Source organism: Callionymus lyra, chromosome 9 (genome assembly GCF_982586985.1).
Source record: "Callionymus lyra chromosome 9, fCalLyr1.hap1.1, whole genome shotgun sequence".
Taxonomy (NCBI): Eukaryota; Metazoa; Chordata; class Actinopteri; order Syngnathiformes; family Callionymidae; genus Callionymus; species Callionymus lyra.
Window position 1 is genome coordinate 15,678,076 of NC_141826.1, and position 110,234 is coordinate 15,788,309.

The window sequence follows — 110,234 nt, forward strand, 5'->3', positions numbered from 1 at the left end:
CTTCAGAAAACAACATTTTCAACATTTATTTGCGTTCACATGATCCGCCTGATCTTAAACTATGATTTAAAGACATTATTGCCCGATTTCAGAGACGTTGACTTTTAGCACTTTTTTCAACCCCCGGGGTCAAGAAATGTCAAATTTTCAACTTTCTTTGAGGCTTCAGAAAACAACATTTTTAACATTTAGGCAACATTTATTTGCGTTCACATGATCCGCCTGATGATAAACTATGATTTAAAGACATTATTGCCCGATTTCAGAGACGTTGACTTTTAGCCCTTTTTTCAACCCCCGGGGTCAAGAAATGTCAAATTTTCAACTTTCTTTGAGGCTTCAGAAAACAACATTTTCAACATTTAGGCAACATTTATTTGCGTTCACATGATCCGCCTGATCTTAAACTATGATTTAAAGACATTATTGCCCGATTTCAGAGACGTTGACTTTTAGCCCTTTTTTTAACCCCCGGGGTCAAGAAATGTCATATTTTCAACTTTCTTTGAGGCTTCAGAAAACAACATTTTCAACATTTAGGCAACATTTATTTGCGTTCACATGATCCGCCTGATCTTAAACTATGATTTAAAGACATTATTGCCCGATTTCAGAAACGTTGACTTTCCAGCCTTTTTTCAACCCCCTGGGTCAAGAAATGTCAAATTTTCAACTTTCTTTGAGGCTTCAGAAAACAACATTTTCAACATTTAGGCAACATTTATTTGCGTTCACATGATCCGCCTGATGATAAACTATGGTTTAAAGACATTATTGCCCAATTTCAGAGACGTTGACTTTTAGCCCTTTTTTCAACCCCCGCGGTCAAGAAATGTCAAATTTTCAACTTTCTTTGAGGCTTCAGAAAACAACATTTTCAACATTTAGGCAACATTTATTTGCGTTCACATGATCCGCCTGATGATAAACTATGGTTTAAAGACATTATTGCCCGATTTCAGAGACGTTGACTTTTAGCCCTTTTTTCAACCCCCGGGGTCAAGAAATGTCAAATTTTCAACTTTCTTTGAGGCTTCAGAAAACAACATTTTTAACATTTAGGCAACATTTATTTGCGTTCACATGATCCGCCTGATGATAAACTATGATTTAAAGACATTATTGCCCGATTTCAGAGACGTTGACTTTTAGCCCTTTTTTCAACCCCCGGGGTCAAGAAATGTCAAATTTTCAACTTTCTTTGAGGCTTCAGAAAACAACATTTTCAACATTTAGGCAACATTTATTTGCGTTCACATGATCCGCCTGATCTTAAACTATGATTTAAAGACATTATTGCCCGATTTCAGAGACGTTGACTTTTAGCCCTTTTTTCAACCCCCGGGGTTAAGAAATGTCATATTTTCAACTTTCTTTGAGGCTTCAGAAAACAACATTTTCAACATTTAGGCAACATTTATTTGCGTTCACATGATCCGCCTGATCTTAAACTATGATTTAAAGACATTATTGCCCGATTTCAGAAACGTTGACTTTCCAGCCTTTTTTCAACCCCCTGGGTCAAGAAATGTCAAATTTTCAACTTTCTTTGAGGCTTCAGAAAACAACATTTTCAACATTTAGGCAACATTTATTTGCGTTCACATGATCCGCCTGATGATAAACTATGGTTTAAAGACATTATTGCCCAATTTCAGAGACGTTGACTTTTAGCCCTTTTTTCAACCCCCGCGGTCAAGAAATGTCAAATTTTCAACTTTCTTTGAGGCTTCAGAAAACAACATTTTCAACATTTAGGCAACATTTATTTGCGTTCACATGATCCGCCTGATCTTAAACTATGATTTAAAGACATTATTGCCCGATTTCAGAAACGTTGACTTTCCAGCCTTTTTTCAACCCCCTGGGTCAAGAAATGTCAAATTTTCAACTTTCTTTGAGGCTTCAGAAAACAACATTTTCAACATTTAGGCAACATTTATTTGCGTTCACATGATCCGCCTGATGATAAACTATGGTTTAAAGACATTATTGCCCGATTTCAGAGACGTTGACTTTTAGCCCTTTTTTCAACCCCCGGGGTCAAGAAATGTAAAATTTTCAACTTTTTTTGAGGCTTCAGAAAACAACATTTTCTACATTTAGGCAACATTTATCTGCGTTCACATGATCCGCCTGATGATAAACTATGGTTTAAAGACATTATTGCCCGATTTCAGAGACGTTGACTTTCCAGCCTTTTTTCAACCCCTGGGGTCAAGAAATGTTGAATTTTCAACTTTTTTTTGAGGCTTCAGAAAACAACATTTTCAACATTTAGGCAACATTTATTTGCGTTCACATGATCCGCCTGATGATAAACTATGGTTTAAAGACATTATTGCCCGATTTCAGAGACGTTGACTTTTAGCCCTTTTTTCAACCCCCGCGGTCAAGAAATGTCAAATTTTCAACTTTCTTTGAGGCTTCAGAAAACAACATTTTTAACATTTAGGCAACATTTATTTGCATTCACATGATCCGCCTGATGATAAACTAAGATTTAAAGACATTATTGCCTGATTTCAGTGACGTTGACTTTTAGCCCTTTTTTCAACCCCGGGGTCAAGAAATGTCAAATTTTCAACTTTCTTTGAGGCTTCAGAAAACAACATTTTCAACATTTAGGCAACATTTATTTGCGTTCACATGATCCGCCTGATGATAAACTATGATTTAAAGACATTATTTCCCAATTTCAGAGACGTTGACTTTCCAGCCTTTTTTCAACCCCCCGGGTCAAGAAATGTCAAATTTTCAACTTTTTTTTGAAGCTTCAGAAAACAACATTTTTAACATTTAGGCAACATTTATTTGCGTTCACATGATCCGCCTGATGATAAACTATGATTTAAAGACATTATTTCCCAATTTCAGAGACGTTGACTTTCCAGCCTTTTTTCAACCCCCCGGGTCAAGAAATGTCAAATTTTCAACTTTTTTTTGAAGCTTCAGAAAACAACATTTTTAACATTTAGGCAACATTTATTTGCGTTCACATGATCCGCCTGATGATAAACTATGGTTTAAAGACATTATTGCCCGATTTCAGAGACGTTGACTTTTAGCCCTTTTTTCAACCCCCGGGGTCAAGGGAAATGTTGAATTTTCAACTTTCTTTGAGGCTTCAGAAAACAACATTTTCAACATTTAGGCAACATTTATTTGCGTTCACATGATCCGCCTGATCATAAACTATGGTTTAAAGACATTATTGCCCGATTTCAGAGACGTTGACTTTTAGCCCTTTTTTCAACCCCCGGGGTCAAGTGAAGTGTTGAATTTTCAACTTTATTTGAAGCTTCAGAAAACAACATTTTTTACATTTAGGCAACATTTATTTGCGTTCACATGATCCGCCTGATGATAAACTAAGATTTAAAGACATTATTGCCTGATTTCAGAGACGTTGACTTTTAGCGCTTTTTTCAACCCCCGGTCAAGAAATGTCAAATTTTCAACTTTTTTTTGAGGCTTCAGCAAACAACATTTTCAACATTTAGGCAACATTTATTTGCGTTCAAATGATCCGCCTGATCATAAACTATGGTTTAAAGACATTATTGCCTGATTTCAGAGACGTTGACTTTTAGCCCTTTTTTCAACCCCCGGGGTCATGAAATGTCAAATTTTCAACTTTCTTTGAGGCTTCAGAAAACAACATTTTCAACATTTAGGCAACATTTATTTGCGTTCACATCATCTGCCTGATGATAAACTATGGTTTAAAGACATTATTGCCCGATTTCAGAGACGTTGACTTTTAGCCCTTTTTTCAACCCCCGGGGTCAAGTGAAGTGTTGAATTTTCAACTTTCTTTGAGGCTTCAGAAAACAACATTTTCAACATTTAGGCAACATTTATTTGCGTTCACATGATCCGCCTGATCATAAACTATGGTCTAAAGACAATATTGCCCGATTTCAGAGACGTTGACTTTTAGCCCTTTTTTCAACCCACGGGGTCAAGTGAAGTGTTGAATTTTCAACTTTCTTTGAGGCTTCAGAAAACAACATTTTTTACATTTAGGCAACATTTATTTGCGTTCACATGATCCGCCTGATGATAAACTAAGATTTAAAGACATTATTGCCTGATTTCAGAGACGTTGACTTTTAGCCCTTTTTTCAACCCCCGGTCAAGAAATGTCAAATTTTCAACTTTCTTTGAGGCTTCAGAAAACAACATTTTCAACATTTAGGCAACATTTATTTGCGTTCACATGATCCGCCTGATCTTAAACTATGATTTAAAGACATTATTGCCCGATTTCAGAGACGTTGACTTTTAGCCCTTTTTTCAACCCCAGGGTCAAGAAATTTCAAATTTTCAACTTTCTTTGAGGCTTCAGAAAACAACATTTTCAACATTTGGGCAACATTTATTTGCGTTCACATGATCCGCCTGATGATAAACTATAGTTTAAAGACATTATTGCCCGATTTCAGAGACGTTGACTTTTAGCCCTTTTTTCAACCCCCGGGGTCAAGATATGTCAAATTTTCAACTTTTTTTTGAGGCTTCAGAAAACAACATTTTCAACATTTAGGCAACATTTATTTGCGTTCACATGATCCGCCTGATCTTAAACTATGATTTAAAGACATTATTGCCCGATTTCAGAGACGTTGACTTTTAGCCCTTTTTTCAACCCCCGGGGTCAAGAAATGTCAAATTTTCAACTTTTTTTTGAGGCTTCAGAAAACAAAATTTTCTACATTTAGGCAACATTTATTTGCGTTCACATCATCTGCCTGATGATAAACTATGGTTTAAAGACATTATTGCCCGATTTCAGAGACGTTGACTTTTAGCACTTTTTTCAACCCCCGGGGTCAAGAGAAATGTCGAATTTTCAACTTTCTTTGAGGCTTCAGAAAACAACATTTTCAACATTTAGGCAACATTTATTTGCGTTCACATGATCCGCCTGATGATAAACTATGATTTAAAGACATTATTGCCCGATTATTAGCCCTTTTTTATTAGCCCTTTTTTCAACCCCCGGGGTCAAGAAATGTCAAATTTTCAACTTTTTTTTGAAGCTTCAGAAAACAACATTTTTAACATTTAGGCAACATTTATTTGCGTTCACATGATCCGCCTGATGATAAACTATGGTTTAAAGACATTATTGCCCGATTTCAGAGACGTTGACTTTCCAACCTTTTTTCAACCCCTGGGGTCAAGAAATGTTGAATTTTCAACTTTTTTTTTGAGGCTTCAGAAAACAACATTTTTAACATTTAGGCAACATTTATTTGCATTCACATGATCCGCCTGATGATAAACTAAGATTTAAAGACATTATTGCCTGATTTCAGTGACGTTGACTTTTAGCCCTTTTTTCAACCCCGGGGTCAAGAAATGTCAAATTTTCAACTTTCTTTGAGGCTTCAGAAAACAACATTTTCAACATTTAGGCAACATTTATTTGCGTTCACATGATCCGCCTGATGATAAACTATGATTTAAAGACATTATTTCCCAATTTCAGAGACGTTGACTTTCCAGCCTTTTTACAACCCCCCGGGTCAAGAAATGTCAAATTTTCAACTTTTTTTTGAGGCTTCAGAAAACAACATTTTCAACATTTAGGCAACATTTATTTGCGTTCACATGATCCGCCTGATGATAAACTATGGTTTAAAGACATTATTGCCCGATTTCAGAGACGTTGACTTTTAGCCCTTTTTTCAACCCCCGGGGTCAAGAGAAATGTCGAATTTTCAACTTTCTTTTAGGCTTCAGAAAACAACATTTTCAACATTTAGGCAACATTTATATGCGTTCACATGATCCGCCTGATGATAAACTATGGTTTAAAGACATTATTGCCCGATTCAGAGACGTTGACTTTTAGCCCTTTTTTCAACCCCCGGGGTCAAGAAATGTCAAATTTTCAACTTTTTTTTGAGGCTTCAGAAAACCACATTTTCAACCTTTAGGCAACATTTATTTGCGTTCACATCATCCGCCTGATGATAAACTATGGTTTAAAGACATTATTGCCCGAATTCAGAGACGTTGACTTTTAGCCCTTTTTTCAACCCCCGGGGTCAAGAAATGTCAAATTTTCAACTTTTTTTTGAGGCTTCAGAAAACAAAATTTTCTACATTTAGGCAACATTTATTTGCGTTCACATCATCTGCCTGATGATAAACTATGGTTTAAAGACATTATTGCCCGATTTCAGAGACGTTGACTTTTAGCCCTTTTTTCAACCCCCGGGGTCAAGTGAAGTGTTGAATTTTCAACTTTCTTTGAGGCTTCAGAAAACAACATTTTCAACATTTAGGCAACATTTATTTGCGTTCACATGATCCGCCTGATCATAAACTATGGTCTAAAGACAATATTGCCCGATTTCAGAGACGTTGACTTTTAGCCCTTTTTTCAACCCACGGGGTCAAGTGAAGTGTTGAATTTTCAACTTTCTTTGAGGCTTCAGAAAACAACATTTTTTACATTTAGGCAACATTTATTTGCGTTCACATGATCCGCCTGATGATAAACTAAGATTTAAAGACATTATTGCCTGATTTCAGAGACGTTGACTTTTAGCCCTTTTTTCAACCCCCGGTCAAGAAATGTCAAATTTTCAACTTTCTTTGAGGCTTCAGAAAACAACATTTTCAACATTTAGGCAACATTTATTTGCGTTCACATGATCCGCCTGATCTTAAACTATGATTTAAAGACATTATTGCCCGATTTCAGAGACGTTGACTTTTAGCCCTTTTTTCAACCCCAGGGTCAAGAAATTTCAAATTTTCAACTTTCTTTGAGGCTTCAGAAAACAACATTTTCAACATTTGGGCAACATTTATTTGCGTTCACATGATCCGCCTGATGATAAACTATAGTTTAAAGACATTATTGCCCGATTTCAGAGACGTTGACTTTTAGCCCTTTTTTCAACCCCCGGGGTCAAGATATGTCAAATTTTCAACTTTTTTTTGAGGCTTCAGAAAACAACATTTTCAACATTTAGGCAACATTTATTTGCGTTCACATGATCCGCCTGATCTTAAACTATGATTTAAAGACATTATTGCCCGATTTCAGAGACGTTGACTTTTAGCCCTTTTTTCAACCCCCGGGGTCAAGAAATGTCAAATTTTCAACTTTTTTTTGAGGCTTCAGAAAACAAAATTTTCTACATTTAGGCAACATTTATTTGCGTTCACATCATCTGCCTGATGATAAACTATGGTTTAAAGACATTATTGCCCGATTTCAGAGACGTTGACTTTTAGCACTTTTTTCAACCCCCGGGGTCAAGAGAAATGTCGAATTTTCAACTTTCTTTGAGGCTTCAGAAAACAACATTTTCAACATTTAGGCAACATTTATTTGCGTTCACATGATCCGCCTGATGATAAACTATGATTTAAAGACATTATTGCCCGATTATTAGCCCTTTTTTATTAGCCCTTTTTTCAACCCCCGGGGTCAAGAAATGTCAAATTTTCAACTTTTTTTTGAAGCTTCAGAAAACAACATTTTTAACATTTAGGCAACATTTATTTGCGTTCACATGATCCGCCTGATGATAAACTATGGTTTAAAGACATTATTGCCCGATTTCAGAGACGTTGACTTTCCAACCTTTTTTCAACCCCTGGGGTCAAGAAATGTTGAATTTTCAACTTTTTTTTTGAGGCTTCAGAAAACAACATTTTTAACATTTAGGCAACATTTATTTGCATTCACATGATCCGCCTGATGATAAACTAAGATTTAAAGACATTATTGCCTGATTTCAGTGACGTTGACTTTTAGCCCTTTTTTCAACCCCGGGGTCAAGAAATGTCAAATTTTCAACTTTCTTTGAGGCTTCAGAAAACAACATTTTCAACATTTAGGCAACATTTATTTGCGTTCACATGATCCGCCTGATGATAAACTATGATTTAAAGACATTATTTCCCAATTTCAGAGACGTTGACTTTCCAGCCTTTTTACAACCCCCCGGGTCAAGAAATGTCAAATTTTCAACTTTTTTTTGAGGCTTCAGAAAACAACATTTTCAACATTTAGGCAACATTTATTTGCGTTCACATGATCCGCCTGATGATAAACTATGGTTTAAAGACATTATTGCCCGATTTCAGAGACGTTGACTTTTAGCCCTTTTTTCAACCCCCGGGGTCAAGAGAAATGTCGAATTTTCAACTTTCTTTTAGGCTTCAGAAAACAACATTTTCAACATTTAGGCAACATTTATATGCGTTCACATGATCCGCCTGATGATAAACTATGGTTTAAAGACATTATTGCCCGATTCAGAGACGTTGACTTTTAGCCCTTTTTTCAACCCCCGGGGTCAAGAAATGTCAAATTTTCAACTTTTTTTTGAGGCTTCAGAAAACCACATTTTCAACCTTTAGGCAACATTTATTTGCGTTCACATCATCCGCCTGATGATAAACTATGGTTTAAAGACATTATTGCCCGATTTCAGAGACGTTGACTTTTAGCCCTTTTTTCAACCCCCGGGGTCAAGAAATGTCAAATTTTCAACTTTTTTTTGAGGCTTCAGAAAACAAAATTTTCTACATTTAGGCAACATTTATTTGCGTTCACATCATCTGCCTGATGATAAACTATGGTTTGAAGACATTATTGCCCGATTTCAGAGACGTTGACTTTTAGCACTTTTTTCAACCCCCGGGGTCAAGAGAAGTGTCGAATTTTCAACTTTCTTTGAGGCTTCAGAAAACAACATTTTCAACATTTAGGCAACATTTATTTGCGTTCACATGATCCGCCTGATGATAAACTATGATTTAAAGACATTATTGCCCGATTTCAGAGACGTTGACTTTTAGCCCTTTTTTCAACCCCCGGGGTCAAGAAATGTCATATTTTCAACTTTCTTTGAGGCTTCAGAAAACAACATTTTCAACATTTAGGCAACATTTATTTGCGTTCACATGATCCGCCTGATGATAAACTATGGTTTAAAGACATTATTGCCCGATTTCAGAGACGTTGAATTTTAGCCCTTTTTTCAACCCCCGGGGTCAAGAAATTTCAAATTTTCAACTTTTTTTGAGGCTTCAGAAAACAAAATTTTCTACATTTAGGCAACATTTATTTGCGTTCACATCATCTGCCTGATGATAAACTATGGTTTAAAGACATTATTGCCCGATTTCAGAGACGTTGACTTTTAGCACTTTTTTCAACCCCCGGGGTCAAGAGAAATGTCGAATTTTCAACTTTCTTCGAGGCTTCAGAAAACAACATTTTTAACATTTAGGCAACATTTATTTGCGTTCACATGATCCGCCTGATGATAAACTATGATTTAAAGACATTATTGTCCGATTTCAGAGACGTTGACTTTTAGCCATTTTTTCAACCCCCGGGGTCAAGAAATTTCAGATTTTAAACTTTTTTTGAGGCTTCAGAAAACAACAATTTTAACATTTAGGCAACATTTATTTGCGTTCACATCATCCGCCTGATCATAAACTATGGTTTGAAGACATTATTGCCCGATTTCAGAGACGTTGACTTTTAACCCTTTTTTCAACCCCCGGGGTCAAGAAATGTAAAATTTTCAACTTTTTTTGAGGCTTCAGAAAACAACATTTTCAACATTTAGGCAACATTTATTTGCATTCACATGATCCGCCTAAAGATAAACTATGGTTTAAAGACATTATTGCCCGATTTCAGAGACGTTGACTTTTAGCCCTTTTTTCAACCCCCAGGGTCAAGAAATGTCAAATTTTTAACTTTCTCTGAGGCTTCAGAAAACAACATTTTCAACATTTAGGCAACATTTATTTGCGTTCACATGATCCGCCTGATGATAAACTATGGTTTAAAGACATTATTGCCCGATTTCAGAGACGTTGACTTTTAGCACTTTTTTCAACCCCCGGGGTCAAGAGAAATGTCGAATTTTCAACTTTCTTTGAGGCTTCAGAAAACAACATTTTCAACATTTAGGCAACATTTATTTGCATTCACATGATCCGCCTAAAGATAAACTATGGTTTAAAGACATTATTGCCCGATTTCAGAGACGTTGACTTTTAGCCCTTTTTTCAACCCCCAGGGTCAAGAAATGTCAAATTTTCAACTTTCTCTGAGGCTTCAGAAAACAACATTTTCAACATTTAGGCAACATTTATTTGCGTTCACATGATCCGCCTGATGATAAACTATGATTTAAAGACATTATTGTCCGATTTCAGAGACGTTGACTTTTAGCCATTTTTTCAACCTCCGGGGTCAAGAAATGTCAAATTTTCAAATTTCTTTGAGGCTTCAGAAAACAACATTTTCAACATTTAGGCAACATGTATTTGCCTTCACATGATCCGCCTGATCTTAAACTATGATTTAAAGACATTATTGCCCGATTTCAGAGACGTTGACTTTTAGCCCTTTTTTCAACCCCCGGGGTCAAGAAATTTCAAATTTTCAACTTTTTTTGAGGCTTCAGAAAACAACATTTTTAACATTTAGGCAACATTTATTTGCGTTCACATCATCCGCCTGATGATAAACTATGATTTAAAGACATTATTGCCCGATTTCAGAGACGTTGACTTTTAGCCCTTTTTTCAACCCCCGGGGTCAAGAAATGTCATATTTTCAACTTTCTTTGAGGCTTCAGAAAACAACATTTTCAACATTTAGGCAACATTTATTTGCGTTCACATGATCCGCCTGATGATAAACTATGATTTAAAGACATTATTGCCCGATTTCAGAGACGTTGACTTTTAGCCCTTTTTTCAACCCCCGGGGTCAAGAAATGTCATATTTTCAACTTTCTTTGAGGCTTCAGAAAACAACATTTTCAACATTTAGGCAACATTTATTTGCGTTCACATGATCCGCCTGATGATAAACTATGGTTTAAAGACATTATTGCCCGATTTCAGAGACGTTGAATTTTAGCCCTTTTTTCAACCCCCGGGGTCAAGAAATTTCAAATTTTCAACTTTTTTTGAGGCTTCAGAAAACAACATTTTTAACATTTAGGCAACATTTATTTGCGTTCACATCATCCGCCTGATGATAAACTATGATTTAAAGACATTATTGCCCGATTTCAGAGACGTTGACTTTTAGCCCTTTTTTCAACCCCCGGGGTCAAGAAATGTCATATTTTCAACTTTCTTTGAGGCTTCAGAAAACAACATTTTCAACATTTAGGCAACATTTATTTGCGTTCACATGATCCGCCTGATGATAAACTATGATTTAAAGACATTATTGCCCGATTTCAGAGACGTTGACTTTTAGCCCTTTTTTCAACCCCCGGGGTCAAGAAATGTCATATTTTCAACTTTCTTTGAGGCTTCAGAAAACAACATTTTCAACATTTAGGCAACATTTATTTGCGTTCACATGATCCGCCTGATGATAAACTATGGTTTAAAGACATTATTGCCCGATTTCAGAGACGTTGAATTTTAGCCCTTTTTTCAACCCCCGGGGTCAAGAAATTTCAAATTTTCAACTTTTTTTGAGGCTTCAGAAAACAAAATTTTCTACATTTAGGCAACATTTATTTGCGTTCACATCATCTGCCTGATGATAAACTACGGTTTAAAGACATTATTGCCCGATTTCAGAGACGTTGACTTTTAGCACTTTTTTCAACCCCCGGGGTCAAGAGAAATGTCGAATTTTCAACTTTCTTCGAGGCTTCAGAAAACAACATTTTTAACATTTAGGCAACATTTATTTGCGTTCACATGATCCGCCTGATCTTAAACTATGATTTAAAGACATTATTGCCCAATTTCAGAGACGTTGACTTTTAGCCCTTATTTCAACCCCCGGGGTCAAGACATTTCAAATTTTCAACTTTCTTTGAGGCTTCAGAAAACAACATTTTCAAATTTAGGCAACATTTATTTGCGTTCATATGATCCGCCTGATCATAAACTATGATTTAAAGACATTATTGCCCGATTTCAGAGACGTTGACTTTTAGCACTTTTTTCAACCCCCGGGGTCAAGAAATGTCAAATTTTCAACTTTCTTTGAGGCTTCAGAAAACAACATTTTTTACATTTAGGCAACATTTATTTGCGTTCACATGTTCCGCCTGATCATAAACTATGATTTAAAGACATTATTGCCCGATTTCAGAGACGTTGACTTTTAGCCCTTTTTTCAACCCCGGGGTCAAGAAATTTCAAATTTTCAACTTTCTTTGAGGCTTCAGAAAACAACATTTTCAACATTTAGGCAACATTTATTTGCGTTCACATGATCCGCCTGATGATAAACTATGGTTTAAAGACATTATTGCCCGATTTCAGAGACGTTGAATTTTAGCCCTTTTTTCAACCCCCGGGGTCAAGAAATTTCAGATTTTCAACTTTTTTTGAGGCTTCAGAAAACAACAATTTTAACATTTAGGCAACATTTATTTGCGTTCACATCATCCGCCTGATCATAAACTATGGTTTGAAGACATTATTGCCCGATTTCAGAGACGTTGACTTTTAACCCTTTTTTCAACCCCCGGGGTCAAGAAATGTAAAATTTTCAACTTTTTTTGAGGCTTCAGAAAACAACATTTTCAACATTTAGGCAACATTTATTTGCATTCACATGATCCGCCTAAAGATAAACTATGGTTTAAAGACATTATTGCCCGATTTCAGAGACGTTGACTTTTAGCCCTTTTTTCAACCCCCAGGGTCAAGAAATGTCAAATTTTTAACTTTCTCTGAGGCTTCAGAAAACAACATTTTCAACATTTAGGCAACATTTATTTGCGTTCACATGATCCGCCTGATGATAAACTATGGTTTAAAGACATTATTGCCCGATTTCAGAGACGTTGACTTTTAGCACTTTTTTCAACCCCCGGGGTCAAGAGAAATGTCGAATTTTCAACTTTCTTTGAGGCTTCAGAAAACAACATTTTCAACATTTAGGCAACATTTATTTGCGTTCACATGATCCGCCTGATGATAAACTATGATTTAAAGACATTATTGCCCGATTTCAGAGACGTTGACTTTTAGCCCTTTTTTCAACCCCCGGGGTCAAGAAATGTCATATTTTCAACTTTCTTTGAGGCTTCAGAAAACAACATTTTCAACATTTAGGCAACATTTATTTGCGTTCACATGATCCGCCTGATGATAAACTATGGTTTAAAGACATTATTGCCCGATTTCAGAGACGTTGACTTTTAGCACTTTTTTCAACCCCCAGGGTCAAGAGAAATGTCGAATTTTCAACTTTCTTCGAGGCTTCAGAAAACAACATTTTTAACATTTAGGCAACATTTATTTGCGTTCACATGATCCGCCTGATCTTAAACTATGATTTAAAGACATTATTGCCCAATTTCAGAAACGTTGACTTTTAGCCCTTATTTCAACCCCCGGGGTCAAGACATTTCAAATTTTCAACTTTCTTTGAGGCTTCAGAAAACAACATTTTCAAATTTAGGCAACATTTATTTGCGTTCACATGATCCGCCTGATCTTAAACTATGATTTAAAGACATTATTGCCCGATTTCAGAGACGTTGACTTTCCAGCCTTTTCTCAACCCCCGGGGTCAAGAGAAATGTCGAATTTTCAACTTTCTTTGAGGCTTCAGAAAACAACATTTTCAACATTTAGGCAACATTTATTTGCGTTCACATGATCCGCCTGATCTTAAACTATGATTTAAAGACATTATTGCCCGATTTCAGAGACGTTGAATTTTAGCCCTTTTTTCAACCCCCGGGGTCAAGAAATTTCAGATTTTCAACTTTTTTTGAGGCTTCAGAAAACAACATTTTTAACATTTAGGCAACATTTATTTGCGTTCACATGATCCGCCTGATGATAAACTATGGTTTGAAGACATTATTGCCCGATTTCAGAGACGTTGACTTTTAACCCTTTTTTCAACCCCCGGGGTCAAGAAATGTCAAATTTTAAACTTTTTTTGAGGCTTCAGAAAACAACATTTTCTACATTTAGGCAACATTTATTTGCGTTCACATGATCCGCCTGATGATAAACTATGGTTTAAAGACATTATTGCCCGATTTCAGAGACGTTGACTTTCCAGCCTTTTTTCAACCCCTGGGGTCAAGAAATGTTGAATTTTCAACTTTTTTTTGAGGCTTCAGAAAACAACATTTTTAACATTTAGGCAACATTTATTTGCATTCACATGATCCGCCTGATCTTAAACTATGATTTGAAGACATTATTGCCCGATTTCAGAGACGTTGACTTTTAGCCCTTTTTTCAACCCCAGGGTCAAGAAATTTCAAATTTTCAACTTTCTTTGAGGCTTCAGAAAACAACATTTTCAACATTTGGGCAACATTTATTTGCGTTCACATGATCCGCCTGATGATAAACTATAGTTTAAAGACATTATTGCCCGATTTCAGAGACGTTGACTTTTAGCCCTTTTTTCAACCCCCGGGGTCAAGAAATGTCATATTTTCAACTTTCTTTGAGGCTTCAGAAAACAACATTTTCAACATTTAGGCAACATTTATTTGCGTTCACATGATCCGCCTGATCATAAACTATGATTTAAAGACATTATTGCCCAATTTCAGAAACGTTGACTTTCCAGCATTTTTTCACCCCCGGGGTCAAGAGAAATGTCGAATTTTCAACTTTCTTTGAGGCTTCAGAAAACAACATTTTCAACATTTATTTGCGTTCACATGATCCGCCTGATCTTAAACTATGATTTAAAGACATTATTGCCCGATTTCAGAGACGTTGAATTTTAGCCCTTTTTTCAACCCCCGGGGTCAAGAAATTTCAGATTTTCAACTTTTTTTGAGGCTTCAGAAAACAACATTTTTAACATTTAGGCAACATTTATTTGCGTTCACATCATCCGCCTGATCATAAACTATGGTTTGAAGACATTATTGCCCGATTTCAGAGACGTTGACTTTTAACCCTTTTTTCAACCCCCGGGGTCAAGAAATGTCAAATTTTAAACTTTTTTTGAGGCTTCAGAAAACAACATTTTCTACATTTAGGCAACATTTATTTGCGTTCACATGATCCGCCTGATGATAAACTATGGTTTAAAGACATTATTGCCCGATTTCAGAGACGTTGACTTTCCAGCCTTTTTTCAACCCCTGGGGTCAAGAAATGTTGAATTTTCAACTTTTTTTTGAGGCTTCAGAAAACAACATTTTTAACATTTAGGCAACATTTATTTGCATTCACATGATCCGCCTGATGATAAACTAAGATTTAAAGACATTATTGCCTGATTTCAGTGACGTTGACTTTTAGCCCTTTTTTCAACCCCGGGGTCAAGAAATGTCAAATTTTCAACTTTCTTTGAGGCTTCAGAAAACAACATTTTCAACATTTAGGCAACATTTATTTGCGTTCACATGATCCGCCTGATGATAAACTATGATTTAAAGACATTATTTCCCAATTTCAGAGACGTTGACTTTCCAGCCTTTTTTCAACCCCTGGGGTCAAGAAATGTCAAATTTTCAACTTTTTTTTGAAGCTTCAGAAAACAACATTTTTAACATTTAGGCAACATTTATTTGCGTTCACATGATCCGCCTGATGATAAACTACGGTTTAAAGACATTATTGCCCGATTTCAGAGACGTTGACTTTTAGCCCTTTTTTCAACCCCCGGGGTCAAGGGAAATGTTGAATTTTCAACTTTCTTTGAGGCTTCAGAAAACAACATTTTCAACATTTAGGCAACATTTATTTGCGTTCACATGATCCGCCTGATCATAAACTATGGTTTAAAGACATTATTGCCCGATTTCAGAGACGTTGACTTTTAGCCCTTTTTTCAACCCCCGGGGTCAAGTGAAGTGTTGAATTTTCAACTTTATTTGAGGCTTCAGAAAACAACATTTTTTACATTTAGGCAACATTTATTTGCGTTCACATGATCCGCCTGATGATAAACTAAGATTTAAAGACATTATTGCCTGATTTCAGAGACGTTGACTTTTAGCCCTTTTTTCAACCCCCGGTCAAGAAATGTCAAATTTTCAACTTTTTTTTGAGGCTTCAGCAAACAACATTTTCAACATTTAGGCAACATTTATTTGCGTTCACATGATCCGCCTGATGATAAACTATGGTTTAAAGACATTATTGCCCGATTTCAGAGACGTTGACTTTTAGCCCTTTTTTCAACCCCGGGGTTAAGAAATTTCAAATTTTCAACTTTTTTTGAGGCTTCCTAAAACAACATTTTCAACATTTAGGCAACATTTATTTGCGTTCACATGATCCGCCTGATGATAAACTATGATTTAAAGACATTATTGCCCGATTTCAGAGACGTTGACTTTCCAGCCTTTTTTCAACCCCTGGGGTCAAGAAATGTTGAATTTTCAACTTTTTTTTGAGGCTTCAGAAAACAACATTTTTAACATTTAGGCAACATTTATTTGCATTCACATGATCCGCCTGATGATAAACTAAGATTTAAAGACATTATTGCCTGATTTCAGAGACGTTGACTTTTAGCCCTTTTTTCAACCCCGGGGTCAAGAAATGTCAAATTTTCAACTTTCTTTGAGGCTTCAGAAAACAACATTTTCAACATTTAGGCAACATTTATTTGCGTTCACGTGATCCGCCTGATGATAAACTATGATTTAAAGACATTATTTCCCAATTTCAGAGACGTTGACTTTCCAGCCTTTTTTCAACCCCCCGGGTCAAGAAATGTCAAATTTTCAACTTTTTTTTGAAGCTTCAGAAAACAACATTTTTAACATTTAGGCAACATTTATTTGCGTTCACATGATCCGCCTGATGATAAACTAAGATTTAAAGACATTATTGCCTGATTTCAGAGACGTTGACTTTTAGCCCTTTTTTCAACCCCCGGGGTCAAGTGAAGTGTTGAATTTTCAACTTTCTTTGAGGCTTCAGAAAACAACATTTTTTACATTTAGGCAACATTTATTTGCGTTCACATGATCCGCCTGATGATAAACTAAGATTTAAAGACATTATTGCCTGATTTCAGAGACGTTGACTTTTAGCCCTTTTTTCAACCCCCGGGGTCAAGTGAAGTGTTGAATTTTCAACTTTCTTTGAGGCTTCAGAAAACAACATTTTTTACATTTAGGCAACATTTATTTGCGTTCACATGATCCGCCTGATGATAAACTAAGATTTAAAGACATTATTGCCTGATTTCAGAGACGTTGACTTTTAGCCCTTTTTTCAACCCCCGGTCAAGAAATGTCAAATTTTCAACTTTCTTTGAGGCTTCAGAAAACAACATTTTCAACATTTAGGCAACATTTATTTGCGTTCACATGATCCGCCTGATCTTAAACTATGATTTGAAGACATTATTGCCCGATTTCAGAGACGTTGACTTTTAGCCCTTTTTTCAACCCCAGGGTCAAGAAATTTCAAATTTTCAACTTTCTTTGAGGCTTCAGAAAACAACATTTTCAACATTTGGGCAACATTTATTTGCGTTCACATGATCCGCCTGATGATAAACTATAGTTTAAAGACATTATTGCCCGATTTCAGAGACGTTGAATTTTAGCCCTTTTTTCAACCCCCGGGGTCAAGAAATTTCAAATTTTCAACTTTTTTTGAGGCTTCAGAAAACAAAATTTTCTACATTTAGGCAACATTTATTTGCGTTCACATCATCTGCCTGATGATAAACTATGGTTTAAAGACATTATTGCCCGATTTCAGAGACGTTGACTTTTAGCACTTTTTTCAACCCCCGGGGTCAAGAGAAATGTCGAATTTTCAACTTTCTTCGAGGCTTCAGAAAACAACATTTTTAACATTTAGGCAACATTTATTTGCGTTCACATGATCCGCCTGATGATAAACTATGATTTAAAGACATTATTGTCCGATTTCAGAGACCTTGACTTTTAGCCATTTTTCAACCCCTGGGGTCAAGAAATGTTGAATATTCAACTTTTTTTTGAGGCTTCAGAAAACAAAATTTTCTACATTTAGACATTATTGCCCGATTATTAGCTCTTTTTTATTAGCCCTTTTTTCAACCCCCGGGGTCAAGAAATGTCAAATTTTCAACTTTTTTTTGAAGCTTCAGAAAACAACATTTTCAACATTTAGGCAACATTTATTTGCCTTCACATGATCCGCCTGATGATAAACTATGGTTTAAAGACATTATTGCCCGATTTCAGAGACGTTGACTTTCCAGCCTTTTTTCAACCCCTGGGGTCAAGAAATGTTGAATATTCAACTTTTTTTTGAGGCTTCAGAAAACAAAATTTTCTACATTTAGGCAACATTTATTTGCGTTCACATCATCTGCCTGATGATAAACTATGGTTTAAAGACATTATTGCCCGATATCAGAGACGTTGACTTTTAGCACTTTTTTCAACCCCCGGGGTCAAGAGAAATGTCGAATTTTCAACTTTCTTTGAGGCTTCAGAAAACAACATTTTCAACATTTAGGCAACATTTATTTGCGTTCACATGATCCGCCTGATGATAAACTATGATTTAAAGACATTATTGCCCGATTTCAGAGACGTTGACTTTTAGCCCTTTTTTCAACCCCCGGGGTCAAGAAATGTCATATTTTCAACTTTCTTTGAGGCTTCAGAAAACAACATTTTCAACATTTAGGCAACATTTATTTGCGTTCACATGATCCGCCTGATGATAAACTATGGTTTAAAGACATTATTGCCCGATTTCAGAGACGTTGAATTTTAGCCCTTTTTTCAACCCCCGGGGTCAAGAAATTTCAAATTTTCAACTTTTTTTGAGGCTTCAGAAAACAAAATTTTCTACATTTAGGCAACATTTATTTGCGTTCACATCATCTGCCTGATGATAAACTATGGTTTAAAGACATTATTGCCCGATTTCAGAGACGTTGACTTTTAGCACTTTTTTCAACCCCCGGGGTCAAGAGAAATGTCGAATTTTCAACTTTCTTCGAGGCTTCAGAAAACAACATTTTTAACATTTAGGCAACATTTATTTGCGTTCACATGATCCGCCTGATGATAAACTATGATTTAAAGACATTATTGTCCGATTTCAGAGACCTTGACTTTTAGCCATTTTTTCAACCTCCGGGGTCAAGAAATGTCAAATTTTCAAATTTCTTTGAGACTTCAGAAAACAACATTTTCAACATTTAGGCAACATGTATTTGCCTTCACATGATCCGCCTGATCTTAAACTATGATTTAAAGACATTATTGCCCGATTTCAGAGACGTTGACTTTCCAGCCTTTTTTCACCCCCGGGGTCAAGAAATGTCAAATTTTCAACTTTTTTTTGAGGCTTCAGAAAACCACATTTTCAACCTTTAGGCAACATTTATTTGCGTTCACATGATCCGCCTGATGATAAACTATGGTTTAAAGACATTATTGCCCGATTTCAGAGACGTTGACTTTTAGCCCTTTTTTCAACCCCCGGGGTCAAGAGAAATGTCGAATTTTCAACTTTCTTTGAGGCTTCAGAAAACAACATTTTCAACATTTAGGCAACATTTATATGCGTTCACATGATCCGCCTGATGATAAACTATGGTTTAAAGACATTATTGCCCGATTCAGAGACGTTGACTTTTAGCCCTTTTTTCAACCCCCGGGGTCAAGAAATGTAAAATTTTCAACTTTTTTTTGAGGCTTCAGAAAACAAAATTTTCTACATTTAGGCAACATTTATTTGCGTTCACATCATCTGCCTGATGATAAACTATGGTTTAAAGACATTATTGCCCGATTTCAGAGACGTTGACTTTTAGCACTTTTTTCAACCCCCGGGGTCAAGAGAAATGTCGAATTTTCAACTTTCTTTGAGGCTTCAGAAAACAACATTTTCAACATTTAGGCAACATTTATTTGCGTTCACATGATCCGCCTGATGATAAACTATGATTTAAAGACATTATTGCCCGATTTCAGAGACGTTGACTTTTAGCCCTTTTTTCAACCCCCGGGGTCAAGAAATGTCATATTTTCAACTTTCTTTGAGGCTTCAGAAAACAACATTTTCAACATTTAGGCAACATTTATTTGCGTTCACATGATCCGCCTGATGATAAACTATGGTTTAAAGACATTATTGCCCGATTTCAGAGACGTTGAATTTTAGCCCTTTTTTCAACCCCCGGGGTCAAGAAATTTCAAATTTTCAACTTTTTTTGAGGCTTCAGAAAACAAAATTTTCTACATTTAGGCAACATTTATTTGCGTTCACATCATCTGCCTGATGATAAACTATGGTTTAAAGACATTATTGCCCGATTTCAGAGACGTTGACTTTTAGCACTTTTTTCAACCCCCGGGGTCAAGAGAAATGTCGAATTTTCAACTTTCTTCGAGGCTTCAGAAAACAACATTTTTAACATTTAGGCAACATTTATTTGCGTTCACATGATCCGCCTGATCTTAAACTATGATTTAAAGACATTATTGCCCAATTTCAGAGACGTTGACTTTTAGCCCTTATTTCAACCCCCGGGGTCAAGACATTTCAAATTTTCAACTTTCTTTGAGGCTTCAGAAAACAACATTTTCAAATTTAGGCAACATTTATTTGCGTTCATATGATCCGCCTGATCATAAACTATGATTTAAAGACATTATTGCCCGATTTCAGAGACGTTGACTTTTAGCACTTTTTTCAACCCCCGGGGTCAAGAAATGTCAAATTTTCAACTTTCTTTGAGGCTTCAGAAAACAACATTTTTTACATTTAGGCAACATTTATTTGCGTTCACATGTTCCGCCTGATCATAAACTATGATTTAAAGACATTATTGCCCGATTTCAGAGACGTTGACTTTTAGCCCTTTTTTCAACCCCGGGGTCAAGAAATTTCAAATTTTCAACTTTCTTTGAGGCTTCAGAAAACAACATTTTCAACATTTAGGCAACATTTATTTGCGTTCACATGATCCGCCTGATGATAAACTATGGTTTAAAGACATTATTGCCCGATTTCAGAGACGTTGAATTTTAGCCCTTTTTTCAACCCCCGGGGTCAAGAAATTTCAGATTTTCAACTTTTTTTGAGGCTTCAGAAAACAACAATTTTAACATTTAGGCAACATTTATTTGCGTTCACATCATCCGCCTGATCATAAACTATGGTTTGAAGACATTATTGCCCGATTTCAGAGACGTTGACTTTTAACCCTTTTTTCAACCCCCGGGGTCAAGAAATGTAAAATTTTCAACTTTTTTTGAGGCTTCAGAAAACAACATTTTCAACATTTAGGCAACATTTATTTGCGTTCACATGATCCGCCTGATGATAAACTATGATTTAAAGACATTATTGCCCGATTTCAGAGACGTTGACTTTTAGCCCTTTTTTCAACCCCCGGGGTCAAGAAATGTCATATTTTCAACTTTCTTTGAGGCTTCAGAAAACAACATTTTCAACATTTAGGCAACATTTATTTGCGTTCACATGATCCGCCTGATGATAAACTATGGTTTAAAGACATTATTGCCCGATTTCAGAGACGTTGAATTTTAGCCCTTTTTTCAACCCCCGGGGTCAAGAAATTTCAAATTTTCAACTTTTTTTGAGGCTTCAGAAAACAACATTTTCAACATTTAGGCAACATTTATTTGCGTTCACATGATCCGCCTGATCTTAAACTATGATTTAAAGACATTATTGCCCGATTTCAGAGACGTTGACTTTTAGCCCTTTTTTCAACCCCCGGGGTCAAGAAATGTCAAATTTTCAACTTTTTTTTGAGGCTTCAGAAAACAAAATTTTCTACATTTAGGCAACATTTATTTGCGTTCACATCATCTGCCTGATGATAAACTATGGTTTAAAGACATTATTGCCCGATTTCAGAGACGTTGACTTTTAGCACTTTTTTCAACCCCCGGGGTCAAGAGAAATGTCGAATTTTCAACTTTCTTCGAGGCTTCAGAAAACAACATTTTTAACATTTAGGCAACATTTATTTGCGTTCACATGATCCGCCTGATCTTAAACTATGATTTAAAGACATTATTGCCCGATTTCAGAGACGTTGACTTTTAGCCCTTATTTCAACCCCCGGGGTCAAGACATTTCAAATTTTCAACTTTCTTTGAGGCTTCAGAAAACAACATTTTCAGATTTAGGCAACATTTATTTGCGTTCACATGATCCGCCTGATCTTAAACTATGATTTAAAGACATTATTGCCCGATTTCAGAGACGTTGACTTTCCAGCCTTTTCTCAACCCCCGGGGTCAAGAGAAATGTCGAATTTTCAACTTTCTTTGAGGCTTCAGAAAACAACATTTTCAACATTTAGGCAACATTTATTTGCGTTCACATGATCCGCCTGATGATAAACTAAGATTTAAAGACATTATTGCCCAATTTCAGAAACGTTGACTTTCCAGCATTTTTTCACCCCCGGGGTCAAGAGAAATGTCGAATTTTCAACTTTCTTTGAGGCTTCAGAAAACAACATTTTCAACATTTATTTGCGTTCACATGATCCGCCTGATCTTAAACTATGATTTAAAGACATTATTGCCCGATTTCAGAGACGTTGAATTTTAGCCCTTTTTTCAACCCCCGGGGTCAAGAAATTTCAGATTTTCAACTTTTTTTGAGGCTTCAGAAAACAACATTTTTAACATTTAGGCAACATTTATTTGCGTTCACATCATCCGCCTGATCATAAACTATGGTTTGAAGACATTATTGCCCGATTTCAGAGACGTTGACTTTTAACCCTTTTTTCAACCCCCGGGGTCAAGAAATGTAAAATTTTCAACTTTTTTTGAGGCTTCAGAAAACAACATTTTCAACATTTAGGCAACATTTATTTGCATTCACATGATCCGCCTAAAGATAAACTATGGTTTAAAGACATTATTGCCCGATTTCAGAGACGTTGACTTTTAGCCCTTTTTTCAACCCCCCGGGTCAAGAAATGTCAAATTTTTAACTTTCTCTGAGGCTTCAGAAAACAACATTTTCAACATTTAGGCAACATTTATTTGCGTTCACATGATCCGCCTGATGATAAACTATGATTTAAAGACATTATTGTCCGATTTCAGAGACGTTGACTTTTAGCCATTTTTTCAATCTCCGGGGTCAAGAAATGTCAAATTTTCAACTTTCTTTGAGGCTTCAGAAAACAACATTTTCAACATTTAGGCAACATTTATTTGCCTTCACATGATCCGCCTGATCTTAAACTATGATTTAAATACATTATTGCCAGATTTCAGAGACGTTGACTTTCCAGCCTTTTTTCACCCTCGGGGTCAAGAAATGTCAAATTTTCAACTTTTTTTTGAGGCTTCAGAAAACCACATTTTCAACCTTTAGGCAACATTTATTTGCGTTCACATCATCCGCCTGATGATAAACTATGGTTTAAAGACATTATTGCCCGATTTCAGAGACGTTGACTTTTAGCCCTTTTTTCAACCCCCGGGGTCAAGAGAAATGTCGAATTTTCAACTTTCTTTGAGGCTTCAGAAAACAACATTTTCAACATTTAGGCAACATTTATTTGCGTTCACATGATCCGCCTGATGATAAACTATGATTTAAAGACATTATTGCCCGATTTCAGAGACGTTGAGTTTTAGCCCTTTTTTCAACCCCCGGGGTCAAGAAATGTAAAATTTTCAACTTTTTTTGAGGCTTCAGAAAACAACATTTTCAACATTTAGGCAACATTTATTTGCGTTCAAATGATCCGCCTGATCATAAACTATGGTTTAAAGACATTATTGCCTGATTTCAGAGACGTTGACTTTTAGCCCTTTTTTCAACCCCCGGGGTCAAGAAATGTCAAATTTTCAACTTTCTTTGAGGCTTCAGAAAACAACATTTTCAACATTTAGGCAACATTTATTTGCCTTCACATGATCCGCCTGATCTTAAACTATGATTTAAATACATTATTGCCAGATTTCAGAGACGTTGACTTTCCAGCCTTTTTTCACCCCCGGGGTCAAGAAATGTCAAATTTTCAACTTTTTTTTGAGGCTTCAGAAAACCACATTTTCAACCTTTAGGCAACATTTATTTGCGTTCACATCATCTGCCTGATGATAAACTATGGTTTAAAGACATTATTGCCCGATTCAGAGACGTTGACTTTTAGCCCTTTTTTCAACCCCCGGGGTCAAGAAATGTAAAATTTTCAACTTTTTTTGAGGCTTCAGAAAACAACATTTTCTACATTTAGGCAACATTTATTTGCGTTCACATGATCCGCCTGATCATAAACTATGGTTTAAAGACATTATTGCCCGATTTCAGAGACGTTGAATTTTAGCCCTTTTTTCAACCCCTGGGGTCAAAAGAAATGTCAAATTTTCAACTTTCTTTGTGGCTTCAGAAAACAACATTTTCAACATTTAGGCAACATTTATTGAATATTAATTAAACACTAAAAAATCATCATTTAATCCGGTGATTATTTGAAACGTGTTTTAAAGTCTCGACCGTAAAGTTGTCATATCTTTCCAAAAAGAGATAAAGTTAAAAGCAAAAAAAATCATTTTTCTCCTAAATGATCAAATTATTTTTAAAGAAAAAAAATAGTAAAATATATCTTTTTTAAAAAGGCATAAATGAATGTAATATGTCTCAAAGTAAAACAAAGATTTAATTGTTTAAAAAAAGGTCAAATGTGTTTCTTAATTCAACATGATCTCGGAGTTTACATAAAAAAGTGAATAAATAAAGTAAAGATCACATGTTTATATAACAGTTACAACATCCTTCATTCACGGATCAACCTCCAGGGGTCTAGTGACGTCAATGCAGCCTCAGCAGGATCTAAAAATGAAGCCTAATGTAATAATAGGACACATACATAATCCTGTGTCGTCACGCGGGAGTGACGTCAGCGTCCCGGGTGACGTCGGCGCTTGGCGGGGAGCTCGTAGAAATTGTTGCCGTATACGGTGGTGTGAGGAGGAGGAGTGACGTAGAGCGTCAGGAGGAGGAGGAGGAGGAGCTGCAGGAGCTGCAGGAGCTCCGGTCCAGTCGTGACTGCGGAGCTGCAGCTGATGCAGGACTATTTATAGAGTCTGCGGCTCCGGTCAGCGCGCGCGTGTGTCCTCCAGCATGTTCACCGTCACGCTAGAGGCTACTTTTGAAAAAAAATGTGTGGACTCGAAGAACTGCGGCGATCACGTGACGTCATCTTTTCGTTTATTTTTATTTTGAAGTTCAATCGATCTCGACGGAAACCGAGATTTACCTGATTTCGTTCGATTACGAAAGACACAAATAATCAAAAAGTATCGTAAAAAACAATGATTTCTCTTCTGAAAAACAATTAAAAAGAGTCAAAGTCGAATTGAGAAAAAAAAATATGTATGAAGTCAAAAGTACGATATTGGAAAATAAATATAAATTAGAAAATGGTTACTTTATTCATTTGATATTGACTAAAATATTGCCAAATACATGGAAAAGTATATAAATGAATAAAAACAAGTTCAAACAAAAAGGAAAATGAAAAAAGATCAAACAGTCTAACAAAATCTTCAGTTTCAGCTAAATTGAATACGAAATTGAAGATAATTCATCTTTAAAATGAGAAACTATTTAAATCAATCAATTTAAAAAACAATACATAAAGTTCAAATTTAAAGGCAGAAATAAATCAAGTTTGTTAAAAGAAAAGTTAAATCTGGACTAGTTTGACTAGTTTGTGGAAGTAAAACTTGAACTTTTGCTCTAGAAGTTAAGTGACGGAGGAGTGAGTGAGCAGTGAGTGATGGAGGAGCGAGTGACGGAGGAGTGAGTGAGCAGTGAGTGATGGAGGAGCGAGTGACGGAGGAGTGAGTGACGGAGGAGCGAGTGAGCAGTGAGTGATGGAGGAGTGAGTGACGGAGAAGCGAGTGAGCAGTGAGTGATGGAGGAGTGAGTGACGAAGGAGTGAGTGACAGAGCAGTGAGTGATGGAGGAGTGAGTGACGGAGGAGCGAGTGAGCAGTGAGTGATGGAGGAGTGAGTGACGGAGGAGCGAGTGAGCAGTGAGTGATGGAGGAGTGAGTGACGAAGGAGTGAGTGACAGAGCAGTGAGTGATGGAGGAGTGAGTGACGGAGGAGCGAGAGAGCAGTGAGTGATGGAGGAGTGAGTGACGGAGGAGCGAGTGAGCAGTGAGTGACAAAGGAGTGAGTGACGGAAGAGTGAGTGAGCAGTGAGTGATGGAGGAGTGAGTGACGGAGGAGCGAGTGACGGAGGTGCGAGTTAGCAGTGAGTGATGGAGGAGTGAGTGACGGAGGAGTGAGTGACGGAGCAGTGAGTGATGGAGGAGTGAGTGACAGAGGAGCGAGTAGCGGAGGAGCGAGTGAGCAGTGAGTGATGGAGGAGTGAGTGACGGAGGAGTGAGTGACGGAGCAGTGAGTGATGGAGGAGTGAGTGACGGAGGAGCGAGTGACGGAGGAGCGAGTGACGGAGGTGCGAGTGAGCAGTGAGTGATGGAGGAGTGAGTGACGGAGGAGCGAGTGACGGAGGTGCGAGTGAGCAGTGAGTGATGGAGGAGTGAGTGACGGAGGAGCGAGTGACGGAGGTGCGAGTGAGCAGTGAGTGATGGAGGAGTGAGTGACGGAGGAGCGAGTGACGGAGGTGCGAGTGAGCAGTGAGTGATGGAGGAGTGAGTGACGGAGGAGCGAGTGACGGAGGTGCGAGTGAGCAGTGAGTGATGGAGGAGTGAGTGACGGAGGAGCGAGTGACGGAGGTGCGAGTGAGCAGTGAGTGATGGAGGAGTGAGTGACGGAGGAGCGAGTGACGGAGGTGCGAGTGAGCAGTGAGTGATGGAGGAGTGAGTGACGGAGGAGCGAGTGACGGAGGTGCGAGTGAGCAGTGAGTGATGGAGGAGTGAGTGACGGAGGAGCGAGTGAGCAGTGAGTGATGGAGGAGTGAGTGACGGAGGAGCGAGTGACAAAGGAGCGAGTGACGGAGGAGCGAGTGACGTAGGAGCCAGCGACGGAGGACTGAGTGATAGAGGAGTGATTGACGGCGGAGTGAGTGATAGAGGAGTGAGTGACAGAGGAGCCAGTGACAAAAGAGTGAGTGATGGAGTAGTCAGTGACGTACGAGCCAGTTATGGAGGAGTGAGTGACAGAGGAGTGAGTGATGGAGGAGCCACTGTCAGAGGAGTGAGTGACGTAGTAGCCGTAGACTGAGGAGTGAGTGATAGAGTGAGTGAGTGACAAAGGAGATATTGATGGAGGAGACAGTGAGTGACAGAGGAGTGAGTGACGTAGTAGCCAGTGACGGAGGAGTAATTGACGGAGGATTTAATTGACGTCGGATTGAGTGATCAAGGAGTGAGTGATGGAGGAGCGAGTGACGGAGGAGTAAAGTGACAAAGGAGTGAGTGACGGAGGAGTGAGTGACGTAGTAGCCAGTGATGGAGGAGTAATTGACGGAGGAGTAATTGACGGAGTAGTGAGTGATGGAGGAATAATTGACGCAGGAGTGCGTGACGGAGGAGTGAGTGACGTAGGAGCCAGTGATGGAGGAGTAATTGACGGAGGAGTGAGTGACGGAGGAGTAATTGACGGAGGAGTGAGTGACGGAGGAGTAATTGACGGAGGAGTGAGTGACGGAGGAGTAATTGACGGAGGAGTGAGTGACGGAGGAGTAATTGACGGAGGAGTGAGTGACGGAGGAGTGACGCTGCAGTGCAGTGCAATGTTTGCTGCAGTCACGACTGGCCTACAGGACAGAAGGACGCTCTGAGGACAGGATGATTTCCAGCGGTCACGCTCCTCCTGGGGCGTCGAGCTCCACCATCCATCTCTGGCTCCACATGAACACCTGCTCCTGCACATCTCAGCCTGAAGCCTCCAGTCCGGACCAACTTTCACCCACTTAAGGACTGGAGTGCGTCATGTGATCACAGTGTTTGTGTTTGTTGTTGTGTATGAATAAAAAAATGCATTAGAGATAGGTAACCACAGGCATTACGCATCGAGCCAAGAAATGATGATTCACGTTCTCCAAATAAAAGCAAATATGAGAAATAAATATTTAGTAAGTTGTTGAATCATCAACTCTGGGTTTGATGCGTAATGCCTGAGACCACATGGACATGTTGTTGGTCGATCTTCGCTGATAACATCTGAATCTAAACCCGTTTCCTCACCTTATACATGACGCCCCGTGAGTAAAACACCACAAACACTCTCGTCTCTGTTCATTAGGGTTTATTTTTTGGAGGCAAATCAATGAATATATGTTCTTTATACAGTATATGAGGAGCACATCTCTACAGTTTCATAATGTAAACAATCTCTGAAGAGAAAATGATTCAGTTTAAAAGGAAGCCGTCGTCTTCGGTTTTAAACTATTTACACCAATTAAAATATAATTTATAACATCAGACTTCTATGAAACTAGATTTGAACAATTCAAAAATACTGAAATGCCTTTTTTGTCTCCACATTCTCAAGACACATGAAAATCACACAAAAAAAAAAAAATGGAGAAGAAAACAAAACTAAGTGGCGCATAAATAAAAAAAAAAAGAGCAAACATATGTAAAAATAGAAAATCTCAACTAGCAGTATTTACCTACATAAAAAACAAATCATGTGAAGCTGATAGTCGTTAGAAGAAGAAAAACAATGTCTGCCCTTTTTTTTGTCCCGCAACAACGTCACTTCACGACCCGACGAGAGTTTGACATCGGTTCAGATTGAAATATCGGGGAGAGGGGTTTCGGCTGAAGGGGTACATTGTTTTCTGAACCAAAACAAAAACAAAACAAACAAACATGGTTTCTGTCGCGAGCCTTTTTGATTTGAACTTTTTTTTTTTTTTCTTTTTTCCCACTTTTTGGTCAACTTGTTTCACGGTTTTTCTTGCCCATTTCTCACAAATGAAGAGTGGAAAGAAAAAAGATATTGCATTCTAGTGAGGGGAGTTCCCTTTGGAAGTTTTTTTTTTTTCTTTTTTTCTTGGTTATTTGGATTCGCCGCCGCCCCCGGGCCGACCACCTAGACCGGGCGCACGACCAAAACGTGTTCTAAACACTGAGGAGAAATGGTCAACATCAAAGTTTTCTATAAGAAAGTATATAATTATCTAGATATCTACACAAACACACAAATATATAGTCATATATATGTATATAGCTTCTTTTATAGTATGGCTATTAAGAAAAAGTCTTTAATTACGTCAGTAATTAATCATAATAAACCATGTCGGATTGGAAAGGAGCAGAAACGGTAATAATTCTCTTTTTTTTCTGAAAGCTAGTGGTAGCTTGTCGTCCTCCTCCTCCCCCGTTTTTGATATTTAAGGCTTGCCATGATGACAAATGGGGTTGTTTTTTTTCCACGCCGGTCACCTCGAGATCGATCGGACGCTGAAGAGGTCGACCCAAGAAACCGTCCAGAGATGGGAGAGAGCCGGGCGAAGAAGAGAGTGCGGGCGGGGTGGCGACAGGGGTAGCAGCAATAGTGAGGGGTGAAGTTAATGAGGAGTTCGATGAGGAAAGAGTGATGTTGGCTGATGGATGGAAGATTTTTGGAAGTTTTTTTTCAGATAGAGCTGCTGGAAAAGCTGTTTGCAGTCGAGGTGACTCGGGATTTCCTGGACGCCTGACCGGGAGGAGACCCCGGGGCAGACCAAAGACAAAAAAAAAAATCGATTTTGTTAAATTTCAATAAGGTGGAGAGAACAAAATAGCTACTGTAGATCAATTTCATTAGATATAAAAACAAAAATAGGTATTTTTAGTTATAAAAAAATTTACGGACATTTTTCAACTGTGTCTTTTTTACGTTAAAGGAAGGGTAGGTAACCTTTTCCCCTAACTATGTAGCTTAAAATTCCCTTCACACCTCGGTTGATTATACATTTCTAACATAATAAATTCATTTTTCGTCACCCGTTGTTCGTTCAGTACTGTAAAAGAATCGAGGACGTAAGTCAACCGTTGGCCCCGCCCCCTTTGCGCGTCATTACAAAAGTTAGCGTCGATGCTACGATGCATCATTCGAAACAGTTTAGAGCTGAAATTGTAGGTTGTCACAATGTTTTGAGGCCTAATTTACGTCTTCAGATGATTCAAAAACACTTTCTTTTTTCCAGAGAAAGTTAAAAAAAATTCTGGGGTAAAATATATATTTAGTAATTTCTTTAAATTCAGTTTTAAGCTGCCTTTAATATCGTACAAGATTAATTTCAGGATGTATTCGCACCTCGAGCAACAGCGTGAACCAGCAACTCTACTGGAAGAAAAAAAAAATGGATCAAATTTCGATGGGAAAAAAGTCAATGAAACCGTTTCTTGGGGATTTTTCCACCTCTACAGCGTCGGCGTCCTCGCGACCAGCCGCCTCCACACATTCCGTGACCAGAGTTCCAACATGTGCACCAATAAAACGTGGCAATAACAGCTTTAGAGGATATTTGGGATGTTACTTGTGCAAGTAAATATTATTGAGTACACGTGTTGACCACATTCTTCCAGCCTCCGCGCGGCAGCTCCGTGAATTGCTTTGTGTCCTGGTTGTCGAAACAACCACTCGCCCCCCTTTTTCGCTGTACATTATTACCTCTTAAAAATAACATTTGTATATATATTGCATTTGAAATTGCTTCTTTATGACGTCAAAAAAAATAATCTCAAGGAAAAAAAAAAGAACCGGCGTCTAAAGGGATTTTCTTTTTAACAACAGTGTCGGACTTTGTGTAGTCGTTTCCCTTTCACGTCGAGACACGTGTGATTAGCAAAAACCACCACCTTTTCCCCAAAAATAAAAAAACACACACTACAATTTATGTTTACAACGAGGCATAGTGCTATGTACACATTATATATTCATATATTGTATTTTTCTTTTTTAATATGTAAACCAGCACATTCTCTCGCTTTTCTAGTCGCCCGACAAACTAAGCACACAAACACCCGAGTGACTTGCTCGACAATAAGGCGCATTTGTACTTAGTGTGCGTTCCCTCGGAAAAGTCGGAGGAGAATTCAGTGATGTAAACATTCAATTTTTTGTGTGTTACAGAGGAGTAGATAGATAAACTACGAGAGAGCGAGATTATCCGGTAAAGAAAGCCAGGTTTTTTTTTTTTCGGGCGGGACGTGTACCCACACACGGACAGGAAGCGATACAGTTTTTTTAAGATAAAGAGACAGGTTTTTGAAAAAAAAAAAAAAAGAAGAAAATTCCCCCAAAAAGGCCAGGAGAAGGCGAAGGCGAGCTAAACCTTCGCCGGCGCTCCTCGCCTCGACCCGCTAGCAGTGTCCGACTCACGCACGAGACAAAGACAAACAGTTACACAAGGACGCACACGGTCAAGACTCCAAGATACCGGACACATTCAAAGAAAACTTTTAGTGAGGCGAGCGATTACAGTGACGTCGTGGTGCCAGGAAAAAAAGATAAATAAAATAAAAATAAAAAAATGGCCATTATCGGGAAGAGCATCCTGTCGAGAGATGCGAGGTAGAGACGCTGATACAGAACCTCCGTCATCAGTTTTGACACCGAACATATGGATCTGGTTTTGATTAGGATGTGAGGGGTTTGGTGTCGCGCGAGGATGCTCTCCCTTTCAAAACCACTGATGCTACTGGCTTCAACCCTTTTTTTGAATGAACAAGCACCAAGAAAAGCGTCACAATCTTCGGGGCGAGCGGCGGTGGTGGTGGTGGGGGTCAGGGGTCAGGGGTCGGCGACACGGTTACATTCAAAACTCTACAAGTACATTCCGTTTTAACTGAACGCGTTAGCTAGCTGTCCCGCCAGGTGTGCGACGGGAAGCCGGATGATCACGATGGTTCCTCGGATTGAAGTTCAGTGAGAAATATGTGTCTCCCCCAAACCCCCCCCCTAATTTCGGCGCCGCTCGCTGCCGCCCAAGTGTAAACAATAACTGTTGCATTGGTGGTCACGTTTAAGGTGTGCGGGACCCGTTACCGGCACTACATGAAAGACCTTTAGCTTGACGCGGGAGATGAACATTTGGCAGTTTTTTTGTTCTTCGAAGGTGCGACGCAACATTAGCTCACAAACACTTGCACGACATATAGTATAACAACAAGCACGATATTTTAAACATATCGCAGTAGAGGTTATTTTTTTTTAACCGCTAACACTAGCGAGCTAATGGTTAGACATGACGCTACACATCGGTTAGCATAAGTCGTGATATAACGAACGGCGAAGGCTAACTTAGCCACAGTTGCTAATGCATATCTGCCGACTCGGCGGATCGCTACGACGATATCAAGGAGACGGTCGTAATGATATGGCTCAGTGGTGATTAAACTAACAGTGCCAAAGACCAGCTGAAATGGAATCGATCGCCAATTTTCCCGCTCAAATAATACCGTTGATATTAGCATGCTAGGTTGTGCTAACGAAATGTTTTTTTTTTTGTTCTGATGAGTTTAAATACATTTTGGCAGAATAAGAATAAATAATTGCTTTTTCATTGTCGAGGTCGTCCCTGATCGCACTAAAGGCCTTTGATGTAAAAACATGCCGCAACCAGTAGCATTAGCGGTATAAAAAAAATAAAAAACCAAGTGCCAGATTTTGAGTTTCCGAACAAAAAGGGAGGAGAGCGCGGAGGCGCCGACCTCCGAACAGTGCATAGATCAAATCAAGGAAGCACTACAATTACAAAAGAAACGTGATTTGTTTTCTTCTTCATGTCAGATTTGTAAACGTTTTGTCAGGTGATTACATCTTCTTATATCCCATAGTCCATTACACACACAATAGATTTGAACATCCAGAAGTTTTTTCGCAAAAAAAAAAAAAAAAAAAAAAGAGAACCAAAGCAGGGTTTGTTTTTTTTTTTTCGTCGTAACTCCGGTTCTAGGCCGCCAACACTACGGCGTCGCCCAATTTTTTTTCCCCACCCACCACGTTTTTCTTATAAAACAAATAGAACAAGAACACACACGCAGAGAAACACACCACGAGGACCAACGCGAACGCAAAGATAGCAACGGCTTTTTGCTACAGAGCTTCTTCCCCGCTCTCGTCTCCGGACGGGAAGAAGGCGAGCGAGACGACGTCACCGACACAGACGGGAAAGCAGCAGCTTTTTTTTTTTTGTCGTTATTGTTGATCAGCAGTATCACCATTTATCGTCTATCGTCGCCCGTTTTCAAGTCCTCGGTACCTCCTCCTCGACGGGGGACTCCCCGGGTCGGCGTCCCTTCTTGGTTTTTCTAACGCAGAATCCTCTCGGGTTGAGGAAGGAACAAAAACAAAACAAAACCAAAAAAAAAAAAAGGTCCTTATCGTTATTCCAATGGTAAAAATGTAAACATTTGTCGCCTTGCGTTGAGGGTTCCTGGAGGGTAAGGCTGGCCCAGTCAGCGGTGCAGCGACTTCTGGGCCTCCTTCAGCAGAGTGTCAAAGTCCAGCGCGTCGTACTTGCTCTTGACAGGACCTGGACCGGCTTCGTCTGCGACCCAAAGAGAGAGAATTTTCAGTGACCCAGCGTTTTCGGATTGGAAAACTTTTTAAATGTTTTTTTTCTTACCCAGGTCGATGTAGCGTTTCCTGGAGAGCCTCCGCTGGCCGCCCGGGATGATGTCGCGATCCCTCCAGTGTCGCTGAAGTCCCGACTGACGGATCTTGATCACGCCGCAGCGCTCCCTAGAGGCGGAGGACGGCGTTAGCGTGTTCACGGCAACGAAAACACGATCAGCCGGAGATGATCTTGAAATATATATTAGCCTCCACTAGATGGCGGTCTCTGCACTAATGTTCAAGTGATGAAACATCAAATCGTTTTTTTAAACTGTTGGCGCCACCTACTGACCTCTAAACAACATGACACTGTTTCATGAAGCTTCATCACTAACTAATAAATCATGTTTTATATAAAAAAGATGAAGGAATAAAGTAGGCTTAAAATTTCACGTTGGTTTTTGTCTGTTACAGTAAAATAACAAATTTAAAAAAAAAGTTTAACCACAGTAATAAATATTTTACTTTATAATTATGACCTAAAGAAAAATGTGAAGTGTAGTAAAATAAAGTGTGGTTCCTAAACAAAGTAATATGAATAAAAATGTCAATCAAATCTAAAAGGTGAAGAGAAGAAACAAGAACCACATTTACATTACATTACGTTACATTTAAAAAATGAAACAACAATTACTATCAAATAATCATAATTACGTCAATTTAATTGTTAGTTTGTAAAAAAATATATTGTCATAAATATGAAGAGAAATTAGAGAACAATTAAGTGAAGGAATTTTTTGTGTATTTAGTTTCACTTTAAGAGCAGATTTTGAAAAACAAGTTTATATTCAATTTACATTAAAACAATACAAATAAAAAAGAAGTTACAATTTAATGCAGTAAAACAAAAAATGTCATTAAAAATATACTAGAAAACATTCAGTAAAATATTGTAAAACAACCTGAAAATAAATATGAATCAACTTAGAAAAATATTTTGGTCATAAAAAAAGTGACAGTTTTAAAAGTCTACATTAAAAAAAGCGTAAAAAAGACAGTAAAAACAAGTTCACAAAACAGGAGACGGTGAAAAACACAAGTGTCTCAAACACTCACTCGTTGCAGATGATGACCTTGCAGTCCTCGGCTTTCCCGAAGACCTGGAAGCGTTTCTTGAGCTTGTTCTGGGTCATGCTGCTGGGCAGGTTGTGGATGTAGAACAACTGGCAGTCGTCCTGGCAACAGGGAAACCATGGCAACAGTGAGGACATTATGGGATGGACACAGGAAGTGAAGTGTGGAGCCGCAGCCAGAGACACCGTGTCCCTTTTGTCCCTTTCTGGGGTCTATTATTAGTATCTGCTGCAGAGTGTGTGTCAGTGTTAGAGTGTGTGTGTGTGTGTGTGTGTGTGTGTGTGTGAGTTTGTTCAAAGACAACTAAAGTTTGGGGCATCTTTACCTGGTCCGACATGTCTTTGTGACTCAGTTTGTCGTCAGAGAAGATCTCCGAGCGTTCGCTGAAAGAGAGGACGGGCGAGTGAGTCTAGGGCGAACAGCAGGGGGCGCTGCAGAGTCAGACCCGCAAGCGTCGGTCCAGCTCACTCACCTGCTATCCGTCTTGCTGGCGGGAAAGTCGGGACATATGTGGACCGGCGATGGCGAGCGCGACCCCGAGGATCTCTCGGCCTCTTCCTCCGAGGTGGGCGGCGTGGACGCCATCAGCTGACAGTCGGTCAACAGCTCGGCGATCACCGTCTGCTCCTCCTCCAGCTCCGCAATGCTGGACGCCACCAGAGCGTCCAGGTTCTCCTCGCAGGTCTCCGCCGCCGGGACCTGGTCGGCGAGCTTGGGCTCGGGCGTGCCGGGCCGCTCCCGTCCGCCGCCGCCGCCCTGCGCCTTCAAGATGGCGCCCAAGATGGCGGCGCTGCGCCTGCGGCTCTCGCTGAGGCTGAGGGCGCAGTAGTTGTGGTCGCCGAAGCTGCGGCACGCCTCGGCCTCGCCCGCCTGACCCATCCGTCGCAGCTGGGCGTAGAGCTCCGTCTGCTCCGGGAGCTTCCGCTGGTGCGACGCCCGGCTCAGCCAGCTCCGCGACGCGCTCACGTGGGAGGACGGCAGGACTGTCTCGCCGCCGCCGCCGCCGCCGTCCACGCCCGAAACGCCGCCGCTCTTGCCGCCCTCTGCTGGCTTGAAGAGTTCGTCCTCCACTGGCTTGTGAGGGGGTGTAGTGGGAGGAGTCAGACCTGGAGAGACACGACACAGGAACGATGAAGAGGTGATGAAGAAAGATTAAATACCAAAGAAATAGATCCAGCGATATTGAATATCGACAGGTTGTAGTGCATAATAAAATATAATAAAACAATATTTACGTGTATCAATGTATTTTTTTATAGCCACGAAATTTAAAGCAACTCATTTCAGAATCTTATACTATATCTTGGGAGTTTTATTGAATATTTATATTGATTTAATTATGCATTTTTATTTTTTAACTTGTAATTTGAATCATTTTCCAAATGGTATTTTTATATTTTTAATGTACTTTATTTCTCAAAAGTAGATGATTAAAAATGTTTTATAACATGTTTAGGGGGAAAACAAACGTTTATTAGCCGAGTAGTTTGAAGTGAAATGAAGCTTAAAAAAATTACATTATAATGCACACAAAAATATAATATAAAACATAATAATTACTCATTTTTTAACTTTTATTCTTTTGGCTCGAAAAACAAGCAACATTTATCCTTGTGTAAATTAATTACAAGCTACTAATGTTAGAGTTTCTCTTATTACATTTTTGGAATAAATCATCTTTATATTGATTTATTTGTATTTTTATTTATTTAACTAATCATTTTAATCGCCGTTTCCAAACTGCAATTTATTTTTTATGCTTTACTAATTAAAATTAGATGCTTAAAAAAAAAGATTTTTTTTTTGAAAGGAAAACAAAAATCTAAAAGAATGCATTTTAATTATTTAAAAAAATGATATACAATTTAATAATAAAGAGTAATCAAATATATTTCAAAAATAAATTAAACATGCCAAATATAATAATCAATAGTGTTTACTTTTATTTGGTAACAATTGTTTAAAATTGAGCAAATAATCCGGGAATTTCTCACATTTTATTTTGGAATTCTTTATTTTTTTTAAATATTAATATTGATTAAATGTAGTTTTTCTTCTATTCTTTACTACTTAAATTTTCTGATTTTTTTTACACGGAAAACAAATATTGCAGTTTGAAAATAAATCTCAATATTATTACATAAAGTAAAAAATGACTAATAAAATATAAAAATCTAAATTTAATATGGGAAACACAATAAGCACTAATTGTAACTTTTATTTCGATTTCATCTTCATATTTCATCTCATTATTATGGGATTTTCCACAGTCAGAGTCGAGGCGTTGTTACCTGCTGTGCCGCACAGATCCACTCCGAGTGTCTGCTCGAAGCTCTTGCTGCTGAACTGAGACTCTCTGTCGGGTCAGAAAAATAAAACACAGAGTCAGAGTCGATCCAATAAGAGTCGGTTCTGCTCTGAAGCGGCAGCAGTGAGTCTGCAGCTGCTTCTTATCGCAGCGTTCCATGTGCAGCTCCTGCTATTCTTCCGTCGCTCTTCTATTTCTGGCTCGCTTTTCTCTCGCCGCCGTGAAAAGAAAGACGCTCTGCAGAGTGGATTTGGCTCCGGGCGGAACATTCTACCTCCCCGTTCGAGGAAAAATGTGGGAATCAAATAAATATGAGAGCACTTAGAGTGACAGATTAGCGCGAGGACGGAGTTTGTTCACGAGCCGTCGCCGTGATTAGAGCCGGCTCTATTAATGAGCCACGACATGTGACTCGCTGTGATCAGGTGCGATGAAGAGGTGTCTTCCTTTCAATCAATCCTGGTTACCAAGGAAACGGGGTAACTGGGGTAAAAAAAGGATTCTTTTAAGTCAATTTAAGTCTTTCTCTTTCTATCGTCGTGCAAGTCCTGGGTCTGCCCCGGGGCCTCCTCTCCTGGCGGAACAACCGACTAGTAGCTGAGGTTCTACTCCGAGTCTCCCCGGGATGACTGAGCTTCTAACTCAACCACGAGAGAGTCGAGACGTCTGCAGAGAAAACAGTTTTCTTGTAGCCGTGACGACAGGAGATGAATCCAACTGTCACAAAATATATCTTTATAAAAACTGTATGAAATGATATTGAAAATGTATGAAAAAATTAAATATATTGTAAAATAAATCTTAAAAATATAATGTTTGAAATAAATAATAAATATATCATGAAATATATATTTAAACATAATTTAAAAAAAAAGAAACAAATCGTTTTAAACACCTGATCTCAATCTGAAAATCTCAATAGTGTATTCAATACTTTAAACACTATAAAAAGTTGAATAAATTGTCAAATAAATCTTTAAATTATTATGTTCAACTTGAAATAAACAAGACACATTTCAAAAAATAATTATTCACGATATAAGTTTTAAACAGTTTTAAAAACTATACTTAAAAAATGGTAAAAATCAAAACAATATTAAATGGCAAAATAAATCGGAATATTATAATGTTTAATTTAAAATAAATATAAGAAATAATCATCATAAAATTATTAATTAATAATAAGTAAATAAGTAATTATATTTTTTTAATCGTTAAAAAAACAACTTAACTTAAGAGAAAATTGTACTGTATATATGCAGTATAAAATAGTTAAATACATGGTAAAAATCAATCTTTAAATTACCACTAAATAATAGTATCATAAATAATTATAAAGATTATAAAATGATTAATCAAGTTACATTGGAAATAAACATATCAAAGGGAGTCGTTACACACTTTGTTTGTCGACAGTGTCTCAGAGTTTGACTGACACACACCTGGTCGTCATGTTGAGGCACATTTTTAAACATCCGGACATTCAAGTTGAGTCGGAGGAGACTTGCTCTCAGAACTGGGTCAGACCAGCCTCTGCACGCCGTGAGAAAGTGTCGGATTATAAACGGCAAATAGGATCAAAGCCATTAGTGTTGATTACGGAAGTGCTGATTAAGTTTTTAGTTGAACAGTCGCAGACGTTTGCTCCGATTTCCTCCCTCGAAACACACAGTTGATTTACGACTCGTGAGGGAGTGGATCGGGTGGTCTGTCCAGGGTGTCCCCACCTGTCACCCCAAGTGACTTGGACCGACGTGTCACATTACTCTAATATGGAAGCAGTTGAATTTAATCCTGATGTACTTGAACGCACCGTGAGACTCTCAAGATTCCTGTGTTTGATTTATGTGACAAGTACTTTTGGCTCGTTGCTCTTCTCTAAGTATTTTTGAAGAACATTTCACCACAAGGAATTAAAAGGCTGAGCCAAAAAAAACCTTGGAAAATGAATTTACAAAAAGTAGAAAATTTAATTTTTTACTGAAAGCAGTAAAAAATGTGGACCAGGGAACAGTCTAATTCCAGCGAAACTATTTATGAGAATATCATAGAAAAATGTGATCACTCCCAACACAAAAATTCGTAGAGAAAAAAAAAAGAAATTATGTTAGAAAATATGGCAAAATATGTAATAAATAAAACTTTTGCAAAAAAATGTAACTGAAAGAAAAAAAAAATGATGTGAACTAATAAATTAGACAATAACAGCTTAAAAAAATAAAATGAATGGAATAAATAAATATAAATATTTCTATTTCTCTTTCCATTTCAATATTTTCCCTTGTTTAAATAATCCTTTTTTCTTTCAGTTACATTTTTTGCAAAGGTTTTTGTCGTATCGTTTTATTTATTCCATTACATTTATTTTTCATCTTATTTTTTGTAATTCTATTCCAAATGTATCCATTTTTATTTGTATATAAAGTATATATTCTTTATTATATCTATTCTTCATTATTTTAAATAATGAATAAGCTTGACGACAGTCTACTAACTCATGTCTCACAGACTGAGGTCGTAGCTTCTTAGCTCAGCAGTGACAACCATGAACATCTCTGGACTCTAAAAGCACGTAAAAAACACTCACCCAGTGGTTTTGGGATTTAGCGGCAGACAGAGGCAGGATCGCTTCTCTGCAGGAAGAAGCAAACGGTCAGCTCAGCTCGGAATCACAAGACTGACGTTCAATAGTTACCGTTGTGGCCGCAGGACTTCTCGGCGCCGTCATCGGTCATCGCGAGCTTCTCCGCTAACGTCGTGGCCCCGTCAACGGCGTGGTTCGGTAACACCTGGACCCCCGCGTACGCCTCGTCGCCCTCCTCCTTCACCTCCCTCGGCCGCGAGGGTCGTAGTCTCTTGGCGAAGCGGCTCGGGAAGGTGGCCAGACGTCGTGAGCGCCGGACGGAGAAGGAGCCGAAGTCCTCGGGCGTGTCCAGAAACATCTCTGGAGAGTCGGCTCTTCTTTTCGGAGAGGGAGAGTCGTGCCGAAGCTCGGGTTTGGGTGAGGCGGAGGACGGGGTGTATTTAGTGGAGGAGGAAGTGGTGGGCGCGCTCAGTCTGCTGGGTCTGTGGGGCTGGACGTAGGGGGGACTGTGCAGCCTGTAGGGCTTGCTAACGTCGTAAGAGTTGCTCTGTTGCAGGAGTTCGCAGAGAAGCGAGTCGGCCTTCTGCTCCCGCCGCCGGGCGAAGGGAAGCCTCCGGGGGACGCTGCTAGTCGTCGCCCCTACGCACGGCCTGGGGTTTCCCACCAGGACCACTCGGGTGTTCGTGGAGGCGGGCCGGGAGGTCTCGGGTCGCGCCCGTTGCCGCTGCATTTCACGGTCCTTGCGCTCCCAGCCCTGCTGCTTGCGCACGGGCAGACAGTAGGTGTGCATGTAGGTGATCAGCTCCACCACCGAGCGCAGCTCCTTCTCCGAGCTGTACTGAGGTTTGAGGGGCTCCACCGGGGCTGTCGACGCCTCGACCTCACTGCTGGAAGACTCCTCCTCCTCCTCCTCTTCGTCATCGTCGTCGTCGTCCATCTCCGACTCGCTGTCCTCTTCATCCTCCTCTGTCTCGGCATTCCGTACGTCCGCAGAGTCCCGGCTGGTGGTGAGGTGGCGGTGCAGCTCCGTACAGAGGCGACCGGCTGGACGAACTGCCCGGGGCTTCCGCTCGAGGTCCGTCTGTGGACAACATGGACATTAGATCGAGAACGGAGTCGGTGAATCTTTGAATCCCCTTCCTTGAATCACTAAACCTCGTCACCCGTTTTATGACCCTCTTGAACTGTGTCATGAAACCTTGTCAACTGTGTCTTAATAGTCTTTAGCAGTTTCATGAAACCTTGTCAACTGTGTCATAATAGTCTTTAGCAGTTTCAAGAAACCTTGTCAACTGTGTCATAATAGTCTTTAGTGGTTTCATGAAACCTTGTCGACTGTGTCATAGTAGTCTTTAGCAGTTTCATGAAACTCTTTTCAACTGTGTCATAATACTCTTTAGCAGTTTCATGAAACCTTGTCAACTGTGTCATAATAATCTTTAGCAGTTTCATGAAACCTTGTCAACTGTGTCATAATAGTTTTTAGCAGTTTCATTAAAACTTGTCAACTGTGTCATAATAGTCTTTAGCAGTTTCATGAAACCTTGTCAACTGTGTCATAATAGTCTTTAGCAGTTTCATGAAACCTTGTCAACAGTGTCATAATAGTCTTTAGCAGTTTCATGAAACCTTGTCAACTGTCATAATAGTCTTAAGCAGTTTCATGAAACCTTGTCAACTGTCATAATAGTCTTTAGCAGTTTCATGAAACCTCTTAAACCGTTTTATTAAAGACCCATCTCTACTTTGACCCACACACTCTCGTAGCTCAAGGAACTGTGACATCAGCAGTAACACACACGTTTGTTTTTTTCCGCTGCAAACGCACATTCTCTGGAAGATGCTTTCACTTGCAGAATAAATCCTCCGACCTGCTTTTTTTTTTTCTACGTTACAAATGAGCGCGTGTTTACAACATGGGTGGAGAGGAACCCGAACACACTGGTGTGTCTTCAGCTTCCTGCCCTGGATACAAGGGAACAAGCGCCACTGCACTAAATCTTGCGACTCTGAGCGATGATTCAGAGTGCAGCTGCGCTGAAATGGCTGCTTCCATATTACTCATACGAGCGAGAGAAGAAGAGCGACGATGATTCACTGTTGCCCTCCTGCCCTGTCAGTCAATGCTCTCGCCATCTGCCACACCGAGGCCCCCGCCAGGGTGACGGATCCAGGCCCGGCTTATCCGCACACCGCTGTCTGCGGAGCAGCGCATCCTCTCTGGTTAAGCCGGAGCAAGAGGTGACGTAGAAGCTCTTAGTCAAGACAGACGAGCAGTCGTGGCCAACGCTGGATTAAAACTAATGAATCCCCGGAGACATGACATCGATCTTCTCATCGCCAATATTGCCTCGTTTTTTTAATTCCATTATTAATCTCTTTATAGGTCATTAGATGCTTTTTTTTTATAATATAAATTCATTTTAATTAGTGGATTTTCCAGTGAAACTAGTATTTTTTTCCTTCTTTTTTATTTAAATATTTCAGGGGTTTTGTTTTAATTGTTTGTATTTAAATAAAATATACATGGAAGATTACATTTTACTTTTATCTTATTCAATCATATATATTTGTTTTATATTATTATGATCCAATTAAAGTAGAAAAAAAAACATATTAAATTTTGCGTGTATAAATTAATATATATCTATTATTTAGTTAGAACTTCTAATGATTTAATATATTATAAATTTTAACATGAAATACATATTTACGTAAATATACATTTGTTTTAAAACATTTTTACATTTTAAATAATATTGAATATTCTTTTTAATTGACTTTGACCATTATCTATATCATTTTGATTACATTTAAACAAAAGTACACATTTAATTTTTTTTATTAACATAATAATTACAATATATTGCAGTGTAAAAAAAACACAATTTTTAATATTAAATAAGTTAAATGTATTTTATTAAAAAATAAATCTTATTTAATAATCTTTTTTTTATATATTAGGATCAAATTAAAGTACAAGAAAAGTAAGTAAATACTACATTTTATGTGTATTTAGATTATTTAATTAAATTCCATTTTTTATCTTACGTGAGTGAAAATATTTAAAAATTTGAATTTATTATCAGAAAATTGAAGAAGACGATGATGAGTCGTTGACCTCCGACCTTCCCACCCGATCCAGATTCACGCTCACCTTCACGAGTGGTCGGACCTGCCGTAGGTGGGAGCCTCTGTTGCTGTAGCGATGTGTCCGAACGCCATCTTTGTGGAGGTCGCTGCCCGTGGGCACATTGGGAGGGGTTTGTAGAAGTTGCTTCAGCTGGTGAGACAAATAAAAAATATATATATATTATTCATCAACACATATTTATCTACCAATTTTTAAGACTAACTTCAACCATTTCTTTTTGAGGAATCTTAAATAAAATTTTAATTGGAATATTTCGGCTGCTGGTCTCCTGCAAGAACTGGAGTGGAGTAGATTAGGACTTTCTGAGGATACATTAGACCTCATGGGATCCTTCCATGAAAGAAGAGAACTCATCATTTTTTTCTATAATCCCAGAATTCCTCTCCTCTCTCCTCCCGTCACCTCTCTATTCATTCCATGAACACAGCACAGGAATCTGAAACCAATGCAGGGGAATTACCCTTCAAACAGATATTAACAAAATCTGCATTATACCGTCGCTGCTTTCTCTTTCATCCATCTATTCATCCATTCATCGTGGCGCACCAGGCTTCATGACGGGGCCATCAGCTGATACAAATCAGCTTAGAGAGAAAATCCCCCCGCTAAGCCGCCCCAAGCTTCCGGTGAGGACGAGGTGGAAAATACAGATGTGTAGGGGAAAGAGAGAGGAGTCGGGAGCAGGGCGCCCCGAAATGATCGCGGTGAGGTCATTAAACTCAATTATGCTGAGTCGTCACTGATCGCTTCAATGATTGTGAGATTCCGGGTCTGCCCCGGGATTTCCTCCCAGAAGGAAAAAAAGATGCCCAACTGCAGTACTTAGAGTCTCTGCTGGTCTGTAGAGATTTTACGAATCTACTGGCCACTAGGGGTGAAAGAAAATATAGACACACTTTAATATTTATTTTAAAAAAATCACGATACTGTATTATTGTTATTATTTATTTTACATTAGGTCTTTAAAGATCATGTTTTATTTCATTATACTTATTGTGGGGGTTACATTTAAACTTGGTTAAATAAGTGTGTTAAATAAAAAAAAATACATTTACAATTTAATAAATAATGAAGTGTTTTTTTTGGTGTAATTAAACTTCTAGATAGTAGCAGTCCTCTGTAGCTAAATCCACAAGATTTCAGTGATGACTGAGGACGAGAGGATACAGTCGAGTCCAGAAGCTTTTAAAGCTTATGTTTGGACGAATTTTAGTTTCAAAACAAGTCAAGTAGTCTGAGAAATACTACAAATATATCCTTGTTCCAAAAGTACTGCACTTTATTGTATCGTTGCCCCTACTGGCCACAGCGAGGGTTCGAAACCCACCACCGAAGGTCGGACGTAGCCGGCGGCCCCCCAGACATAAAACACCTCCTCGCGTTCCCCTCACAAGCTTTAACTTATCTCATTTTAACGACGTACATTTACACCGACCGCCCTAATGAGAAAGGTATTATCGCCCCCGCGGAGTTTTGGCACCGACCCCGGGAACGCTATCTGGGTCAGATAACGGCTTCATTAACGGGGCCCCCTTTGTTGGGCGCCAGCTTGGCTCAAGGAGGACGGCACTCGTCGCTGAGGAGACTTGAGGTTCGAGTCTGTGGAGCATTGATAGACCCTCGAAGAGGGCTGGGGGGGGCAGAGGGGGTCCTCGAACCCTCCACTCTGGGCGACTTGCGGAGCTTCAATGGACGCCCTTGTTCTGTGGGAGAACCACCTGGAGCACGCTTGGACTTCAGGAGCGTGTCGGGATGAATACAAGTACCTTTTTGAAGAGAGACTTCTTCATGTTCACTTTTTTAAACTGCTGTAGATGTAGTTTCACTTGTCGCCAGTAGAGGGAACCAGCGCACACATGTCAACAGATGAGCGGTCATGTGACTGGAAGCACTCAGCTGATGGGAGTATAGATGAAATGTACACACACACACAAACTAAACAGCGTAATGTCATTACAGCAGCTTTTCCTGCGCGAGTGAATGTCAGCCGGCTATTTTCCGATCCTGCTAATGTAGACGATGAAAACAAGAAACCCTGCGGGATGATTCGAGCGTTTCTGTCCGGGGGTCGGTCCTTTGAGAGACCCCAGACCACCGGGGAAACTCTAAACACGGAATTTCAATCGAGTGAATCACCCCGGCCTGTTCCAGGGAAAAGAGTGAGCGCTCTTGGCAAGAGGGATAAAAAAAGAAAGAGCAACAAAGATCTTCTACGAGAGTGAATAGAGGATCTTTGATTCATCTCTTATTACGATGATTTTGGGCTTCCAAAATGAGATTACGGTAGCTAAAGTGGATTACGTTGGATCGCCTGTCTGCAGTCTAGTGGATACCTGACCATTTTTTTTAGAGCACACCGATCGGCCGTAACATTATGACCACCTGCCTAATACGTCTATGGCCCTCTTTTGTTTTTTTAAAACAATGTCATCATACAGTGACTCATTTTAACCAGATCAAGGACACACCAAGGAAAAAGATGAATCACATGTTTCACTGATGCTTCGGGGCTGCTGGTTCTATTCCTAGCATTTCAAAAATTTTAGACATTTTTGGGCCATTCTTCTGACTCAGCTCGTTTTTTTCCTTTTTAGTCTCGACTATTAAGTTTGAAGGCAAAACCTGCATGTTAACCAGAGTTAAAACCAGTGGCTCTGATCATTTATTAAGATTTTTAAGTAAAAAACAAGAGATTAAAACGACCGGACCATCAAGTTGTACGACCAGCGCCTGCTGACCTCACCGTGAATGGAAAAACTTATCCGGTCAAACTACTGCTGTTGACCTTGGTGAAGGTTCTGTTGACACCAAAAGAGTTTATCTCTCCGACGACTTCTCTGTTGAGATGTTAAACAAGCCGGAGCGTGACCTTTTAAAAGTTTGAGGTCAAGATAGCATGTTGGCTAAACTCACTCCACACTGATAGCGTTCGGGTTCACTAGAGGCCGATTTGATTTGTCGGGCTATAACGAAAAAAGTTAAAACTTTTTTGTTTGGATCGATCCAGCGATTACATCTCTTGCTTCTTTACGAGCCTAATCGGTGACGCGAACCCATGACATGCAACCTTTTGAGATTGCATTCATCGCCGCTGAATATTCACGCCGACCATCAATGATGGGATGATAACGAGAAAGAGGATGATGCAGGTTTTAGAGGAGATCAGGTGCAGAGGAAAAGAGAGACAAAGAGAGGGACAAAGTGAGAGACAAAAGAGAGAGGGAGGATGAACAGCAGGGGCCGAAAACAAGGTCAGTTCCTAGAAGTTTGATTCAGGGAACAGCAGAGAGGCACCAGGGAACAATCGTGTAAAGGGGGGCAGGGGGGAACTCTGCAGTGAACAAGCTAGCACATCCGCCACTGACTGAAAAAAAAAATCTGGATTTGTAACTGTCTCTTACTAGAGAGCTGTCTTCAGTGTGAGCGCCCATCAAGTGACTGAGGTCTTCGGGGCAGAGGGCGAGGCCGTCCTCCTTCTCGGCGTCCGCCTTGGGCTCCTCCTCCAGCGAGGGGAAGACCGAGAGGCCGCCCATCCCATCCAGACTGTCGGTGAGGGCGGCCAGCAGCGCCGCATGCTCCTCTTCTATCTGGAGAGCGAGAGAGTGATGAGAAACACCTTCATATCGCATGACTTTCATTTGACCTTTCTCATTAGATCAACTTCATTCTTCTGAATTTTTTTTTTATGATTCATTTTTTTAATGTTTTACACTATGATTTGTGTTTTTGCCTTTTGACAGTTTTATGACTGATACATTCTAGTGTTGAAAACATTTTCCTTTTTTTTAATGTATACCACAAACATTTTTATATTGTGTTTTGGTAAAAGTCTTTTGAAGGTTTCAGCTTCTTTTTTTAAGGTTTTGCTGTTTTAAATTTCTTCCCCCCCAAATGTATTTATTTATATTTTAACATATTTCATTGTTTCTTTTGTACAATCTAATATTAGATATATGCATATTTCTTAAACATGTTTTATATATAAAAAAAAAAAGTTTTATATGGTGTTTTGGTAAGTTAAAAGAAATATATATTTTGCTGTTTATTATTATTTTTTTTTTACAGGTATTCTTTTTCCAAATGCATTTATTTTTCTTTTTAATATATTTTTTTCATTTTAAAATTTTACATTTGTACCATTTTATGACTGCTACATTCTTATTTTGTAAACTAGTTTTACCCTTTTTTATTCATACAATGAACATTTAATATTATGTTTAAATGTCATCTTTTGAGTTGAAGAAGTTCATTTTATTTGATTTAAATGTATCTGCCCGGAATTCCGATAAATATGGAAAAAATACTTCTATTTTTCAACTTTCAAATATTTTGTGGTTGTTCTTTCAGAAATAACCATTTTGATTTAATACATCAACTGTCAACATTTTTTTCTATCTCTCTAAAAATATCTATTTTACACCCCAACAAATATATTTGTATTTATTTACATTATTTGTCTGTGGAGTCCGGAAGGTTTTACATCTCTATATACCCCATGAAGCTCGTGTTTGTCAACTAGTAATAGTAAGTGAGTATATAGACATAATCCTTGGCTAAAAAACTCTTATTTATCTTTGACAAAAATACATCAAATACAGAAAGAATCCGACAACTTCAAGTCCTGTAAGAAGTTGAACATGAGCTGCTGCTTTAATCCTCCTGACTTTAACACGTCATAAATCTCATTAACGCCACATTTATCTTAAGGATTTCTTCAGGAAATTTGACAACCGTCGTGCGCGTTTGTTTACTCCGTCATTTGCATGATCCGTCGCTTAAAAAAGTGGGAGTACAGATAAAACTGCAGTGGCTTAATTAAAATGTAGATTTCCGGGGCTCGCGGTGTCGCATCTGCATGGAATACGTAAGACCGGCTCAGCCTCCTCTCGTCTGCCGTTTCCTTCTCGTGTCATCTCATATTTTCCCCGATACGATATTGATCGGTCTGAAGCGGCAGACTGCCGGCGAACATGCTAATAAATAGAGTAATAAGCAGACTGAGGGGGGCCAATTGAGGAGGGCGAGGGGGTCCCGTCTCGTACCGTCCATCGATACGCCACTTATTCACTGCGACTTATCGACGTCGGCGTCGAGTCGCACGGGATTGATTGCACGGCGAGATTTACCTTGACGGGAAAACATGTAGCCGCGGTAGAGACGTGTCAACTTTAGATGGTGTTTGTTATCAAGTTTGGTACCATTTTTGTTTCATGACAATTTTTATTATCGAAATTCGAGTCGTTTTCTTTGCCTTTCAGTTTATTTCTTAAACTGTTTTATTACTTTTTTTTCTACAGACTTCATTAAGTAAGTTTATTTAAACAAGGAACCAGGTGGTGTTTTGGTCAGTGTTTTTAAAGCTTTTAAAGATGTTTTTTCTACATGCACTTCTGCATAGTTCAAGTATATTTTTCTGCTCCAGACTCTTTATGTTTTAATATCGCAAAAAACTTTTTTTCTATTTGTTCATTTCTAGTTGTACTTTCAGAAAACACGTCACTTTGTTTCCTTCGACAGACCATTATTTAGAAGTTTAAATATTCTTTTTCAATTTTTGGTTTTCATTTCTATTTTAAATGTATATAAAATATCTTGTTTTCTTTGACCCAAGTGCTTGTCAAAGAATTGTTGCCTCCTCAGCTTATGATCAAAATATCATATTAGTTGTTTGTGTATTTTTTCCCAAAGAGAAAAAAAAGGTTGATGGCCTTAAGTGGTCCTTTGCTAGGACAGAGCAGGAAAGAGGAAACTGGTATTCCTTATTCCCATGACGTGGTGGCCTCCGTTGGCGCTGTGGTCTTGCTCGGGTTGGATCCGAACATGATCTACAGCCTCTATCATCACGTTACACATCATCATCGGGGGGGGAATTACTTTCTTGGCAGATCAGACTCCAGCCCAGACTTGGACTCGGTGCCAGGAGCAAAAGCAAACACTGGCAGCTTCACAAACAAATGATTAAAGCTGCAGTTTTTTAACGCCTCGGAAACGAAACACGCCTCGGCCACTTTATCTTCAGACGCACCTTGACTTCCAGCAAAACTCTGGCGGGTGTGTAAAAAAAAAAATAGACCCTGAGCTCGGATGACACTTCGGACAGGTGTTTTTTTTCAGGGGTGCAGCCTGAAGAGTAATCAGATGTGTGAGGTTGTGATGAATTGATGGAGGAAGACGGGCCCGGAGGACTAAACTTAGTTGCGAGATTCCAGGAATGACTGATGGTATTATGGCTGGGATGGCGTCCTAAGAGGAAATGGTAGGCAGGAGAATGTTGGAGGTACAGGAAGAGTGGTCCCCAACTTTTTTTCAGCGCTTAACAAGACCTCTAAGACTGGTTGCTCAGCAAGAACCTCTGCTTTAACTTTTATCTGTGCATTTTTCTTTGTTTTTTTGTTTATATTCTGTTTATTTGTTGATTATTTAAGTTTGTCGATTATTTATTTCATTTTGTTGGTTATTTATTATTATTTGTTTTTTTGAATGTCTTAATTAATGTCTCTTTAAGTCTTTAACTGTTAAGTCTTTAATTAATTTAAGGGTTTAATGTCTTTAATGTTTTGCATCGTGGGTCAGCGAGGACCACAATTTCATTTATGCTGTATGTCTTAATACATGCATATTTGACAATAAAAGAACTTGACTTGACTTAAAGAAGAGGGTCCCATATAGAGTTTTCTCAGGGAACTGAACCCTGGACTGGGAGTTAGGGACCACTGCTCTAGAAGGTAGAGAAACCTTTCTCTATAAAGACTAGTTTCTTAGGAGTATCTTGAGGAATCGTTCGGCTTGTGAGTCACAGGAATCAATATGTGACCCACCGATCAACACGGACCACCAAACAGAATCTGGGACTAAAACGGTGTCTGGTGGGGGGTCAAAGAAGTAGAACTGTTCCTTTACCCAATTTGAAGGATGCCGTCGTCGATGATAAAGATACCGTTCAAAACATGCCCCATATTTTCTCGCAACAGTTACACATATTAGAACCTCTAGATACACTAAATCATGATTGCGCTTGGTGTGAAAGCACCTTAAAGAAGACCTACCGTCCACACCAGGGAGCCCGTTAAAAAGTTAAGGTGGGTTCCTACCTCGAAGAGCTCGTCTGTCGTACTGTAGTGGATGGAGGTCGGCGATGTGCCCGTCGTCTGGTCGTTGCACCACTGCAGTTCATTGAGGCAGTTGTCGCTGTCGAAGTCGCTGGTGTCCAGCTGGGAAAGGTCAATGTCCGGGAAGTCCAAGCGGTCCGAACACACCTCCTCCTCCCCATACTGCGAAAAAAAGAAGAAGAGATTGAGGGTTAGGAAGACATCGATACCGATTTGACGCCACTTTAAAAAACCTGTTCTAGACACAATTCACAGTAAAGGGTCTTTCGGTCATTCTGGGGGTTTACGGGCAGTTCTTCTGAAGCTACAGCCTGCATTATCTTCCTCACTTTTCGTGTTCTTCCTCAGTTCACCGTCAGAGTCCGGGTCTCTCTTGAGCGGCGCCGCCTTTCTCGACAGCTCCTCATTAAAGATAATGAGACTTTCAATGTTCCACGAGGCTCGACACCGAAAACCAGTCGAGACGTTTGCTTCAGCACAATTCGGGATTAGAAACAAACGTGTTCTGGTTGCGGTACTGTGTGTTTGTTTTTTGTTTTTTTCGATCCCCCTCGTCGCCCTCAACAAAAGAGTCTTCGTATAACTAGCTTCAGTTCTTTGGGTTTGTTGTTGCTAATCAGAGAAATCACCTGCTCGGCTATGTTTGTTTACAGTCCTGAACCTCTCGCCTGTTCAGCTTTCAAAGATATTTTTCTTCATCCGGTAGCTAACAACACTCCTCTTCTGACAAACTCAAACCTTTAAATGCTAGCACGCTAACAACAACGTCTCAACATCGTCCACAATACACTTCAATGGCCCTTAGAATTGGCCCTTGTGAGCACTGGATCAACTTAAAGGGGCTAGATAGATACAGAATGTTGTTATGAATTAAATAATACATTTTTAAAAATGGCAAAAGCTAATGCAAACATTGTGACACAAAACTAGTGGATATTTTTCAGTCAATTTGTCGTTTTTCGTGGCAACATTACATCGCTAAGAGGTGTTTCATTACCTAAACTGGAGCTCAAAGCTACAAAGAAAAGTTTTGCAGATTGGCCAAACTACAGTATTAACTAAGTGAGTAAGTAATTTGTGTTTATATGGCGCTTTTCCAAACCAGGGTCACAAAGAGCTTGAACAATCAAAAATAATTCTCAATAAAATATATACTTTAAAGGTCAAGATAACACAGAGACAAACACAGGAGTTCCAGAAAATCAAGGAAAAGCCTGAACAAATACAAATGTCTACCAGCTTTTTAATAAAAATGCAAGGGTGAATCGTCTGTTGGAAAGTATAAATTGCTTGAGAGGCCTTAAGTTGAATATACTGACATGATACCAGAATAAATCCCCCCAAAAAACTACTTTTAAACTGTGAAGTATCTCCATCCAACACCTTCAGGGACAAAACATTCATGATAAGAGCTCCACGGTCGACTTCCTGAACTACCGAAGTTTGTTTTTTTTCAAAAGTTTTACACTGATTAAAACCAGAGAGCATGTGGTCTGCAGTCTCACCACATGGCTGAGAGAGAGAGGAACAGGAAGTGTTGTCTACGTGACTGCGAGGACCGGGGGGGAGGCGAGGGTGAGGGTTGAGGGGGCGGGAGGAGAGGGGGCGGGACGAGGAAACAATTGGGAGAGTAAGACATCAAACTGAATTTAACAAGGATCCAGCGGTTGAAGGTTCGTAAGGAGGGTGTGAACTGACGCCGCTATTGTGCGAGGGATCAGGAAATGCAACCAGTTGAACAATCAGAAGTGTCTGTTCAGCAGACAGGGTCGACCAGTTTCACCAACTGTCATATTTTCTCACAGACAGTGAACTAAGCTTGATGGACTATATTTTGGGGAACTTGATAGAGGAACAGAGAGGGGGGGGGGCTGTGCGGTCAGTTTTTAGTCACATCCTTCTGAGGTAGAGAGTCTAGTAGTGAGGTGGAACGTTTGCGCCGCCGTTAGCTCGTTAGCTTAACGAACGCAGAGCGAAGCGGTTTGATTTACGACGTTCAACATCTGCAGGCGCAAACTGGCGTTTGTTTATTTGGGTCAAGAAAAGGGGTGTTACACACACCAATTTTCAAGACTTGGAATTACAGTGCTTCAAAGAAACGGCAGAAGATGGAGGGATGAGGAGGAGGAGGAGGAGGAGAGGAGGAGATCCCGGGATGGAGATGAAAGCGGAGAGAGATGGATGAGAGCATTAAGGAGGTGAAGAGAGTGAAGAGGTGTGAGATCCAGGAGAGAGGGAATTGAGAAAGATGGCAGCGATAAAGAAAAAAGGGTGGGGGGGGGGTGGTGGTAAAGAAGGGATGAGCAGGAGAAAAGAAGGAAGTGATGCCCTTTGCTGGAACCTCCCATCGCTTCATCAACCTGCAGCTGTGCAGGTGTGCGAGAGAGAGAGAGAGAGTAGTTAACATGCAGCTCGCATCCTCTCCTCACGTGCATCCTCCACACTTCCTTTCTCTCTCCTCTTCCCTTCATCCTCCTCCATGGTTTCTTTTCCTCCCCCCCTCCGTCTCTCCTCCTCTCCTTTCATCCTTCGTCGCGCCTCGTCATCTTTTCAGATGAGTCGGATTCAAAAGACGGAAACAAGCCGTCGTGCCAAAACAAACAAAATCTGCACGTTGACGACGTCGCTTGTCTCTACGGCGCCCTCCTGTGGAGGCCTGTGACAGGTTAATAGATCAGTAAATATGAACACCCGGTTATAATAATATGATGCTTTTGTGAGGTCTTTAATAACATCTTAAAGACTAATGATTTTGGCAACATTTCTGTTGGCGTAGCGTAGCTATGGTTTTTTTTAGCGCATCTTATTTGTTACAATATTTGTTTTAACTTTAAATCATAATATGTTACTTTTTACGCATCCATTGGCAACCAGCATATGAATTAGCGGCATATGAATGAACAGGAAGTGCCCTGGTACGGAACAGGAAGTGCCCATTGTAACTACGGAATATGCACGGAATATTCAACGATGGAGGGATCAGATGTGAAATAAATACTTGACCAAATGAGAGCCGGAAATGTTTTTAAGCAAACAGGAAGTATCTCAATATTAGTAATATAAGTAAATAAATCAGTATGTGCTTAGAGTACATCAGAATAAACTAAAATAAAAGATGCAAACAGCTAGCACAACGACCCTGATGAGGCTGCATTAGCATGTATGCTAACACATGCTAACAGGAAGTAGATAAATATTCAACCAGTATTGCTTGTGTGCGTCAGAATGAAAGAGCTTCGCCCATAGGCTGCACATACGCTAACACACGTGTTATTGTGCAGTGATTAAAGAAAACTGGACCTCATCACTTCCCCTCTTATCACACCTCTTCCATCCTCCCTCATCCCTTTCTTTCGCCTCCACTCCTATCCATCCTCTGTGCTCATAAAGTCAGGGCCTGATTGATTCCCGTGTCCACTCTCCTCCTTCATCCCTCGCTCACTTAGCATTCTCAACATGACCAACACGTCCCCCCTGAACACGCTGGTCACCGATGGGTCAGATTAGCACCGCCTGCTATCTCGACGCAGGAAGCGACGTGAGGCTGAGTCGCACACGTCCGAGCGCTTCTCGAACGGCGATAACGTCCGGCCGAAACGTGGCGAAAATGCACGGCACCGAAAACGGGCTGTGAAGGATGAAGGCGGCGCCGAGCGACGCGCCACGTGACTCGCTGAAGGGCTCGGTCTTGCGCAGCGCTGATTTCCTTCCCTTCCCAGCTTGAACTTAAGTATTCATCGGATGACAATGACCTTTGAGATGGTTTGTGACAGAATAATTGAGATTTTCCATCTTGCTTCAGGCGCCAGTTTTTGTACCAGCGTACACATTATCATTGACCCGAGAGTCTCAAATCAAATCCTATACCGACTCAAATCCCCTATAGATTTTGGTGGATTCATTTTTTTTTAATCAAGTTTCCAGTTGTTTTTTTTGTACTTTCTGGTGACATAAAAATCATTCTACTGTAAACTAGTCTCTTGTTATTATAATGAACATATTTTAACATTTTATCACAAAATAAATTGCATTTAAGGTGTTTTTTCTAGGGATGGATTGACGAGGCTTCACAAAAAAATCTGTATCATGATACAGCGTCTTCATTTTGAGAGGCCACTAGATGGCACTGTCTGCTTTATAATCGTGGCTCCAATCTACTAATTTAAAGAATTCAATTTCCAATTTAGAGTGCCATCTACTGGCCTTTGAAAGTGTTGACACTGTATCATGATACAGTACAAAAGACAGAGATCGCTAGGTTTGACTGTTTTTGTCTGATTTTTGAAAACTTATAAGTGATTTTTGTTGTGTTTTACACAGTAAATTCAACAACCTGTAAATAAATAAAAGATGAGGGACTTTAATAACGCTTTGTTTCGTCTTAACTACATGCTTGGATTTAAAGCCGGTGTTGAAACTGCTCCGGGGGAGAAGACAGAAGAAGAAAAACCTGCTAATCCATACTCCATTGTCTCTCCGCCATGCTTGCAGATAATGAGCAGCTTTGTTTGGCTGGCATACATACAGAGAGGTCGGAGGTCAGGGCTGAGTTTTTTGGATGCGCGTTTCACGGCTCCGACCCCAATTACATCCCAGTGCTCCCGCAACAATAAATTTCTGTTGATAAGCCTTTTAAACTCCCGGTGAACTGCGACGTTTTCCCTTGAGTGTCGGCGATTTCTCACACTTCAAAGAATGGCTACGTTTTATTCTTGGGGTTTTTCTACGTTCGCGAGTCGAGCGAACGTCAGACTTCGTCACCCGTCAGAAGTTTTCCTTCAGACCCTCACACCTTCCCGGACCGTGATCCGGTTCCAGAGAAAGCAGGGGAGTGAGCGCATCCGTCATTCTGATTCCACTGGCATCAACGCGCACGGAATAGTTGGAATCGTCTCCCGGAATTGATCCGAGGCCATTACACTCGACCCAAATGCAGGGGGGAAATGATTTATGACCCGCAGGTGGTCCAGATCTGGTGGCCGGACTCGTGCTCCCGGTGCGAGTGCCGGGCAAGGATTCACCTCAAGGGTGAGAGGGAGGTGCAACGTGTTAATGACTTCGGAAAACATGGCCTAAAGGTTGGTGACGAGGGGAGGTTTTGGGTTTGAACACCTATCGTAGGATGATTTCAATAGAAGGAGAAAAAAGATTCCAGCCCGAAAAAAAAGGAAAAAATATCTTCTTCAATGAATCATCGTCGTGGTCTTCGGAGACCGAGCGATTCCGTGCGACGCCGGAGGAGCAGATTCTCACGTTCCGCCGGATTCCTTCCCTGGTAACAGCAGCGAAGCCTCGCGGCCCGTTCAGAGGCTGCCGGGACGCTCGCACATTAAAGCCCGGCTATTAATAGCCGCGCTGCACGTGGGCGAGCTTTGGAAGGAAAAAGGCCTCGCTCTCTCCGTGCTGCAGCGTGCGACTTCCACTGGTCTGTTTCCATCAGCAGACGCACAAAAGCGTGTACACACACACACACGCACACACACACACACTCTAATAGTGTCGTATGATGACACAACGTCATATTACACAAGATGAAAGCTGGAATTCTGCAGCTGACTCACGAACCGGAGGAGATATAGGTCACGATATTCCACGATTAGAGCGGAAAGACTCGGCTCTACTCCGAGTCTCAGTCGACCCGGCTCGGACCCGACACTCTCACCTGGCTGCTATTACGATTCCGGATTCAGTCCCAACAAAAACAGAGTGTGATATTAGCAAGAATTTTTAGGATTATTGTGAGAAGCAATGAGTCAGTGTTTCAATATTTCCAAACACTTTTTTTTCTTTGTCTTTTGGCTCAGCTCTTTTAATCACTCATCATCGAGGAGAGACCCAAATAAGAACATTTCAGCTCATTCAAGACTTGGGTGACTCTTTTCAGTATTGATGTTCTGATGAAGCTTCATGAAGCAGTCTCATTCTTTTCAGAGTCCACTAGATGGCAGTCTCTGCACTATTTTCCTTTGCTTTGAACAACTGTTCTAGTGAAACATCAGGTCATTTTTAAACTGATGGCGCCACCTACTGACCTCTCAACAACATGACACTGCTTCATGAAGCTTCATCAGCAAGTCACTAGTTTTCAGCTTGTCTACTAGATGAGATCCTTAATGAGGAGTTCAACTGGGAGGAAGCCCCGGGGCAGACCTAAGTAACACTTGTTCTTGTTGATTTATTTTAAGAGACCGAAACTGACAAATATAATATAAAGGGACTTTTCTCTGAATAATTGCAGATGACATTTGTTTTAGACTAGAAACCAACACATACGAGTGCAGCCAGATGCCAAGCAGCTCATTTGCAGACCGCCCCCGAGCTTACTTATATTTAAAGCAAATATTGCCTGTAGAAATCTTAAGCAACAAGGAAAGAGCAACAACTATTTTTTGCACCAGTTAAGTGGAAGTATTTTTATTATTATTATTTTTAATACATTCTTTAAATCACCCCCCGGAACATCAGATTAAATAATCCTTTGAATTATGTTCATAACACTTTTATTTATTAAGTTTATCCTTAGATAACTGAATTAAAAAAAAAACTCCTTGATGGAGGTAATAAATTAATGAGGAATTGTGAGGAAGTGATAGCGCTGAGTGACTCTTGGACTCGGCTCGACTTTCCACCGACCACTTGTCCTCTTATGTAAATGACAAGTCACAAGCCCGTCATGTGACGGTGGGTCCTCGCCAGACTTCTGGACTTTCCAGACTTCCCTTCTCACACACACACACACACACACAGACACACACAGACGTGGCAGAAGCAGCACCATACAAGGTCTCACACACACACACACACACACACACACACACTGGGAGGGAAAGAATAGCGAGAATCAAACCTTCATCCATCTATGTCCATCTAACGGACTCAAAACCTGCATCTAAAACCTGATGTTTATGGACTTTTTTTTGTGGATTCCTCTGAGGGAACTTTTATCAGATGGTTTTCGACATGGATTTTGATGCAACATGTAGCTCAACATGGTTCCTGATACCTCGATTCAATGGTCAACAAATGGTTGATTCAGAATTCTGCTGCGAGAATTCTGACCCGCTCAAGTAGAAGAACTCACATTTCTCCGATCCTTAAAACTCTTCACTGGCTTCTAGTTTCTTTCAGTATCAACTTTAAAATTCTGGTTCTTACTTTCAGATCTATTCATGGTCAGGCTCCTCCTTACATCACTGATCTGATCCAGCCTTACACCCCAGCTCGGGTTCTGAGGTCTGTGGATCAGAATCTACTGATGGTTCCTCGCACACGGTTCAGGACCAGAGGAGAGAAATCCTTCCGGACTTTTGCTCCTAAGCTTTGGAACGATCTTCCTCTCTCTTTACGCTTGATGGATCTACTGACTCCTTCAAGAAACATCTTAAGACGTTTTTATTTGTTCAGGCTTTTCCTTGATTTTCTGGAACTCCTGTTGTGTTATCAGTGTTATCTTGACCTTTAAAGTATATAGTTTATTAAATATTGTTTTGATTGTTTAAGCGATTCGTGACCCTGGTCTAGAAAAGCGCTATGCAAATAAAAATGACTTACTTACTTACTTACAATGGCAGATGATGTGCATCAGTACAGAGCTTGTGTTGTGCTTTAGTTAAAATCCAAGGTAGTAAAATGCATATGTATCAGTTGATCAATTAAATGCGTTTATGACCAGGACTAGCAACATATCGATCCCCGTCGATCGGCGGGATTCATCCGGCCTTCTCCCCTCTCTCACCCCTGGCGCTAATGCGGACTCGGCACTTTTCCCTTCACATGACTTACTTTTCTGAACTTGGCTTGACCCGAACCGCCACTCAGAAAGAAAGGCGGGTAATCTAGGAAATGGGTCCAGGGGTGAACGTGTGAAGGTTAAGTGACGGAGCGTCGCGGTTGAGAGATGGTGATGAGCGGCGCCACATGAGGAGCCGTAATCACCCTTCATGTGACATGGAAGATATAAAAGGCGCGATGCCAGGACTCGGGACTTGGTGGGAAAAAAAGCCTCCCTTTAACACTCACTTTCTTGTAGGTCACTTTGACAGAAAGTGTTTTATAAATGGCACCTTTGGAAGATCCCGGCAGCGTCACTCGGCAGTTAAGTGAATCAAAAAACCTCCAGAGTCGTGTCAGAAGTATCGACTTGTGGCAGATTCATTTCCACTTTTAATGCGATTCACACTCTGTGCATCTCATTTCGTCATGGTAGCAACATGCTAACTCGCTAGCGGTAAAGTTCTATTTTCGTTCGTTCACTTCTGAATGGCTACTGACCAGGAAACTAGCCACAGAAGTTTTATAGTACAAAACAATCCTAAGAGACTTAAATTAATAATAGTAGTTTTGGATTGAGGTAAATATCGAATAGAGAGCCATGTATCAACAAAAATTATCGGGAAACTTATTATACTACAGAGAATAATAATAATAATAAATAATAATATAACATTGGGATTCGTGGAGTAATACCCCAGAGACTTGCCAAGTAATAAAACTGAGCAGCCTGGAGTTGCAATACGAAACCTTGCGAAGTAATACTACAGAGCCTCATATAGTAATACTACAGAGCCTTACAGAGTAATACCATGAAGACTGGCGGAGTTATACTACCAAAAACTCCAGCAGATACTGTATATATGGGAGCCTCCTGTAGTAATACCATGTAAACTCACAGAGTAATGCAATGGAGCCCTTTGGGGTAATACTACGAAGCCTTGCATAGTAATACCACAGAAACTTGCATAGTAACACTACGGCGTCTTGGAGGTAATAGGATGGAGACTTGCATAGTAATACTAATGAGCCTCGCAGAGTTATACAACGGAGCCTTGCAGAGTAATACTAGGAAGCCTCGCAGAGTAATACCACAGAAACTCGCATAGTAACACTACGAGTCTTGGAAGTAATGGCATGGAGACTTGCATAGTAATAATAATGAGCCTTGCAGAGTAATACTAGGAAGACTTGCGGAGTATTACTACCAAGCTTCAAGGAGATATACACCGGAGCCTCACGGAGTAATACCACAATGCCTTGCAGCGTAATACTATGGCATGGAGACCCGCAGAGTAATACTATGGAAACTCGCGTACTAATACTTCAGAGCCTTGTGGAGTAATACCATAGAGATTCGCCAAGTAAATTCTGTCGATTCTTGATAAAAACATAGTATTTTAAGTACACTTAAAATATGGTTTTCCTTCTACTTTCCCCAGAAACCTCTTCCAGGAATCCTCCTTGAAGGCTGGAGTACGTTGAGATAACGCAGATGTCTATCAAGCTACTTGGAGACTCCTTCGTTACTCGAAAATAATTAACCAAGAACGTATTGACGTCAACATGGACCCCTGACAGTTTTGATTTACGACATTGATCGTCCACCTTTGCTAGCTAGCGAGGATGATAGCGAGTCGCTCGTCCGTGCGTCGCAACAAATATACACGAGGTCTACCCGGCATTATCGCTCACGGCGAGATAAAAAACCGAAACAGAGGAAATTCGACGTGACGCACATTTGTATTCCTGTCGTTGAAGGCGGGGGAACCTGCTCCGCCATGTTTTGTTTTAATCTGTCCGCACATTATCTCTTTGGATGTAAAGCAGTTTGGTGCTGAAAAACCCAATAAATAAGATTAAACAGCGTGAGATAATGATTCCCATTGATCTGCATCCTAATTTAGCTTCCGCCCTGGACACTGGTGAAATTCCATTGTCAGACTGTGCGGCTCTCGAATCAAACGCCGCATAATTGGCTTTTTGTGGCCTTTTATTAAACACAGAGAGACGGAGGGGGGCGGACGAGCAGGGGGGATTCTTTTTTTTTTTGTTTGCCGTAATTACTCACATGACTGTGAAATGACTGTTGGGAAGTTTAAATGATTCCCGTCTCATTAACCTGACGACAAGTGACTCACTCGTGAGAGGATGTGATCATTCATAAAAAAATATGACAGTAACCATCAACGCAGAAGCTTCTTAGACAGACATTAGTTTGCGCTACTGGTTTTATTTAATGAAACTTAACAATTTGTCCTGCTTAAGTTGCCGGAGAGGACAGTCGACGGCAAGTTTTCTATCACGTGCTAACATCAAGCTAGTAAACTTTTGTCTACTTTTGTTATTTAACACAACTGAAGGAGAAGTTAACTTGTTTTTTCTTAACTTTATTTAAAACAAACTGCGTTGACAAGCATGAGTTAGCAGATAATGAGCCTAAATCTGGGATGTTGACGCTAAATATTTTGAGTAAATAAAATGAAATTATTATTTTCAACATTTGTCAAATTTCCAAATTGAAATTATACACAATTTTGAACCAATTAATATGTACCCATTTTTGATAAGATTATCCTTAATGGCTAATTAATTGAAGTGTATCAGTGTCACTAGAATATTGAATAGTTGAATTTATCAGTTCAAATGTACAAAACTTTTTAAAGCATTATTATTATTTTTGGAAAAAATTGAATTGAATAGTTTAAGGTAAAATTGTTATTATCAGATAATTTAATCTTAATAACTTGGATATTAAAAGCTTGTTTTTTTTAATATATATATTACTTTATATTTAATTTACTTTTCAGTTTTTTTATTCTTATTCCAATAATTCATTCCAAATACAATTTCCGAAATCAATATTTCTTAATAAGTAGCCTTTTAAATATATCATACAAATGTTAAATGTTTTTAAAAAAATTATACACACTTTAAAGCTGTAATAATCCAAATAATTGTATTGTTAATCTATTTTATGACTGAATTGAGTGAACATTAGTTTCCGAGCCGTAGAAAGTAACGAGTGCCCAAACCGACCATCTTTGATTTACATAGTTGGTGGTCATAATGTTATGGCTCATCAATATATGGATAGAGATATAGATTAAACCTAAATTAAGGCCATTATTTTGGCAACTGGACATAATCCAATAATAAAATTTCCCACAACAAATGAAGTACTTAAGATGCTAACAGAAGTAGCACATTAATGGAGTTTTCAATTGCAATTAGCATCAAGCTAATGAAAACTGGCAAAGGTCAGAAACAACGTGCACTGATCTTGATCTCAGGTAAAAGCAATAGTTTGTCGCTTCTCTCTGAGAATGAAAGATGAAAGGAGAGAAAATAATGCAAGTCTTTTTGACAAGTTTTCTGCCGCTTCATCCGGGGCTTCTATATTTAGCACGAGTCCCATGATCGGCGTGTCTACGAGCTGCCGGTGACTTGAGGAGTTTCTGCCAGACACAGATGACACCCCTGACCCTCCACCGCCCCCCAAACCCCACCCCAGCACTCGCTTGATTGATACCACCATCATCCTCATTCACTCAGGTTTTACAGCGTGCGTGTCCTTGACCCCCGGCCGGCGTCGTGAACGGGTGAATTGGCAGCGAGTGTTTCCCATTACATGCTCCAGTAGTGAGCGAGTGGACCTTTTCATTCCTGGACCGGAATTTTTATTTCATTTCCTTTTTGGTAAATGACGAGCGCGCGACCGTCCATCAGCCGTCACGAGGTCGACGTATGGACCTTTAATTTATGCTTCGGGCGTTGATGGCCATGATCCGACCCGGTAATGAGTCGCATCAGTTTCTCAATTGAAGAACATTTCGGGTTGAAGGAACTTTTAAGAGGTGACATTTAGACACGTGAAAATTGATTTAAACTTTTATTTTCCTCAAATATTTCTCTGTATTTATAAAAGTTTATTTAGATTCATTTATAACACATTTTTTTTAAACTGATTTTTGTTGATATTTTTTTCTTTTAAAACATTTTTTTGTGATTAATTTAATTAAAAATAGAAGCTTTAACCCTTTTCTAGTTTTATTTCCTTTGTTTTGTTTAATTTTTTCTTAAAACAATTATTTTTTTCTGATGCAGCACAACTTTTTGGCTTTTTTTTCGTTTTCATCCATGTATTTAAACAACTATATACATGTATTTAAAAAAAAAAAAAAATTCTGTGTTCTGGTTGATTCTGGTTTAGTTTTTAGTTTTTATTATTTGTTTGACCGAAAGTAGTAACAATTTTTCCTTAAAATGTATTTATAGCTTTTTTTCACAGCTTTTTTTTCGGCCCTTTTTTATTTAAAAACTGTTATTTTTCTGATTAATTAAATAAAATTGGCCGCATTAAACATTTTTGATGTGTTTCTTTCCTTTGTTTTGTATAATGGTCCTTTTTTTCTAAATCTGGTAATTATTTGTCAATTTTATGTTTTAATGAATTTATTTTCCGTTGATGTATTTTATTAAAATACTTTTAATCTGGTTTGGTTGAGTCTGGTTTACTTTTATCACGATACTGTTTTTTTTTTTTAATTCAAATTATTTTGCTTCCATTTTTGTTTTATTTTGCAGTTTTTATTTTACATTTATTCACATATTTACTTCCACAAAATTAAAATGTTTACATTAATTCCAGTTTTTATCTGGAATAATCAGCTCTAATCAATGATACAGAAAAAATTAAAAACAATTTTTTTTATTCCGCCCTCTAGAGGTCACCGTGTGACGCTGCACCACTTCAGCCTGCGAACGTAACGCTGTTATTTTTGTTTTCTCAGCTCCGCAGACAACAAAGTTGCTTCTGTGAGAATAATTGCATGAGAGAATGTTTTGGAAGTCTAAGTGATAAACATCAAAGTGAGCACTTTAAATCTCGCCGATATTGACTCGACGACAGAAACACAGTCGTATGTAATCTTTTGTCTGTTCTTGTCTTTTTATCCGGAACCCACTCATCAAAGAGGCTCTCAGTCTGCCAGCGCGCACACACCCCCCCCCCCCCCCCACACACACACACACAGACAGACACACACACACACACACACACACACACACACACACAAACAGTGATTTCTGGCCTTCCGTCAATAGAACAAGTGCTATTGAGTGCTGCCGTTGGTGCACAGACTCCCAAACACTCGGGGGTCAATCAAACAATCATTTGGTGTCTCGCGAGTCAGGGAGACAATCAGAAAATTCTCTGAAGGGACCGGAGCAAATGGGAAAGTTTTTATTTTTATTTTTTTGGGAGTTGCTCTCAGTTCACTTCCATTTGAAAGGTTTAATAAAACCATACGTCATTTTCAAGGTTTGGGGTTTTTCTCCGTCGAAAGTCGAGTAGACTCGAGATACTGTATAAATAAACGCACTTTATCAAAATGTTTGCATTTGTTTTTTACTAATTCAAATCTTTTTTTTTTGTTTGTTTGTTTATTGTTTAAATTTATATTATGAAATAAAATAACCTTTTGTTCAGCGTTTGTTCATTTATGTGCAGCGGTTAAACTTCCGGCCGCTAGATGGCAGCAGTCATGAAGTGCTAAAGGTACGTCGCGGGATTACATTTTAGCTTTAGCGATGACTGAGGACGAGAGGATACAGTGTACTCCAGCTGCTTTTAAACCTGAAGTTTGGACATAGTTTGATCTCAAAACAATTAAAAAACAGTTACGACTTCATCAAGAATCATGACGTCTAAAAAATAAGTAGTTGGAAAATTCTACTGAAAATTGTCATTCCTGCAGTATCGCAGAATTTCACCAGATTACTCACTTACAAATATCCAAATTAGACGGTCAGATGTCAGATTCAATCCAAGATATAGTATAAAACATAGAACCATCAGTTTGACCTACTTCCTGTTTGAATACGTTGAGTCACAAAAACTCGGAAAATTGGAAAGTCCAGTACAAGCTTCATTCCAGTTCAAGTACTCTTTGATCCCGACTCAACCCAAACCACAGTGATTCCCTCGAACCATCCCTCCCTCCGGTGAATAACACTTTAACACAGTGTCTCTCGTGCAAGTAGACGCCCTGGTGCAGTAGCAGCGGCGTCGTCTACAGTTCGGACTCAATTTGAGGTATTTTCAGGGTTATTGGCGACTTGAAACCGAGTCCAGAGTCCTTCCTTCCTGCAGGGAGATCCGTTACAACTGATCTCACCTCCAGCCAACCTCAGTCACTCTGCAACATAATCCGCCTCCTTCCAACCTTGCTTACGCGAGAGCAGAGCGGCTAAATCTGGCGCTGAACCCTCACCTAACAGGCTAACGTGGAAAATGCAACATGGAAAATGCACAAAATAAGATTTCTTTTAATTATTATTATTATGTGATAATAGAAAAAGTAGACGGTTAATCCGCCCGGAGGGACCGAAGAGTGTCATGTGACCGGGGATCACCACCTTACACCTGAGGTGCCTTGTTAAGCGCGGCGCTTAATTGTGGTCAGATTAGCCGTTAAAGTTAAATCTGACCGTTCCTTTTCCACTGCCCGGATTAAGATCGCACGTACTGTGGCGTAAAACAAGCCTTACGACAGGTAGTATGATCTGTTCTGAAATACATTTACTTTTGTTGACACACCCGTCATTTTACGGCCGTCTAAATAATAAAAAATATATATTAACAGCGTTTGTTAGCAACTAAAAAAGTGAGCCAATAACTGAGAGAAATGAAATTAAAGAGCGTTATAATACTTTTTTCAAAGCTAAAAGCTAACAAGAAGCAACATTGTTTCACGCCGTAGATAGCTAAACATGCTAACAATTAGCAGCCAGTTAGCTCGCAAGGTATTCATTCCAAATCGATCGGAAGAATCCACACGATGCAGGTTGAAGGCTTTTTTCTTTTTTTTTTCCTGTGACGTGATCACGCTTAGCTTGAGCTCGAGCTAAATTAGCTTCTGTAAGCTCCTCTGCGCCACCATCTCCGCTCAGCCAGGTGAGTGGCGCCCGAGAATATCAGGAGTGACAAAGTGGGCGAGAACCGCCCGAGCTAAAGTCTAAAGAAGAAGAAAAAAAACCCAGAGTAATGGGATCTGAGGGGGGAAAAGCCGATTCACGGCTCAGAAGAACGTGAAGCCGCGCCAGGGTAAAAACAGAGTCAAGAAAAGTTCGTAGTTGTCTGTCCTCGATTCTGTCTCAGAACCAGGACCAGGGTTTAGAGACAAGGACGACACGAAGGTCTCGTTTTCATGACCGTGAAACTGTCCCCGAAAAAAAGGTTGTCGGATCCATCAGATGTCGAACAGGAACGTTAATGTTTATTCAGATTCAAGTTCAAGCTTTAAATCATCATCAAAATAAATGGGAACGAAATAGCATTTATTTGATGCTTGAACTGGACAAGCCTGTATGGAGTAAATCAGTGCCACCAGAATATTCAACAATTCTTTTTAAGCATTACATTATTTTGGGATATAATTGAATAAATAATTTATACATTTGAAACGTTTACATTTGTTTCTAGCTAAATTGTTGAATTAAAAATGTTTTTTCAATAATTCAAAATTTAAAATTTTTGTTTCAGTACAAAACATTTTTTTTTTTTACACATTGAATCTGATGTTTTTATTCCAATTATTCAAAAAATATTTCCAAATTCAATATTTTCTTTACTTAGCCTTTTCATTTTAAATATAAAAATGTGTGTATAATACCACCATGATGTAAGAGCTTAGTTTGCTCCAGCAGTTTTTTTTAATTTTGTTTGAAGTAGTGTGTAGTTAGTACAAAGTGTGCAGTTGTGATGCATGTATTTCACACGTGATCTCTAGACCCGCATTAGAAATACACCAGTGTTTTAAATCAAAGAGTTCATGGATGTAAACAATAAAACAGAGATTAAAACTAAAGCAAAACTGATGTTTAAGGGAAGAAAACACGAATATATTCAAGATAAACCTGAGACTGAGAAGACGATGATATTACCAGACTCAGAGAGTTTAGTAAATACACATTTTGTTTGGTCCAAAACCTTGATTTTGGACTATTGCGTGCGTGAATGAACGCGAAACTAAGGCCTAGTGTGCGTGTCAACTTACCCTTGTGCGTCATGTTTGTAAGACGGTATTTTTGTTTAGTGTACTGTGTATGTTTATTTTGGTTAGGACTAGCTTAGAGTGATTAGTGTAAAGTGTGTATCTGTGGCTTTGGTTTAGGGGATCAGTGTGTGTGTGTGTATGTGTGTGAGAAAATAAGAATAAAACAATATTTTAAAAGAATGAAAACCTATTTCTAATGGAAATACATGTTTTTATAGCACCAGCAACCCAAAGCTACTCTTGGTCATTGACCAAAAAAGTGGAGCCTGTAATTGTCTGGCGATCCATACGTGTCAATCTTCCACGCCAACTCTGCCAGATTTATCTTTTCAGCTGCGACGCTCCTAAAGCTCTTAACAGGATTGCAGCCAATCATGACCCTGAGCCCGCGGTCGGGTCAGAGGTCAGCAGGCCACTTAATGACTGTACATATGTGCGCGGTTATGTTAGCGTGACAATGTCCTATGAACTCAAATATGATCTTAGCCAATCATTCCGCCTCGGTTCCCGACAGGGCTGGACCAATCGGATGACAGCTGGCGTGCGTGTTTGCCGTCGCTGATCTCCGAACAGTTGGTTTGTAATTAGGACTAGTCGACGTCACGCCGGCTCCTGATTGGCCGGTGTCCTGTCATGTGAACCAATCAAGGAAGATGGTGAAACTTAAATAAAGGTACATGTGTTTTTAACTCTGTAGAGTTGTTAATAGATGTGTGAGTTATCAATACACTGATATATCACAATATTTATAGTGTATAGATTTATTTAGTTTATTTCGATTTTTTTTGTATTTTTTTGTATTTATAAAATGTAATTTTTTTTCACTTTCGAATCTGATTTTATTTTTAATCATGGTTCTTTTATGGTTTGTATTTCAATGAAGTGTGTATAAAATTAAATAATTCGATTTTTATTTACAATTAACATTCATGAAGTTTGTTCATTTTTGTGTTGCAATTAAACTTCCCGGCCGATAGGTGGCAGCAGTCATGACATCCTCCGCAGCTAAAAGAAGACAACTAAGGACGAGAGGATACAGCTTTTAAAGCTCATGTTTAAATGTCAATAATGTGTGAGTAAAATAAAATAATTTGATTAGTATATCAACAATTACCATGCAAGTATGCACAGGATTTGTTTTAAGCGTTTGCAATCAAACTTTCGCCGCAGAACCCGACGGTGACTGAGGACGAGAGGATACAGTCGACTCCAGCAGCTTTTAAAAGCTGATGTTTGAACATATTTTGGTTTCAAAACAAATTAAAAACAGTTACGACTTAGTCAAGAGTCATGTGGTCTGTAAATTCTGCAACACCAGAGTCAAATACTTGACAATACTACAACTGTTACTCAATATATCGTATCATGATACGTATCGTATCGCCCAGATTCTTGCCACTACACACCGCTAGTTGTCAAGGATCTAAAAGAAAAAAAAAACCCTGGATTATTTCCATGTGTTTGAGCTCCACTACCAAGAAGGATGACGCTCAACAGTATTTCCAGCCTCCGGTACGAAGACGACTGAGTAACGAAGATGCCGACGGGCGGAGGGGAATCCAACCCGGGAGCCGCGAAACACAATAGCGCTGCCTCTCCGGCGGCTTTTAATCAATTATCAGGAGTCAAATTAGATCAGGTTACTGCGAGCAGGACACACACGAGTCTCTCAAGGGAACCGTAACTAAAGCTAATAAAGAGTCGGTTTGCTTTTATCAGATGATGTTTGCAGAAGCAGAAACTCACGTTCGTCTCTGGTTGATTCTTGACTTCTTGTATCCAGCGGGTAATCAATCCACCGATCGATAGCTGACACGGATCACCTTGGAAGGTTGCGAGTTCGAATCTTCCGATCGTGTGTAAAAATGCCTCGTGCAAACCCTTCGCGTTAATCATATCTGTAATCACTTCCTGTTTCAAAGCCAAAACAAACTTGTTGTTTGGAGTGTGTGTGTGTTTTGAGAAGATTGCCTACAGATGACAGAGTGAGCTGATCGGTCACTCGGATGAACAACTTCTCATTAATACGTGTGCACAGATTGTGGCGGTTTTGGTAGCGTTTCTCGCAACACGTCGTTTGGTTAAAAAATAATAATAACAACAAACAAGCAAGAGCTTATTTTCATCTCAGTACATATGTCCCAAAGCATTTTGGTTCTTAAAACAGGCATTTCGGTCCTTAGAACAAGCATTTTGGTTCTTAAAACAGGCATTTTGGTTCTTTATACAAGCATTTTGTTTCTTAAAACAAGCATTTTGGTTCTTAAAACAGGCATTTTTGTTCTTAAAACAAGTATTTTGGTTCTTAAAACAAGCATTTTGGTTCTTATAACAGGCATTTTGGTTCTTAAAACAAGCATTTTGGTCTTAAAACAAGCATTTTGGCTCTTAAAACAAGCATTTTGGTCTTAAAACAAGCATTTTGGCTCTTAAAACAAGCATTTTGGTCTCAAAACAGGCATTTTGGTTCTTAAAACAAGCATTTTGGTCTTAAAACAAGCATTTTGGTTCTTAAAACAAGCATTTTGGTCTTAAAACAAGCATTTTGGTCTTAAAACAAGCATTTTGGCTCTTAAAACAAGAATTTCTGTATTTAAAACAAGCATTTTGGTTCTTATAACAACATGAATATAGAAAACAATAAAATCTTTCAACAGTGACAGTCCACAATATTCAATATTTATGCATATCATTATTACATGTAGTGCTAAAATACTCCCTAAATCTAGAGGCTAAACCTTTGTTTTCAGTTTATACTCATAGATGGAGGTATGTGTGCGACCCTGGTTCAAATCCTGTCATGTTGCTGTAACTATTCTTCTACTTCTACAAGGAAGATGTGATTTGTGCAACACCAATGATGACAACAATATCAAGCTACCCTAGACAAGCTATGCTAGCTGGCGCCTGGTTATCGTCGTCTCTATCTCCCGTTACCGTGGCGACGGTCTGTCACACGACACTCTTTCTAGAGTGACCTACAACTTCCGAAACTCTGTGTAATTTGTAGACGGACTCAATGAACTGCAGATTGAACACACTCAGCTAAAGATGCACTAAAAATAGACCTATGATTGCCCTCAGGAGAATAATAGACAACAACACACAAACACACACACAGAAACACACACTTCTATTTGCTTGAGTAAATCCTGTTGTCTTGATTCAATTGCCGTTGACGAGGCTGGTCTGCAAGGTGGGCACGGCCCACGCTATCGCATACAAAATGCTTATCATACACATGTGCAAACACACACACACACACACACACGGGCGATTCTCAAGGTCGTGGTGAGATTTCTTGGAACTGTGCAGATAAGCAGAAACCGGCGTGCGGACTCTGGAGTCGGAGAAGCCCGGCAGAATCGTTGGTCGACTCGCACTAAACATCAACATCTGACGCCGGTCCTTCCGACACCTGTGACAGTGATTGACAGGCAGCTGTGCACCGGCACTCCTACACTTAACAAGTGGGATGTGGTTCCAGGAAGACCAACTGGTCCACATGAAGGACATATAGACGTTTTCGACGGCAACTACAGATGGTCCGTGGCGGGGTGGGGGGGGTCGACCTCTTCTGCATTTGAATAGTCAATGAGACTCTGTGGACATCAAAGGACCGTAGAAGACCTGAGACCTCAGAGCTTTAAAGTCCGGGTCTTTAGTGTGACCTGACTTTATTTGGTACGTTTACATTTATTTTTTATATACTGGTTTGCATGTTGTTTATGCCATTTCATTTTTTATTCATAATAATTTTCTTTAATTTTTTGGATTCATTTGTTCATTATTAATTACATCCCATGATTAATTTATTGAACTATATGTATTAATGCAATACTTGGAAAAAAAATGTATTTAATTTCCTTTAAAATATTGAATTAATTTAGTTTTAATTTTCTTTTGACACAATATCTTACTTTTACATGTTCATTATCCGTTATATTCAATCGGGATATATGTATGAAAAATGTTATTTTAAATAAAATGCATTAAATGCATTTATATTTAATTAATTTAGTTTTATAATTTTTTATTTTATTTTATTTTTTACATCTTTATTCTTTTAAAACGATTTTTTAACTTTCACTCGTTCATTATCCCTTACTCTTAATCCAGATATTTGATTTTTTTTTTTAATATAACATGAATATTTTCTTTTCTTTTTTTTTATGTATATTTATTTTTCTCAAGACAATCTTTTGCTTCAAATACATTATCGCTTATGTTCACATCCACATATTTGTTTGATCGATTTATTAATTTATGTTTATTCAGGCATTAATGTATATATATAAAAAAAATACATTTATACTTTCTTTAAAATATTTAATTTATTACATTTTTTTCTTCACTTGTATTTTTATATGTTTTTTTTAAATTATTAGTCTAAAAATATATACCATTTTACTTTCGTTCTCCAGCTAATTACATCCCATTTTCCCATCCGGGATGTCTGACATCATGTATTTATGACGGTATATTTATGTATGCGTTCACGTTTTATGTATTCATCTCATTCTTTATTTAGAAATCATTAAGCACGTCCTGTCGGTGACGTTGGAGACGATGATGGAATGAATCTATTAACATGCTAATGAGTTAATTTGACGATCAATAACAAGCTGACGATGATTTGAGGCTGTAATAACAACCGCGCTTTTAAAAAAAACAAAAAAAACCCGACAGTCGTCCGATGATTTAATGACTCGGATCTGTATTCAGAAGCGACTCTCGCTCACACACCTGCATCAGGACGAGTGTGAACGCTGCACTTTCCGAGGAACGAGGTCGACGTAACGTCCGTCAGCACTTCTTCGGTGTCCTTTACACCGAGACAATAGCAGGGGGAGGAGGTAACTTTACAGGAACAGCTGATCCAGAGACAGACGGACTCGTGTTTCCATCTCTTCCGAAAGGAGTTATGGTTTGTCGCAGACTGCAGACAAGACCAGAACCACGGTAATGAGTCCGGAGGCTCCGCCGAGCTCCTCGGTCTGATGGTATCGAGCGACTGGAAGTGGACGATTTTTGGTCTCGCTCGGACCATCTGAAGAACTTCCCGACAAGTCCTTCTCACCGGTTTGAGCTCGTGATAAACTACTCGTCCAAGAGAGTCCAACCGTCGTTCTTCCAGAAGTTGGAGGAAACGTCTCTTCGGGAAGTCGAATGGATGGCGACATAATATCCATCTTTTAAATCATATTTTATTAACGTTATTAACGTTTTTTAAGATTTAAATTTCAATAATGTGTGAGTAAAATAAAATAATTCTATAAGTATATCAAGAATTACCATGAAAGTATGCACAGGATTTGTTTTACGCGTTTGCGATCAAACTTTCGCCGCAGATCCCGACGATGACTGAGGACGAGAGGATACAGTCGACTACGGCAACTTTTTAAAGCTGATGTTTGGACATATTTTGGCTTCAAAACAAATGAAAACAGTTACGACTTTGTCAAGAGTCACGTGGTCTGTAAATCCTGCAACACCAGAGTCAAGTACTTGACAATACTACAACAGTTACTCAATATATCGTATCGTTTCCCCGTATCGCCAGATTCTTGCCAATACACATCGCTAGTAAATCAAGGATCTAAAACAAATCACTGGATTATTTCCATGTGTTTTAGCTCCAGTACCAAGAACACCAGAGTCAAGTACTCGGACAATACCACAAATATATATACTTGCTACTACAGTATCGCCATACATTGTATCGTAGCCCCTGTATCGTGATATCGTCGTCACATGACTCGATTCAGTTTCAACAACCTGCAATTTTTACGTTTGTTTCTAAACCACTTTGACTCCAAACCATACAGCAACATTTAGGTATGTAGCCATTAGCTAATGGCATCCGAAAGAGTCGACTCGTTAAACGTGCGCCGGACGAGCAGTCGCCGCTCGCATGTTCTGTCTCCGGGCAGACTGAGCTCCCGGAGGTGAGGCGCAGAGACACGCATGTGATCAACACACCAGGGTTTGATTTATCGTCTCCTCGACCGTTCGCCGCACCATCGGCTGCAGCGTCGCCGGAGTCGAAAGAGGAGGAGGACGGAGGAGACGCAGGTAAAGGGATCACCTGATCGACCCGCTCGACCGGCGCTCGTCCGACTCCGTGACTCTGCACTCTTTCTCCTTCACATCCTCCCCCCCACCCCTTCTTCTGTCCATCCGAGCAGAAGATCCTCCCGACGTCACCGCCTCCTGTTCATCCATCCATCGAGTCACGACACCATGATGGTGACGGAGTGGACGCCAGAAACGTGGTCACTTTATTCTAGGGGGTCTAGATCTTGGCTTTAAAAGAAGAGGACCCCCAAGTATCCCTTTATCTTTACTTATGGGTTTTTCTACCAATAAAATACATCATCTATTCAGGCTTCTAGGTCTTCCTTGGTTTTACTGGCATACATATTATTTTTTATATTACATTTTTTAACCATTTTTTTTACTATTAGACATTAATTTAAAAGAGCTTCAGTCCAATTATTTAGCACATAATTATAGTATTTTTTTTTTTAGATTGTGTATATATTTTGTTTTTTTTATAAGCAAGTTTTATCTCGTTTCTCTTATAATTGATTAATAATATGTACACATGAAGTTAAAAAAAAACATGTTTTAAACAACATATATAAATTGTTAACATTATATTTATTGTTTTCAACAATTTAATAACCAACACTAGCTCTAATCTGAATGAATGAAAAGTTGAGAATCAGATCACGACCTCAACTGGGCCTTAAGTTATATGGGTGCGTCACTAGATCGTGGGGCGACACTTGTCTCGGTCTGTGAAGGTGTTAACCCCTCCTCAACGAATGATCCCCAAGTCTTCACATGTGTAAATCTTACTTCCCCACACTTCACCCCCCGATTGCCAGCAGTCGTCTCACCTTCACTTGCCCGATTTAGGGGTGCTCAGAAGACCAGATCAAAGTGGGTCACGAGCCCTCACAACATTATCGCCACCTCAGCCAAACCCTCGAGGCCCGGTGTATCCAGTTATGGGGCTTCAGTGCCCCCGAAATATCCCGCCACCGTTCCGCCGTGAGAGGGAGGGGTTTGTTTTGATATTCAAGACCTGCTCGGGAGGGTGGAGCTGTGACCTTTATACAGGAATGTCAGGGTGAGGAGGTGAGAGGAACATCACAGCTGTCTGTCGGGTATAGGGGTGATAAACTCCCCCCTAGATTTTTATCTCAGAAGTGGTGCAACTAAATTTTGGGGTTCATCTTTGGTTGAGGTGGTTGAGGTGGAGTTAAACAAGCTACCAGTAGTTCCTGAAGTCAAATCCAGCAGCTCCTCCAAGTTCAATTGATTACACGATACAAAAAAAATAATAAATCCATACGTCAAGTACTCAAGGTCGATCTGGTCAAGGTCAATCACACCCCAGAGATTAAAAAAAGATAAAAAAGAAAAACGAGTTGGGTATCATATGCGTGTCTCAGGAATGGACATTCATTCCTGATTTAATAGAATAGAATAGAATAGAATAGAAAAGCTTTATTCATCCCCAGAGGGGAAACACACTTACGCTGACTCTACAGTAGGTGGCGACGTGTACACTCAACGTCTTGGTTGCAACCCACCGAGGGGAAGAGAAGAAGCCGACGTCCGTCACAATTACGACAGGAGTAATCAGGAGAACTTTAGCCGCGTAAAGTTTCACGTTTTTGACCTTTTGTTCTTAGTTTTCTTTTACTCTTGTCAAAACTTGACTTGTTAATGACCAGAGATCAACTTTATTTCAGTAGTGCAGTGCTATGTTTTTAAGGTTTTTATTTCATAGTTAAAAAGTTAAATAACTACATTTTATTCAAATGAATCATGTATCGATAAATCGATCTAATTTCTTCATAATACGCATCATCAAATAAAATAAAATATTGATATAATTATTATTAACCTACAGGGAAAAAGAAAAGACAGCAAATCGTTCAGCACTAGTCTCTGGTCTGTGATGTAAAAATAAAATGTGAAGCGCCTCGTAAACTATGAGACTTTCCAGCCTGTGAAATCCACACCTGAGCCTCAACCGTGAAGAAGCATCTCTCGTGACTCGTCACATATCTGGACTCAACAGCGCCCCTCAGGCGGCACGGTGAACTGCAGCCGCTTCGGGTAAACCGGAGGTCACGATCCTACCCCCCCGAAATAACATTTTAATGTCGTCACGTCTTCGCGGATGACGATGAGCCAGCTGTGACGCCGGCGTCCACGCAAACGCTTCCAAACACATGCTCGGCAAACAAACGCTTCCTGGGAAACGCGACGTGTCGGGGCGCAGGAGAGCGAGCGAGCGTGCGCAGCTGTCGCACACGCCGCTTTGACACGCTACGCCGGCCACAGCTGCGGCCATCTTTAAAAGGCATTACACGGCGGTCCTGGTTCCGACTTCTGTTCTGCTGCCGCCACGAACGCCTCCATTACAGTCCAACCTCCAGGAAAAACAGGAAATGGAATCCGGGCAAATCAATTATTTATCTCTGCAGCATTAAATATGGAGGGAAGGTGTCGAAAAAATGTGTGTGGCCAGGTTATCGTTGGCTACTTTTCGTGGTGTTTTTGGCAAGAAACCGGTGACACGATGTGTATCATGATACAGTGGCAACAAGTATCATGATACAAAAAAAAAGCAAAATTTAAATCCTGCGAGATCTTGGCGATAACTGAGGACAAGAGGATACAGTCGACTTAAACAGCTTTTAAAGCAGATGTTTGGACATATTTCGGTGAAATTAAAGCAGATACGACTTTGTCAAGAGTCATACGGTTCGTTGTTTCTGAAGTATAAGGTGTGTGATTCCAACCGGGGTCGGCGAGTTCAAGCTCTGATCTCGAGGTAGGGGGGCCTTGGTGAGGAAGTGATGGTGGTGAATTTGGAATCACACACTCCTTAAATGTACTTCAGAAACAACAAACCGTATGATTCTTGAAAAAGTTGTAACTACTTTAAGTTCACCAAATATGTCCAAACATCTGCTTTAAAAGCTGTTCAAATCGACTGTATCCTCTTGTCCTTAGTCATCACCAAGATTTGCAGGATTTCATTGTTGCTTTTGCTACCTAGGACTTGATAACTGCTGCCAACTAGTGGCCAGAAGTTTAATGTCAACACAGAAATGAAAAAAAAAATGTCCATGTTAATTGGAAATTTAAAATAAAAATGGTAATTATTATGAATGACTTGAAATGTAAACCACTTTTTTTGAAGAAGCTGTGCTTTGTACTTGTAATTTGGAAATATAAACCGTAAAAAGATTTGTAAAAAAAGTGATTTAAAAGTTTAAAAAATAATACATTAATGAATTAATTAAATAAATAAAGGTTTTTAATAGATACAGTGTTATTAAATATAGATAAAGTACTTGGTAAAAAACATTCAAGTGTATTTTATTTCACCTCTAGTAACAATAGGACTAAGTGTGATTTAGGGGGGGGTCACGGTTCTTCGTCACGGTTCTTCGTCACGGCAACACGATCAGACCAAAAAATCATTTATTTTTTTATTGCCGCCAAATGCCGCCGACAGCAGGTGACGTGAGAAGACAAACCTTCTTTGTTGTGGACCACCACCATCAACCTACACCCCACTTCCTACCCACCTCCCCCTACCTCCAGATCAGAGCTGGAACCCCGCCGACCCCAGGTTGGAATCACACACTCCCTGAAACCCTAACCTCCTGTTTTCGAGCTCCTTGCAGCAGACGTCGATTAAAAACAGCGGCTAAAAAAACCTAAGATGTTGAGGAAGTGTCAGAACAGAAGCTGCATCACAGCAGAGCGTCTTCACACTGCGGCGCCAAAAACACAAGAAAACGTTGGAGCCAGTTTCTCCGGCATTGATTTGTTTTGCTGCAATTAAAGTGGAACAAATTGGTCGGACGAGGACGATGATGAGTTTAAATTGCACATTTGTAACTGCAGACAGGAACTCCCGCTCCTGCTCAGTTTTTTTTTTTCTTCCCAAAGAACATCATATCTCAGCGCCGCCGTCTACCCGCTCAAGTTGGAATAAATAGGCAATAAAGGGTTTCTCGGGGCGGCCGCAGCGAAAACCTTCTTTTATAGATCTGTGTGATACTGCGAAAGTCTGACGGTCGTTTTCTCTCCCAAACAAACACAAATCATCTATTTCCCGGTGAACACAGCGGCTGGTATCTTTGCGCGTCAACACCAGCCACTGAAGCCTCCGATTATCCAAGTTAAACACTAGTTTGTTTCATGAAAAAAGGAAAAAAAAGTCATGATTTGACTTTAGAAGTTTGAAGAAGACGTGGCCAGAACATGGACGACCATGAAACGTGTCGATAAAGATCATTGAAAACTTAAGCAAAGACATTTTTTTAAGGTAATTGATGGACTGGAACTTAAGAGAAAAGGTAGAAATGGGATTATAAATTTAAAAAACAGCAGAATTAAAGCAACTTGAAAACAAAAAGTTGGCCAAAAAGTGGCGACGACACTTCAAGAAGACATTAACAATACATGGACGACCATGTAAACCGTTAGAATCCATTTGTTACAACAGTCTTAATTTGTCAATTAAACTATAGAGGAAAGTTGAGAGTGCTGCCCCCTAGTGTAAATTCAATAATACAAAATTACTGATTATAAATCAAAACAACAACTAAAGTTAAGGCAACCGAAGAACAGAAAGTCGTTCAAAAAGTCCCAACTTGACTCTGGAAATTTTCCAGAAGATACCCCCCCCCCCAAAAAAAAAACAGAATGAGTGACTAAGAATAAAAACTGAAGAACTTAAACTAGTAAGTAAGTAAGTAATTTTTATTTGTATAGCGCTTTTCTAGACCAGGGTCACAAAGCGCTTAAACGATCAAAACAATATTCAATAAAGTATATACTTTAAAGGTCAAGATAAAACTGATAACACAACAGGAGTTCCAGAAAATCAAGGAAAAGCCTGAACAAATAAAAACGTCTTAACTGGTGGTAAGAAAACACTTGTAAAAACAGCTGGTGAGGAACACCCTGTTGAAAAACAGGTGGCTGTAGTGCTACACAATAGAAGACAGAAAAAGATAAATGAATAAAAGGTTTCAACACCTATGAGAATAAAAGTTGCAGAAAGGGACATTTTTTCAAAGTCACCAGGAATTGAATAAATTAGCATCATTACTACAAATAAAACGATTCCGCACGTGTAACCGTGACCGCTCCGCAAAATCCACTCGAGGAAATTGTTTGGCTTTAATTCCGAGTCCCCCTAACAAAGTCCGATTATTCCGTCACACACAGAGCGCAAGATAGCGAACCAATCCCGGCGTATGAAAATTGGGAGCCGGAGATTGCGATAATGTCGCTGGGATATGCCAGAGACTCCTGAACTCCCGGCGTTTCCTCGGGGGCCTTATTGTTTTTGATGTGGCGCTCAATAAACAAAAACTTTCAAACGATTTCCTTTAAAGAGAAGAAGAGAAAAAAAACATGGGAGTGAAATGAAATTGCATCGCCTCAGATGTTGCTGTTATCACAGTGTGTGTGTGTGTGTGTGTGTCAGCGATGTTCCAGTCATCTCAGAGGAAGCAACACACACAAAATTCAGATGAAGTAAGGAGGGGCTTCATTTTAAACTCTGAGAGCAGAGAATCATCAGCCGTTTGTGTGTGTGTTTGAGTGTGTGTGTGTGTGTGTGTGTGTGTGTGTGTGTGTGTGTGTGTGTGTGTGTGTGTGTGTGTGTGTGTGTGTGTGTGTGTGTGTGTGTGTGTGTGTGTGTGTGTGTGTGTGTGTGTGTGTGTGTGTGTGTGTGTGTGTGTGACTCATCTCATCAGTATCTCACTAATGTGCAGGCAGTCACTCCAGCCATCTGCTCTCAAGACAACTACACACCAGCAACTTTAGCCAGCAACCAGCCCGAGGCAACACGGGCGAGAGAACACGCGTGTGCTCACGGCTAACGGTTTGCTACACGCATTTTTTTTTTTTTTACGCGTGGTGCGCTCGGCTAAATAGGAACACGATGTCCACCCGCCCGAATTTGACCAGACAGCGAGGCCGAAAACTGTTTTGTTTTGAAAAAAAGTTACGGGATTACTCCATCCTGAAGTCACCCGGGTTTCACTTCCAAGTTTCGGTCGCCACGGCAACAGCATCGTAGATGATAAACAACGACTGTCTGAAAAAAATACTATTGTATTGACCCCAAACATGTACTTTTGAAGCAATATTTTTATATTGCATATACATTTAGCTACAATATACTGCATAAATATATATTTATATGAATCCATTCACATTATCGTACCGGAATAAAAAAGAAAAACTAGATCAAATGGGGTCATGTGACCCGGCAGGTTGGATCAGACCTTGTTTGGGTGAGGCGGGGGATTTGCCGCTCTGCTGATGCACGGTTACGAGGGGGGGGGTGTGAGTGTGTCAGAGGGGAGAGAGGGTGATGGTGGTGGCGGTGGGTGGGGGGGGAGGATTTGGCTAGCTGGCACACTGAGGTCGATCAAGGGTCAGCGGGCGCATTAAGATGTTCGGCGCTAATAAGTTTGTGACGTGGATTAAGTCTGCTTTAATTTTATAATCGTGGTTACGGATGGATTTTTTTTTTTTTTTTTTACAAGGAAGGTCGAGTGTGCCTACGTTCATTTGTAACGCTGGGTAAAAATGTAAAACCCCTCACTTTAGGGACAGTCAATTTGCAATAGTGGCAAAAATCAGTCAAGCTTTATTAAGTTAATAAGCTTAGTGATAACTCGTAATAGCAAGCTAGCTACTAGGAAGTGCGATTCCAGTTACTCTCAACCAATCAGTGAGCTTCACTCTTTAATCATCCAAAGACCAATCAACACAAGTATTAGAAACTTCCTCATAGTCTTGAACCTGCTTGCTCCGAAATTGGCATTTACAGTGAAAGAAAAATGATCCTTTTTTTTTTATTTTAATTAAATCAGGTGCGTTTCTCCTCCCACTGCCCTCGTACCTTCGAGCAAACATCGTGTCAAAACTTAAATCCATCTCCACGATTCAATAACTTCCCACCGCTGCCATTTGGAGCCAAAACTGGTGATTAAACAAAAGAAGACGTTTCCACTCCAGCCGTCAGAGGCAGCTAATTGAAGAGTGTGTGAACCAGTAGTGTGTGTGTGCATGTGTATGTGTGTGTGTGTGTGTGTGTGTTTGTGTGTGTGTGCGCGCCAAAGAGCCGATTTGACTTGGCGGTCTTCCAACGGCGGGAATTACTGGTTATTTGTCAGAATAATGCTGTTAGTTGTGTGTCTGATTGTGTGTGAGTTGTATTTAGGGAGATTTGTTAATTCATGTGTGTGTTCAGCGTGTTGACAACAACGGTGGGATCCTGGCACTCGCAGGAATCCCTGATGGAATTGTCAGGAGGAAGTGAGCCTTGAAAGTAGAGGCCGGATTTACAAAAGTCTTTTCGTTTGAAGATTCTTTATTTTTGCGCAGAAAAATGATTACTTTCGATTTTTAGTTAATTATGTTATTTTTGTCCATGTTTTATTTGTTTTTATACAACACATATACATGTAAAAATGCAAAGAAAAAGCCACAAGTTTGCCGTAGAAATAAACAGTTCAAGACGATCAAATGATTAGCGCTAAGCTATTGTTAGCTGGCTAAGCTAACAACAGAAGTGCAGGAGATTAACATTTTCAAGTGATTATAAAAGAAAGATTTAACGTTTTGTAGTTTCAACATATAGCAAAAAATGAAAATAAATCAAATTAAAGTTAGTAAGTAAGTAATTATTATTTGTATATTAAAGGGTCTTTCAAGTGAAGTATGGAGATATGATGAAATAATAACGATATTTCATAGTGCTAACCGGCTAAGCTAATTATTACGTTTTCTCATTTCGCATGCTAACCAGTGCGGCGCTAACTAGCCGTTTTAAATGTGGACTTTTTGAAACAAAGGATGAAATCGTGTCCGTAGAAGCTAGTTAAACAAAAAGATCGCTAGAGAGCTAGAAGGCTAGTTAACGGGTTGCTAAGCGACGAGCTAACAGGTAGTAAGTTCCGTCTTTTTAGACACATTGTGAAACACGCTTCTATCACCATCCTGACTGCTTCTGTTGCCTCCTGAATCTCCGTGGAGATGGCCACCATTGGAGCGAGGGCCTCACACACACACACTCACAGACGCACAACACCACACACAGTAACACAAACTGTTAATTATCTCCTCTCTCATTCAGAGCCGTGAATCGTCTCCATCACGCCGGCCAACGTGGCAAAGAAGTTGAAGATGACAACAACACTCGGTCTTCAACTCACCCACACACACACACACACACACACACACACACACACACACAGACACACACAGACACACACCCCTGGGGCGCTCACAAGGGGTTGAAGCACAGACAGAAGCAGGTTGTTTGGGAGTCCAGCACAAACAGGAAGGGTTTGCATTCAGGAGCACTGAGGCGACTCTCCAGCAGTCACATGATGCATTAAACATCCACTTCCTCTTCACTCGAGTGAAGCCTTTCATTTTTAAAAACATCATCCGCCGTCCATCGTCGCAGCGGCTCCTTCCAAACATCCACTCCCGGACACGATGAAAACAAACCGAGGCGCGTCTTTAATATTTGATCGGCGGAGCCGAGTGAGATAAAAGTCGGCGGTGACGGTCGACTTCGCTCCGGCGCTTGTCTGACGGACGCCGGTGGATGAAGTCGATTCCGCGGAGAAGACGTGGCGTGGAGACAGAACGACTACAAATACAGATGGAGGCACCTGGATGGAGAGGAGGTTCACCAGGGGCAAGATTCAGGCGGAATACGTCACCAACATGGAACCACCGTGTGGGCTGGGAAAGAAACGACAGATGGGTCCGTCACGAGGACTTTGTGGTGAAGATAGAGCTGAGCCAAAAGACAAAGCTCTCAATTGACTTGGGGTAGGAAATCAACCCTTGTGTCATCTCCGGGTCAAGGCGACCCAATCCTCACTAGCTTTCGTTAACACATATGAAGAGGCAGAGCTTGTTCATCTTGACCAAAAATCAAAAACAAGGGATACCATAAACACATTTGTTTCACCTTGACCCTGAGAAAACACAATCTTTTCTTCTTACTCAAACGATTCATTAATTGACATTTAATTTATAAAAGTTTATTTTGTACTTGTACTTTCATTGGTATGTTCATGCAACACATTCGGTGGCTTCAACTCATCTCTCTAGCGCCATCTTGAGTATAAAACACACAGGAAGTCTTTAGCGACCACTTGTTTTGCGAGTGGCCAAGTCGCAAAATTGCGTTTGGTGGGAACGCATTCGATACGATATGCATCACAATGCAGAGGGAATAAAACGATATCCAGGATAAAACTGTCATCTAGTGGCTGAAAATGTAATTGCAACACAAAAATGAACAAACTGTGAATATTTGCACGTTAACTATAAATAAGAAAATGTTGTTATTTATTACCTAAAGCATAAAAAAAACATGATAAAAATATAATATGATTGGAAAGTCTAATAATCCTTGAATACAGTATTGTTTCGATACGGTATCGTGCAAAAGAAAAACTATATTTTAAGTCTATCGATATTTTTCTCCAGGATGCTCCAGAGGTGGATCCAGGACAGTGGAAAGTTGGGGTGATTACATCAGTGTAGCGTGAGAGTACGAACTCCTTGTACTTAAAGCGGAGAAGATGAAAGCTCCAGATTGATACAGTAAAAATGAATAAAAGATGCTCGAATGAAAAGTGCATCAGACGCCGACGATCCTTTGACCTCCGAAGTAGAAATTTTAATGAGAAAAAAAAAGAGCAAGCGGTTGATTTCCAAAATGCCAGGAGAGCTTCTGCTTCCCCCCCCGAAAAAAAAATAAACCAAATCCAGCGACTGTCAGAGAGATTGGTCTCGCTCACTTGAGAGCGATACTTTTGGGGTCAATTCAGATGGCGAGCGACGGACTTATCTGATATGAGTGAGATGGAGTGGGAGATGAGAGGAGAGTGATTTCAGACTCGTTCCCCGGTCGGTCCAGCAGTTACAGTGGTCGCTTCAGAGAAGTCTCTGCTCTCGAGGGGGCCGGTCAGGAAGTCTCAGCACACCTCGAGTGACCATGTCAAGGCTGGTGAGAAATGATGACTCGGGATCCTTCGGAGGGTTCGCGGGTGCAGGTCAAAGGTCGTGAACCGGAACGAAGGCACCTAACGGGGAGCTAATGATTCTGCAGCGTAACTAATGTTCAGACAGTCGTGACAAGTGTTGTTTTTTCTGGATAATCAATTACTTTTTCATGGGAACTTTTACTTTAGTTTCCTTTTTTTAACGGCTGAATAAGTTTTATTGTTTTTTTGCTATTACTATGTGTTAAATTAAATTAGGTTTATGTTTAAAACATCCATTTCAACCATTTATTATCTTTTGGTTAATTTTCCTATTTTTAAGCTGTGATTTTAAATGTATTCATTCGATTTTGAAGTGTTTTTATGATCCTGGTTTTATAGTTGACTTGCCTTTGCAAGTGCCTGATGCAGGTCAAAGGTCATGAACCCGGAACGACTGCACCTCACGTGAGTTGATGAATCTGCAGCGTAAATAATGTTCGGACAGTGTCGTTTCTCCGGAGGATCAATTAAATCGCGTTTCACGGTTACTTTGGTTCCTTTTTGTCTTTTAGTTTCAATGACATTTCTGTTGACTTAATTTAAATTAATCTTTATTTTTATATAACTCATTTAAAATTGTACTTATTTAAACGTTTTTTAAAGATTAAATGTATTTTTTTTAAATGAATGTTGACAAATAAATGTTTATTTTGTTACCCTCCTTTAGTCCTCTTTATTTATTTTTTACTTACATTTTGTTTGATTTCCTTATTGCATTTTCTGCAGCATGACTTCCTTCCTTCTAACTTTGACACGTGTGACTCACTTTATCTTAGTCTTTAGTGTTAAGTTACTTCATACAAAAAGCATCAGGAGCTTCTCCTATTTCCCTCCATAAGTATGTCTTCCACATAGCTACAAAGGCAAAGGTTTACACTAAGATTAACTTGTTAAACTGAGAAGAAAGTGTAGCTGCAGCAGCAACAAGGCCACGCCGACCAATCACAGACGCCCTACTATCTCCCCACCCGCCCGACAACACCAGGCAGCGACCGGTTGCTCAACGTGGACTTGGAGCCGGCGGATGAAAGAGAAAAGGCGGCGGTTCAGAGGGCGACTTGTTAAACACCAGTGAAAATAACGTCGTTCCGATTACCTTTGATGGCATTTCGTCACATGAGCAAATGTTGGCCTGTGCATGCGAGGCCGAACCCGAAATAAAAAAAGCATGAAAATAACTGGAGGTTTTGGGCATCGGATAAAAGTCAGGAGAGGCTGGTCGCCCCCGTTGGGCGTGAAGTTAGTTAGACGCCGATTATTGTGTGGAGTTGAAGGTTAGAATCTAGACTTTGATCGCGGCGGCGTTGACCTCGAGAGCTTAAGAAGGCGAGATGACCGATCCGGAGACGACAAATGTGACACTTGACATTCATATTCTGACAATACCTGCTTCCTACACAGTCGTGGACCTTCACGCTGCAGACGAGGGTTCATTATTCAGGAGTGTTTGTTATAACTTGCTTGAAAAGGGACTTTTAAATCTACTGTAACATTTTACACGGAAGGACAAGAGCACCTACGTTTTAAAACGCAAAAAAGAGAGCTGCAACTACACAACACGCATGTTTGGAAGCCAGAACAAAAGGAAACCTGTGCGACTACTCTGTCCACCACGGAGAGTGAAGAATTCTTCAAAAGGCTTGTGGATCCAGGTGGTATTGTGGACCTCGAAATCAAATTATTTGTTACCAATTTCTCTCCAAAACTCCATTTTTACTTCCATTGAACTCCAGCGGACTGACCTACTTTTCTTAAGATGAGATTTGAGAGACGGCAAAAAGCCGTTTTTCGCTAACTGACAAGGAAAATTGGGGTGTCAAGGCATTATTTTAGATAGTACGCGCCCATAATAACTATCTTAAATCTATCTTTATCCATTTTGTCCTTTTTATTTCCAACTCATGTGCTAAAACAGAGGTACTTTAAAACAACTCTCTTGAACAATCCAACTGTTAGAAACGTATTCTTGGGCCATTTGGAATAAAAGAGCGAACGGGAAGCGACGCCCTCGTCTTCTCCAGAGAGCATAAGTCACGATAATAAAACAAGCTCCAGATTAAAGCAGAGACGATAAGAACATTTGCTGATGGAGGACTTTTTCTTTGCTTGATGCGAGGATTTAATCCTTCGCAGAGAGCAAAGAACATGCCGAGCCGGTGGCGGCAGATGTGGTCTTGGTTCGCTCAGCCGGTCTCCATCCGTCAGTGTCAGGAAGGCCAGGTGAACCAACGCACCCCCCACCGAAAAGAAAAAGACATGGCAAGGTCTTCCCAAAAGCAGCAAGAAGAGACAAATGGCGAAGCATGACTGGACGTTAACACGTCTACTTTAGGGGTTTTTACAGCAGTGGCACATGTACATGAAGGAACAGGGCAAGGTCACGGAGCCACGTGGTTACCAGAATACCCGGCATGTACAGTCCCTTCACCTTCGACCTCCCGAAACCTTTTCCTAGGATCCCAAAAAGGCCGAGCAAAAGCGAGCGAGGGGACGGAAATAAACCCTTTACATTCTCTGTGGGAACACAGCGCTCGAGCAGTTGCTCGGCCCCGCGAGAAAAGGGCACGTCCGTCACAACCACTGACAAAAGGTCGCGCTAGCAAACTTCCTCTCCTCCTCAGATGTTTTTTTTTTCGCGGGACTGGACCCGTTCCAGGCGTTATTTTGGAAGAACCCTTGGCGCCGGATGCGATAGTGTGTTGTTGGGGGCGGCGAAGCTAATGTTAGCGGAGCTAGCCGACCCCCGGGAGTCATCCCAGCGGAGGAAATCGTGGGTCACTGAGAAAAACAAGAGGGGCGAAATAAAAGCCCTGAAGAAGTTACATAGCAGGGGGAACAGATAGTACCCACTGAGAGATGAGACGGAAGTTTTTTATTAGGGACATGGAAAACCGGATGACTTCGTTGGAAGTTTTAGAATTGGTACATTTTATTCCAGGGAACACAAGAGGTCAACGTTACAAGACGCTTGGTTCCCTTATATGGCTCGCTGGAAGAGTGAACCACTAGGGGGGGGGGGGGGGTGAATAGGCAAGAACCTGGCGATACCATACATATCTCGATAACAATAATGTATATTGTGATACTGTAGTAACAAGGATATATTTGTAGTATCGTACTTGACTCTTGAGGAATTTAAAGACCACATGACTCTTGATGAAGTCGTAACTGCTTTCATTTGGTTTCAAAAACCAAAATAATGTCCAAACATCAGCTTTAAATGCTTCTGGAGTCGACTGTATCCTCTCGTCCTCAGTCATGGCCAGGATCTCAATGGAATTCATTGCCGTTTTCACTGAAACAAATGAAAGCAGTTACGATTTCGTCAAGAGTCATGTGGTCTGTAAATTCTTCAAGAGTCAAGTACTCGACGATACTACAAATATATCCTTGTTACTACAGTATCACAATATATATTATTGTTATCGAGAATGTCCAACCATCAGATTTAAAGATTCTGGAGTCGACTGTATCCTCTCGTCCTCAGTCATGGCCAGGATCTCAATTTGGATTTCATTGCCGTTTTCACCGACGTAATGACATCTAGCGGCCATAAGTTTATTGGACCATAGAAATGGACAAAGGCGGTGAAAATTTGCAAGTAATGGTTTGAAAATGTATTATTTTATTTTTTAAATATTACGTGGCAAGATGTATTAAATCGATGCATTATATGCATATCCCGACATTTAAGTGCATCTACATCTTCCTACACCTCTAGTGAACACTGTGGAGCGACTGGTCGTAGTGGACTAATTCTCTTTCGGTGTGTTAAGCCACTTAGCCGCGTTATCTCCTCACATTTAGCTAAGCAGCCTAGCGTGGCAGCGTCTGGAGGTCTGATACCGAAATACTACCTGCGCCTTCTACAACTCGTCACTCGTGGAGAAGGTTGACGGTTTCTCGCAGACGTCAGTTTTTTTATTTCCAGTAAATTAGCCTCCGTTGCTAAAAATAAAAAATAAAAAACGGTGACACACTCGCTGACGTCGTTCTCTATCCGGTGGAACTAATTTGACACCGTACACCTCGAGAGTATGTGTTGTGGGTGCGCTCGTGATCAGGGTGTGTGCGATGATGTCGTCCCTCACAAGCTCAAGGACGGAGGCAGACAAATCGCCGCCGCCTCCTCCTCCTCCTCGGTGTGTAAGTTATCGGGTGCATGCATGATGGAGTCGGTGTGTGTCCTTGCGTCGAGAGAAACTGCAGGTGGACGAGCAGATCGCTCACGTGACGCAGGTCCTGAGCTTTCCTTTCAGCCGGTGGTCCGACACTGGATCTCTGCAGCAGATGATGCTGCTGCGCTTGTGTGTGTGTGTGTGTGTGTGTGTGTGCCTCCTCCATAGGTTAACAACTCCGGCTAACATTAGATCATATGTGACCTTCAAGTATGTGTGCAAAACTATTTGGAGTTGCAGCTGCGAAAGAAACACTTTGAATTTACTACTAAATTAATTGGAAAATGGAATTATAGAGTAGAATTTGCAAGCTTGACTAATTGAAGAATAAAATCAGGGTCAGCGTTCAGAAAACCCTTTGAAAATATTTTCTTCAGAAGTGAACTGAATAACCACATATATTTTCTTGTTATAAATCAATCTTTTTCTTTCTTAAATTCGTAAGAAAATGATATATATATAAATATATATATATACAGTATATATTTTTTTTTTTACCTCAAATTTTTTACCATTTTTTGAATATAACAACGAAGGTTTGCATTTGATTTGTGTTTCTACAAATTGTGTACATTTTCTGGTAACATTTTTGTTTTATTTTTTTTTAAATAAAAAATGTTTTTACTTTTAATTAATAAATTGATTTTTTCTTTCTTCCCTTGGCATTTTTTACCTCAAGTTTTACAATGTTTCTTATTCAAAATAATGAATAGCTTTGCCTTCATTTGATTCTTTCAAATACGGTTAAATATTTTCTCCAAATAGTGCCTTTTTTCTATAGTATTTTTTATTTCCCCAGACACTAGAAAAGGTCAATTACATTTTCCATTTTATTATTAAAACATTTCCATCCAACAGCCGAAACTAAGTTTGGAAAGGCACCAACAGGCGTTCTCTCGCTCGTCTCGACAAAGCGGTCGTTTGTACGTTATTTTTAGTGTAAAGACTCTTTAAATTGATGGACTGCCAAACCAATCTGCTAAAGCGTCGCCTCCTCTCCTAATGTGCGATTCCTCGACAGACTCCATCAGTCTGAACGCACTTTTATGGCGGCGGAGGAGCCGTTTTCTGGGGCCGACGTGACGACGTTTGGATTCTTGAAAGACGACAATTAAGAACCCGACGCGTCGCAGACAGGAAGTGGTTTTCTGAGAGTACTTTGAGGAGAGAGAGACGAGGACGTGGCGAGCGAAGAAGCGAAACAGAAAATTGTTCGACCTGAAGTCGTCTTTTTCAAAGTCGTACTCTACGCACGATCTTTTGAACCGAGGATATCACCAAAGAAGGAAGCGTGTTCTCAATTGCTTTCCATTCTCAACTTGACATTTCTGGAGCAGCAAAGATTTTCTTAAAATATCCCATCATGCACACAGGCTCATTATTTTTTGCCATTTTTGCTTACATCAGCAATAAAAAAAGAAGTTGAACTGGCCTTCGGGTGGAACTGGAGGAACCAGTAACAATTAGCATCACTCAGCGTTTGCTAAGAAAGGCTAGTAGGTCGCTAGGTAGCTACAGTGATGGAGGAGAAGGTTTGGATCCCACCAGTGAGTGCATGATAAAGAATCAAGGAGCGTGGGAACTGGACAAGCCCGAAAAAAAAAAAAAGGACATGTGCAACCTTGAATCGTGGTGATTGTGAAGTTCATTTTAAGTGCAGTTTCCACACATTCGTGCAGACAGAACCTTGTCGGAGGAGACGGAAGGAATCGTAGAGAATGAAGTCAGAAACGTCAACGGAGAAAAATGTCCTTTTAAAAGATTCACGCTTCGTAACCGCTGCAGAACATTTCTGTGTCACATCGGTGTGTGTCGTCTTTTTTTGAGACAAGAGCAGGTGAGCCGAGGACTCCAAAGGCAGCCAAATTAGGCGTAAAAGCCTGACGGACGAGGGGGGGGGGGGGGGCTGAGACGCAGAGAGACACGGACTTTGAGACACAAACTTTGACCCTCCACGGTTTATCTCTAAATACGGCACTACAGGAAGTGAACCTGCTTCGGTGTCGGTGGCCGAACAAGACTGTGTGTGTTTGTGTGTGTGTGTGTGTGTGTGCAGCTGTGGTCAGAGCGAAAAGCAGACAATTTGTGTGGATCTCATGGGTGTTCGTCATCAGCACTGAAGCTGAGGGAGCTTTGAACCTCCCAGCTGTCCCATCAAAAGATCTGCTCCGACACAAAGAACACAGACACACACATGAACACACACACACACACCCACACACCAGAAGGAAAAAAAAAATCACTATCCTCATGTTAAAAATATATTTGATCTTATAATAGGCTTGAGTTCTAGCAGCGGAGTAAGTTTAGCTTAGTTATAATTTGATTTGTTTGTCTTTAAAAAGTGCATTTTAGATCATTCTCATAATGTATCCATGTTTTATTTAGAATTTATTTTAAATTTTATTGTATTTATTTCATTTATTTACTTATATATAATATATATATATATATATAAGTATTCATTTATGTATTTAATTTAAAGTATGATATCATTAGAATGATGTCTCAAAACTTCCTTTAACAAATAAATAATAATGAATAATAATATATTAAATAATAAATATTTAAAATGAAAAGTAATAATATTAAAATGCATCCATCACATTTTAAGCATCAAAATAAATGCTGAAATATATTTCACGATCATTTATTTTTTGGGGGGATTTCATGGTTTCAAATAGTTATGTATTTTTAAATAAAATAAATCAATAATCATTTATTTATTTTCTATGTATTTTTTCAGTTTTTTCTCTCTTCATTATTTTAAACATTTTTTTCTCATAATTTTTTTTTTATTTGAAGTTTTTTAAAAATATATAATTGAATGCGAAGTTTTTCTCTTCATCACTTTAAATATTTAGTTCTTTAATGGGGTGTGCGGTTTCGTAGCAGGTGATGAACGCCGTCACGCTCTGTTAGGCTGTCACAGCATCTGCAAATCTTTCACCTGGCGGAGGGGGGTGTGTGAGTTGGGGGGGGGGTTGACAACTGGCCTTCACACACACACATACACACACGTATATAGAACCGGCCACTGGTGCAAATGTCACAGTAAATAACTCGGGGGTGGGACGGGCAGCTGATGTGGGACCTTGGATGTATGCGTGACCCTGTTTATAGTGGAGCAACAACCTTCACGCCACCGCCATCCCTGCTGCAGCAAACCCCCATGTGCACACACACACACACACAAACACACACACATCTATGCTGTGGTAAGACTAGGTGAGAGTTCACGTCATGATATAATACAAATATTATATAAAAAATAAAGTTGCAAATGACGTCAATTTCTCAAACATTTTTGATCTTCGGCCTATTTGCTAAAGATTCATCCATTTTTAACAAATATATATCGTTACACGCGTCAGCAGGTCCAACACACACACAAAAAAACGGTGGTCCAGTGTCGGGTTTTGTTGACACAACAACAAACGATTGTTGTCACCAGCATCCAAAAAGATCCATACGTCCCAATATTTTTGGTAGATTTTAACCAACTGGCTCGATGGCCCCGAGGCTGAGGAGTCAAAACCCTGATAAATGGCCAAGATTGACGTGTTTGTATCTGCAGTATTTATGCAAGAGTCATAATCCTTTAAACATCACACATCACTGAGGTTAGTGTTAAATAAATCCCCCGTCACGACACTCATAACACGAGGTGTTTTCAAACGTGCATCTGCATCCTTTAACCTCTGATTGAGAAGCACTACGGTCTAAAGTTATGGGTCAAAATATCAACATTAAATGTTGCTCGTCTTGTTTATAGAGCCATTTCAATTTGATGGTGAGCAAACTAGAGGTATCCACAGCTCTTCCGGGTCACATGACAGGACTTGGATTTGATTCCTTGGGAGGCATGTTAGAGATGCCATCACATCCTTGAGGGATCATGCTTCGAGGCGATGACATTAGCTTCAATATGTCTTCGTTGAGGGTTAAGTCTGTGCGATCGCTCTACAATAAAGTGTGCCAAGGGGGGGTTGAAGGATTGGTTAGTTTTCCGCCCATTTGGACGTATTCTATACATATTGGGCTCGATTAAATGTATGGTTGTCTTTGTTAATGCTTTTCTGAGATGGTAGTTTAGCTTATTTTTGTCTGGGTTTTAGGACGTGTTTGGACTAGAAACTATACTCAGAAGTAGGGTTTTGAGAAGAAAAAAGATATATATACTGTATATATATTGAAATTTCTATTTCCATTATGATATTGATATTCAACAGCACTGTATTGATTTTAATTCCAAAAAATATATAAATATTTTCCCAGTTATATAGCAGTTTATTTACTTTTTTATATTTTTTATAAATTTGACTTTTATTTACAACTAACGTGCAAACCGACTGCCGTTCATTATGGTGTTGCAATTTAACAGTCCACTAGGTGGCAGAAGTCTTTACGTCCATCAGCAAATAAAGTAAGTAAGTGCCGGTTATTTCTAAAGCGCCTTTCTAGACCCGTGTTACAAACGATTAGGAACAATGAAATCTGCCGATGACTGAGGACGAGAGGATACTAAAGTTAACTTTAAAAGCTCTATGTTTGGACATACTTTGGATTTCAGTTCTCATAATTCAACCAAAAAGGAAGTGGAAATATTATAAGATGTCTTTCAAAGTTCACTGGTTCTCCCAAAAGAATTCCCCCCAGAAAAGTGTATCGAAACATATCAAATGGTAGCACGAGATTAGTAGTACTTGAAAAGGGAAGCTTGTCGTCTTCCTTTCTCATTCCACTGTGACTTTCGAGAACCTAAATCATAGTTTTCAGGAATTGAAACTTTGTACTTTTCTTTGATGAAAAGTTTCCATGTAGACACATCTATCCATCCATCCATCCATCCATCCAGTAAACTGGGCACCAGACTTGTCAATCCCAATAGAAGGTGGTCTCATCATTCTTAAGTTTTCTACAAGAACAGATGTCACATAAAAGTGGTGTCAAAATAACTTCAACCATCTGCACGAAGAATGAAAAAAAAAGAAAATCCTGCACACCGTGGACTATATCCCCCCTGCTCTCTGGAACAACATCAGAAACCCCACTTGCAAGTCTCTCGACACAACACAGCCAGGCCTTTTACACCCTAATAACTCAGAAAAACTAAAGCAATCCCATGATTGAATCCTCTCGGATCCTCCTGGATCCCAACACCTTAAAAAGGTTTACCAATTACCCTACTGCGGGAACTAACCGGCCATAAATGGATAACTCTCCATCTCTCCACGGTTAAATATTGCTTTTCTGGGGGTTTACTGATAAGCCAGGTTTTCCACTGCTTCACCTCCGTGTCACCATCTAAGGAGCAGAGTTTGGAGGAAGAAACACGTCAAAGGAACGAAGATTGAATATATTCAAATAGCAGAAGTTTTTCCACGTCTGCTGCGGATCAAACCCGGCGTCCGTTTGAGCCCATTTGCTCCCTCTCTCTTCCCAAAATCACCTACAGAAGAATCAATAAGCTATCAGACCATCGGGACTCCCACAGCAACCCCCCCCCCCCCCCCACCCACCTTCCCCCTCTTTCTCGAAAATCCAGAGCATGTCCTGTTTGTGCTGCTGATCCTGCCGGAGTGAGTGCTCGCTGTCAAACCAAATCCTCACATTGATTGACAAAACATCCACCGGTCACGTACATGTCACATGGCCCGGGTTGCATCGAAAGTAAATAAAGAAGAGATACAGTAAATGCACAAGTTAAGGTAGAACTACATGAAAAGGAGGAATAAACGAGGTCAAGAGAAGAAGAAGAAGAAGAGCTGAGAGTGGAGTGGGAAGAAGGGAAGAAATCAGGCGTGAAGGAGAAACGACAAATGAGAGCAATTAAGGAGCGTGATGAGAGAAGTGAGGGAAGAGAGACAAAAGAAACTGTTTATATCCTCGAAGAAACGTCAACGAAAAATCTCCATTATATCCTCAGGTTGGTGTTAGAAGTAGGATGGTTGCCATGACACCGACTAAAAAAAAAGAGCTAGCTTAACCAGAGGTGGTGTTTAAAATTAAATAAATAAAAGATTAACAACTGTAATTATGTCATCATGTAAAAATATTATTGACCAAACATGCAAAGATAAAGTAAATAAAGATAAATAAAAACTCACAAAAAGGTACTAAACAAAGATATTATTTTGTCGTCGTTTGTGTCTGAGCTATGGTATTAAAATATAAAGTTTCTTCAGAATTAGAAAGACTTTATAAAACCCCTAAATGAAGCCATATTGTTTTATGTTTGTTATATCATTTAAAGATGACAGTTCTGTCAAGGTTTCTGCCTCAGAAGAGAAGAAAATCATCTCAATGCTACTGTTTACCTCTGGCTATTTTATCTGTAAATGGGTCATAGAGAGTCTGAGGGCTTTCCCAGCTAGTTGGGGTAAGGGACAGGAGTCCACAGCAGGGATCATACAGACAGACAGACCATTTAAACATACAGAGCTGCAGACGCCACGACAAAAGCTTCAGACTACCTGGGAATCCATAGGCGTTACACAGCATTTTTTTGTAAGACAAAGCCAGGTAGACACTCTTGAAAGTCAACACACGTATGTGAACAGGCAGCCACACTGTAAACACAATAACTACAGTTCCGGACAGAAAACGCACACGTCTAAACACATGCAAACACGCACATTAATAACAAAAGAATGTTGCTTATTTCCCATGTTGCATCAGAGGTGGCATTCCTGCAGTGAGCACCACCTCAGGAGTGAGGGGGGGGGAATATGTGGGCGAGGAAAGGTGGGTGTGTCAGTGTTTTTCAAGGGCTTTTAGCAAGACGACAATCTTGTTTTATTTTCACTCGACGCCTCCAGACAAACTTCTCTCAGAACCCTGATGAGTCAACAGCAGCTTGTTCGATAGCTTCTGGAGGTTTCCTAAATCAAGTCTCGGCTTCCACAAACTGCGTGGAGAGTAGGATAATGGACTTCATGATGCCATTAAATCATTTAAGATAAGAGCTAAGATTTACAACTAGGAAGCTCCATCGAGGGGAGGAGGAAGCTGACACAAGAGCGCCACCTAAGGCTCGACTATATCGTCTTTTATAATTGAGCTTTCCTTGGGTAACTTCCTAAATAAATAAATATGGATTGTTCCATATTTCGCACTTGTTATTTATAAACCATATCTCCTGGCGAGAACAACAACAAAAAATACTGAAGTTTTTATTTCCAGTCTGTTGAGTCGACGGTGATTTCATTCGAGATGGTTGCAAGTTGTCACACAAACACAAGGTTGATAATGCTTAGCTCAAACAAGATAGTATATGTTGAGGTTATTTTTAAAACGTCACATTAAACAACCGACACCGTGACTCAGATTTAAGGTGAGTGTAGGCAAGAATCTGGTGGTATATACGATATATATTGCGATACAGGGGCAATGATACAATATATATCGCGATACAGGTGCAACGATACGGTATATATATCGTGATACAGGGGCAATGATTCAGTATATATTGCGATACAGGGGCAATGATACGATATATATTGTGATACAGGGGCAATGATACAGTATATATCGCGATACAGGGGCAATGATACGATATATATCGCGATACAGGGGCAATGATACGATATATATCGCGATACAGGGGCAATGATACAGTATATATCGCGATACAGGGGCAATGATACGATATATAGCGTGATACAGGGGCAACAATACGGTATATATATCGTGATACAGGGGCAATGATACAGTATATATCGAAATACAGGGGCAATAATACAATATACATTGTGATACAGGGGCAATGATACCATATATTTCGCGATACAGTGGCAACTATAGAATATATTTTGATGTATTTTGATGCTGTAGAAACAAGGCTATATTGAGTTTCTTTAAAAATAATTTATTTGTATGAATAATGTTGTTGCGTAGTAAACACACAATGGTGTTACATGCTTGAAATAAGCTTAATGAATTCAGACAAATATCTATACATTTGTGTTTAACAAGAGGACAAATGCAAGTTAAATTAAGTAATTGTTTGCATCATAATAGTGTTTTAGATATAGATGCAGTGCTGATAAGTCATTGGTACAGTATTACGCAAGAGTTAAGTGTATCAACCCTTCCTTACACCCCAAGTTAACGGTCTGTGAAACGGTCACAAGTGGAGCTCGAATTAAACACTAAATTGCATGTTTTTATTGCTACTTTTAATTACAACATTATACTTCAAAATGTCTGCTCGTTTTCCGACACATCTGTCGTCGGAGCTCTTAGCCGATTGGAAAACAATATAACGGCAGCTTCACACAGTCCTGGCATTAAAAGATTATACATAGGATGGATCGAGTATCACACACACATGGATGTATACATTTATATGTACGTGTGCGAGTTACCGCCGTACCAGTGAGCACAGCGGTCACGCAAGCCAGAGCGGCCCTTTGAGAAGTGGGTCAACGAGCGAGAGAAAAAAAGGATGATGCGAAGAAAAACGTAGACACGCGAAGAATCCGAGGATATTCTCTGGATGGAGAAGATGATAACACAAGCGATCGTCGAGCGCACACACACACACATGCAGTAAACTCCCACACCAGCACAGGAGTGTGTTTACCTGCATTATCAGTCTCACTGCAACAAAAAGCAGGTAGAAGCTTGCAAGCCAAGCTTTTCAACCCACACATGACTCACACACACTCACACGCCTCTAAACTTTCCATCCCTGAGACCACAGAAGTGCGATCAGAGCGACACAAAACCACGCCTCGACAAAACAACTGTCGTAAGGAGCCTTGCACACCAGGAAGTTCATGTTTTCCAGAAGCAACTTTTCTAGTTTCTGGTTCTTTGGTCGACTTCATGTTGCACTCTACATTTGTTTACACTTTTTTTTTCTCCAGTCGTTTCTTTAATTCACTGTATGTTTTTTGGTCTACTCAATAATTTTCAATTGATTTATTTTCCCTATGTTTTTGCTTCAAATCCTTTATGGTTTACATGTTTTTGTGCATGAAAAACGAAGAAAATGCCTCCAAAAGTGCCTTTTTTTTCAATTTTATACATGTATAAACGCACGTCCATGTGGGATCTCATTACAAAATAAGCGAGAGCTCCATGTCAACGCCTCGAACCCTGATACACAGTATTTAGGGTAAACTCTGGACGTGTGTGTACTCACATCTGAAGTGGGAATAAACTATTTTTAGCCCCCTCGGGCGATCTAGACTAAAAGTCACTCTTGCTTTTAACTGAGGAACTAAAAATAACTACAAATGCTTCCAAAGTGGCGACAAAGACTGTGTGTACGTCACGATATTAAATATTGTTTTACTGGTGCAGAGACCTGCAAAACTCACTTGTGTGTGTGTGTATGTGTGTGTGTGTTGTACTTCCTCACGCCAGTCTGTGCTTGTCTGCCCCCTGATACCTTCAGTTGCCACGGCCATGCTGGCACCTGCATGTGTGTGTGTGTGTGTAGCCAAGCCATGGAAATTTCCTTTAACCTTTTCTCTCATTTACACTGATGCCCTTGAGAGTCCATACACACACAGTCCTGCACACACACGCGCACACACACACACACACACGCGCACACACACACACAATGGGCAGAACCAACCGCCATTGTAGTAGGAAGACACACAATCTGATAAGAGTTCAACTGTCCAAGGAGTCACATGAGTTCTAGATTATTAATCTGCTAATATAGATTAGTTTATGTATCTTGCAGATCAAGATAGAAAAAGCACAAAGTCCAATAGACAATGCAACAGACAAACCTGAACATGACAATGAACACAGAATCTACATCTGTAGGAACGACACCAAGACTCACTTCCATGTGTTGGACTCAGCGTGTCCGACAGTTGAACTCAAATTATTCATCTAAACATCCGAGTCACGCCGACTAATAAAAATAAAAAAAAGACACGACAGTCGAGCTTCTCCAGACTTTAGACTCAATTCCTAGAAACTCAATTGTGTTCCGGTTCATCATGAAGATACAAACAATGAGCGCCTCATCGTGACTCAGCCAGATCGTAGATATCAGCAGAGTAAGAGTGACTCTTGTGCACAATAATTGATAATTGAATAACAAACACCTTTTAATGAAAAAGATTATGTGATTGTAATCCAGTTTAATCCTTCAATTGATGCGTTAAATACTGTAAATAAAGCTTTGGCAAAAAAACGCTTACGAAGAGTTATCAATACTTGAGTGTTTTAATGTTGGCGACTAATGTGCTGCTGCAAATAAAATAACATTGACCAGCGACGCTAGGAGAGCTTCGAACGAGACGTATGGTCAAGTTGAACTAAAATTAGGTATTATGGCCAATTATTTCAACCGATTGGATTAAATTTAATAAGGTTATGAATCGATTCGCATCGATTTTGTTTTCGAAATATGACCTTAAATAATGCAAATGGCTTATTTATACTTTTTTAAAGACAGTTCTACTTCATAGGTGCTCGGCCCTCTACAGGTTATCGCTATAGGTTTCCCCGGGAGGTGGCAAACATTCGTATAACCATGGTAACAGCTTTAACCGAGGTGATTTATGTGCATAAAATGAATTTGAAAATACTCTAGAGTTAACTTGAATTCCAACAACAATATTAATATTTAATATTCTATTCTAAAACGATCACAGAAAGACGCTTAAAATGCTATATTAACTGCCGCAACGTCATTCAACTTAAGCTCCGTTGCATATGCAACTGGTTGCATCATCGTAAATAGTCACGAAGGTGAAGGTTGTAGGAGAAAATCTGCTGGACAGGAAGCTGAACCCACCCGAGCGTAATCTCCAACCTGCATAATCACAAACAATAATCCGGCAGACACAGGATTAAGGATGGACGCAGCCGGTCTCAACCCCGGGCGTAGGCGTCGCACCTTCAACCCGGGTCACACACTTTCCACCTTTTTCCCTCAACTTCTCTACTGCCGTTGAGCAAAGATCCATCAACATCGCCCTGAAGTATGTTACACGATAAAAAAATTGAGGTATATTTGTGAATACATCATGTTTTTTCTGGTTGTCGTTTAACCATCTACGGCATTCCCAGATTTTTTCCGTGACGCCCTGAACCCTTCTTTAAGCCGTAGTGATGTGGAGCTGGGTGTCTGCCCGTTCACCGTCCAGATCTATTTATAGACTCCTGTCTGAGTGGGGGGGAAGGGGGCCAGCCAAAACATTGGCACCGGACCAGAAGGATGTTTAATGGCGAGCGACAGTGGTGGCGAAGATTACAACTCTCTGGACCTTGGACAACTTTCTTCTTTATGACATCCACGAGATAGTATTCCAGCGAACTTTATCAAACGCTAGTACAGCACAGATATACAAGTGTTACACAATCACACGTTTGATTTATTATTGGAATTATTCTCAACGTTTCCTTCGATTCAGGCGTTTGCTCGCGTCACGTTATTTTACACAAGAAAAAGGTTTAATCGAAGACTGAATCCGACCTACTTCCTGTCTGTCAATGAGAACAAGACGAGAAAGTTTTGATTCACACATGTATTGAGTCCAACCTACTTCCTGTTTACAACCTAAGTCAGAACAAATGGTTTATAAATTTGAGAGTCAGTGATCCGTGAGTTCAACTCACTTTCCGTCTTCAACTCAAGTCAGAACGATTTATTTGGAGTTAGTTAGTTTAGGAAGTCCAACCTACTTCCTGTTTACAACTCAAGTCAGAACGAATCAGTTAAACTATTATTTGGAGTGAGTCAGTTTAGGAGTCCAACCTACTTCCTGTTTACAACTCAAGTCAGAACGAATCAGTTAAACTATTATTTGGAGTGAGTCAGTTTAGGAGTCCAACCTACTTCCTGTTTACAACTCAAGTCAGAAAAAATGGTTAATACATTTGAGAGTCAGTGATCCGTGAGTTCAACTCACTTTCCGTCTTCAACTCAAGTCAGAATGAATGATTTAAACTAGTATTTGTAGTGAGTTAGTTTAGGAGTCCAACCTACTTCCTGTTTACAACTCAAGTCAGAAAAAATGGTTAATACATTTGAGAGTCAGTGACCCGTGAGTTCAACTCACTTTCCGTCTTCAACTCAAATCAGAACGAATCATTTAGGAGCGAGTTATTTTATAAGTCCAACTCACTTCCTGTCCACGACTCTTGTCTCACTTTCCGTCTTCAACTCAAGTCAGAACAATTCATTTAAACTATTATTTGTAGTGAGTTAGTTTAGGAGTCCAACCTACTTCCTGTTTACAACTTAAGTCAGAACAATTCATTTAAACTATTATTTGTAGTGAGTTAGTTTAGGAGTCCAACCTACTTCCTGTTTACAACTTAAGTCAGAACGAATCATTAGGACATTTGAGAGTCAGTGATCCGTGAGTCCAACTCACTTTCCGTCAACAACTCAAGTCAGAACGAATCATTCAGGAGCGAGTTATTTTACGAGTCCAACTCACTTCCTGTCCACAAGACTCTTGTCCGAAACAAATCATTTTGACATTTAGAATCGAGTGATTTTATGCGTTTGACCAACTTCCTGTCTGCAGCTCGCGTCAGAACGAATCATTTAGAGATTAAAGGAGCGATAGATTTTTATGAGCCCAACTGTTATATACATCAAACGACTCGGTCGTATCAGCAACAAGATGTCATCATGCGATTCCAGGCGGATCCGTTGCATCGAAACGACGGCTCCCGCCGCGAAGCTCGTGTGATCGTAGCATGACGACGTCTCATCTCCAAGCGACTCGTAGCTTCGCTCTCTCCCCCCCCCCCCCGCGTTTTAAAATAAGACATTTCTCCAGCGGCCGCCACGAGATAAATCAGGTAACAAAAGGCGAGGAAGCGTTTAAAGAAATAGGGCACCACGGCAGAGACTCGAGGGCCACCACACACTCCCCCCCCTCGACACCCCCAGCAGCAGCAGATTGGATTCCCTCTCCGTCGCCCTGGCTTCTCCCCCAGGTGCGCCAGGATTCAGCCTCGTGCTCGTGTTGACACTATCAATACGACAACATGGGTCTTGTGATGAATACAAATTGACCTGCCAAAGGTTAGATAAGGACACGTGGCACACATGAAGGCGACATACGTGACGCCGAGAGGACATGCGAGATGTGACGGCGAATTCCAATGAAGCGCTCGACCGGGTGGATCGACACCGACGGATATATATATATACGTGTTCGTCTCATGTGGAATATGAGATGACATCGAAACCATGTTTTTTAAAATGGACTTCCAGGACAGCAGAGGAGTCCAGAATAAACATGTGTATTTAAAATGTAAACTTTAACCTAAAGAAATACATGGAATATTGTATGAAATTTTGCCTAAAAATGCACTGAAAAGGTGACTTCATGAGTCTGTACTAGACAAGTATTACTTTAAAAGTGATGCACATCAGCTATTTTATAAGCAAATTCATGATCAATACATTTTTAAGCTGCTCTAAAAAGATTTCTCAGGGTTTATGAAGATGAAGTGCTTGACATCAATGGAGGGCAATTTGAGCTAAGGTGCTAATTTATCTCAAACAGTCACCAAGAGGCACAATGCGGATGTCATTAAGCTTTCTGTGATTTAAATGCTAATTATTCAACTCGACTTTTACTAGCAAAGGTGAGCGAGAACCAAAGGTGCTAATGCAGCAAAGGACACACCTCAAAGGAACACAACAGGACCAAAGAGAAACTTTTTCTTACAGAAAAAAAAGCACTTTTAATAAGACTTGCTTAAGAATTTCAAATAATGCAGGTTAAGTAAAGTATTTTGATTTAAATAATAACAAATAGCTAGTTTACGACTTCATAGCTTAACTTAGCATGTAGCATGGCAACTTTTAACAAGGGCTATAGCAATAAACTAAACTCAAAACATGATATATTGAGCTCACTATACTATATATTTTTACTAGTTTTAGGAGACCCTGAATTTTGGTGACATCTTAATAAAACTTAAAGCCAAAATATATCCAAACATTAGCTTTAAAAGCAGCTGTCCTCAGTCATTGCGATGTCTAGCGGGACTTTATGGTTCCTTTAGCTGCAGAGGACGTTATTAATGACTGTGCAATCTAGCGGAAAGTATAATTCCAGAACCAAAAATGACCAATTTGGATGCTTATTGTACAAAAAAAACTTGATAAAATATGATAAAAAATGAAATATGAATTAAAATCCCCTCCCCAAAAAATGAAAAAGAAATTAATTGATACAGTGATGTTGAATATCAATGCAGTTACGTTAAAAAATATATCTATATACCTATATATTAAGTGTTTTAAATTATACTACTACACAAAAATACTGCCTATCAAACATAAATTTCGCATTATTGACTGTGCATCCAAATGAGCAATTGTGCTAAGGAAGCGAAGCTAAATTAGCTGACATGCTAACTGTGGTAGCAATTATTTCAAATCTTCATTTAGCTATTATTATGTAAACATACTTGAAGCTAGCGAAGTGTTTCCTTAGCGACTGATAAAATCCATCACGCTCAAATAGTATTTAAAGAAGCATTATTCCGTGGGCGCCCGAGTGTCACGGAAGCTAAATGGAGTCATTTGCCGACGTCATCCCGAGCTTTTCATTCGCGACATAATGGAAGTGAAACGGATGTGAGGGACTACAAGCAGGTGCAAAGTCTTCCTATCTCCCCGGCACGAAAGATTTCCCGAGTCGTTCCCCCCGAGGAGGAAGAGGAGCTCAGTCGAGCAGAGAGTCACGGAATCGCCTGTGGAGCGGCGAGAAGATAATACGAAAGCTGGATCTATTTACTGTCTTTATGTATATGAAAATCTATTCATCGCGCCGCCGCGACTGTTAATTCATCCTCTGCCTCTACGCCGCCGGCCGTTATTTTAAAATATAGTTTATAAAACTCTTCTGTCGGACGCGATCCGCTCTCATCGCCTCGTTACGCTTTCGTTCCCTCGGCGTTTACGGCTTCAATCTATTCGCCGGCGACGGCGTTGTTTAAGCGGCGCTTGATTTGTCCTGATGTTTCCTGCGAGAGAAGATGAGGCTCAATATCAATGACACACTCGAAAGTTCTGTGTCGTTCTCACACTCGTGTTGGACGAGTTCCACGTCGTTCTCTCATGCATCTTACATGAGTTAGACTCAAAGATGTCTGAGAAAGGACACTTCAGGATGTCAATATATGCTAACAAAATTGCTATTTAATGATGCAATTATTCAAAGCTCAAGTTTAAAGAATATTTTGCTAGTTACCGGCCTCCAGGAGGCGCTCTAGTAGGAAGCCCAAGAGGGTTCATGACATTCCTCCAGATTCTCATTTTATTTTATATTAGAATATTGAACACAATTTTATTTAGTCATCTATCCATCCATCATAACCTACAGTATCCATCTATCTACCCAACTATTCATCCACCTATCAATCCATCCATCCATCCACCTAATCATCCATCCATCCATCCATCCATCAACCCACCCACCTATCTATCTATCTATCTATCCATCCACTTACCTATCCATCCATCCATCCACCTAGTCATATATCCATCCATCCACCCACCTATCCATCCATCCATCCATCCATCTATATATCCATCCATCCATCCACCTACCCATCCATCCATCTACCTAGTCATATATCCATCCATCCACCCACCCACCTATCCATCCATCCATCCATCTATATATCCATCCATCCACCAACCCACCCACCTATCCATCCATCCACTCATTCATCCACCTATCCATCAACCCACCCATCCATCCACCTATCCATCTATCCTTCTACTCACCTATCCATCCATCCATCCATCCATCCATCCACTCACCTATCCATCCACCCACCCGTCCATCCATCTACCCACCTATCCATCCATCCATCCATCCATCCATATATCAGTAGTTACCAGCCTCTAGCTCATTCATCAAGTTAACTGTGCTACATAAATATACAATTACTTGTAATTATTCATGATGCTAGCTAACCTATAGCTAAAGGTCTGAAGAGATGTATGACACAAAATACCAGCTAGTCATTTCACAAAAGAAGCTCCGGGTAAATAGTTTAGTCTGCCAGCCCTGATAAAAATACAACAGCTTTAAACATGCAAGACTGAAGAAGGTTTGCTAGTCAAGATAAGAGACGTGGACATAGTCAACTGAGTCTGATGAAAATAATTTAAAATACCTTCACAAATATTATCTTTTGAGCATTATTCTGATTAGGAATCTGATTCTTTAAGCCTCTTGAAACCAAACTAAATGTTGGGATTCATTTGGATCTCATCCTGCGTCTCTTCTAGACTAATATGGGTCAGTAAAGCCTTTGGCCGCGTCCTTGATCCTCGCTTGGCACACAGGGTCGGAGGTCAAGCATGGCCAGCCAGCCCTGTGCAGGTAAGGACAGATCCAAAAAAATTGTTCAGCCAAATCTTAAAAAAAAAAAAAAGCCGTGCGGCGAACGCCGCGATATCAGATGGAAACTGTTTTGCTCGCGGGATGATTCCGCATGACTCTGCATCTAGAAAGATGTTGTGCGCCTGAGCGAGCAGCTGACGAATCAGCATCAATTATTGAGGCAGCTCCTCACCTGCCCCCCCCCCCGCAGCTAAGCTAACAGTAGCCGGCGTTAAAGAACCAACAAACACAGTGTTAGCAATTCTCGCAGGGATTTTTTTTTAGGAAAAGAAACAGTAAAATTCGCTTCGCTCTCGTTGATACCAAGACGCCAGGCGACACAATCCCCGGCTGGAGCGACTAAATACGAAGCAAAATCAAAGGCTTCCAACTAGGCTCTGGAAATAGAAAGTGGAGGTCACGTCCACACTGCAGCTTTATCAACTCAACATTTTCCACCCTTGTAGTTTTGATACGACTGCATAACATATGATGCGTGGAACATCCATCCTCTAATCTCTTCTTTCTATTAAACAAACTCTGATTTTCATGAGTCACGAGGGGGATCTTGTTTCTGGCGATTGAACGCTTGAATTACACGACCCGACTCTCGCATGTTTCCGGAACATGTATTCGGGAATCCCTCGCCACCGTGTATCGACACGTACCGGTGACACTTGACCCGCCGACAGCTGGAATGGTTGGAAGTAATCCATGAACACTTGCTGACCCTCAGGGGTCAATGACGACCCCATTAAATTAGACTCATAAAAGGAGAAAAGAGAAAGATCTGAAAAAAAAACACCCCCGTGGCGAATTCAGGCTGGACGCTGCTGGCCAGCTTCCGGGAACAAAAGGAGGCAGACAGGTGAGTCACTGCAGGAATAGCAAGCTGTTCAGTTTGCACTGCAGCAGCAGAAACATCACGACGCAGACAGACGGAGGACGAGCAGGGAGGAGAAGTGAAGCGGGTTAATGATACAGAACCACAGGAGGGAGAAGTCACAACAACCAGTCTTTCTGTTCAACCGTGAGCGGCCATTTTTTTTTATTCGCCCCAGTATCACGTCTTATATGGGCAAGTTGTTAGTGGAAACTGTCCAAGACATCAGCTGCACACGAAGAGTATCCTGTATATCACACCAACTAAAAATACCAACAGCCAAAAAAACGGAGTGAAAACGTGTTAATAATCCGGTTAAAACGTCTTAATTTAGACACATTAACTTGTCAAATTCAACGTTAATGACTAAATAATCTTTGCTAGCATCATCGCTTCTCAAGTAGCTTCTGTTAAATGTTAACAACTTTTCTAAGGACGCGATAATACATTAGCTAAATGTGCACTCGAGCTAACCATAGCATAGTGAAAAACTTTCTTATTAACTAAGGCCGGTAATGCGTTTGCAGAACCGACGGAAAAAAAAAAAAAAGGTATCATCTCTTCTTCTCACATTTACAATGGTTATCCTTATGTCCTTTATTTAATGAACACTGATATTTTAGTAGGAAGAAGAAGTTTATCAACATCTTTTTAAGTCAATTATATCTAAATAATTGAAGTGAAGCAAATTTTCACGCAATCCAACTCAACTTTTTAGGTCAGAATAAATCTCAAAAAACATTTTTTGGTCGTGTCTATTATTTCCTCTATCCAACATCCATCCATGTCAACTAAAAACCACAACCCCGGTTACGCGAGACAATTTCAGACCCAGTCGACGCCAGACGTTCACACGTCTCCCAAATCTCCCGACACATTATAAGGAAATGTATTCTGTCATTTCCATAATTTCCCGTGTGAGAGATTTCTGGTGGAGCGAGTGGGCGATCGGCGACAGCTGCCATCAGAAAGCAACAAGGAACAATCAGGTAGTGCATGTTTTATGAGACGCCGCTAATAATGTCATTATAGTTTTCTTTTTAGTATTGCAGCAAGGTCAAAGTAAGATGTCAAATATGTTATTTTTTTGTTGTTTTTCATCAAGGTTATGCGTTAAAACAATCCGATGTTGTTTGAATCCAGGAGCTTACATCAGGCACCAAGGACCAGTTTAATGTCAGCATTTTATTCACCAAAAATAGATCGCAAAGAGTTTGTGTTTCACTCATTTTTACTAGTTTGCAGATTCTTTTTTGGAGTAAATTTGACCAAATAAAGTGTCTTCACTTCATGCTAATGTTATTTAAGATGCTAATGTTCAAAATAAAAGACCTTTCAGACAGAAATAATCGATAGAACAGAAATAATATGAATTATTGTCTTTCCATTAGGCCCCGGTAACAAATTTATTTTACATAAAAAAGTTAAACAACAACCTATTTTGTGTTAAAGCCACTGAATGACATGTATGACCCAATAGGTAAAAAAGAAGCTGATGCTAAACTGAGTTAGCGTAACTTGATGGCGCTATAGGAAAATATATTTTGTTTTTATTCATGGTCCAACAGAAATAGAGAGTTGATTAATTTTAACTAGTTTACAGGTTTCTTTTTTGAGTAAACTTGACTACAACACGTGTTTTGACTTGACACATGGATGAATGACATTTACTACCCAATAGGTCAAAAAGAAGCTAATGCTAAATTGAATTAGCTTAACCTGATGGCGATATAAGAAACCTTTAATGTTTTTATTCAGAGTCCAACAGTTAAAAAATCACAAGAGTTTGTGTTTCAGTCATTTTAAGTAGTACAAGTGTATTTTAGTGTAAACTTGTCTAAAACAAGCGTATTATATAAAAATAGAAATAAATCTGTGAGGCCCGTATACAAATGTCCTTTACATTAAAAAGCTATTTTGTGTTAAACCTACTGAATGTTGTTTATAACCCAATAGGTCGAGCCGAAGCTAAACTGAGTTAACTTGACTAGATGGCGCTATAAGAAACCTTTCATCTTCGCTAGTGCTTTGAATGAATGACAAACATGTCAGGAAGGATGCTTCACTTTACAAATGGCAGAACATGTATCACGTCATTGAGAAAGTAGCTTGAAATCCCCACCAAACTATAAAAAGTGTTGCTAATGGAGGCTAATGTAGGAGATGAAAGAGGTGGAAATCTCCCATCATGACACAGATCTCACCTCCAGGGGGGTCACGGAGGTGAGAACACGTCTGACACCAAGTTGCCTGTGGTGAGACCACGAGTGTGAAAACGCCTCTCTACGAATTTTACGTTGGTTCTGCCATTCCTCCGTGGCCATTAGACCTTCGTCGCCACTTCTACGCCACAGATGACAAAAGCCTCAAATCCAGCTGTTAGGCCCTGAATAATAGAGCGACATCGACACCCGTCTGTGGCGAGAAAGGGTCGCTGACCATCCGCCCGCTACCCAAATGTCGTCTGCAGGGGGAACCGAAATTGGATCGGAACACCCGATAGCCGGGGGAAGGGGGGGAGACGGGTCGCCTCCTCACACGCAAGCATTCAGGCGTCATGGTTACGGAATAACTGACAAAAAAGGAGCTACAAACATGTAGGCTTCAGGCGCCGCTTTTCGAGTCAATTAGGGTTTTGAAGATGCCGAGCAAGAGGCCGCTTCAAAATGATCAGCTTTGAATTGTTATTTTACGACGTGTTCATCACTCTCTTTAGAATAGTTTTAGTATATTTACTTTTTTTCACTTTCAGAATAAATTACCTTTTTTTTATATTTCAAACGTAATATTTAGCAGCGTGTGTTAGCTTAGCAACTTTAGCTACCAAGCTAATAACAACCAAAAAAAGTTATAAAAATGTGAAAAAAGATCAATAATTGTACTAAACATGGATTATTTGTTTGTTTCATGATGTAAAAAATAAAACTGAAGACGCCAAACACTATAGAAATGTCGTTTTCTAACTCCAAAAAAAAGATGCTATGCTAGGCTCTCAGCTATGACGTCAGGCACAGATGTGCGACGGGTCGATCACCTGAGATTTCCAGCGAAAGTCAGTGTTAGCTCAACTATTTCCCCACCATGTGCTCTCCAACAACATGTGACGCTGGCAGTGGACTTAACGACCAAACCTGGAGCTAATATTTTACCAGCCCAGTTGGCCCGGGGTTGACGTACAGTCGGCTCCCTGGGGGCTTCCGAAGTTCATTCACCAGGCGGACGCGAACCGGCCGCACACCCCCCTCGGAGCGGGGTCGGCGATTGGCAGCGATTCTGGACTCTGACACAACTGGTTAAGCTGGGTCTACTGTTTGGATACTGTTTGGATACGCGCCAGTAGAGATTCAGTTACCAAAAAAAAAACCAACGTCAATGATGAGCATGTTACAACACACTCGCTCGGAAAATAGTTGCACCACATTCTTTAATGTAATATCAGATTTGAAAACTCTATTGACATTTTTTGGTAATATATATTTCTTATTGAATTATACACGCTTTTCTCTCTTGATTTTTCAAAATTAATTAGTTATAATTAATCATCTTATACAAATATATATATATTGCCTTTCCTATGTTATCCTTTATCATATATATATATATATATATATATATATATATATATATATGTTTATATATATATATATATTTTATAAAATATTAATATTCCACTTGCATTGATTAACATTCCTACAGCTTAAGGCAAGTTAATTTTAAGACTTTTTAAGACATTTGAGGTCAAATTTATAACCCACACACAATGAACCACAAATGACAGCAAATCAATTATATAGGATTTAGGGAAAGGATGTTTATTTTAAAGTAAAACTTGACTTTTTTGGTCCAGTTGAAAACTTTAATTTTTAAAAATAATTACAAGGGAATTAACTTGAAAATAAGCGAGAGACAATCTGTGATAAAAGATTCACCAAATGTTTTGAAATTCTAATAGAAAGATATAACTTAAGGCCTTAGTTTGACATTCATGAACTTAATAAAAATGAATATTTGTATGAATTTCAGTCAAATATTTGACCATATTTAAAGATGCATCCCTTTTTTAAGCAAAAAAAAAAAAAGAAAAACCACATGCTGACTCTGAAAATCCCTCCATCTTCTTTCCCAACAGGTTATCAAACATTAATAAGAGTGTGTGCTGAATGTTTAACAGAGCGCTGAAGAGATAGTGACCAAGAGAGAGAGAGAGAGAACGAGAGAGCGAAGAGGAGGATGGAGTCACATGCTCGGAGGCAGCAAAGAGGGGCGGGAGGCCGGACCGCATTTCATTCCTTTACGTCACGGGAAACGCCTCCTACCCTCCCGCCTTCACTACGACTCACATGACTGCAGCAGCTCTGTTCTGTAACTCCAGTCACGAGGAAAGAGTAGTATTACAATAACCAGCCAGCAGGGGCGAGCTACACACACACACACACACACACACACACACACACACACACACACACACACACACACACACACACTCACACACACCTCCGACCTAATAACCCGGAGTAAATATTAACAGCGTTTGTAGAAAAGATAATCTTATCGGCGTGAACACACAGAAACTATTTGAGAGTAAATGCAGTCGTTTCATTTCAATCATACTTTTTCTTCTTCTTCCTGGTTCTTCAGCTGCACTTGTCAAGGATGTTGTTCCTGATGCAGTGTGACTCGTTTCTCAGTGCTTTGAATACATCCTTCCTTTTTTTTTTCCTTTCTCTTTGTTTAACTGCACAAACAAACATTAAAAACACGAGGACACAGTGACTCTGTGTCAACTGTTTGATGACGGTTTAAGTCATTTTGGAAAATTAACAAGAACTGAAATATTTCCATGCGATTATCCTCAGCAGGTTTGGCTTCCTGTCGACTGGAACGTATGCTAAGCTAGGCAAGAGCTAGCATAGTTATGTGCATTTTCATCAAAAACACTATAGAAAAGATGGGATCTGACTTCTAGCTACAACATGATGGTACTGTAACATATGAACCACAACAAAACCAAATAATTGAGGTTTAGCTTTAAGTCGACGCCACATTTAGACTTAAACGGATGAAAATTATTCTTAAAATAATGAATAGTCAATTGTTTAAATCATGTTTTGCATGCGTCTAACATTGTTGCAAACAATTAAATATAACACTATAATATAAATATAATAGAACACAATCTGTAATGTTAAAAACAATATTGGGTAAATATCATTATTTTTAATTTTATGAATCTCATATATAAATGTATGTGGATGTTAATGTGACATAAAAAAAAGCTCACGTTTTTTTCGCAAGTTTTGCAAATCAAAGCTTTTGTTGCCTAGCATGTTGCTAGTCCGCTAGTCCGTTTTCGCAACAATGCTAGCTTAAATAGAGCCGCTGTGATTCTGCGTCAACCATAGAACGAACACCACAGATACTTTCGTATTAGAGTTAGCTAAAAACACAACATTTGAGACAGACCGCCTGAAGGGTTTTTGCAGCTCCTTTGCACTCAAATCGTTGTCCTTTTTTTTGTTTGCTAACAGTTTGTCGACAACAATTAACTGTTGACATAGCTTTAAGTATGTAAATAATTTGCAGAAATACAATAGCTGACACAACGACATAATCGTGGGATGACACGATACTGTGTTAGCCTTAATGCTAACATAGAAGAACTTACATTACAAGTCAGGTGTGTTGGATGTTGATTTAGGTTTTGGGACTGTGGAATTATGGGTAATCAAAGGGTGGTAGTAATGATATGGAGATGAAGACAATCTGAGTGTTTGTGCAGCAGATTGAGTCCACATCTGTCCGAGCACCAGCGTTTTATAAATAGTCCAGCATCTCCCTAAATCCTTCCACAATTAACCTGCCGATCAGCTGACCAGCGCCAGCACGCGCGCCTCCAGAAACAACCTGTCATTGTGAGGTTTTTTGTTTAAAACCCCCACGAGGAACCATCGAAATAATAAAAAAAAAATTAAAAAAACGGCTCTTCTGCAAGCGTCGATACGCGCGGATCGATAATCTTGATCACAAGTGGCCCCGGATGGGACTCGAACCCAAAGCTTTTTTTCCGGGGGAACATGCAGCGATGCCTCTGTCAGAATCACGTGCCACGGTGAGGTTTTGTAAGCTACACAAACGATTACGCAAACAGTTACGAAAGCCTTAAAAAAAAAAACTCCAAATAAAAAATTTAAAAAAAAATCGGGTGATCGGTTCAGGGCAACGTGGCGCCGATCGGTTCGTATCGGAGTTTTTTTTATGGTGGTTGAGTTCAAACGTCCATCAAGTCTCCCGAAACATTCCTGCAGCGGTTTTTTTTTTCTTTTCTTTTTTTTTCCCCAATAATATCACAACACGGGTCCACATGTCAAGTCCACGCGCCGGGTCTCCACACGCACCACGTGTCCTTCAAGAATTGAAAACTTGAATGCGTCAAAAAGTTTTCCTCCTCCTGCATACCAAAATAATCCTGCCCGGGCTCACCGGCGTGGATCCCCCGCAGACCCCTGTCAAGTAGATCCGTCATGTGGACCAGAACCACCGGCGTGTGTGTGTGTGTCCCCCTAAAACACACACACCCACCAACACACACTGCAGAGAGAACCAAGACCGGAGGAGACACCGGGGCGAGATGCTGCTCACACGCCGGGCACTGCCTCTCTCAAGCCGGCGTCACTTGCTGCAAGAAGCCGGTGAAGCGCCGGAGCACCGCAGCCCTTGCGATGGGGGAACCCTTGTGGTCCCGCGCGCGTCCGGGAGGTGCTCGGTTCTTACCTGGCTGCCGGAGTTCTCTGTCAGGTAATTGAAGACAAAGGACGAGAGTTCCTCATCTAACAGTGGAGCGCAGGCCGCCATCTTCTAGTGAATGAGGCGCTGAGGAGTCAGAGAGCGGAGTATAGCAGGAGGCGCAGGGGCGGAGGCGGCCTGCAGGGGGCGCTCCTGCTCACACACGCACAGAGACGGAACAAAACGTGAAGGTGGACCCTGGAGGTCTGAGGGCCACACGGGGGGTTAATATCATGAGAGCTTGATGGTCCCGTAACGACGTTATTAATATGACGTAGTGAAGTGTAGTAAATCTAATGGTGATCAATAAAATCGACCCTTAAATCACGTTGTAATTGATCAAACATATTCCAGACATGTACAGATTAAT

At 40.0% G+C, this 110,234-nt stretch overlaps 1 protein-coding gene across 1 annotated transcript; it reads right to left on the reverse strand.

The window, feature by feature from the left end:
• Positions 1 to 28,157: 28,157 nt before the first annotated feature.
• ppargc1b (peroxisome proliferator-activated receptor gamma, coactivator 1 beta) lies at positions 28,158 to 109,981 on the reverse strand. The gene is made up of 12 exons (XM_087798910.1): positions 109,853 to 109,981; positions 49,691 to 49,870; positions 46,001 to 46,186; positions 42,603 to 42,728; positions 39,557 to 40,526; positions 39,449 to 39,494; positions 36,845 to 36,909; positions 35,026 to 35,659; positions 34,879 to 34,936; positions 34,536 to 34,654; positions 33,490 to 33,605; positions 28,158 to 33,411 (listed from the first exon to the last, which is right to left on the reverse strand). The coding sequence occupies exons 1-12, from the start codon at positions 109,931 to 109,933 to the stop codon at positions 33,320 to 33,322; spliced, it is 2,673 nt and encodes an 890-aa protein (XP_087655036.1). The 5' UTR covers positions 109,934 to 109,981; the 3' UTR covers positions 28,158 to 33,319.
• Between the last annotated feature and the right edge of the window lie 253 nt (positions 109,982 to 110,234).

What these genes read in the sequence shown, in the direction of transcription:
- ppargc1b (XM_087798910.1), bottom strand. Translation starts at nt 109,933, where the DNA reads ATGGCGGCCTGCGCTCCACTGTTAGATGAGGAACTCTCGTCCTTTGTC. An exon ending in ACACTGAAGACAGCTCTCTA is followed by an intron (nt 42,729 to 46,000) that starts GTAAGAGACAGT and finishes TTGTCTCACCAG; the next exon opens with CTGAAGCAACTTCTACAAAC. An exon ending in GAAACGCTACATCGACCTGG is followed by an intron (nt 33,412 to 33,489) that starts GTAAGAAAAAAA and finishes TTTGGGTCGCAG; the next exon opens with ACGAAGCCGGTCCAGGTCCT.